General features: G+C 35.6%; 8 protein-coding genes and 1 pseudogene across 29 annotated transcripts; 7 read left to right on the top strand and 2 right to left on the bottom strand.

The window, feature by feature from the left end:
- The first annotated feature begins 23,730 nt into the window (after window positions 1-23,730).
- LOC132606951 (WRKY DNA-binding transcription factor 70-like) lies at window positions 23,731-25,925 on the top strand. The gene is made up of 3 exons (XM_060320673.1): window positions 23,731-24,092; window positions 24,745-24,849; window positions 25,540-25,925. The coding sequence occupies exons 1-3, from the start codon at window positions 23,782-23,784 to the stop codon at window positions 25,814-25,816; spliced, it is 693 nt and encodes a 230-aa protein (XP_060176656.1). The 5' UTR covers window positions 23,731-23,781; the 3' UTR covers window positions 25,817-25,925.
- A 3,528-nt stretch (window positions 25,926-29,453) lies between these two features.
- On the top strand, window positions 29,454-33,481 carry LOC132606950 (protein MAIN-LIKE 2-like). The gene is made up of 6 exons (XM_060320672.1): window positions 29,454-29,586; window positions 30,771-31,385; window positions 31,573-31,719; window positions 32,299-32,430; window positions 32,567-32,809; window positions 32,900-33,481. The coding sequence occupies exons 1-6, from the start codon at window positions 29,545-29,547 to the stop codon at window positions 33,194-33,196; spliced, it is 1,476 nt and encodes a 491-aa protein (XP_060176655.1). The 5' UTR covers window positions 29,454-29,544; the 3' UTR covers window positions 33,197-33,481.
- A 90-nt stretch (window positions 33,482-33,571) lies between these two features.
- LOC132606948 (MACPF domain-containing protein CAD1-like) lies at window positions 33,572-40,697 on the bottom strand. Its single transcript, XM_060320671.1, has 7 exons — window positions 39,983-40,697; window positions 37,625-37,863; window positions 37,307-37,502; window positions 37,095-37,178; window positions 35,635-35,818; window positions 35,363-35,526; window positions 33,572-34,429 (listed from the first exon to the last, which is right to left on the bottom strand). Exons 1-7 carry the CDS (start codon window positions 40,238-40,240, stop codon window positions 33,797-33,799), a joined length of 1,758 nt encoding a protein of 585 aa, XP_060176654.1. The 5' UTR covers window positions 40,241-40,697; the 3' UTR covers window positions 33,572-33,796.
- A 2,172-nt stretch (window positions 40,698-42,869) lies between these two features.
- Window positions 42,870-45,660, top strand: LOC132608231 (putative disease resistance protein RGA3). The gene is made up of 2 exons (XM_060322290.1): window positions 42,870-43,232; window positions 43,282-45,660. The coding sequence occupies exons 1-2, from the start codon at window positions 42,870-42,872 to the stop codon at window positions 45,658-45,660; spliced, it is 2,742 nt and encodes a 913-aa protein (XP_060178273.1).
- Window positions 45,661-55,863: 10,203 nt separating this feature from the next.
- On the top strand, window positions 55,864-94,552 carry LOC132606946 (uncharacterized). Of its 15 annotated transcripts, none has more exons than XM_060320662.1 (10): window positions 81,213-81,426; window positions 82,562-82,643; window positions 83,628-83,711; window positions 88,530-89,396; window positions 91,390-91,656; window positions 92,340-92,469; window positions 92,615-92,730; window positions 92,860-92,973; window positions 93,319-93,421; window positions 94,101-94,552. In XM_060320662.1, exons 2-5 carry the CDS (start codon window positions 82,575-82,577, stop codon window positions 91,525-91,527), a joined length of 1,158 nt encoding a protein of 385 aa, XP_060176645.1. In that variant the 5' UTR covers window positions 81,213-81,426; window positions 82,562-82,574; the 3' UTR covers window positions 91,528-91,656; window positions 92,340-92,469; window positions 92,615-92,730; window positions 92,860-92,973; window positions 93,319-93,421; window positions 94,101-94,552. The 15 variants fall into 15 exon arrangements, with proteins under 15 accessions (XP_060176651.1, XP_060176645.1, XP_060176647.1 ...); XM_060320664.1 differs by having other exon boundaries at window positions 93,970-94,552; XM_060320665.1 differs by having other exon boundaries at window positions 93,319-93,426.
- On the top strand, window positions 58,843-61,065 carry LOC132605360 (probable glycosyltransferase At5g03795). The gene is made up of 3 exons (XM_060318531.1): window positions 58,843-59,284; window positions 59,997-60,342; window positions 60,460-61,065. The coding sequence occupies exons 1-3, from the start codon at window positions 58,932-58,934 to the stop codon at window positions 60,829-60,831; spliced, it is 1,071 nt and encodes a 356-aa protein (XP_060174514.1). The 5' UTR covers window positions 58,843-58,931; the 3' UTR covers window positions 60,832-61,065.
- On the bottom strand, window positions 61,795-63,262 carry LOC132605358 (GDSL esterase/lipase At5g03820-like). Its single transcript, XM_060318530.1, has 2 exons — window positions 63,001-63,262; window positions 61,795-62,177 (listed from the first exon to the last, which is right to left on the bottom strand). Exons 1-2 carry the CDS (start codon window positions 63,173-63,175, stop codon window positions 61,984-61,986), a joined length of 369 nt encoding a protein of 122 aa, XP_060174513.1. The 5' UTR covers window positions 63,176-63,262; the 3' UTR covers window positions 61,795-61,983.
- A 2,896-nt stretch (window positions 94,553-97,448) lies between the features above and the next one.
- On the top strand, window positions 97,449-106,009 carry LOC132606945 (putative disease resistance protein RGA3). Of its 8 annotated transcripts, XM_060320648.1 has the most exons (10): window positions 97,449-101,505; window positions 102,113-102,180; window positions 102,460-102,530; window positions 103,251-103,393; window positions 103,494-103,633; window positions 103,963-104,056; window positions 104,563-104,695; window positions 104,885-104,989; window positions 105,265-105,404; window positions 105,531-106,009. In XM_060320648.1, exons 1-3 carry the CDS (start codon window positions 97,767-97,769, stop codon window positions 102,502-102,504), a joined length of 3,852 nt encoding a protein of 1,283 aa, XP_060176631.1. In that variant the 5' UTR covers window positions 97,449-97,766; the 3' UTR covers window positions 102,505-102,530; window positions 103,251-103,393; window positions 103,494-103,633; window positions 103,963-104,056; window positions 104,563-104,695; window positions 104,885-104,989; window positions 105,265-105,404; window positions 105,531-106,009. The 8 variants fall into 8 exon arrangements, with proteins under 8 accessions (XP_060176631.1, XP_060176635.1, XP_060176632.1 ...); XM_060320652.1 differs by having other exon boundaries at window positions 103,506-103,633; window positions 105,265-106,009; XM_060320649.1 differs by having other exon boundaries at window positions 104,563-104,620; window positions 105,265-106,009.
- Window positions 106,010-125,835: 19,826 nt separating this feature from the next.
- Window positions 125,836-129,632, top strand: part of LOC132606944 (uncharacterized) — a 17,139-nt pseudogene continuing 13,342 nt past the window's right edge.

Raw genomic sequence — 129,632 nt, 5'->3', positions numbered from 1 at the left:
TCTGATCTTCTAGGAATAAGCCGTGTCTGATTCCAATACCAATTCCAGGAGTTAGTTTGTTTTGTCTCAAGTTATAGATTTTTAATATAATGCTTCAGTTAAAGTTGATTCCAGTATTCCGTTGAAATTAATCCATGACCTTTGTGTTTGTTTAAAATGTGCATTTTCTTTAAAGTTTAGATTATCCTCTTGTAAATCCTCATTGTACTAATTCTTTTTCTTTCATTTTTATGCATGACATCTCGCATAGGAGTCCAAGCGACTCGTCATCTCCTTCCGCACTTGGCGTTGGGCTAAAAGCCCAACACAACTTCTCTCGAATCAGTCCCATACAGTAGCAGATATTCTGCAGCAATATATAAAGAAATCTGCTGGGTCGAAGCCCAACAGTCAGCAGACCGCAGCCGTCCAAGAAAGTGGGCTGAGCCCATTTACATTACATCTACTCCTCTATTTTATTTTGTGCGCATTTAATGTGTATTGTATGACTAACATTTTTTTTTGTTAATTTAGATGAACCTTAGTAACATTAAGGGGTTAGTTTAATGATGGGTAGTTAATTCCATAAATTACATTCTCTTCTATTTATATTCTAAACTATTTATAGTATCTATAACATATGTTTGGAGTAATTGATTTTCAAATAGCATGCCTACACATTCTTAGTTTAAAGGAATCATTTTTTATTCTTACCATCTTAGGATTTTCAAAACATCATAAATTTTATACTAATGTTAGCTTATTTTGAGAAATAAAAGGCAAACTAGTTTCGACGGATAACTTTTCCGCTTTATTTCCTTTCCAACACTTGAAATACATATTTGTCTATAACAACCTTTAAAACTTTTAAATAACTCTTTAATTTTAGTCATTTTCTCCAAATACATATAAACATTACAGGTCCCGCTTTTTTCAGTTTATTTTTTTTACTAAACTCTTTTATGCAACTATTATTTTCTACAAGTTTTACTTTAAATAACTTTAGCAATATTTTCTTAAATATTTAAAAATTACATCTACATTTTGGCCTTAATTAATTAACATAAGTCTGGTCGGTTAACCATTGTTAATGGGTCTTAAAGGATGCCTAATACCTTCCCTTTAGACTAATTGAACCCTTACCTAGAATCTTTTGGTTTCGTAGACTTTACAATAATATCAACTTTAGATAACTACTTTAATAAACTTTAGGTGCCCTAATTCACCGTAAATAATTAGGTGGCGACTCCTTAAAACAAACAAAAAATAGGAATCATCAATATGTTGTACTTCTAATTTAACCCGGTTAAAAAGGGGTATGACAATATATATATAGGAGGTATGATGAATATTTCATCTTTTCTTTCCAAAAATTCAAGAAGATTGGAGAAGAAGAAAAAGAAAGAAAAAGAAGACAAGGCATTCGGCCACGGCTAGCCAAATTTGGCCCCATGGAAAACTTATCAAAAAAATATTTTCTTCTAGATTTTCTACCAATTGGAAGGTCCTCTATAATGTGGAGTGGTAGTTGGAGCAAGCAAACCATTCATTCTTGCAAGGCACAACTCTAGCCAAGTTGAAGAGCTAAGAGGAAAAGGTAAGGTTTAACTCTCTTTCATATGCTATGGATGATCTATGCATGTTGTTGAGTGTTGTAGTATGTGGAAATTGGTGAAATTCATGAAGTATGCATGTGTGTGATATGGCCGAATGGGAGTAGTGTTGTGTAGATATGATGAAATGATTTTATTTAGTAGTTTGATTGTTGTTGTTGTGAATTCCCTAATAAAAATGAAAGTTTGATGGCTTGAAATGAAGTTGGAATCATTGTGGGATTGTTGAAGAAGTTAATGTGATATTAGTATGGTTCCTTATAATTACAAGAATAGAGTTGCTAATGTGTAGGTTGTAAATATAATTCATGAATTTGAAGGTGAGACATGTGGTTGGAAGATTGTAAGTTGGGTTTTTGTGTTTGAATTTGAAAGAAGGAAATGTGTTGTTATTGTTCTTATTGAATTTGGAAGGTTTCGGGTGAAGTAATATGTTGATTGGTTTGTTTGGAACATTATGTGAATTATTTGAAGTATTCTTGAATCATGTTAGAATGATCTCGGACTAATACTTGAATATGAGATCATTGGTATTGGCTTGATTATATGTGATTGAATTGAATATAAATGAAATGTCGTTGAATTGTGTGACGAAGGTTGTTAATGTTAGAATATATTTTGAAATAATTGTTGAAGTTGGAGATGTGATTGTTGATATTGTTGTTGATAATTTGGCCGAGTTGAATTCTCAGATTGTTGTTGATAAAATTGGCCGAGTTGGAATCTCAGGGATGGTGCATTTACAGGGGAAATGCTGCCGAAATTTCGGTAGAATATAAATGAATTCATTTGAAAGACTAAGACAAGTATATGTCGATGAATCTAATGATTATGTCAATTCTCTTGAATGTAGACTAGCAAGTTTGGACGAATAAGCGTAGCTAATAGGACGTGGAGCAGGTATGTAAGGCTTACCCTTTTCTTTCTTTTGGCATGATCTTTATGAAACGAGCAAATGACGTATATGTATGGTTTCAAAGAAATTCCTATTCTTAGAGCCACTAGGATGGCTAACGTTCTTGATTCCCATAAGCTGTTTCATATGGTTTTGATACGTATCTATGATGTCCGAAGATCTATTTGATATGTTTTCGAATGGCATTCGAAAGATAATTGATATGACTAAAGTTTGATTTTTCAAATGCTAGCACGTTCGATTATTCCATTGAGCCTTTGACATATTTTGATACGTACATATGGTGCCAAAAGTTCTATTTGATTTGATCCATAACGATATCTGAAAGGTACTTGATATGATTATTGCTTTGATTGTCCAAAAATGGCTTCTGAAACGTTCGTAAAAGGTTCTGTACTTCAAACGTTCATAACTTTCTTATACTAAGTCGGATTGACCCGAAACTTGTTTCTGAGCCTTCAGATGTCAGTAAGTGTACGTATCTATCGAGTCTTGATTTGTGTGCATATGGTTTCGCACTACTCTGTTCGTGCAAGTCTCAGTATGTCCTCCACTGCGTCCCGGGCCAGGTTCTGTTATCGTGCACATTCCTCTGCATTGTTCACCGCGTCCCTCGTTGGAGAGTCTGGATCTGTTATATGTATGTCTGTATATGATAGTGGCCAGGATGGCTATTCACCGCGTCTCTCCCTAGAGGGCCGGGATCTGTTATATGCATATGTGATATGTGATGTCGGCATATATGATGGTTCCATCCACCGCGTCCCTCACTAGAGGGCCGGGATCTGTTATGTGCATATATGATATATGATATCGGCATATATGATGACTCCATTCACCGCGTCCCTCACTAGAGGGTCGGGATCTGTTATATGTATATGTATATGATGACATATGAGGTCAGCACGCATGATCTGTGTTTGGAAAGTAAGTATTCTGATACTCTGGATGATTTACTCATTTTCTGTACTCCTTCTGACATATGACATCGGTATACATGATTTGCGTTCGGAAAATAATCTCCTTGGTATTCTGGATAATGTACTTACTTTTGTACCGTTGTTCCGATTGTGATTCTGTTTTCTGTACTTCATGCCTTACATACTGAGTACATATTCTGTACTGACTCCCTTTCTTCGGGGGCTGCGTTTCATGCCGCGCAGGTACACCCAGATGAGAGGAAGCCATTATAGAAGATGTTCCAGCAGCATTGGCAAGCTCCATTTTCTCCTGGAGTGCTGCCGAGTCAGAGCATATGTGCTACGATTTCTGATTAATGTTAGAGACTTTACAGAAAGAGTCGTGGGTATAGATTGTCAGTATTGTAAGCGGCCCCATCAGCCGATGTGTCATTCTGCAGTATGTGATAAATTCCATATAATTAAAGATTTTGTTTGATTTGAGAACAAAGAAAAAGAATATTTCTGAAAGCCTTACTATGTATTTCATGCTTATTTGATTTAAAGGTCCAATGAGGTTATGTGTGTAATAAGAGTCAGAGGGTTCGCTCGGCTCTAGGTAAGGGTCGGGTGCCCATCACACCCTAGCGAGATTAGGGTGTGACATTCTTAGGCACAATAAAAGCATTGAATGTAATAGTTCTAGTTCATCTAGTATTTCTCATTCTTGCGTTCTTGGTAAACATGTTAAGTTGCCTTTTGCTAGTTCTATTTCCGAGACTTTATTTCCGTTTGACATTATTCATAGTGATTTGTGGACTTCTCCCATTTTGAGTTCTATGGGGCATCGTTATTATGTTTTGTTCTTGGATGATTTTACTAATTTTTTGTGGACTTTCCCTTTGGCTAGAAAATCTGATGTTTACTCAAAATTCATAGATTTTAAGTCCCATATCCTTACTCAATTTGAACGTCCTATCAAAAATGTCCAATGCGATAATGGGAAGGAATATGATAATGGTCAATTCGGAAATTTTTTTGCGTCCAATGGGATGTCTTTCCGTCTTTCGTGTCCTCATACATCCTCTCAAAATGGGAAATCCGAAATAAAAATTCGTTCAATAAATAATGTCATCCGAACTCTTCTTGTTCATGCCTCCATTCCTCCATTTTTTTGGTATCATGCATTGCAAATGGCAACTTATCTCCTTAATATTTTACCAAGCAAGTTGTTGGGTCACAAATCCCCTTTAGAAGTCCTTTATCAACGGAAACCATCTTATTCTCATCTCCGGGTCTTTGGGTGTTTATGTTATCCCCTTTTTCCGTCTACTACTATTCACAAGTTGCAACCTCGGTCAACTCCATGTGTCTTTTTGGGATATCCACCAAGCCATCGTGGCTACAAATGTTTTGATTTATCCTCAAATAAAATCATTATTTGTCGTCACGTGTTATTTGATGAGACTCAATTTCCGTTTTCTAAAATCCACACTTCCACTCCCACCACGTATGACTTCCTTGATGATGGTTTTTCCCCTTACTTGATCCGTCATCTCGCCACCAGCCCCTCTCCACCGCTGCCGTGTCCCCCTCCCCCGCTGCCCAGTGGTTTTCCGCCTGGTCTGGACCAGCTGCCCACGCCACCTTCGGCTGGGCAGCAGCGTCTGCCTTCCTCTACGCTGGACCAGTCCGCACCTATGCCCAGTCAGCTTGCCAACAGCCCACAAAACTCCACCACTCCTCCTCCTGTCCAGTAGCCCCTACCCAAATGCGCATGGTCACTCGTAGTCAGCGCGGGATCTTTAAGCCCAAGCACCCATTTAATCTACATACGACAGTTACCAGGTCCCCCATACCTCATAATCTGTTGGATGCGCTACGTGACCTGAATTGGAAATTAGCCATGAATGATGAATATGATGCTCTTATTAAAAATAAGACGTGGGAGTTGGTACCCCGTCCGCCTAATGTGAATGTTATTCGGTCTATGTGGATTTTTACTTATAAAGAAAAGTCTAATGGTGATTTTGAGAGGCATAAAGCCCGTCTTGTAGGTGATGGCAAAACACAGTAGGTTGGCATTGATTGTGGTGAGACTTTCAGTCCGGTCGTAAAGCCAGCTACGATTCGCACTGTCTTAAGTCTAGCTCTCTCTAAGCATTGGCCCATTCATCAGTTGGATGTCAAAAATCCATTTCTTTATGGCGAGCTCAAGGAGACAGTATATATGCATCAGCCAATGGGTTTTCGAGACCCATCTCATCCCGATTATGTGTGCTTGTTGCGCAAGTCCTTATATGGGCTTAAACAAGCACCGAGAGCTTGGTATAAAAGATTTGCTGACTTTGTTTATTCCATTGGTTTTGTTAATAGCAGGTCCGACAACTCATTGTTCATCTACAGCAAAGGGAACGACTTGGCTTACATTTTACTATATGTGAATGATATTATTCTTACTGCTTCTTCCGATACTCTCCACTGTTCGATTATGGCCCTTCTTGGCTCAGAATTCGCAATGAAGGACCTAGGTCCTTTGAATTATTTTCTTGGCATTGCGGTGACCCGTCACAAGGGTGGTATGTTTTTTTCACAATGAAGTTATGCTACGGAGATTGTTGAGCATGCAGAAATGTCATCGTGTAAGCCTTCTTCCACTCCGGTTGACGCTAAACCGAAGGTCAGTGCCGCTTCTGGCGATCTTTGTGAAGATCCCACTCATTTCCGGAGTCTTGCAGGTGCTCTTCAGTATCTAACCTTCACCAGACCAGATATTTCTTATGTCGTGCAGCAGATTTGTCTTCATATGCATGCTCCACGAGATACACATATGCTTGATCTTAAACGGATTATTCGGTATATTCAGGGTACTCTTGATCATGGTTTGCATCTCTATCCATCTTCAGTTACTGATTTGGTTTCGTATACTGATGCTGATTGGGGGGATGTCCCGACACACGACGTTCAACGTCGGGTTATTGTGTGTTTTTGGGAGACAATTTGATATCTTGGTCATCCAAACGCCAACCTACTCTTTCCCGCTCCAGTGCGGAAGCAGAATATAGGGGGGTTGCTAATGTTGTCTCTGAATCATGCTGGATACGTAACCTACTCTTGGAGCTACATTGTCCGGTCCCTAAGGCTACTTTGGTTTATTGTGATAATGTCAGTGCCATTTACTTGTCAGGGAATCCAGTCCAACATCAGCGCACCAAGCATATTGAGATGGATATCCATTTTGTTCGTGAGAAGGTGGCGCGCGGCCACGTACGTGTCCTTCATGTTCCGTCCCGATATCAGCTCGCCGATATTTTCACTAAAGGACTGCCGCAGGTCTTATTTGAGGATTTTCGGGACAGTCTTAGCGTTCGTAAACCTCCCGTTTCGACTGCGGGGGTGTGATAAATAATGTAAATATGTAGTCATAGAATATTTTGTAAATCTTCTAATTTAGGTTAGTATATTTTGTATCCTAATAGGACATTGTAACTATGGTATATTTACCAATTCCGTCAATGAGAATAATCACGGAATTAATCTCTTTCACATACAACTTATTAGTAATATAAGTAAAAAGATTCAAGCAAATTTTTACTTAAAAAGATGACAAAATAATGAATAAAATAATTGCAATTTGAGAAATTATATAACCAATTAACATTAATAAAAACAAATTTTGAAATAAAAGAAAAATGTATGGGTCAATAATTAATTTAATGTGTAACTATACAACATGAACTTTAGTAGAATTTAAATTAAATTCTAAAGAAAATACATTTATGATGCCAGACTACACGATAATATTTTCACTAAATTGATATAAATGATAAAAGTACTTATTAACAATATATCATTGTAATTATGAAAGATGAACAGAAGCAAATATTGTATCCTGCTAACAACTTTTCTGCTATCTGTCGAAATAAATTACGCATTTGAATTATGCGCTGAACTTTCTAATTTTTATTTGTGAATGGTAAATAAGAAATTATTGATCTTCAGGAGAATAATGTATAATGACTCACGATTGTTGTATAAAATACAATTCAATCTAAGAAGCAAATATATATCTTTGCAAACCTAATAAATTTATAGCATTAAGCGATAGTAAAAAACAGATAAAATGTTAGATTCTTAGTGCTTTATAACTTAAGAAATGGATGTTCTCATAATTAAAAAATAATAAGTTATGTTACTTTATTAAATTATACTACTAAAGTTTTGGTTAGGACCAGTAGAATGTAAAAATTTCAACGGAACAAAAACTTTGAGCTGAAATAAAACCAAATAATTTTCTGTACATACTTCTTCGAACGAAAATATTATTATACTAATATTATATTTGTCGTTAGCTCATATTAGGCCTATTAGGTCCGTGCGAAACACCGGCATCAACATCTAGTATCGTTATAAACTTTACTTGATTTTTATTTTATTGAGAGTTGGAGGAAAGGGGATGGGTAGCAAAAGAAAAAATATCAGGCTTTAAGAGTAGATTCCTGGGAGTTTTGGAAAATGTGTGACGCATTTAATTCTTCTGGAATTAGATAATCCATGCACAAGAATTTGAATACATATTGGACCACAGCTTCATGACTTCTTCTTTTTCTAGTACTATCTTTGCTGATATTTAATTAGTGGCTCAAAAATCATAGGAGCTTTCGTCTCTTTTTGTGGAATGTTTTCCAGACGCCTAAAAGGGGTTATTGACCCTCTCATGCTAAGGTATAGATTCAAAATTTACACTTAATAAATTTTAAGTTTTGAGTTTATTAAAATATGAGTTTAAAACTTTAAATTTCATACTATTTCATTTTGAATATTTTCACACATATATTGATCTAAATAGAAAAAAGTTGGATATACTGAACCTACATTTACTAATGTACATCCGATGTAAAACTAATCTTTAGATGGCATTAGTAATTATAGAATAAATAAAACTATGTTAGCTAATACTCCATCTGTTTCAATTTGTTTGTCCTACTCTCCTAAGAATGTTTCTTTCTTTTTTTACAACTCTTTAATTTCAATTTTCTATATGGCATGTTTAAGACCACAAAATTAAATGACACTTTGATACATTCTACATATTTTTAGCTTAAGATCACACCAAGAATCAAAAATATATTTTACTTTATAAAATTTCGTGTCAAGTCTTAATTCTTTATTAAAATTGAATTCCAACAAATAAAATAGAAAATTCTTGAGTAGTCTACTTCCCTTTGAATGATAAATCCCTTAACTCTTAATAATTAAAGGAATATCTTGGAGCCCATAAGGGATTTACTTGTCTATATATTGTTCCATTCGATCTTTTAGGCCCCGACTTCACCTCGATGGTTAGGCCACCACGCCTTTAAAGTCTATACGCGATAGATAGACTCCTGGAACCATGACATATTTGCTTACTTGAACGTAATATCTTTCCACGAAAAGAAAGGAAATGGTTCATTCCACAAAATAAAAAGCTTTTTTTACGAGGTACAAATAGAAATTCCTCTTTATTTGATATATATATATACACACACACATACAACTTTGTGTCATTTAAATCTTTAAGATTTGATCTAAATATATGAATTAATATAATTTTCATTTTTTCTAAAATTTACTTAATCAAAGATTGATAAAAAGAATAAATATGTTTTGAGTCCAACTGACATAAACTAACAATATAACATAAGTTATGCAAACTGATTTACAAAAAGAATTAATATAATTTTGATTTATTTCTATAATAATTTACTGAATCAAAGATTGATAAAAAGAATAAATATGTTTTGAGTCCAAGTTACATAAATTAACAATATAATATTTCTATCTTTTAACTATACAGAAGAGTGAAGATTGGAACGATCAAGGGTAAAAATATAATTTCACTCAATCAATCAGGCACTTCATTTCAGTGCTTTGTTGCACATGGCACTCAATCTAGGTGATTTTTTTTCCAACACAAACTTCCAGAAGTAACACTTCTTTCATCAAAGAGATGTATTTTACTTTTATCTGAAATCTTGAAAAGCACTATACATGTGCACACCAACTATGAAAGGCAAGATATATTTCATATATTTAAAATAAAAAATTGACATGCTTTTAAAGGAGCTACTCCTAATTGTTATTTTCATTGCTTGATATAACATATTTATTTAATAAATTTAATGCAAGGCTCATTTTCATTGCTTGATATAATATAATTCTTTAATAAATCTAATGCAAAGCTGTAATTAACCGCAATAGTCTAATGACGAACATCCCTATGAAAGCCATAAGATCAAATTTCAAGGATAGTTCCTATGTCTACAAATTAGAAGTGCAATAATTCTTAATTTGCTTTTTTTTTTCCGGTTTCTTGCTAATTTATATACTTCCATACAACATAGAGTTTGATAACAAAATTTAATAAATTCATTACAAGTGACATCATTTAATACTTTTATTTGTATTTCTGTGATACTTTCTATTTAAATAAACAAATATAAATCATTTTGTGAAAATATATTTAATAGATTATTTAAACCAAACAAATCCAAAACCGCATGTGATTGAAAACACTATGGACCAAATAGGAACTTTATGGTGGACATTCCAAAACAGACCTCATGGATCATGCAGAAGATTATGAAAGCATCAAAGTACTATACATCAGCAGGTTTTGAACTGATGGATATCCACACCATGGAGCAGTTCCCATGAAAACAGCTTTCTCATAGGCTCAGAGGCACTCCAGTCGCCTCCGATGATTAATTTGTCGATCACGCTTTCTCAACACATTTAACTTTCACTTTTCATTTCTACTTGAGCAAAACTTTAGAGCTCATTCAAGAGCTTACTGCCCAAAAAAATCCATAAGATGTTCCACTCACAAGTGTACGCAGAGGCGGACCCAGGATTTTGAGTTCGGGGGGTGCTGGATCCAGGAATTTTGAGTTCGGGGGTGCTCTATTAACTATTTATATCTGTTTCCTTTATATTTTCTATACAGTTATACACTCCGTAACTAAATTTAATGGGTGCCGGAGCACCCAAAAATTCTACATAGGTCCGCCCTTGAGTGTACGTGAAAAAAAAAATATAACTCTAAATTTTCTAATGTTTTGCATATAAAATGTCGTTTAGATCACATTTGAAAGTATGACCAAAAAATATAGACTTAAATTTACATAAAAGTAAATTTAGTTGAAATTACAGTTAGACAAAAAATATGAAAATAAGTTTTGTATCTGAGAAAGCAATTCTTTAAGCAAATGTAAGGAGCATTTAACTTTTTCAGAATTTGATAAGAATTGAGGAGGGGCTTGCAACTACAGGTATTCTAAGAAAAAAATAAATGAACAAACTAATTAAGAGTTAGACTTTACATAAGAAAGATTTATATAGATCTTAAATTACAAGCATTGTTAAAAGAAAAATGAACAAACTAATTAAGAGTTAGACTTTAAATAAGAAAGATTTTAATATTTTCATATAGTTCACCTTATTTCTTACAAAAATTATTTTAATTACATAAGGGTAAGGAAAGGGGAATGGAGCAGGGGATCACAAGGTGGGGAATCGAACTCTCACCAACAAAGTGAAAGTTCATGTAGCCAATCAACTGAGCTACTCACCTTAAATTACATGCATCATGTTAAAATTTCCAATCTTGTACAGTGAATAGACTAACGAAGAATACGAGTATACGATGTTTTAATCAGAAGGGAATGACGTTTGACGACCCTAAGTAAGATTTCGAAGGCAATTAGGTTATGAAAATGTGGAAGTTGCAGATTTGCACTTTGGTCTCGTCGATGAAATACGGACCATAATGTGGTATACGGCCCGTAAACTACCCTGTCGTCTTTCAACTTCCAAAACCTCAACTTTCTGCCAAATGCTCGAATGGTTAAATACGACTTGAAATACGGACCGTATTACGGTCCGTAAACTGAGTTCGTAAATCACCATGTACTCAGCCTGCCTTTCTGGTTCTGTTATGCTTTAATACGCCCATGAAATACGGCCCGTATTTTAGAATACGGACCGTAAACTGAGTTTACGACCACTGTTGCTGTTCATTTCAAATCAGATTTTAAGTCATTAAAAAGGAGACCCAAGTTCATTAATTCATTTCATTTCCACACCACTTCTCTCTAGAAACCTCTAGAATATTCTCTACTCTTCATCCACAAGAAAACAAAGGAAATCAAAGATCAATATCAAGAATTCAAGTGAATCAAGTGTATGAAACTCATCAAAGTTCATTCAAGTTAAGAAATTTCAAGAGAAGTGAACTAGGGTTTTGGTGCAAGAAGAGTAATACCACTCAAGGCTTGTTCCTACAACATCTAAGGTAAGTTTTATGGTATTTACATGTTATTTAGGGTATGGAAGAGTTGAAACACTTGGATTATAGAAGGGTGTAAGAAATGGGTCATGAAAGTGTGAATAGTAGCATTGTTGAGTAAAGGTTTGAATTGAGCCATGATCATTGATAATTTGTGATTATAAAAATGTTATGAATGACATTTAGAACATGGAATAAGTATCCTATGTGAGAAAAATGCAACAATGAACCATGGCCACGATTATGGAGAAATTGAAGACAAATTGTGAAATACGGATATTGTAAATGAATGACGAGTGTTGTCTATCATATTGAGAATGTTGTTATGAACGTTTGAGAGTTGATATAGAATATAGGAAGAGTTGTATAAACGAAGGAAATGATGCCCAATTTTCTCTAGCTTTAGTAAGCCTGTTCTTATAATCATTAGCTAATGTCGATACGATTTCTCTTGAAGGTAGAACGTGTGCATTAAAGGAGAACAAACAAGCGATAGATTAGTAAACGACAAAGGTATGTAAGGCTTATCCCTTCCTTCAAAGGCATGAATCTTTCAAGCTTTTCATGATCCTCCTATATGATGGAGTTTATGAGTCCTTAAATATACTAAACTACATACGAGCATGCTAATGATGATGATGAGTTAAAGTATAGAGATTCGATAGTTCATGATATGATGATCCCATAACGCCGATGATGTCATTATTGCTAACACTCACCTTATGCACTATTTCCTTCAAGGTGAGGCAGAATACTCATAAATGTTCATAATATAATCGGGGGTTTACGACCTTACGTCACCCCGACATAGCCATAGTTGCCTTCAAAGCCTAATGTATGCTCCTAATGATAAATGTGAAATAATGCTAGCTTATACTATACCTATGTTATGTATGAAAATTTCAAGCTATGATAAGATTATGATATGTTCATGAGATGTGTAATAATGATGGGTTATGATTGATTATATGATGATATGATTCCACCGCGCCAGAATGGCCGGGCATGTCACCGCTAAGGCGGGCTGCATATGATTCCACCGTGCCTAGATGGCCGGGCATGTCACCGCTAAGGCGGGCTGCTATGTTTACACCGAGCCTAGAGGGCCCGGCATGATCACCACTAGTGGGCGGCATATGATGGTTACCCGGACACGGGTTAACGATGCGGATTATGATGTGATGATATATGTGATGACATACGTACCATGATTATGTAAAATATGATATATGTAAGGAATGTATTTGCCTATGACACTCATGCAGGTTATATCTTTCTCTTATGGCTCGTGATTCTTCTATTATATTTATTTCATTCTTGCCTTACATACTCAGTACAATGTTCGTACTGACGTCCGTTTTCTTTGGACGCTGTGTTCATGCCCACAGGTAGACAGGGAGGTGAGCTCGATCCAGACTCTTAGGAGCTGTCGGCTGATTGAAAGCACTCCTTTGTTCCAGAGGTGTTTATGATGATTCTTTTGTGTATATTCATGTCTATGTATTTTTGGGCATGACGGGGTCTTGTCCCGTCCGTATGTCTAGTACTCTAGTATAGGCTCGTAGATACGCAGTGTGGGTTATGTGGTCTCATGAGGTTGCTATCATGTATATGTATATATATATATATATATATATATATATATATATATATATATATATATATATATATATATATATATATATATATATATATATATATATATATATAATTTTGATAGCCTAAAGGCTTATGTATATAAAAGTATTATGTTTTAAAATGAAAGGTGATTTGTCTTATAACTTGAGTATGAAATTGATAAAGGAACGCAGAATGAGTACAATGAGTAATAGAACGAGCGGTGCTTGGTGGTTAGCCCCGGGTACCCGTCGCGGCCCCTAGCTGGGTCGTGACAATTGGGCACATAGACGAATTCAGGATTAAACTCTGTGTTCGACCTTTAAGGTTTCAGGTATATTGAATTCATTATATTTTAAAAATTATGAGTTAATATATAATTTAATATTATATTACATGTCAAAATTACTCGCTTTGGTGTTAAAAAGAGAGTCCGGAACCAAACTGCCTCCAAAAAAAATATTTTGAACCAAAATACCCCAACAAAAAAAAAAGTTACCAAAGTACCTATAGGGCAGTAAAATACTGCGCTATAGCACTAACGGAGACGGAGCCGTTAAGTGCTATAGCGCAGTATTTTACTGCGTTATACAAGATTGCTGTCTCACCTATAACGCAATAAAATATTGCGTTATAGGAGTTTCTCTCTCTCCTATAGCGCAGTATTTTACTGCGCTATATCACTCCACTAAAACCCGATCGGGTTCCACCACTGGTCCCTCCAGTGGCAAAAAAAATAAATTCAAAACGCCATTGGAAGCGAGCCAAGGTGGTCCCCACATCCAAAAAACGTCGTTTTCTATTAAATTTCATCCAGAAAGTTTAGATTCTCGGTATATTCAAGTCAAGGAGCAAGAGTTTAAGTTCAAATTTTGAGAAAAAGCGGCGTACAACTCGATTAAAATAACTCTACAAAAAAATCTTCGATTAAGGTTTTCTACTATGAACTTTTGTTATTATTTTGTTATATACATTATATTGCATGCATGTTTAACATTTAATCGTCGTTAATTTCCAAAAAAAAAATCAAATTTCATTTTTTTTTGTTTGATCGGGCTGGGCAGTGGATAAGCCACTGTTCCTTTTTTTTTTTTTTTAATTCATTATTTGTTAAATATTTATGAATTGTTAATTTGTCAAATGTTTATGAATTGTTAATTTGTTATATGTTTATGAGTTGTTAATTTGTTAATTATTTATGAATTGTTAATTCGTTATATGTTTATGAGTTGTTAATTTGTTAATTATTTATGAATTGTTAATGAATTATTATTTTGTTAATTGAGTATTTGTTAAATATTCTTTATGAATTGAAAGAAGTTGATTGGTAATGAATTATTATGTTGTTAACACTTTGTTTGGATGATTGTTATGTATTGATTTGACATTTATCGTATTGTGTTGTATTGTATAGGACCAAATCAGTGGTTACATAAAATAGGCCCTTTCGTCGTTACATAACAATAAAATTAAAGTAGCAATCAAAGCAAACATATTATTTAGACTAACAACATAATATAATACAATAGGTAACAACCATCCAAACAAGTTGTAAATGATTATGAAATGTTAATCTATATAATTTTAAAAGCGTGAATATATATGTTAAATAAAAAAAGATTATTTTAAAAAGAATAGTTAAAGTTCTTCTTTTCATAAATACATAATCTAATGAAAAAAATGTAAAGTCTGTAGGAAAATATGTGGTCGATAAATATACTCTTTCAGTTTAATTTTATCGTAGTTGTGTTGGCTATTTGGTCAACTAAAAATATATCACATATTCAAAATAGAGTTCCAAACAAATATTACTGCTGAAATTCGATTCTCAAACTAATTAACTTAATAAGTCTTTGCCATCACATAATTCAAAAGTAATTAACTTAAAAATCTTTGTCATCACATATGTGTCCTTACTATCACATATTAAATTTACTGCATATCCCATGTTAATTATTCATAAGATATAATACTACATAATTCACATATTCCCTACAAATTATTAATTAGTTAATATAATTTATCTTTCATTTCAAGAATAATGACTAATTTAGTTTGTACAGACCGGACACTTTCATGGATCCGAATGTTCTCCCTGGGCCCGATGTTCCCCCGTCGCCCAATGCTCACCCGGGGCCCGATGATCATCCGGGGGGCCCGCTGTTCACCCGGGGCCCGCTGATAGATCAGTATTGTCTTTGCAAGACAATCATATGTCAGAGTTATTATGGGCCGGTACTATAGGGATATCTACTAGGCTCTGTCCCCGTAGGCTGTAGAGAGCGTGGGCTCTTTTACGCGAGCACCCCCCACATCCTCGCGTGTTGGAGATATTGTCTCGGGGCGGCATCTACCGTTGCGTGTCCGTTGGTCGGGTACAGCATGATTGGGCGCTCATTACTACCATGGTTGAGCGGTGGAGGCCAGAGACACATACCTTCTATCTTCGCACTGGTGAGGCCACGGTTACACTTCAGGATGTGGAGGTCCTCTTTGGATTGCGGGTATATGGAGAGCCATTATACACTCTGTACGAGCCTCCCCCTGGTTAGACGTGGGTGACAGAGTTGACTAGGCTCACCTACTTCGTGCCTAATGCCGCGACCCAGATATCGGGACAGAGTCGGGTTCAGCTTAGTGCACTATGCACTTATTTGGAGGGTCTGGATCCGGTTGTGGACGGTACCCCGCAGGACGATGTTGATCGTTATGCCCGTTTATACCTACTTATTATATTCGGGGGCATCTTGTTCCCGAATTCATCAGGTGCCTTTGTCAGTTTACGTTACTTGGTTTTCTTGGAGCATCTAGACCGCTTGGGAGACTATAGCTGGGGCGGTGCTGTTTTAGCGTATCTTTACAGATGTTTGTGCCGAGCGTCTATTGGTGCTATCAGAGATGTGTGTGGGTTTTTTGCTCTTCTCCAGGTAATATTTTAAGTGTGCGTTTCTTTAATATCAACAAACCTCTTGAAAGGACGACTAAAAATTCCTATTTTCTAATATCGCTTACAGTTATGGGCGTGGGAGAGGATGCTGCCTTTTCAGCCCGTACCTAGGCATCACCTCGGGATTGACATGCCTTATGCGAGGAGGTGGACAGCGGGTTTTGATCGGGATGTGGATACGCACCATAGTATTTTTTCATTCCGGGACCAGCTTGATTACATGATGGACGATGCGGTAAAACTATTTAAATTTACATTAATAATTTAATTACACGTCTTTTCTACTTGTTGATCCCTAATTTGTATGTATATGTTATGCAGCTATTTATATGGACGCCGTACACTGCTATATTAGATGGTTTGCCCCCCTTCTGTAGTGCAGGTCAGGGGGTTTGGAGGTCGCGGTGTCCATTGATACACCTGGACATCGTAAAGGATCACATGCCCGAGCGTGTCTTACGACAGTTTGGGCATACACAGAGTATACTCCCTGATGTCCGTCATGAGCTCCGACACTACCAGTGGGACGATCGGGCTGCCATTGATGATGATTTTCTGGCTTTCATGGATGTCCAGCTCCACCGTTGGGAGAACAGGTTAGGCACTTTAGCGGTGGTCGGTCATTTAACTCCCATTGAGCATTACATGCGCTGGTATCATCATATCACACGCCGATTGATCGGCAACCCAGCTTTGCGTCCTCCTAGGGATGTAGGATACTCAGCACTCGCGGGGCAATACGAGGCATTGGTAAGTTTATCGTATTCAGATTTATTTAATTTCATTAATTGTTACGTTTTAAAAATAAACTTTTTTTTCTGTTAAACACAAATGCAGCTGGTGGCCGTACAGCGTTTACGCATCTTGGGGTTAGAGCATATGCCTTACCCTGGGCTTGCGGGGCTTGCCGCGGAGATGGTTAGGATATCCGAGGATGGTATCCGGTAGGCAGGCGAGATTAGGCGCATGGGGGAGCCTGTTCCGGAGGCTGAGTATCAGGCAGCAGCGGGTGCTCCCAGAGGAGGAGGCCGTGCTGCCGGAGGAAGCGGCGCTGCTGCTGGAGGACCTGGTGGTGGAGGACACCATCTGGTAGATGAGGCGGATGAGGCCGATCCCATTCCAGAGGGCGTTCACGATCTAGTCCATCCGCAACCGTTCCAGGCCGGTGGCAGCTCACCTAGGGACTCACCTACGTTTACGCCGGCGCTCTTACTTGCTGAGACACCCGGGTCTTCATCACAACCGAGCAAGAATGCATATATGGAGGAGCGTGATAACGTTGATTGGGCGGCGTTACGCGCTTCATTAGCTGATGAGCGGCCTGTGAGGAATTTAGAGGGAGCCCGGATACTTGACTTCGATGAGTTTTTGATCCCGGTTAGTATTTAAAATACTTATTTGTTCATTTAAATTATTTATTTTAAATATATATATATATATATATATATATATGTTACTCATTATTTAGTACTATTTTATATTTTAGGATTCGGCGCCAGCGGGTCCACCAGAGCCACCCATTCAGGCATTTTCTCATGGGCTTGCCGAGCCAGCGATGTCTTCCCATGTGACTGTCGAGCCACATGTAAGATTTTAATTAAAATTAGTTTTATTCAATATAAGGTAAATATTTAATATACATATTTGATCATTTAAAGTACTTATTATTTCATTTTTTTTTCATATTTTAGGATTCGGCGCCAGTGGGTCCACAGGAGCTGCCCATTCCGGAGCATTCTCATCAGCCTGCCGAGGCAGAGGTGTCTTCTCATGAGATTACCGATGCGCATGTAAGTTTTTTACTTAAAATTAATTTTATTCAATATAAAGTAAATATTTATTTAATTTTAATAACTTTTACTTGGACTTCGAACAGCATCTCATCCAGGAGACTACCTCATATTCACCATCACACCCATCTCAGGAGCCTACAGACCCATCTCAGGAGCCTACTTAGGCGCCCGTTGACACACAGGTTTGATTAAATAAATAACGTTAATGTATTCAATATAAGTAAGAAATGGTACTAATATAAATATACTTTTCAGGTTCATCCTTCGACGCCTGCAGTGGCGACTCTCGACGAGGAAGAGGTTGATTTTCCAGACCCAGCTCAGCCTGAGGTTCTGAGCGTGCCAGCGGGACAAGATCCCAAGAAGAAGCACGTTCTAGTTAAGGGCGCAAGGGCTAGGGGAAGAGGAGATGATCATGACCTGGAGCGCTCGGTTATTAAGAGGAAAAAGGGCGACGGAGACGATGGCGAGGGTGGTGGGGATGGTATGAGCCTTAGGCCTAGGGATAGTCTCCGACATACTACATGAGGGACCCATCCTCGATAGTGTATATACATTAGTGTTGTACAATTTATCGTAAATATTATACATTTTTTGCATATTTATAAATATTATCTTAGTCTTTATTATTGTTTATAGTTTCACATCCTAAATTGATAATAAAAAAAACGTGACACATTCGAAATAAAGTTAAGCATTAATTTAAAAATAAGATGAAACCCTAAAAGATAAATAACTTAAAGCTAATGACTACTAGTCTTCAAACAAAAAAGGACTTCGAGCACTTTTTAACTACTAAAACGACAATCCAAAGTATCACGTATTCTTGATGTGTTGAGCCTATTTTATTAATTGTACAAATATAACTAGAGTTCTATATCAAATATTGAAGTTCTGGAGTCTCAAAGCATGATTAATATACGGCTAAACTACGTAAAAAAGATAAACCACGTAAAGAGGAGTGAAAGTGTGATGTTGAAATAAATGGAAGGACTGCTATAACGCAGTATTTTACTGCGCTATAGGTGAGACAGAAATCTTGTATAGCGCAGTAAAATACTGCGTTATAGCACTTAACGGCTCCGTCTCCGTTAGTGCTATAGCGCAGTATTTTACTGCGCTATAGGTACTTTGGTAGTTTTTTTTTTGTTGGAATATTTTGGTTCAAAATATTTTTTGGGGGGCATTTTGGTTCCGGACTCTTAAAAAGAATGCATCCGCCTCTATTGGACAATAACCAGTCTGACTCAACCCCTTTAGATCCCCTAAATTCAGACTAATTTGCCCTCTATAGCAGTAGCTAGAGTCGCTACCACTCTCTAATATTACATTTTTTAATATTAGGGACCTGGATTTCTCGGAATACCTTAATTATACATACATCGTTATAAACTTTACTCAAATTTTATTTTATTGGGAGTTGGAGGAAGAGCGGACGAGTGGCAAAAGAAAAAAATATCCAAGTGAGGCTTTAAGAGTATGTTCCTGGGAGTTTTGGATTATGTGTGACGCATTTAATTCTTTTGGAATAAAATAATCTATGCACAAGAATTTGAATATATAGAGGACCACAGCTTCATGACTTTTTTTCTTTTTACAAAATCTTTGCTGATATTTAATTAGTGGCTCAAAAATCATTGGAATTTTCTTCTATTTTTGTGGAATGTTTTCCTAACGTCTAAAAGGGGTTATTGACTATACCCTCTCATGCTAGGGTATAGATTCCAAAATTTACTCTTAAGAAATTTTAAGTTTTGAGTTTATTAAAATATGAGTTTAAAACTTTAAATTTTATATTTCATTTTGAGTATTTTCACACATATATTGATCTAAATAGAAAAAAGTTGGATATACTGAACCTACATCTACTAATGTACATCCGATGTAAAACTGATCTTTAGATGTCATTAGTAACTATAGAATAAACAAAGGGAAAAGGGTAAAAAATAGCCCTCTATTTTGAAAAAAGGGTTAAAAATATCCTCCAAATTTATTTTGGGTTAAAAATACCCCTCTCATCCTTAAATTTTCAAATATACCCCTGTCTTGACGGAAATTACCCCCCAAAATATCCCGAAATTATTTTTTAAACCCGTTCTATCATTTAAACTCAATCCAACTAAATAATAACCCGTAAGATCTCCTTATTCCCCCAACATGTAGGTTTGAAGTTTAAGGAAATTGGGGGAATAATGAGATCTTATGGGTTATTATTTAGTTGGATCGGGTTTAAATGATGGAGCAGATTTAAAAAATGATTTCGGATTATTTTGGGAGATAATTTCCGTCAAGACAGGAGTATATTTGAAAACGTTAAGGATGGGAGGGGTATTTTTGATCCAAAATAAGTTTGGAGGATATTTTTAGCCTCTTTTCCAAAGTAGAGGGGGTATTTTTGACCCTTTTCACGTAGATAAAAGTATGTTAGCTAATACTCCATCTGTTTCAATTTATTTGTCCTACTTTCCTAAGAATGTCTTTTTTTTTTTCCAACTCTTTAATTTCAATTTTCTATATGGTATGTTTAAGACCACAAAATTAAATAACATTTTGGTACATTCTATCTATCTTTAGCTTAAGACCACAAAATTCAAAAATATTTTTTACTTTTTAAAATTTCATGTCAAGTCTAAATCGGACAAGCAAATTGAAACGGAGAGAGTGTTAATTTATATTCTAAGCTAATCCAAATCAGTACTAGATCTCTCTCTCTCTCATTTTTAATCACAAATTGCCACCAAAATTCTCATACTTGGTGGAAAAAAATGTATGAAGACCAAAGGTCCTAAAAGGCAAGGAACGTCACTTTTATAATTATATCAGACGTGTCTTCGAATTTTTGGTGGTCCCCAATAGCCAGGGATAAGGAAAGTGCTACACTTCAACTTGCACCTTATGCTTTACTTAACCAGTAATTAAACTATCCTTAAACGTCAGTTAAAATTTGATTAGTACCACCAGTGCCACATGGATTTGATGACTATATTAGGGTGACACCATGTGAATACGTCAGCAGCAACGTGCAATATCTGCTTAACGCTCTCCTTAGCGCGTACGAAGTCTCTACCATTTTCCCTGCAAATCCAAAATAATCCGATGTAAAAAAAAATCCGATAGTAGTTTTTTTTATTTATTTATTTTTATTTTTGTGTTTGTTTGTTTTCCATTACAAAGGGATCACTGAGGGAAAGGGGGGAAGAGGTGGTTATAATCGGACCCAACATCTATTGGCAGGGGCGGAGCTAGCTCTTTGGTCGTGAATTCTGCCGAATTCAGTAGCTTTGGTCCAAATTACATAACTCTAAAGAATTAAATCCTGAGCTCACAAGATTTAAATTCTGGCTTCGCCACTGTATTGCATAGGAGTTGGATAGTAACGTAAGCAGGAAAGAATAGTTAACAAATAAATAAATCAATATAGTAATTACTAGTGTCTTTTCTTACTCATTATTTATATACATATCTAGTAAAAAAAATATCGACTAAGCGGTATCCTATGACACGTGATTATTGGCAAGGCATATGTGCATATGGAGTGTGAGACTTCCATCAATTTCGAATTATATTAAACCTTAGTCCTTGAAGATTGTAACATATCATCACGACTTCAACTAAACATAGCACGGAATATATATATATATATATATATATATATGTGTGTGTGTTACTATTATATAAGAGAGGATGTTCAATTTTTGTAGTTCTCACGGGGCTACTATTGGTATTTCATGTTTTTGTACTGTTTGAGGTCTTGTCATGTTGAATCACTATTGTGTATAAACTATTTTTTTCTTTGACAGTAGGATAAAGAGAACAGACCATTATTAGGACACTTGTACAAATTTCTAAAATTTTCTTTGTGCCCATGGATTAGTCCTTTATTACCTCAAATATCCTAATGGGTTCTATGTAAATTAAGCAGTTTTACCCGGCTATTATTTCCTTCGTTTACTTCTAATGATTCACTATATTAAAAAAAAAAAATCTCATATTTTACTATGACCATTAATTATTTATTTCCCAAATCATTTAGCAAAACTTAAGACTATAGAACACTTAATATGAAAATTATGATAAAATACACACTCCATTTATAATCTCTTAAAGGAGTTCAAAATCTATTATGGACAAATAAAAGTTAATGAAGGGAATAATAAGGACTTCCTATATGCCACAAAAAGTAACGATATCATGGAAAAGGTAATTGAGACACCACAAAATATACCCTCCTTCTGTTTCTATTTATGTAATAGTGTTTGAATAGGCATACAATTTAAGAAAGAAAGAAATATTTTTGAATTTTGGACATTTGTGTGAGTATATATCTTTTCATTAAGGGTTAAAGGATAATTTTTAAGTTTAAGTTGTTTTTAACCATAGAAAGATGACATTCTTTTTAGGACAGACTAAAAAAGAAAGTGTGTCACATAAATTAAGACAAAGTGAGTATTAAATTGAAATTGTAGAGAAAGAAAAAATTATTAAATTCAAACAAATTTAAAAATAAGAAAACAAATTATTTTCAAGAACTTCTTGAAAAAAATTGTGTCGTTTAATTTGGAGGAATGCTAAAAGGTATTTTGCAGTACCATAATTGGTAATTATCTAACTTAAGCTTCTATATTTATTTATTAGTTAACTTCATCGATTTCATTGTATAATAATATTTGTAGCATTAAATATTTGTGACATTATTTGAACATCGTAACATCTTTTTGCAAAAAATATTGTTAGCCAATATGGGGTTAGTTCAAAAAACAATTTTTTTATACATATGATAGAGCTCAATTTGGATCATTAGAGATTATAGTCTCATAAACTTTCCGCAAAATAGAAAATGGAAAGCATTTGTACATGCTTTTGTTCGGAAATGTTTAAAAAGTCCAAAATATAAATTAAGAAAAATGTTCCCCCGTAACTTTCAAATACCTTTTTAATCTTTTAGAAACAAAGAATTAGGAGTAGAAAAAATAAAAAAATAATTACAAATAAATAATTTTTAATGTTGGTTTGGGCCCGGGCTTAGCATATATATATATATATATATATAGACTAAGTAAACTAAAAACAATCCACAAAAACTAGAAGAACTGATAGATACAATATCAAGACTGAAATATAGACTATTAGGATATATAAAATCTAGAAAACCTTCTAAGAAACAAATAACAACTCATTTTAAACCATACTAAATTAAACATATATTTATGAAATAACATCAAGTGACTAAACGAATAGCTATCAATTATTGATATTTAAATAGAGATATAGAAAGAAGAAGAGAATTAAAGAAAATAGAAAAAAAATTATATACGCGCACACACACACAAAAAAAACATTAAAAAATTAAATTTTAAACTCATATCGGTTCAATTATAAAAAGTAATATAAAAGTTAAATTCATTACATTTAAATTTCAAATTCTATCTTTTGAACTCAGTTTCAAAAAGTGACCCAATTGCAGCTAAGGTTCATGAACCAAACCATTATTGTCCATTCACGATACTTAACAACCAAACGATCTAAATCAATGCGCGTGGGTTTTGTTTTTCCACAAGCCAAGGACGAATTTTCCAAGCAACTTTCCTTTAATCTTTGCTCCTTTTGCGTATAAATAAAGCTCCCACTTCTCGTCACTTGTTTCTCAAACGATAATACCTAATAATAGAGTAATAGTCACATAGTAATATGAAGTCGCCTTTATTAAAAAACACATGGTCTGATCTGGAAAAGATAATAGGAGAGTTGAATCGCGGCCGTGAATTCACGTGCCGGCTAAGAGAAATGATAAAGAAGCCAATAGAGGATGAAGATGAGCATAATATGTTGGCTGAGGATTTGGTGGGGAAAATATTGAGTTCATTTTGTGTTACTCTATCGATACTAAGTTCTAACGAATGCAATGAAGTTTCTCAAGTTATGAAGTCAACGGAAGAGTATTCAATTGGTAGTTGCAAGTCTTCTTCATTCAAAGATCGAAGAGGACGCTACAAGAGAAGGTAATAATTGTATTATTACCATTTCATAGGTTCATCTTATATGACAATACTTAATTAAACATGATTTTTTTAAAAATAATTCAATATATTTATCAAAAGTATCTTTAAATTCGTGATGTTAAATATATTAGTAAGATCAGGGGCGTATCTAGCATGATAATAAGTTGGGGTTCAATTGAATCCCAACTTTTGACGCGGAACGTAAATTTATGTTTAAAAATTATTAAAATTGTAATAGATAGTAGTAGATATGAACCCATAACTTAAAAAATATAATAATGAGTTTAATACTTAAAATCTAAATCTTGAACCTCTAGAATTTAAATCCTGAATTTGCATCTGAGTATGATATATATATATTTGTGGTTACAATAGCATTCATATTATTAAAAGTAAAATTGGAAGTCTAAATTTGATGCTCATTTGACAGTTTTACCCTTTAACTCAACTTTGGCAATGCAAAAATGGGAAAGGCAAGATTTTAAGAGCATTAGGTATCGAAAAAATGGTTTTTTTTTTTGTTTTAACGTAGAATTACTGTCGAGTCGAGCAAGGTAATTTGATCCTGGTACTGCTGAAAGGTTAAGACGAGTAAAATTTTAAAGCTTATTCTAAGTTTCTAAAAATTGATTTGGTAAAAATCTGATTGCAGGAGAACTTTAGAGACGAGCATAAAAGAAACCTCAACTTTGGTAGATGATGGCCATGCTTGGAGAAAATATGGTCAAAAACAGATCCTCAATGCCAAATATCCCAGGTTTGACTTGACAATCTTTATTTTCTCCCAAGTACAAGTATTAAATCAAGAAATCAAGCCATTTATTAGATGGGAAGTTACGCATTTGGCCGCTCGGCGAAAAATATTTGTATTTGTTAGTCGATATACATAATCTATACATATATTATGTCTATATTATATATTTGGTGGCTATGTTTTTTTTTTCATGGACGGCTATTTATGTAGACTTCCCTTTATTAAATGCACGAGAATTCAAGTTCTATGCACTAACAATGTAAAAATTATTTTCATGATCATACCACTTGTAAGATACGTAATACTCATTTCTTTTCAATTTATGTGTCTTATTTCTATTTTTAGTCTGTTTAAAAATTGGCACTTCCAATATTTAATAGTATATATGGCATGTTTAAGCCACATGATTTAAAGGATATTTTTTGGTACGTTATCCACATCTTTCGTAATGAATACTTTACAATCACAAGATTAAAAACTCTCCACCACCTTCTTAAATTATATGCTCAATCAAACTAAGACATATGATATGAAACGAGGGACCGAAGTAATTTTTACTTGTTATCTCTACATGCCATTAATTATTAAGCTACTTATAATATAACCTGAATCCGTTACATGACACTTTCTTTATATTTTTTATTTATTTATAATTTTTGCAAATTAGTGATTGACAAATAATAAAATATGCAGGAATTATTTTAGGTGCACTCATAAATTTGATCAAGGATGCAAAGCAAACAAGCAGGTGCAAAGAGTCCAAGAAAATCCACCACTATTTCGGATCACATATTATGGTCATCACACATGCAAAACTTTTCCTAAGGTTTCACAAATGATCTGTGATTCTCCAACTGATAAAGATTCTAACTCAGTCCTACTTAACTTTAGTTCTAGCAATAATCATCGCCATTTTTTGGATATGATGGTGGAAACTGTTGATATTGTGGATTTGTCTTTTGACTTTTGAAAGATACTTACCAGATACCTTGTAGTATGTATTTTGGCTACCTTCAAGATCTGCATTTCACATATTATGTACCTTAATATTATACACTAATGTGGTTCAACTATTCTTACGGTTGTATATTGAGGTATAGAATTCACATAATTGTTTAACCCAAAGGTATACAGTGTAACGTACAAAGAATGTGTGTTGTGTAATCTTGTAAGGGAACTTTATGCAAATGTATAACCAAACAAACAATTTACACCATGTATAGCAGTATAATTACTTACATTTGGACTAGCCAACATAGCCCGTACACACCTATTCCCTGTATACCTTTTTGTTTTCCCCAAATTTTACCCTTTACAATCACCACCCTCCATTTTAGCGTCCCACCGCAGACCCACCACCATTACCATCAGTAAACCTTCTTCAACGGGCCAAGCAAAAATAATGCGAAATTATTATTATTATTATTATTATTGCTGAAAAAAGTATTTGTATTATTTTTGCTGGAAAAAAAAAAATTGGGTCGGGTTGAGTTATTTTAGTGGGTAAAAAATTATTTGAGGATAAAATAATTTTGAAGGGTTGGGATGATGCCACGTGGCAGCAGTTAGCCATAAGAGTATAATTGACCCCATAGTATAACTGCAAGAGTATAATTGACCCTAAAGTATAACGAATGATATGAATAAACTATTTTTCAAAGTTCAGGGATAATTTTGGCACTTTTCCGTATAAAATATTAGTGCAAAAGATTTTAGCATGATTTATTAAAATTTAGGTATTATAATAGCCAGCATTCAACCTCCAGCTAAATGAGATTGACAAAACTTATAGAGCAAATTTTTAATTAATTTATTATTTTCAAAAAAAAAATCAGCAAAACATAGAAATTCTAAAATTCCAATTTTGAAATATTCTTCCTCTTCTGTGATTGTAAATTCGGATATTTATGGCTAAATTACATAGAGCCAGCCATTAATACGCATAAGTATTTAGGAGCCGTTTGGACATGATTTGAAATTATAGGATGAAATCGTGAGATGAAATCATGTTCGGACATGCAATTTGGATTTCTGAAGTTGTATTTTTTCTTATAGACATAAAAACCCCACAAGTTGTGAAAACCATCAAAAGAATTTCAATTCTTATACAATCTTACCAAATGAGCAAGTCATAATTCATAGCAAATTAATACACTACTAGAAAGCCTTTCTAAAAAATACAACATTAATCGATCAAATTTTAGTTTAGTAAAACGGAAATTTGAACATGAGTTGTATACTTAATCTTTAATATAATCCTCCCACATGATTGGTAAAAGTTAATTTGTTATAAATATACTACCAACTTATAGATCTTTTAATATTTGATATAAATGGTTGGTAAACATGATTGGTAAATATATCTACCAACTTATAAATCTATTTGTACGGAATATAAACTTATGGGTCAACTTTTACATTTATATTTTTGAAATCACGATTTCAAATCTCAAATCATGTTTTTTTGGATAATTTGGAATTTCATCTCCTGAGATGAAATCGCATGTCCAAATGCCTACTTATAATTAAAAATGGCCAAAATAACACACACAATAAAAAAAATTAACAATGCAAAGCAGAAGAGATAAAGGTTCTAGCTTATGAAAATAATTATTACTAAAATTTAACAGAAAAGAATAAAAATGTTAGGCCCCATGCTAGCGTCTAGTATAACTATAATATTACATTAGAAACCATCGTTCTACCCCATTACACTTTCATTTCAACACCATAATCACGAAAAGGAGGAGAAGATGCTAGAAACCACCAGTTTGCTGCAAGAACCTTTATAAGTTTCTTTTGTTTTGAACTTATAAAGGTTTGAACTTCATAAACAGTTCATAGATTTGAAGATCTAGTAAAAATTTTGAACCCCATGAATCGCTTTTTGATTTTGAATTTATAAAGGCTTGAACCCTATGAATTATTGCATGAGGGTTAAAACTCCAACAAGTTTTTGAACCCTAGATCGTTCGTTGGGTTTCACTTGTCACTTCTTCGAATTTCGGCACCGTTGCTGGAGTTGTTCACTGTTTTAGTTGGTGGTATTTTGGTCCAATTTTTTTTTATGTCAAAAGGGTGGATAAACATTTGTAGCTTTTAAAATAGTGGCTAATATTTGATAGCATGTGTTAAAAATGGCTATTTATGGATTTTATTTGGGCACTCCAATTGGGCATTCGGTATTTTTAAAGTTTGATCTCTGTAATTTGTTAATTGAGAGTAGATACCAAATTACTGAACTTTCAAAAGTCGGTTGCATATGGTTAATCAAACTTCTTTACCGTAAATCCTAGTACAATAATTCGGTAATCATGTATTAAAAGAAAAGATATATTGAAAAGATTTGTTCATAATTTGTCCAACATTTGACATGAAAGCTTTTAGAGAAATCAGCGAAGGATAAAAATTAAAGACCACCCCAAATAAGGGTAATTGTGCAAATCGCCCATTCGATTTTAGGTGATTTATGCACTAGGTCATTTGCACGATTGCCCTTCAAAGGCACTAGTCTTTAATTTTTCCCCTCAAATTGTTGGTCTTTAATTTTTTATCCTTCGCCTAATACCTCGAGATTCTGGATTCAAAACTCGACTCAGTCAAAAAGACAGAAAAAAATTCACATGACAAAGGTTTGTAGCAAAATTAGGCTTATTCAGGCAGAGATTTGCTTTAAGGTCAACTTTTACCGAAAAATAGGCTTTAAGGCCTAACTTTTCGAGCAAAGTTTAGACCTATTCGGGCAAAGAAGACAAACATCTACATGAATAGGCCTAACTTTGCTACAAACTTGTGGTCTGCAATTGTTTTTTAATATTTGACTGAGCGGGTGTTCGAACTCAGAACCCATAAATTTTAGGCCAAGAGCAAAAGTTAAAAATTTTAAATTTGAGGGGCAAATATTAAAGACCAGTGCCTTTGAGTGACATTCCACACAAAAAAATGTTAAGCACCCCCTAGCTCTCAGTTAGGTTTTGGGCCACAGAGCTCATTAATGGGCCGAAAAGGTTCAATTGATTTAAAAATAGCCCACTTCCTCCTCCCTTACTTTTTATTTTTATTATTTTTTTTTCGGAAAAGGGCTAAAATTACCCCTGAATTTTAAAAAATAGTTTATTTATACCTTTCGTTATACTTTAGGGCCAATTATACCCTTACAATTATACTATGGAGTTAATTATACCCTTATGGCTAACTGCTGTCACGTGGCATCATCCCAACCCTTCAAAATTATTTTACCCTCAAATAATTTTTTATCCACTAAAATAACTCAACAATTTTTTTTCCAGCAAAAATAATACAAAATTATTTTTATTTTTTTTCTGGAAAAAATATCCGTATTATTTTTGCTCGAAAAAACAATCAGGTCGGGTTGAGTTATTTTAGTGGGTAAAAAATTATTTGAGGATAAAATAATTTTGAAGGGTTGGGATGATGCCACGTGGCAGCCGTTAGTCATAAGGGTATAATTGACGCTATAATATAACTGTAAGGTTATAATTGGTCCTAAAGTATAACGAAGGGTATGAATGAACTATTTTTTAAAGTTCGGGGGTAATTTTGACCCTTTTTCGTTTTTTTTTTATAAATACTGTATAATTTTATTTTGGCGCCCTTCTCCGGCTTCTCCAGCAAGCTTCATAGTTCAGTTCAGCTCCATTCGTTCTTCATTCAACCTGAAATGATCCCAACTTAATTATGAGAAAAAATTCCATGCTTCAAAAATCAGGGGTAAAATCGGTATGTTTCCTTCCCCACCTTTAATCTTTTTAATTTGCGCTTTAAGAATTCAAGACAAAAAAAAAATAGTTGTTGTTTAGTTCTTCTTAACGGTGCTTAATTCTCAAGAACTTAGTAAACTACATGATGTATTTATTGTTTTTCTTAATGGGCGTGAAACGAGCTAAAGCTGACTGCAGGAGTGTGAAAATGACTTAAATTTGGTGAGCTAAAGTCAGAATTCAGCTGAGTTTTAGTGGGTATTTGGTATGTATGAAAATGCTTTACTTTTAGGAAATCATTTTCTAGAGTTTGCTTAATTTGATGAATAATTATATATGACTTGAAATTAGATATGCAAAATGACTTAAATTTGGTCACTTTAAGGCAGAGTTTAGCTGGCTTTTTTGTATGAAAATGCTTTTCTTTTGGGAAATCATTTTCTAGAGTTTACTTAGGTATAGAAGTTGGTGACATAAGGCATGAAGATAGATCTTTGACACATTTTTTGCATACTAATTGTTGACATTGTTGCCTAAATATTGTTTGAAAGTAAGGGAAATAGAGTAAAATTTGGATATATGTAAAAGAAAATGATTTCTATCCATAAACTGAAGGGAGTCATTTTTTTTCCAATTTTTCATGAGATAAGATAGCCAAACATAGAGTATTTTGCTCGATGTGAAAGAAAAAAAGAAGCATCCTTGTTTCCTCCATACCAAAGAGATTGAATTGGAGATGCACTCAAGGATGTGGCCTAGTGATCAATGAAGTGTTGAGGACCATAAAGTTTCAGGTTCAAATCCCGGCGGATGGAAAAAACACTAGGTGATATTTTCCCATTTGTCCAAGCTTTGATGGATGAATTACTGGTATCCTGTGAAATTAGTTGAGGTGCGCGTAAGCTGGCCCGGACACCATACAGTTTGGAAAAAAAAGAGCGATTGAATTGGAGCTTCTTTAACTTATTGTTTGTTCATTTCTTGAGAATGTCCATGAATGTTAAGCCTATTCCCCTGGCTATGCGCTTTAACAATAATAGACCTAGGTATCTGAATATTCGTAATGCAACTCTAACTATGTCCAACTTTTCTTATGCTTCATATAAGTGGCTTTCAACTGTTCAGTTAGTTTGTGTACATCAATGTGAAGGACAATTGAGCACATTTTCTACATGATTCTCAAGAATGTTGTACCCTTTTCAGGTTGGGAACTTCAGTACTAGATTTTCCTTGCCATCCTTTGTAAAGCGTGTTATGAAGTTGACTGATAGTCAAAAGGATGCCATAAGTAGGACTGGATTTGGAAATTTGCTCCTCATCCCAACTCAAATGCTTTCCAAAAACCTACTAGATGAATTGCTGCAAAGGTGGAATTACGAGAAGCGTGCTTTTGTATTTCCTCCAGGTGAAATAACCATATCTCTCCTGGATGTCGCCTTGATTTTGGGATTGCGAGGGACAGGCAATCCTGTGATTTTACGAGAAGATACACCTTTCTTGGATTTAGAAAGAGAATATGGTGTTGGCCTGTGGAATAGAAAAATCACAGTTGCATCACTAGAAAAAAGACTTAATTCCCTTGGTGACTCCAACAATGAGGATTTTGTGAGGTCTTTCTTGTTATACATGTTTGGAACTTTTCTTTTTCCAAATACGAATGGCAAAATTGATTCTCGCTACGTATATCTTCTCCGAGACATTGATCAAGTGAACAATTTTGCTTGGGGAGCAGCTGTTCTTGCAGATGTATTTCACTGGTTGTACAAGAGAAAGAAGGAAAAAGTACAATATATTGGAGGTTGTCTTATTTTTCTTCAAGTAAGTTTAACAATCTCTAATTTTTATTTTACTAACCTCAACTAATTTTTGTGTTACCTATGTAACAGCTCTGTTGTTTTTCTTTTTCCGATGAATATTTGACGACAAGTATTTATGACAAATGATACATTGTATCCATTCTATTAACTCCAAACAGAAACTCAAGTCTTCACTGTTATTTGAATAGATATGGTGCTTTGAACACATCGACATTGCTGGTCCACGTTTAATGAATTGTCGCTTTAAGTTCCCCCGTGTCTGCAATTGGCAAAGTACGAAATCTCATCATAGAGGATGGTTCACTACCAAATTCAAAGAACTAGAGACTAATCAGGTAATGAGGTTAACAACATTTGTGTTCCACTTTGTCTGATCCGGATTTATTTTCTGTCTTTTTGGTCGTGTGAATTGTGCCTTTGTTATTTTCTAAGGTCTTGAATCTTGATGAACCATACAACTTTTCTTGGTTATTTTGGAATAGATTTACAAGCAAAAAGAATCATTTTTTGGGGGTATGCCTGCTTGCCTATAATTCTGAATGCAAGAAAGAGAGAGCAAAAATGAAGAGATCCTCTGGTGTACTTTTCATGCTGCTTGAGTTGAGAATGGGAAGTAAAAGAAAAATTAGAGTTGGCCATTACCTATTTCACAGACAGCAGTGATTGAAAGGAAAGTTAGGAATGTGAAGGAGAGGCTTTCTGATATTTCTTCTTCAATATATTGTTTTTCTCTCTTTCTTCTGTTGTCCTTATATTCCATTCATCACTTCTCAAACACACCGGGTTTGTTGTCTCGTTAATGCTAAACAGTGATTTTAGAAGCGTGAAGAACTTTTATACAACAACAACATACCCAGTGTAATCCCACAAGATTATACTGGAAAATTAACTTCTACCACTCTCACTCTCGCCAGATTATTTGGAGCCTTGAACTGACTTCTGAGGAGTCCAATACTGACATAATCAAAGAGTTGATAGAGACAGAAAAGAGATTAACATGGTCTGACATGAACCCTCGATCTTCAGTTGATACGTCGTCTCATATTGTAAGTCTTCCTTCCTCTTTCGCCTTAGTATATTTTTGTTCTTCAAGCTCTTTTAACCAAATAAGTTATGATAGTGATCCGTGTTTTGCTAGTTCACTTGAAAACTTTTTGTAGACTAACTTCTTTCATTTAATAGGACCATACTGTGAAATATGGATTTCAATCAATGGTTCATTTGACGGTTGACCTGGAAACTGAATCAGAGAGTGAAAGTAACAGAGTGGCATATGGAATGCAAAATCTTTCTTCTGATGAATTTAGTTTGCGTGAAACTGTATCAAGATCGTCTGTGTGCCGCCACTATTTGGGGACAGAAAAAGAACTTAGAGGGCGTCCAGAGACTTCAAGAGCAGATGTCGCTATAGTCATCAGCAGTGATGTGAGCTGATAATCTTTTTGTTTCTTGTTTATATTTTTATTTTGCTTGAATATCACTAAATGCATGGGATGTTAATGTCTGTTTATGCAGGACGATTGGGAGGATGATCTGAAGAAGAAAAGCCTGACTCTGGAAGAGCAGATAGTTCAACTCAACAACAAAATTGGTGAACTGACGAGAGAGAATAAAATTCTTAAAACCCAACTCTCTTCAAGTCTAAAGTTTGAAGAGCAGAACAAGAAACTAAATGACGAAGTTGAAAATCTGCGACAAAAAAATCAAGAATTAAACCTATCAACCAACTGTCTCGTGAGTCGTTTGGGAAAAATTGTCTTTGATGGGACCACAAACACATTAGAGGATGAGAGCATAGAGAACAACCTTTGATACAAACCTAAAGAGTCAATTCTGATGAATTCGACATCTTTATTATCAGATATGTACTAATCAAAATGTAAATACAAGTACAATTCATATGTATTTCCAGCTTGCATACAACATAGAGATGAGGACTGTCACACACAACTAGTCATGCTTTAGTGTTGGATAAATAAGATTTAAGTGTAGCTACTGAGAGAAGTTTCATATGTTGATATTACAAGCTGTTCAAATTATCCATCATCTGCTGTAACAAGGGAAAAGAATAGGGAAAGAACCAAAATCTTGTTTGTATTGGCCCATCAAGTGTTTTTGGATGCCTTTGCAGTTGCAACTCTGCAGGTGATTTTACTTAACTGCAGTTATTCTTGAATTGTTCTTGTATTAGCTGGAAGTGGCACTTCCTACATATTCTCTTATAGAATGAAAACAGATAATTGTTTCAAAATTTGAAGAAATTTACACATCATAACTACCTAGTATACATCCTTCTCCGAAAAGAACTCTTACCATCAAACAGAGATGGTAAACATCCAAAAAAAAAAAAAAAAACACCATATACACCAAAGGACCATCACTTGTTATGCAGCATGTTTTAACCAGTATCAACTAATAATTTAACAAGGAATACTTCAATCTCAAAACAATTCTCCCTTTTTCAACACCAAGTTTTCCACCTGTCACTAACCAGTGACCAGGAGGATCTTGAGGCCCCTCACTCATCTCGGTCATGTCAACAAACTTTGCCAACTTATTGCCTATAGTATTCTCCCCTGTAACAGTACTTGCATCACCATTGTTATTCCCAGAATTGACCTGCTTGTTCGGCTTATCATTCGGGGTGTGGTCCCACAGTGATCTCCGTATAGTGCATCCTGGTAGTCTAGAATACAGAAGCTTCATATACAACACATTTCTTGACCCAAAGTCCCACACCCCAAGCTGTGCACCCGTGACTATGTACACGCCAGAGTGATCATCACCTATAAAAGTTTCAGGACACTCAATTGGTGCAGTACTCACATGAGAAAAGTTCTTCCATTTCACTGGCTCAAACCACCTACTATCTTGCTCTTCAGGGCCCTGCCACTTTGGAGCGCCAATGGCTACATGAGTGTCCCAACATGGAAGAAGGATCTTAGGAAGGGAAGTCAGATGTTGAAGATAGATGCATAATCGATTTGACTTGGAGCCTTCAAGAGTTAGCCGCATGCCAGTCACAGGCTTACGCCCCACTGACACCTGTAGTGAAACAACAACTCAGAATATTGATGCTTTAGAAAATGGGAAGAGTGTGTGGGATGGATTGAAACAAGACCGTCAGATGAAGATACAAGTAGGTTTGAACTAACAAAATCAGTCCAAAGCTCCATTTGTCCTGATCCTTGACTTCGAAATTATTCTAAGCTTATATTATAAATTACAATTCTTTTAGAGTGTGTTTTGTATGAAGTTACATGCTATCCCAAAAAATATTTTCTTGGAAAACAAGTGGGTTTCTTACTTATTTTCTAGTGTTTGGCACATAAACAAATTTATATTATCCGAAGAGCATTTTGTATATAATCTAGCAAAACACTATGAGGGTGAGATTAGGTGGGGAGGTGGGGGTTCGGGGGTTGGGATGGTCAAGGAGTGAGGGTTGGGGGCGTTGGGTGGGTGGGAATGAATTTAGAATGTCACTTGTGAAACTTGTGTTCCTTACTTCAATTAGAAAAGTTCTTTTCCTCATTTTCAAGGAACTTGTTTTCCTAGAGAAAATGTTTTCCAAGACATTTTGGCCAACCAAACATGGCAAAATAGGAACAAGAAAATCGGTAATAGGAATCACACTGAATTAAGAGCCCGTTTGGATGGGCTTATGGCTGCCATCAGTTAGAAATTCCAGCTTATGGCTTATTTTTGTCATTTTGGCTTAAAAACACCTAAAATAAGCCAATCCAAACAGGCTCTAAATCTACTAACAATGGCGCATAAGAGGAGGGGAAGCCACCAAACCTAGTGGACCCTTAGGTTGTAAAACTAGGACTAACATTGATTTATGATTGATAGCTTTGTTGGAGGTAAGTTTGAGTATGACAAACTTTCAGGACTAAAGTTATCATTTTCTCCATCCGTATAAAACAAATCAGCATTGAAAAAAAACTCTATTTCCAAATTCAGAAATCAGCATACTTGTTCTTGGCTAACATAGAGCTTTTGGCCCATCATGCTGAACTGCAGATGCGGGCAAACAGGTTCCTTTCTTTGTTGGCCTGGAAATCTGGTCTGTACAGGGGCCCATACCCTTGGGACCTGAAACTCTAGGAAATATCTCAGCTCTTCAATTTGAGGCTTGTCTGCAAGCATTCATATAACTAGAGTCATTTGTTGTCATTTGGAATCATAGAAATGTCAGAGAACTCTGATAAAGAATATAACTTTTTCCAGTAAACAAGATAACTTACATTCAAGATAAAGACTTATAGCACGTTCCAAATGCTCTTTCCCTTTGATTCCTTCAAGCAGGAGAGTTATAGGGAAGAATGACATCTCAATGACATCTGGAGATGATCTGACAGTTTTTGCCCATTGTGTGTGGCTTTGTTCCAGATCATCCCCTCCCCTTCTTCTAAAAATGACCGTGACATCCTACATCAGATACATCGGAAAGAAAGATCTAGATTCAAACTACTGTCTACTGTCATTATTGGCAAGATCAGAAAAATCAAGTTTTCCAGATGATTTAAGAGCAATCAAGAAACTGGTCGAAGAAAATTTCGTCTTGAAAAATAAAATTTGATAAGTGTTTTAACAAAAAAACACATTATTAAAATTAGCAATAAACCTAATGTGAAGAAATTTAACACCAATAAGACCCAGTATTGACACTCAAATGACTTCATCCTCCAAATTTGGATAAATCTCTCTCCCCCCTACCCTCCCCGGCATATCCTGAAAGCTTTAAATTACTTGTTGATGTAATAATGGAAGAAAGATGCACCCCACTAGGAGTTGGGACTAATTTACAGGAGAAAATTATAGTTTAGGAAATCCGTGCAACAAAAATGGAAGACCAAACCATTATATATTGAAGCAATGCAACTTGTCACATAAAAGGTCTCAATCCAACAAATCTGCTACTTCCAATATGGCAACAGGTGAAATATGTAAATAAGATTTTCCCATCATCACAGTCCTGAAAATTGCTGGCCGAAATGATGTTTTATGAGTTTTAGGTGTGAATGACAGCAGGATGATGACTGAAAGATGTTAAAGAAGTGTAGTGGGTTGGAACTTGAAAGCAAAATGTGGCACAGCTATTACTTCTCCATAGTGAGAGAGCGAGAGAGAGGGAGGGGGGATATCGTGATAGATTAGATAATTGGCTGGTCAAAGCAGCATACCAGCATACATGTGGTAGCTTTTGAACAAAAACAATATTCAGGAATAAACCGCAAATGATGATTTTGCATCACGGTCAACAGACTAAAGTACACATTAAGAAATAATTTGACTTATTAATTTGGTCACAGAAAGATGAAAAAACTAAAATTGTTTCTAACAAGTAGGTTTTGACTGAAAAAACACTTTTAAATGAGTTTGAACTATTAAAACTTTGGAAGTTGTATAGAACATTATTATTTCAGAACTTGTTACCAACTCTGAGAACATGACACCCATCACATAAATGTAGTTGGTGGCAATAACTAATAGTCTTAGTGGTAATATAAGAAGACAAAAAAATTACATGAAAAAGCAATTATTAAGAGGAACACGGGTCCTTCCTTCTTGACATTCAAATGAGCATTAGTTCTATGACATTTTTCTTGAGAATGACCCTCAGTAGTAGAAAAGATCACACATAACTTTGCACCTATTCGTTAAGCAATAAAACCCAGAAGAAAAGAAAAGGAATGTCACAAACCTCTTTCCCATTTCCAGCAATATATGGAGCATTAGTGGGCTGGGGATATATCCCTTGGCTATTGAATATCGACGGATCACTGGACTGCACAATTTAATTTACAAGCAATTTATTTGAAAGGAAACAGTCTAAAACAATGATTTTAGTAGAAATAACAAACAATAAAGAATAGTTTTTAAAGTTTGAAAAACAAGGAAAATAACGGAACTAGCCTTATCCTTGTATTTCAATAAACCTGAACTTGTAAGGCTGTCTGTGCTGGAGAACCTCTGATTTCCAATATCATGAACATAATTTTTTATTTCCATTGTCGACAGAGGTGATGAAAGGTGCTGTTTAACATAAATTACATCTTTACCACCGATAGTTACAGATGTAATTATGTGAGTCCCAAAATTTTCAATGAAGCTGTAAGAGACAGAGGTAACCCCTTGTTAGCGAATGATAAGAGGTTCTACCAAAAGTTATTAACATGTCAATTATATAAACAAATTTAACTTGTCGAAAGAAAAGTAATGAGAAATTCTAACCTTGCTAATGCAGGTGGGTCCCATGATGCTGGGACAGCTCTTCTAACACTTTCCTGTAATACTAGTTGTGAGTTCATGAGTTGAAGCCTAGCAAGTGGTATGAAATATCCATCCATACAAAGTGTCTTTGTAGTAGTAGCATCTAAATGCTTTGCACCAGTGAAACTGAATGCTACATTAAAGCTACCAAGAGGGGCTTGGCCTGAAATATTAGCCTTTCTATTAAAATATTCCACCATCTGCAGTCAAAAGCAGCACTAGAATAAGTAATAGGAGAAAATTATTTATTAAATTAAATTAGGAAAGCAAAAGTAGAGAGACTTGAACAAGCATTAGAAAACACAGATTAACGAAGAACCTTTTCAAAACACAGATGAACAAAGACATGGAAGATATCACTAGGAATTGAATACTAATAACATAATTGAAAACTTAACTACAACACAAATGTACAAAAAGGCATCCCAACACTACATTTTTCATACAAAAGTTTGCAACATTTGCTGCATAAAAATTCAATAGTTGTCTCAAAAGACAAAAGAACAGATGGTGGTGTAGAGGAGCAGAATAAAGATGGGAGAACCATTTCTAAAGACAGGAGCTACATTTTTCATACTACAACACAAATGTACAAAAAGGCATCCCAACACTACATTTTTCATACAAAAGTTTGCAACATTTGCTGCATAAAAATTCAATAGTTGTCTCAAAAGACAAAAGAACAGATGGTGGTGTAGAGGAGCAGAATAAAGATGGGAGAACCATTTCTAAAGACAGGAGCTACATTTGAAAACCTGAAGATGGAGAAGACTTGGCAAATACATGCATACATTGAAAATAGAAGAAAAAGAAAACTTATTGTTCTTGTCAACACCATACAAGATGGGAATTTAATAAAATAATATTTTATTTTGCTGTGCAAAAAACCTAGTATACCCCAACAGTACATCCTTTATTTCGATTGAAACCGACCATATCCTCCCCCCCCCCCCCCCCCCCCACAATTTCTTCCCATTACAAAACCTGAAAAGAGGACCTGCATAATGGGAGAACAGCAAATGCGCCCTGCAATGGTAGTACCTTGTGAAACAACCGTACTACTTGAGTTTCTTTTCTTCTCTTTTGCACGAAAACATAACAGAAAGAAAAACATGCACTTAACTATTAAAATTTGGTCTCCCCCCTTCAAAGACTCCTAATCCTCTCCCTTGAAAGTTCCCACAACAGAGCCAAAGGAGCTACATCTTACAATTGGCTCCTTCTCTCTCTATTGAATTCCTGCTAAACATCACATCTTTATCTGTTGTCAATATTGACTGTTACAACAGATCCAGTACCGCCCACCACAACTAGCTTGTAACGGCAATGCACTAACTAATGATCCATGTTTGTACATGAAGCAAGAGCTATGCGTTCTTTTTCTTAGAATTCAGCTGTTAAGGTGTCCCCTCTTGCTACCAACCACATCCCTTCTTCATACTAGAAGAGTTTAGACTTTAAGAGGGAACGGTCTGGTCTAGCTTAGACTAAAGTCTGACATATATCAGAGGCTATCAAACCCAAAAAAGAAACTGAAGAAACAGCCACAATTGGCACGTCATTCGTCAAATGCCCCAGCCGTCTCACAGCCAGAACCCCTTCCCTTGCTCATATAACCTGTTGTAGGTATTCCATTACTTTGATAATTCTGCTTTGGTACCCACTCCTCCCAAATCCCAGCACTAGTGTACTAACAATACATTGAGGATTGCTTCACGCACTCCACACAATTCAACATTTTCCTGCAATTGAGTCACCACCTGAATCTTTATTTGGTATTTTCTCCTAGATGCAAATAGAGATCAACTTTCACTAAAAGCTCATCCTATGCACCAACAAGCACAAATGAACTTAGCCCAAAGTATCTAGGACAATTGATTCAAAACAGAAGGGTTTTTGTTTTGAAGCAAGAGTCATTGTAACTCTACCATCTTGAACCTTCTTTTCTTCCTCTTCTTCCGATCTTTTAATTTCCTGAGCGCTTATATATACCTACTTAATTACTACAAATGTCAAAAACTTGAGCCAACATCCGGATACTTGCAGGGCTTTTGTTCAATGGTAAGAGCCAGCAGCGCATAATGTGTGAGTTACACGTCACAAAGTTAGAACTAAGGACAATCTGGTATTTAAGTAGAGAAGTATAGAGGGGCGGGTCTATTATCCACCGAGCTTCAAACCATGCACCAACTGGCCCTCGGGGATTCCATAGTTACACATAACATCCAGGTACTTGCAGAAAACAACTCTAAATTGACACAAAACAGTATAACCAAACAATTCAGTAATTTAATAAATCAAACACAGAGCAACACATACCTCATTATAATTGCAAACACTAGAGCCATCACGACCACCGGACTCCTGAAAATTCTTAATATCCCTCGAAACATTAGGCAAGACAACATCATCATATAAACAAACATCCCTTGTATGCTCTTCATCAATCTCTACAACCTTAGACCCACCCACCCCCTTACAATATAACAGTCTTGTATCATAATTCACATCAAAACCCCTTCCTAATGCTTGCACAGCATTTATAGCTGTATGCAAAGCTGCTGCCTTTTCTTCCATTACATAATCTAAGCTCAAATTCAATTTAAATCAAAAAGGGTACTTCAAAAAGGTCCAAAAGTTGCCAAGATTCAATTTTTTTCAGATCAGATAGCTAAAATACCAAACCCCAAGCTGTAATTTTTATGAAATATTATGTAAGAAAAATCTCTTGGGGTTATGAGTCAACACAAGTATATGACATTCTTGGAGGTTTGACTGAGAGAAAGTATGAAGAAAGATTTACCCAAAAAGTGCAGTTTGAGCGTATGTACTCTTAGATCTTGAATCTACCAAAGGAGATTTTTCAGATTTTTGTGATTTGCTCAATCTAATGCCTCTCTTTTTTCCTATGTACCTAAACATGTGTAACGACTCTAGGTAAACTTTTTTCACTTTATTTACATTGTTACATTCTATGTATCATTTTGTATCTAACCATTGCTGTCCAACTTGCTTTGACTCTTCATATTTTTTATTACTGCATTTCTGTTTGGTTATTATTAGGATAAAATACACACGGGGTCTGCCCCTTTTTTTTTTTCTTTTTTTTAAGTTCAACCATTTAATACTGCTTATAGAGTTTAAAAAATGAAGCATTGCAACTTGGAGATTTTCCTTAGAGTGTTTGACTAATAGCTTGTTTGGAGCTTCTAAATCAGCTTATTTTGAAAAAACATTTTAAACTAAGTTAGTATGAAATAATTTATGTTTGGCGAATTAATTTGGAAAACATTTTTAAGCAATAATTAGTGTTTAGTTAAGCTTTTAAAAAGTGCTTTTATTTGGCCAAATTTATTTTTAAAAAGTGAGGTGTTTGACCAAGTTTTTGAGAGAATGAGTGCTTCTGACGAGTAGCAAAAATAGTTTTTCAGAAACTAAAAAAATAATTTTTTCCCAAAAATACTTTTTTGAAAAACACTTTTGAAAAAAAATACAGTTAGAAGCACTTTTTAAAAGTTTGGCGAAACACTAATTGTTGTTTAAATGTGTTTTTAAAATTAATTAGGCAAACACAAACTGTTTTTTGCCAAAAATACTTTTTTGAAAATTACTTTTGAGAAAAATATTTTTCATAATACGTTGATTTTAAAAGCTTGGACAAATAGACTAGCTATTTTTCCAAAAGTGTTTTTCAAAAAATATTTTTGGAGAAAACATAATTTTTTCTAGCTTCTGAAAAATAGTTTTCGATACTTTCAAAAATCACTTATTTTCTCCTACAAATTTGACCAAACACTTCATTTTTTTTTATAAAAAAAAATAAGCACTTTTGTCTCCTTGAAGCTTGATTAAGCAAACTATAAGCTTATAAGCTGGTTAATAAATTGATTTATAAGCAAATATCAGAAAAAATTCGTAACTTATAGCATGTTTGGCCAAACTTATTTTTTCCTCAAAAGTTCTTATTATTTTTCAATAAGTGCTTATTTAAAAAAAGTGAGTGAGGTGTTTGACTAAGCTTTGGGAGAAAATAAGTGCTTATGTTTTTCAGAAGCTAAAAAAATAGTTTATGCACAAAAAATATTTTTGATAAAAATACACTTAGAAATACTTTTTGAAAGCTTGACCAAACACAAATTGCTTTTCGCCAAAAATACTTTTTAAAGTAAACTGATTTTAAAAGTTTGGCTAAACAGACTAAGTCTCTTTTTAAGTTATGACTTTTCAACTTATAAACATTTTTATTTTATAATTTTTTTCACTATTTTATCCTTAATGTTTGTAATATTTTTTAAAAATATTTCCCAAAACTAAACCCACAATTTTTTATTAGTTTTATATTCGTCAGTTTCTCATTTCTTTTAAAAATATACTTTTAAGTTCGTAAGTTTTGCAAAAAAAAATTGAAGGTATTTTAATCATTTAACTAATATTAGTTTATCATAACTTTTTTACGGTCAATTACGCATCATTAATTTCAGCACTCCCATCCAAACGTATTACTGTTTAGCTATAAAAATTAATTTTAATATTTAATTTTTTTTAAAATATTTAAAACTTATCCGTTATTGACAATCAACTAATACAATAGTACTCTTAGTTTGAAAGAAAGTTCTGTAAAGTTATTTGGTAAAAGAAAAAGTTACAATATTTTTTCTTTGAAAACTTGAGATACAATATTTTCTAGGAATACCAAACAAAAATAAGAATTGTTTACTCATTGTTTAAACGGAGTAACTGTTGTGTCAGAGATATTTGTTTCATTGGGGTCATGACAACCACTCATTTTTCTTTTACTTTTTGGATTATTGTCTTCGTTTTATTGGTCCTCAAACAACTAGTAGAGCAACAGAAGACTTCTGCAAGAACTTTGAGAAGACTTTGTGAAGGAGCAAACTGCAAAGCAACAATGGCTGATCCTGTAATTGGTGCTACTGTTCAAGTTGTGCTTCAAAAGCTGCGCTATCTCTCTATTGAGGAGGCCAAAAGTTTGTGGAACTGCAAGAAAAATCTCAGAATGCTGACAAAAAATGTAACCATGATTCAAGCTTTGATTCATGATGCTGAAAGACGACAAGTTGAGGATCAGGCGGTGCAAGAATGGCTCAAGATGCTTGAGAGAGTTGCTGAAGATGCTGAATACATGTTTGACGAATTCAAATATGAATCTCTCAAAGCAGAAGTTATGAAGATCTGAAACAACCCAATGGAAAAGGTCTGTAACTTCTTCTCTCATACTGCTTATAAGTGCAAGATGTCTCGAAAAATCAACAACATCAATGAAGAGTTGAGGGATATCAATCGTTCAGCGAATGAGCTCGGTCTCCAATCACAGATAGTTCCTTCTCGACAAATACTACCAATTCGAGAAACAGATTCCGTAGTTGTTGCTTCAGATGTTGTTGGTAGAGACCACGATGTTGCTGAAATAAAGAGGAAGATGTTGAACATCAGAGAGGGTGTTGCTCTGTGCACCATTCCCATAGTGGCTATGGGGGGCTTAGGGAAAACTACAGTGGCTAAGATAATTTTCAATGATGAGGAAATCGAGAAACATTTTGATAAGAGAGTTTGGTTGTGTTTACCTGAAATGTGCAAACAAGAGCTTTCTCGAACAGATCTTCGAATCATTGACACGGGGGAATCTTAAGGTCCAAAACAGGGATACAATTGTCAAGGAGCTCCGAAAAGAACTCGGAGGGAACAAGTATTTGCTTGTCCTGGATGATTTGTGGCACGTTGACGAGACACTGTGGCATGAGTTTGTGGACACCTTGAGAGGAATAAATACCTCCAGAGGAAACTGCATTCTCGTGACTACTCGTATTAAACGGGTGGCATCCACAGTATCAGGAGATATTCATATGTTGGGAAGATTATCAGATGATCATTGTTGGTCCATTTTCAAACAAAGAGCATTTGCTGATGGGGAGGTTCCAGAAGAAATGGTGAGCATGGAAAACAGGATTGTTGAAATGTGTCAAGGTCTTCCGCTGGCTGCAAGTGTGTTGGGAGGCCTCTTACGCAATAAGGATAAACATGAATGGCAGGAAATTCTTTCTGGCAACCGCGTTGCAGGTGGAGATGATAAAGGGGAAAATAGGATAAAGAAAATCCTAAAACTCAGCTATGATTATCTACCATCTGCACATCTTAAAAAATGTTTTGCCTACTTCGCAATGTTTCCAAAAGATTTTGAGTTTGAAAAGGACCAACTAATCCAACTCTGGATGGCAGAAGGCTTTCTTCGTCCATGTGAAGAGACTCCTGTGATGGAAGACGTTGGAAACGAGTTTTTTCAACTCTTGTTGCGAAATTCCTTGCTGCAAGATGTTGAGCTTGATGAGCACAAGAATATAACACGCTGTAAGATGCATGATCTTGTGCATGATTTGGCTGGAGATGTCTTAAAATCTAAACTATTTGATCCGAAGAGCATCGGAGGAGAAAATCTTTCTCAAGTTCGATACTTTGGATGGGACTCACCAAGTGATCAAATAGATAAGGTAAATGAGTCAAGGCGTTTGTGCACATTGTTCTGGAGAAGCGATATATTTAAAGACATGGTATTGAGCTTTCAGTTCTTGAGAGTTTTAAATTTGTCCATGTCCAGCATCGAGGAGTTGTCCGCCTCAGTCGGCAAGCTAATATACTTGAGATATATCGATCTATCCAACACTATGATCAAAACCTTGCCCAACTCCATTTGCAAGCTCTACAATTTGCAAACGTTTAGAGTGAGTAACTGCTTTTCACTGGAGGAACTTCCAGCTGATATGGGAAGTATGCTAAGTTTGAGACACATATATTGCAAAACTGGTGATCTTGCTATGGCGTGGGAACGACGGTTTACTCGGTATATGCACTTTCAGATGCCACTTAACATGGGACAATTGACTTGTCTTCAAACCCTACAGTTTTTCAAGGTGGGATCAGAGGAAGGTCGTCAAATAAAAGAATTAGGTCCTTTGACGAACCTTAGAGGTGAATTGACGATCAATAATCTGCAATTGGTCCGTAGTAGAGAAGAAGCTGGAAGAGCATATCTACAGAAGAAACCAAATATCTACAAGCTAGCATATTCATGGTCCCATGATGAATCAGAAGACTGTGACATCAATGATGAGTATGTTTTGGATGGTCTTCAACCGCATCCTAACTTGAAAACCTTAGCGGTGAAGGACTATTTGGGAATTAGATTTCCTTCATGGTTCAGTGAAGAATTGTTACCAAATTCGGTCAAATTGAAATTAAGTGGTTTCAAAAAGTGCAAGGAAATTCCTTCACTTGGTCAATTGGAATCCCTACAGCATCTTGAGCTGATAGGGTTCCATGAGGTGGAATGTGTTGGACCTAAATTTTATGGTGTTGAGGTTAACAATATTGGATCAAGTAGCAATAACGCCAACATCCAAGTGTTCCGATTACTCAAAGAACTAGTATTGAAAGATATGCCTAGTCTTACTGAGTGGAAGGGAGTGGGATTGTTACCAACAAGAACTGGTGGTAGAGACGGACTTGGAGTGAGAATATTTCCTGTGCTTGAGAAGTTGAGCATTAGTGGCTGTCCACTGTTAAAAAGTACAACGAATCAATTTGAAGTCCTACGTGAATTAAGCATTAAAGAACTTGACAGTGAAATGCCATTGTTGAACTTGTGCAGCAAATTGACATCTCTCGTAGAGCTTACTGTCTGTGATGTGAAAGAGCTCACTTGTATTCCAGATGAGATGCTACGCAACAACTTTTCTCTTAAACATCTTTCGTTCTCAGATTGTGGAGAGTTTCGTGAATTGCCACAAAGCTTGTACAATCTCCGTTCTCTTAAGAGCTTAGAGATTGACAGCTGCACCAATTTCAATTCCATTCCTGTTCCCAGGGGAGAGAATCATTTGACTTCCCTTCAAAGTCTTAAGTTGTCCAATTGTGATGGATTGAACAGTTTACCAAGTGGAATGCTAGAGCATTGTCGATCTCTTGAATCTTTGGATTGTTAGGATTTAAATCCCAAATCCGACCTTTGTAAGCAGGTTCCCAGGAAAGATTGGAGGGTCACAGCTGGACCACTTAAATACCAACCTCCTTAGACAGAACCTACTTACGCCGTGATGTAAGCGAAGAATAAATAGCACACACAGATTTATAGTGGTTCACCCTCAATGTGAGAGCTACGTCCACGTTGCTGCTGCAGATCTTATTAAAGAAGAAATATTACAAGTGTTTACAACACTCAACCTCACAACCCCAATCCCAATTACACTCAAGAATTTTACCACAGAAAATTCTCTCAAAGACCTTCTCTTACTTAGGCCTTACACTAAGAGTATTTCTCTTAGATTTTTCTCTCTCTTTGGGATGTGTTGTCTTCTTCAATTTGGTGTGTTTACAAATGAACCATAAGCTACCTATTTATAGGAATGAATTTCCTATGATGAGGTAAGCGCTTACATCACGACTATCATGAGGTAAGCGCTTACATCACGACTATGTGAACAAAAGAATTGACTTGTTTGGCCAATTCCACACCTAACAAATCTCCCACTTGAAGACTAATTTTAATTTGTCTTCACACTTTGATCGATGCAGCAGCTCTTTCCTACTTTCATACTTCGTGCAGGCCAACTGAAGTTGAGCATAGCTTCAGTTTGTCTATCGTCACTGCCTTTGTCAGCATGTCTGCTGGATTCTGACTCCCTGCGATCTTCTCAAGCACCAGCGCTCCATCTTCCAAAGCTGATCTAATGAAATGGTACCGGAGTTGTATGTGCTTCGTTCGAGCATGGTAAACCGGGTTCTTTGCCAAATGAATGGCGCTTTGGCTATCACAATATAGCACACTTCCCTCGTGGTCCTGATCCAATTCCCGCAGAAAAGATTGTAGCCACATCATTTCCTTTGTGGCCTCCGTCACAGCAACGTACTCAGCCTCACAACTAGAGAGAGCTACTATCTTTTGCAACTTGGAAACCCAAGAGATTGCAGTACCTCCGAAGGTGTAAACATACCCGGATGTGCTCTTTCTGCTATCAATATCACCACCGTTGTCAGCATCAACATACCCTTGCAATCCTGTTTTTGATTTTCGGAAATACAGAGCTGAACTCGAGCTGCCTTTCAGATATCTGAATATCCACTTCACAGCCTCCCAGTGTTGCTTTCCCGGATTGCTCATAAATCGGCTGACAACTCCCACTGCATGTGCAATGTCTGGCCTTGTACATATCATTGCATACATAAGACTACCGATTGCAGATGCATAAGGTATCTTGTCCATCTGCTTCTTCTCATCCTCGGTTGTCGGCGACTGATCCTTTGACAACCGAAAGTGTCCAGCCAAGGGAGTGCTGACTGGCTTGGCATCATGCATGTTAAACCTTTTGATAACTTTCCTCACATATTCTTCTTGTGAGAGTTTGATGCCCTCCTTGCTTCGGTCGATTCTCATCCCAAGGATTTGCTTTGCAGCTCCCAAATCCTTCATTGCAAACTCTTCCGATAACCCTTTTTTCAACCGATCAATCTCCTGTAGGTTTGCTCCTACGATTAGCATGTCGTCGACATAGAGTAGCAGTATCATGTACGAGTCTTCAAATTTTTTGAAGTAACAGCAGTGATCTGCCTCGCACCTTGAAAAATCAGCTTTCTTCATAAAGCTGTCAAACTTTAAATACCACTGTCTTGGAGCCTGTTTTAGTCCGTACAGACTCTTTTGAAGTTTGCACACCAGATTCTCCTTTCCTTTGATTTTGAATCCCTCCGGCTGTCGCATGTAGATTTCCTCGTCTAGATCACCGTGAAGAAATGCAGTTTTCACGTCCATCTGTTGCAGATGTAGATTTTCCTTTGCTACCAGCCCAAGAACAGTTCTGATAGTCACCATCTTGACTACGGGAGAGAAGATCTCCGTATAGTCAATGCCTTCTTTTTGTTGAAATCCCTTTGCAACCAGCCTTGCTTTATAACGCTTGCTTCCATTGGGTTCTTCCTTTATCCGATAAACCCATTTGTTTTGCAATGCCTTTTTATCCTTTGGCAACTCGGATAATTCCCATGTATGATTTGCCGATAGTGAATCCATTTCATCCTTCATTGCCAGCTCCCACTTAGTCGATTCATCGACTTGCATTGCTTCTTCATAACATTCTGGCTCCCCTCTATCAGTGAGTAGAATGTAGTTGAGGGATGGAGAGTACCTGTGAAGCGGCTTCCTGATCCTGGATGATCTACGCAGCTCTGTGATTGGCGTCTGTTCATTTGTTTCAGAATCAACACTTTCATCAGCACCTTCTCGGATTGTTTGTTCCTCTGCCTCGGTTGTACCTGGCTGCGGCTCAGGTGCCGGAAAGTCCTTCAAATCGACTATTTCCGATTCCTTGTCCTGACATTCTGAATTCTTTTGCAGCTTGTATTTGTACAGTACCTCTTCGTTAAAGACAACATTCCTGCTTCGGATGATCTTCCGATTTTGTTCATCCCAAAATCGGTACCCAAGCTCGGTGTCACCATAGCCAATAAAGTAACACTTCTTTGATTTTGGATCAAGCTTGCTTCTAGCCGTATCATCATTATGAACATATGATAAGCAACCGAACACTTTCAGAAATGAAAGATTTACCTTCTTGTCACTCCAGACTTCTTCTGGAATTCTGAAATCCAAGGGAACTGACGGTCCTCGGTTAATTAAGAAGGCCGCGGTATTGACTGCATCTGCCCAGAATGTCTTGGGCAGTCCAGAGTGTATTCTCATACTCCGAACACGCTCGTTCAACGTTCGGTTCATTCTTTCGGCTACTCCATTCTGTTGCGGCGTTCCAGGAATAGTCTTCATCATCTTGATCCCATTATCGGCACAGTACCGTTTGAAATCACCATCAGTGTATTCTCCGCCGTTGTCGGACCTCAAACACTTCAACTTGAGGTTTGTTTCATTCTCGACCATGGCTTTCCATCTTTTGAATACACTAAACACATCGGATTTATTTTTCATAAAATAAACCCATACCTTCCTGGTTGAATCATCAATGAAGGTCACGTAGTAGTGTGATCCTCCAAGGGAGGGGACAATGGTAGGTCCCCACACATCTGTGTGCACCAATTCCAGCTTCTCGACCTTCAACTCCCTGCTTGCATTTGAGAAGCTTACTTGCTTTTGTTTTTCGAGAATGCAGCTCTCACACGTATGAAGGTCCACCGTCTTCAGCTCCGGAATTAAGCCATTTGTCACCAACAGCTTCATCCCCTTCTGGCTGATATGTCCCAGCCGACAATGCCACAAATCTGTCTTCTTTGTGTTGTCAACCACAACAACAGTATCACGACAGATAGTCGTCATGTAGAGAGTGCCAATCTTCTTTCCTCGGCCAACTACCATAGCACCTTTCGCCACCTTCCAAGACCCATTACCAAAGTTGAGATCATATCCCTCATCATCAAGCTGACCTACTGAAATCAGGTTTCGCATCAGCTTTGGAACATGTCTAACTTTTGTAATCTTCCACGAGGATCCATTTGACATCTTCAAATTAATGTCTCCCGTGCCAACAACGTCTAGCGGCTCTCCATCGGCTAAATAAACTTTGCCGAGATTCCCAGCCACGTAGTTTGTCATTATATCATGATGTGGGGTGGTATGAAAGGACGCTCCTGAGTCAAGCACCCAAGAGTCTATCGGGCTGTCAACCGATAGCAACAACGCATCGCCAATGTCTTCCGTAGCAGCGTTGATTCCAGCCCCCTTGTTGTCCTCCTTCTTTGGCGCCCTGCAGTTCTTCTTGAAGTGACCTGGTTTTCCACAGTTCCAACACTCATGTGTTCGTCCTGGTCTGGATTGACCCCTGCCATTCCTTGACTTCGATCTGCCCCTATTTCGGTTGTAGTTTCTGTCATAATTTCTGCTTCTGTTTTCAACATTAAAAGCAGAACTCGTCGATGCCTCTCCAGAATCTGTCCTGCGCACTTCCTCAGCAAGGATACGATCCCTAACATCGTTGAACTTTAGTTTGTCACTGCCGACAGAATTACTAACCGCTGCTCTCATTGGCTCCCAGCTATTTGGTAGGGATGCCAACAAAATTAGAGCTTGCACTTCATCATCGAAATCAATTTTTACCGATGACAATTGATTTACAATGGTATTGAATTCATTTACGTGTGCAGCAACATGAGCATTTTCCATCATCTTTAGATGAAATAGTTTCTTCATGAGAAATACCTTATTATTTGCCGAAGGTTTCTCATACATGTCAGATAATACCTTCATCATATCTGCGGTGGTCTTCTCCTTTGCCACGTTGTGAGCAACGTTCTTCGACAGCGTCAGCCGAATGACTCCCAGAACTTGTCTGTCGAGGAGATTCCAATCTGCTTGCTTCATCTCCTCTGGTTTCAGACTCAGAGGTTCATGAAGCTTTCTGCCATATAAATAATCTTCAATTTGCATTCTCCAGAACGCAAAGTCTGTACCATCGAATTTACCGATGCCGTGCGTCGTACCATCTTCGCCTCCCATCGTTTCTAAATCACAACACAACCTGTTGCTTTGATACCAGTTGTTAGGATTTAAATCCCAAATCCGACCTTTGTAAGCAGGTACCAGTTGTTAGGATTTGAATCCCAAATTCGACCTTTGTAAGCAGGTTCCCAGGAAAGATTGGAGGGTCACAGCTGGACCACTTAAATACCAACCTCCTTAGACAGAACCTACTTACGCCGTGATGTAAGCGAAGAATAAATAGCACACACACAGATTTATAGTGGTTCACCCTCAATGTGAGAGCTACGTCCACGTTGCTGCTGCAGATCTTATTAAAGAAGAAATATTACAAGTGTTTACAACACTCAACCTCGCAACCCCAATCCCAATTACACTCAAGAATTTTACCACAGAAAATTCTCTCAAAGACCTTCTCTTACTTAGGCCTTTCACTAAGAGTATTTCTCTTAGATTTTTCTCTCTCTTTGGGATGTGTTGTCTTCTTCAATTTGGTGTGTTTACAAATGAACCATAAGCTACCTATTTATAGGAATGAATTTCCTATGATGAGGTAAGCGCTTACATCACGACTATCATGAGATAAGCGCTTACATCACGACTATGTGAACAAAAGAATTGACTTGTTTGGCCAATTCCACACCTAACATGGATGTCTACAGGTGTAACAACTTAGTTTCCTTCCCTTTACATTTTGGGGAAATGCCTTCACTATCATCTATAGATATATCAGAATGCCCCAAACTGAATAGTGTACCCACAGGGGGGATTCACCGTCTCACTGGGTTACGGGAATTGGATATTGGTCCTTTCTCAGAGTCGGTGGATTTTGAGGCATTCTAATTGATATTTAATGGCATTCAGCAGCTCTCGTCCCTTCATACATTGTGGGTGTACGGACGTGAGAATTTTGATTCTCTGCCCCATCAGCTTATGCAACTCTCTGCCCTAAGAGAGGTCAGAATATATGATTTCGGAATCCAGGCTCTTCCTCATGGTCTTGGCAATCTTACTTCTCTTGAAACATTAATACTACTGAGGTGCAAACGGCTACAACATGTGGACTTCATAGATGCTATGCCCAAATTACGGCGTCTCTGGATCGAATTTTGTCCATTGTTAGAAGCTCTGTCGGATGGGCTCGGCAACCTTGTTTCTTTGGAATCGTTACTTTTATATTCCTGCGAAAAACTAAAGTATCTGCCATCCAGAGATGCCATGCGACGCCTCACCAAATTAAGGGAGCTGACTATTAGAGGCTGCCCAGAGTTAGAAGAAAGTTGCAGCAATCGGAGTGGCCCAAACTCCCAGTGGTCAAAGATTTCCCATATTTCATATATTGATATTAATTTAATCGGAGGCCAATTCAGTTAAGTAAGTCTCTGTTTCTCTTTCAGTTTTTGTGTCTATTTTTTAATTATATGATTTTCCACGAGTTTCAAAAGAAGTTTTATATTAATTTAATCCTTTTCATGCGATTATTTCGAATTGCATCTATGCTTTCAGCATTTTGCTGTCCCACTTGAAACGATTTGTTATTCTTTTAATTCTTCATCAAGTAAGTGATATCTATATTCCTTTTAAGATATGGCTGCCCAGAGTTAGAAGAAAGTTGCAGCAATCGGAGTGGCTCAAACTCCCAGTGGTCAAACATTTCCCATATTCCAGAAAGGCTTAATACCCAGATGGACCTTTAAACTTGGTATGTTTTGTAAGATAGGCATATAAAATTATAAGGTGACCAGATAGACACTTAAACTTACTCAAAGTGTATTTTTCAAGTTTTTCAGTTGTTTTGAAAACAAAAATTATATTTTTCAAACACTCACAATTTTCATGGCCAAACAAGCCCTAAATATATCACAAAATATTTTTTTTAAAATGCAAAAATAAGGCAAACGCATATACATGAGACTATAAATGTGCACTTAAACCAATAAATACTCGCTAATCGCAATTTTGCAGCTTTCAATTAACTCGGTTTTTTTTTTTACACTTGAATAATTAAAAAACAATAACTTTAACCAATAAAAATCCTTAAAAAAGGAAATTTCAAATTAAGAAATTTCTTTTTTTTAAGGATTTTCTTCTCGGCTTTACAGTTTTCTTAATTTGAAATTTCTTTTACACTTGAAATACTGAACTTAGAAATTTCTTAATTTGAAATTTCTTTTTTAAGGATTTTTATTGGTTAAAGTTATTGTTTTTTAATTATTCAAGTGTAAAAAAAAATCCGAGTTAATTGAAAGCTGCAAAATTGCGATTAGCGAGTATTTATTGGTTTAAGTGCACATTTATAATCTCATGTATATGCGTTTGCCTTATTTTTGCATTTTAAAAAAAATATTTTGTGATATATTTAGGGCTTGTTTGGCCATGAAAATTGTGAGTGTTTGAAAAATATAGTTTTTGTTTCAAAACAACTGAAAAACTTGAAAAATACACTTTGAGTAAGTTTAAGTGTCTATCTGGTCACCTTATAAGTTTATATGCTTATCTTACAAAACATGTCAAGTTTAAGGGTCCATCTAGGTATTAAGCCTTCCAGAAATTGAAGTCGGTGATAGGACAATTCAGGACTTATGTAAGTTTCTGTTTCTCTTTCAGTTTTTGAGTTTATTTTTTAATTATTATTTTCCACGAGTTTCAGAAAAGAAGTTTTATATTAATTTAATCATTTTTCTTGCAATTATTCTGACATAAAAAAATGCAAAATTATCAGTGAATTGCATGTATGCTTTCAGCATTTTGCTGTCCCACTTGAAACGATTTGTTATTCTTCTAATTCTTCATCAAGTAAGTAATATCTATATTCCTTTTGAGATATTGGTTAATCATGAGATTTATGTTTTTTTTTTGGGTGAATTGATTAAATGACCCCTGCGAAGTATAATAGATCGCCTATATGTTATTTCAGAATCACTCATGTATATTGAGAGAATTGGGTATTTGACACATTACAATTTCTTTTTAGTTTTATGATCTTTTTGAAAGAAATTTTCATTTTTTACACATAAAATCTGAAAAAAACATATAAGAGATCTAAAAATGACATTTTATTCTATTCAAATTGTAAGAGGTCAAGAGATCTTATTTTCTACCTATATTCATTTTGTAATGATCCTTTTTAACTAATTTTGTCATTTTTTTCTCATGGGTTACTAGATCGAAGGCCACGCTAGAACGTTGCTGCGGTATATCAAGTCAAAATTCGTTGGCGGCAATTACGCCAGGTAAATTTTCATTTAGACTTGTTAGAGGAATGCTATAACAAGTTTGTCAAGTTCTTTTTTAGGGAGAAATGGCAGCTTTAGCCCATTTTAATTTTTTTAAATTTTTATGACCTTTTTACGAGAGATTTTTTTTTTTATACATAAGAGATAAGTAAAAAACACATAAGGGAATCTAAAAAGGTCATTTTCTTCTATTCAAATTGTTTGAAGGCAAGATATCTCATTTCCTCTTTTTTGCACCCTTTTTCTCATGACACAATTTTACTCTTTAACAGGGTTGCTTATGTTCTACAGAAGAACCACCACGTTTATTTTGTTGATGAACAGACTCTTTCATGAGCATTTGGTAAAGACTACATAATCTCTCAACATTTTACTCTTCATAACGGGGATACCAACAACTATTAAGTAATAACAATTACTGAATACACAAAGTTGCTCATTTGCCCAAGTGAAACTATTTTTCTATATTCCTTTATGTGGTTTCTTTTGACAAAATATACCTTTTTCTACGATTTAATGTAAACAAAAATCAGTTAACTCATTTTAAATTATTTTTGTTAAATAATGAAGGTGTAATTCAACCAACATGTACCTTGTCCTTCTTTTATGATACTTCAACTGCATATGTAAATTTATGTAGTGTGCTAGACTTTTCATTTGGATATTTCACTTGAAGCCTATTTTTTCTTCTTGGGTTTCTTCTTTCCTTTTGAGTAACTTATTTGATAATCCTTTTAATGGGAAATAACTTTGTTTGTAAAGCCATTTTATGCACAAGCTGTGACCATATAGGAACTAACTAATTGGACACGTAAGATCTATGAGAATTGATTTGTTAGGTCTCATTCTTTTCAACTGGTGCACTACAATGACTTGAATGCATTGCTCTAAAGTTTCGCATTGTCTTTTGCATATCAAGTTTTACTGGAACTGCAAAATAATAATAATAATAATAATAATAATAATAATAATAATTGTCCGCATTTAGGCTTTGTCCATTGGGTACTGAACAACCTTTCGTTGAACACAGTAGCAAAGTCTGCATACAAGAAACATCAAAATACTCAAAGTATATAACTTATAATTGAGTTTCGGCATATGTATACAAGGATTGTTTTGTTTTTTCAGTTATCATGTTAGTGATTTCCTATAATATGATCATCCCTGTTTCCTAAGGATCTTATGGTTTCCCTTATTCGGATCTTCTTATTACATCACTCAACTATTGCGCTGTTGAAATTTCAGTTTTGAGAGGGAACCAGTTTAATTAATTGCAGAATTAGAATGAAAGCTGTTAGGAAGAGCCTACATTAGTTTCGGACATGCACTTCTTCCTTTTTTTCTTTTGCCAGAGCATCACTCCAAGTAATTCACTGTTTAACATTGATGATACGAGTGTTTGCTGCAGTCTCACAATTACATTTAAACTCCGCCTACTTTCCCCATTTCTTTTGTTGTATTAATGTCTGAGACCTCTCGAGGCAGATTCAAGATTTAGATTTGATGAGTTCAACTTTTATCTATTCAGGTACTTTGGTGAAGATACTAAAGGATATGCATGTGCTGTGCCGTTGAATTCTGTTCATGGGATACAACAACAACAGCCCAGTGAAATCCCACATCTTGGGGTCTGGGGAGGGTACAATGTACGCAGACCTTACTCCTACCAAGGTAGGATGACTGTTTCCGAGAGACCCTCGGAATTCTGTTCATGGGATGAAGCTCAGATATTCTCAATGATGGTGGTAAACTAAAATTGAGATGCAGCTATGCGGTAACTGTGGCACAAAGACAACATGTATGTGCAGTATCAGCTGCAGCTTGCTATCTTGCCAGCTTAGTCTTAAACTCGCGTGGAAGTATGCCTAAAAACAATTTCGTCGATTTAAACTTTTCAGCTCCTTTAACAAGAAAGCTATTTAGCAGTCTCCCTTGGGAAGACCTGGGACTTGAATGGAATTGTTGACCAGTTTGAGGGGGCACTCATCCATTTGGTTGAAGGATTTTCTATTCTGCTAATTGGACCAAGATTTCCGTGTAAGCTTCTTCCACAATGTTAGTATCCTAAATCCCATGGTTTGCTTTGTTTTTATTGCTTACATTACCTCTGCTAAGTTAGTCCCTAAACGACCCAATGATTCAAAACTTTTGTGTTGCTGTGACATATCAAGTCAAAGCATATGGGCAGTAATCACGTTGGGAAAATTTTCATTTATACTTGGTAGAGGAATGCTACAACAAGACTCCTTTTCTCATGGCACTATTTCACTGTTTAGCAAGGTTGGTTATGTTCCATGGAGGAACCGCCATGTTTGTTTAATACACAAGCATTACTTTGGCAGCCTCTCCCGAGAAAACTTGGAATCTTTGGCAGGTTGACTAATTTGAAGTGCACTGTGCTCTGAATTTTGTTGAAGGACAAAATCTTCGGCTATAGACTCATTACTGGACTCTTTCATGATTATTTGGTAAAGACTAAAGAATCTCCCAAGATTTTGCTCACTTGCCCAAGTGAAACTATTTTTCTATATACACTCTTTTGATAAAATATATGATTTAATGAAAATAGAAAAACAACTACGTCATATTTAAGTATTTTTTCTAAATAAATAATGAATCATGAATAGCTCAACGAACGAGTGCCATGTCCTTCTCTTATGATACTTCAACTGCTTGTTGCAAATTTATGTAGTGGTCTGGACTTTCTATTTGGATTTTCCACTTGAAACCTATTTCTTCTTCTATTTGGATTTTCCACTTGAAATCTGATGATTATCAACTGTTTGGCTTGCTTGGGATACTCTCATGTCCGTATGTTATTTCCCACACCTTTTTTATTTCATATATATATTATTGTTTTATTCTGAGCTAAGAGTTTATCGGAAATAATCTCTCTAACTGGGGTAAGGTGTGTTGCCCTTCCCAGACCCCATTTGGTGTGTTACCCTTCCCAGACCCCATTTGGTGGTATTATACTGAGTATGTTGTTGTTGTTGTTATTTAAGTGCTGCCGAAATGTTAGAATTTTTGGTTTATGGGTTTTGGACTGTAATTCTCTTTTTGTTTAATGGGTTCTGGATAGATTATTTGTACGTATTAAATGATTTTTTAAAATATAAATATAGGGTTTAATATAAAATTACTGGGTTTTGTAAAACCTGTAGCTACCATTGTGGTTTCGTCTTTTAGGGATTGTGGATTTGTGGGTGATCAATGATATGAAGGCTCAATTGGGATTTTAAGTCAGTAAATGTGGAGTATCACTACATCCATGTGGGCATAGTATGAATGAGAATTTTGATAATATTTTTTGCTACATTTTTGGAACTGAGGCATAGTAGTAGTAGTAGTAGTAGTTGCTATACATAGTTTAGATGGAAGATTCTGATTCATTTTCTGGAGGATTGTGAGATTTAGTGTTAGTGTGTACTAGATGAATAAATCCGTGAATCTTTGATTACTTTTGATTTCCTAGCAGGTATTAATTTCAATTGAGCTTCTACTTCTAGCTCTTCAATCTATTACTCCCTAAACTGGGCACGGAGTTTAAGAAAATAAAGAAAGATGCAAAGGACATGGCTGATTTCCTCATCCCAATACTTGATTTTGACCCGGAGAAACGGCCAAATGCAGCTCAATGCCTTCTTCATCCGTGGATCAATGCAGCTCCCAACAGTTTGGAACCTCGCGTGCCTCATGCACAGTCTAAAGCCGCTGATACTGTAAACTCTGAGCAAATGAAGAGAGACAAGGAAAAGAAAGAGGTTATGGAGGTTGGAATGGGGAATATGGCTATTAACTAGGACTATAAAATTGTCAAAGTTCTTAGTCAAATTGTGATATTTCCAAAGGAGCTTTAACCAATTCATCTCACTAAGAAATCTGTCTATATAGTAGTATAGCCTGGTATACTCTTATGCTGTGTCATAAGTCATTAAGCCATGTACAGTTGAGGCATTATGGCACCATATATTACCTGAAACTCTTGGCAAGTTCGTGTAAATTCCATTACTTCTTTAATATATGATTATTGTGCTTTTAAAATTTCAGTCCACTTCAGTTGCATTTACTTGCTTCCAATAAGCACTTTTAATATGAGTAAAATGTTGTTTGACCTAGTACTGTTGTATGGGTTTTTTAAATATGAGCGGGTCTTAAATTGAGAAATAAGTTTATTTTAAAAAAAAATTGAATTGAAAATAGTCAGAGCAATGAGCATGCGGATTTCTTCCATTTGGTAAATTGGTGCAAAGGTTTTGTCGTCAATTCCTTCTTCTTAATTATAACCTTGCCTTGTTTCCTTTTTAGCCCTTTCCAAACCGTTTTTAGTTTTATGACATTTTTATAAAATATCTTCATTTTGTCACATAAGAGATTTGAAAACAGCAAATAAGAGATCTGAAAATGTCATTTTTTAAAAAAAATTGTAAGAGGGCAAGAAATTTCATTTCTTCTAGTAAATAATTTTAGAAAGAAAAAACCTAATGCGCTAATAAGCTTTAAATGCTAAAACAATAAGCAGTTACATGTTTGAATAAAAATATTAAAATTGTTAATAAGCACTTGGTTTGTGTGGTGAAAAAAAGGGATAAATTTTTCTTTTGTTAAAATGACTAATATACCCTTTAGTGTTTTACAAAACAAACATAATTTTAAAAATATACTTATAAAGAAAAGGAGGAATGATTGATACAAAGTGATGACGAAGCTAGAAATTTTATGTTTGGAAAGGTATATCGAAAAACTCCCTTCGTCACAATTTATATGAAAATGTTTGACTGAGCACGAAAGTTGAGTATGAAAGAAAGATTTTTCAAATTGGAGGCCTAAAACAAGCTATTTGTGTAGTTATAAATCTTTTCAGTGAAGTAAAATAAAGAAGTTAAGAGTTAAATGGTTACTAAATGTGGAAAGGCATCGTTATTTTTTAAACTGACTAAAAAGAAAAGATTAATGTCACATAAATTAAGATAACAAAAAGTTTTAAAAAATTTGATCAAATAAAAAGTGCTCCTAAGCTGAACGCCTATAAGTTAGGAATGACCAATTTTTTACTTTTGAGTAATTTTAAACTGATGAACACTCTAGTGTTTACCAAACTAAGTTATAAAGAATAGTTACATTTGCATAAAAAATTTGCAATGCGGTGACATATTAGGAATAACATGAAACAAAGACGCATGGCAGCAGACGTGCGTCATGGTTCGTTTGAGTCCCCCATAACATGGCCGTTTTCTTGGCTTTCACTTTACCCACAAAAGTCAAAATCCCACCGTTTCAAAATAATTATCTTAATTTGAGTTTGACATGAAGTTCAAGAAATAAATGAAATTGTGTGGTTTAAAATAAGTCTTATATTTGCATGACTATAAATGAATTGTTTGTAAATATAAAAATGTGTCAAATTTTTTGGGACCAATTAGGAAGCGACGGAGTGAGTAATACAGTGATCTCTTCACAAACGACACACACAAATGCTGCGTCATTTCTGCAAAAGGGATAAGTTATGAGTCCAATTAACAAATGAGACTCAAAAAAGAAAATGGACAATACTTCAGATTCTTCTTCTTCTAGTAGTAGTAGAGTTGTGTGGTTAATTGCAGTTCCCTTGATTTTAGTGCCTCTGTATTTTGGTCTACAAAGTTCAACAAGCTCTACTTTGGTCCTTTCTTTTGGAAAATTTTCTTCGGCAACAAATTATGATTCTTCCAAGAATATTAATCCACCAATTGGTGAATTAGAAAAGAAGTTGATGAGCAGTTTAGAGAGAGTTGAAGCTGGTCTTGTAAGAGTGAGAGCTGATATAAAAGAAGCACAGAGAAAAAATCAAACATTCGATGATCCTGAGTATGTCTCTACTGGTCAAATTTACGGGAACCCCACTACCTTTCACAGGTGTAAGTAGTACTACTAGCTTTTAAAGTATTTTCCTAAAATATATTCCTTATTATTTAGCAGCTTCAACTTTTGGAGATTTGAACTTTTGCCTATAGAATCGAACTTGAGAAAAGATTCTTGAACTTTTGCCTACAGAATTGAATTGGTGCAAAGGTTCTTGAACTTATGACAATGGAATAAAGATTCTTGAACTTTTGATTATGGAATTGAACTGGAGCAAAAATAGTCCCTTATCTTTAGGATAGGTTCAAAGTAGTCCTTTAAATATAATCCTGAATAGTTTGGTCCTTTAAGTTTACCAAAATCATATAATTAACAATCTTGGCCCTTAGATTTAGAGGAACTGGGACAGAATAAGATTTAACAAGACATAAAGGATATCCCGTGTAATCTCTAAAACTGCACGAAAAAATTGCACCAAACACTAGAAATAGACAAAAGATATCAGACGTTACACCTCAGAAATATGCACCAAACATCAGAAATAGAGAAACTACTAAACTACATCTCCGAATGTGAAGTTCCCTTAAAAAAAAAATCATTGCTCCTGTTAAACTAACCGCCAGAGTTCGTTAAATATTTGATCTGGACTAAAAATGCTCACTTTTAGCAACTTAAAGAACCAAAACTGGGCAAAAATATATCAAAGGGACTACTTTAAACAACTTTTTACTATGGAGTTTAAGGATTCTTTATTTGGGTACTGCAGGAGTTACTTGGAAATGGAAAAACATTTTAAGATATACGTATACGAGGAAGGTGATCCCCCTGTATTTCACTATAGTGCTAGTCAAGGAATCCTGAGAATTGAAGGAATTCTGATTCATCAGATTGAGATTAGCAAGTTCCATACTAATGATCCTGAAAAAGCCAATGTTTACTTCCTCCCGTTCAGTGTCTTATCGATAGTGAGCTATGTTTATGTTGTCGATTCTCGGGAATGGGGTCCTATGCGGAATACAGCAGCAGATAACATTGACAGTATCTCAAGAAAATATCCTTATTGGAATAGAAGCCTTGGATCTGATCACTTCATGCTTGCTTGCCATGATTGGGTAAGAAACACAAATTTTTCCATTAACTATTTTTATCTGACTAGAGGCAAAGTCAGAATTTAAACTTGATGTCTTTATGGGAGAGTTCTTCTTATGTAATTGCCATATATTTTGCAGGCTCCTAAAATTTCCTTTGCTGTTCCTTACTTATATAAAAACTCGATACGAGTTCTATGCAATGCAAATACCTCTGAAAGATTCGACCCTATCAAGGATGTATCCTTGCCAGAAATCTATCTCCCTCATGGTACAACGAATGGCTTAATTGGAGGGTCGTCTCCATCCCATCGTTCTGTTTTAGTTTTCTACGCGGGAGGAACCCATGGCTACATAAGGCAAGTGCTAATGGAGCAGTGGGGAAAAAACAACGATCCGGACGTGCAAATCCACAAGTACCTTCCAAAGAACGTGTCGTACTATGGCATGATTAGAAAGAGCAAGTACCGTATTTGCCCGAGTGGCTATGAAGTGGTCAGCAATAGAAAATAGGGACTCATTAACTGTTGAACGTTGAGTTTACAACAACAACAACTGAACGTTGAGTTTGAAATTATAATTTTCTGGCTACTCTTATTGGCTCAAGGTAAATTTCTGTATCCGATGCTCCTTGATTTAATTCAGTCAATCCACCATAGCTCTCAACAATGTTAAAACCAAAAGCCATAACCTAGTGGTTTGTAAACTAATGGATTTAATTTACGTACCTTTGCACGCGTTAAAAATGGTTATACCGTACTATTTTATTCATTTAAAAGTCAACTAGATATATTTAAGTTATTACATTGTCAAAATTTTCACTGAGGTCCGGTGATTCAAAATATAAAGAAGAAAACAAATAAAGAAAACCAACATCTACTAAATAAAAAGTTAAACTTTGTATATGAAGTGTAGCTTTTGACAAATCCCCTTGCGGCCATCCCCTAGCTCTGCCCCTGATTGTGGCAGGTTACTCATCAATATTTTCATATCACCATTAAATACTTATTAAAGTAAGATTCAACACATCAATTGCGTATTATCGGCTTCAGTACGCGTAATTAGTTATTTATAAAGTTACTTTCAGCACTTAATGCTTATCCACTAACTCCAACGAGCTCTTGGCCACATGTCTTGATAGCCCATCAATTGGGATCAATTCACACCAATTCTACTTTGGAAGAACAAGAACAAGCAATTGACATAGGAACTAGACCCAATACTTGACTAACAAAGGCGACATAATGTATAAATCTAAGCAAGAACCTTAGTATCTCACAAAAGAAAAGAAAAAGATAATACTCAGAAATCATAAACTTCAAATTCTGGATCCACCTTGTATAGACACAGGGATAGGGAGAAATTCCAATAGATGAATGTACTTTTCTTTGATTAGTTTGCTTCAATGATATGGAGAGACAGAATGTAATGTGGAAACACTACTATTAATAATCTTTTTGCCGATTATTATGTAACAGTAGGTAAAATCTTGGAAAACGTATATGAACTTAGGAAGGCTATCAGCAGCCCCTTAAATAGTTATAACTACTACTTCACAAGACATAATATATAGCTTAAACTTGATGCAACTCCAACAGCAACTATAGAACAGTATCACTAAATGACTGAACTAGAAAAGTAGACGATTTCCGCAGCTTTCAGGCATTAAGAGATGAGATCAAAGCCCTGCTGCAGCAGACTTTGAGCTAATTTCTCATTAGCTGCTTCAGAGGGATGGAATCCGTCCCAAAAGACGTACTGTGTGGCATTGGAGCATGTCCCTATTGACCTGACATTGCAAAGGAATGATGTCTCTATCGTACCAGTCCCACAACAAGCTCTCCTTGATTCAAAGAATCCTATAGAGGTAAAAAAGTAGATTGTCAAAGGAAAATGTGTTACAATACAAGGATTAATCACATTCTTGGACCGCTCAAAAGAATAATAGCCAGCAAATGTATAGGTTTTGTATATTAAGTATAAATATACAGATGATACAGACTAGCTAACAGCCTGCCAGGCGCTACATCATAGGCACATTGAGATACACGAAATATACATATTGTATACAAAGAATATACGTGAAGTATACATATGATATACACAATGAGTGTATAGGTTTTGTACATTTTGGCTTGCGCCAGTAATTAATTTGGCCGATGGGACAAAATTGAAAAAGTCCTACATTAATTTTCCTCTTTGAATTTGAACGACAATAAATCCTCCCTCCACACCGAAGGAAAAAGAAATATTTAACAGCCTTTAAATGCGGATGGATTTTTTATTTAGGAACTTTGAGTATCTCCTGATCGGTAGCATATGCAGAATTTTTTGTAAGCGGTGTCAATATTAAAAAAAGTGAACAAATGAATAAATCGCTACAACAATCATAGGTTTAGCTACTTCACCAAGTGCACCTGTTCCTGCTAGTCCGTCAATTTATCAACCCCTTAATTATGTAAATGATGGATAAATTTATGGTTTCTCCTTTCTTTTTCGTTAAATTAATCTACTTTATAATATTGCCTGATTGATGTTCAATGATCAGTATAGTCAAGATGAAACAGAAAATGTGTTTCAGCATATTACCGCTATCTGCAAGTTTAGTGATCATATCGAAAAGAGGCTCATAGATGTCGAAGACAACAAGTTTGAGGCCTGGAAGCCTGCTCCTCAAATTACCTGATGTCCTGTTGAGCTTGCTATTGAAGAAAACAGCATCTTGGTTCAATCTAGCAACACATTGATTGCTTCCTCTACCAAACAAAGTAATGGCTGCTGGCAAACAACCCGTTGGTGGCAGAGTTGTGACTCCGATTTTCTTTGCTCCCATACTATAGAGGTTCTGTTCATACATTGCTGCTGATGTTAAAATACAGATTATATTTTCAACCAACAACTAAAATAAAGATTTTCATATTTAGCTACAGTGTGATCTAATTTTGTTTATGAGCAATTCATCCATTCCATTGCAATCCAAGGTTTCAGTAAGTTGCTACTCTCTCGGATCCGTTTTACTTTATATGATGATGTTTGACTCGGTACGAAGCTTAAGGAAGAAAGAAAGAATTCATAGAGGTGAATGTGCCATAATATTAGAGGTGAATGATTATTTCATGAATATCCTATATGTCTACAAGTTTTCATGCAACTATATTATATAATTATTTTCATGCTATGATACAAGATACATACATGCTAAATACAAGTTATTTCATGAAACCATGCTACAAGTTATCTCATGAAACCATGATACAAGCTATGTTACAAGTTACTTCGTGAAATCATGATTACAAGTTATTTACAAGTTATTTCACGAAAATCATGGGCTTCTTAGTCAATTATATCATATTCATGTTTTTTGGAGTTGCACGAATTACCAAGAAGGCTCAGATTGCCTGAAACTACGTAGCCATCGTAGGACAAGGATCGCTCCGCCCAGTTAGAACGATTCCTTAATTTTACACTGAATGGATCCATCAGGCACGTTACAACCTTATACCCTGGCAAGGTATAGGGGCTCTGCTGGTCCGGCGAGGTACCAGACTCCACGTATCCACGTGGTGATATCATGTTGTCAGTTTATGAAATGTTCTCCCTACTTATCATGTTTTACTTATGTTATATATATGTACTCATGCTCATGCTCATGTTCATGTGTAGGTTTTCAGTTTCAATTCTTATCATGTTATTATATGTTCCATGTTATTTCTTTCAGTTGCTTTACATACCAGTACATTCAATGTGCTGACGTCCCCTTTTATTGCTCGGGAGCCTGCATTTCACGATGCAGGTACAGATTTACAGGACGACACATCTGCTCAGTAGGACAGTATTCGTATCAGCTTATTGGTGAGCCCCATCTCATTCGGGGTTTAGTCAACTCTTTATTTTATGATTAGCTATGCATCTAAGGTATGCAGGGAACCTTGTCCCAGTAAGTATGTTTTCTAGTCAGACTCATGATAGAGGTTTCATAGACTAGACAAGTCAGTTATGTCATGTCACACTTTCGAAGTCGTATAGCCATTTTGGTTCATTCATGTTATTTCCGCACTCATGTTTAAACAAGTATTTTGATTAAGTATTATGACTTATTGCATTTTATAAAGGCTCATCATGCATTCACGTTATATTCCGCTCATGTTATGCCTCATGATGATTCAGCAAGCCATGTGATTCGCTCGGTCACATGCAGTAAGGCACCAAGTGTCGTGTTACGCCCGGGTCATGGTTCGGCGCGTGACAAAATTAATCCTCGAATGGTGGAAACCAACTACGGGCTGCTGGCCAGCAGAAATAAGGCATGTGGTCGCAGGACATGTTCAAGCGAATTGGAAACCAGTGTGGGGGTTATATTGAGAGGGAAGACGAGACCTCTCTCAAGAATCATCTTCACTGGGCTCGGATCAAGGTGAAGGGGGATGGGAAAAAGGTGCCAAGAGAGATTGAGGTGAACAGTGATGGTTTCGTGTACAATATTCCGGTGTGGTGCGAGATTCCGGTCACCGTCAGAGCTGAAGAAGGGAGGAAAGAGAAGCAAAGTCTCAACCCAGTGGACAATAGAGTAACAAAGTCCTTTTTAGTGAAAGAACCAGCGTATAGTAAGGGTGGGCAAGTGAGTGCCTCGAAAGATGGGGAAAATTCAAATTTTAGGTCACGTGACCAGGGTTTAAAGGGGAAGGTTCCACTTGAAGCTACATTGGGCCAATTCAGAAGGGAGGGGCAAATGGGCCGTAGGTCTTCAGGCCCAATAGCAACAGAACACACTTATTCTTTAAATTTTGAAGCCCAAGTGGATGACATAGTTAATATCGAGATTCAAGTTAACAAAGCCCACTCCAGTCCTAAGAATAGAATCGTACCATGGAGAAATATAGAAGGGGAAAAAGCAGAACAGGAGCACACAAGGAGAACAGAGGACTGGGTCTTCAACAACAAAGGAAGTAATTTCTTATGAAGTAGCAGGAAATTCTGAACTAACACAATCAAAGCAAGAAGAAGAAAACTCAAGTTTAATTGCAGAAGAAGTAGTTCCTTTGGGTATTCAATTTCCGGCAGAAGTTAGCATCCAAAGTTTAAGCACTCTGGACTTTGTTCAACAACATATCATGAGATTAAGCACAGAATTTGGTGTCAATTTCAAAGGGTGTGAAGAAAAGGCAAAAGAACTGTTCATGAAAATAGCCAACAACAAACAGGAGAATAAGAAGAAAAATCTGGATCCACCTTGTATAGACACAGGGATAGGGAGAATGTCCAATAGATGAATGTACTTTTCTTTGATTAGTTTGCTTCAATGATATGGAGAGACAGCATGTAATGTGGAAACACTACTATTAATAATCTTTTTGCCGATTATTATGTAACAGTAGGTAAAATCTTGGAAAACGTATATGAACTTAGGAAGGCTATCAGCAGCCCCTTAAATAGTTATAACTACTACTTCACAAGACATAATATATAGCTTAAACTTGATGCAACTCCAACAGCAACTATAGAACAGTATCACTAAATGACTGAACTAGAAAAGTAGACGATTTCCGCAGCTTTCAGGCATTAAGAGATGAGATCAAAGCCCTGCTGCAGCAGACTTTGAGCTAATTTCTCATTAGCTGCTTCAGAGGGATGGAATCCGTCCCAAAAGACGTACTGTGTGGCATTGGAGCATGTCCCTATTGACCTGACATTGCAAAGGAATGATGTCTCTATCGTACCAGTCCCACAACAAGCTCTCCTTGATTCAAAGAATCCTATAGAGGTAAAAAAGTAGATTGTCAAAGGAAAATGTGTTACAATACAAGGATTAATCACATTCTTGGACCGCTCAAAAGAATAATAGCCAGCAAATGTATAGGTTTTGTATATTAAGTATAAATATACAGATGATACAGACTAGCTAACAGCCTGCCAGGCGCTACATCATAGGCACATTGAGATACACGAAATATACATATTGTATACAAAGAATATACGTGAAGTATACATATGATATACACAATGAGTGTATAGGTTTTGTACATTTTGGCTTGCGCCAGTAATTAATTTGGCCGATGGGACAAAATTGAAAAAGTCCTACATTAATTTTCCTCTTTGAATTTGAACGACAATAAATCCTCCCTCCACACCGAAGGAAAAAGAAAAATTTAATCTACTTTATAATATTGCCTGATTGATGTTCAATGATCACTATAGTCAAGATGAAACAGAAAATGTGTCTCAGCATATTATCGCTATCTGCAGGTTTAGTGATCATATCGAAAAGAGGCTGATAGATGTTGAAGACAACAAGTTTGAGGCCTGGAAGCCTGCTCCTCAAATTACCTGATGTCCTGTTGAGCTTGCTATTGAAGAAAACAACATCTTGGTTCAATCTAGCAACACATTGATTGCTTCCTCTACCAAACAAAGTAATGGCTGCTGGCAAACAACCCGTTGGTGGCAGAGTTGTGACTCCGATTTTCCTTACTCCCATTGTCACGACCCAACCCCGTAGGCCGTGACTAGTGCCCGATCTGGGCACCCGAACCCATCTATCAAATATTATCTCAAATTTTATCAACTCATTCTAGTATATGGCGGAAGCCGACAAGGCTTTATTTCAAATTTAGGTAATTTCCAGAAAAATTTCGGCAGAGTTTCCTTTGTTTTACGGACTATCCAATATACCCTGCACGCAGAAAATACCAACAAAAGCCACACAGGGCTAACCAAGCAATATATAAACATATGCGGACCGGCCGCCTCGGCGTATGGGATCGCCCAAACGACATGTACATACATCCATACAGAAAGACCCTAACCCACAAACATGTCCACAGACCTCTAAACAGACCGACAGAATCATATGACGGGACAGGGCCCCGCCGTACCCATGAACGAATATATACAAATGCACTAATAAATATATATACCAAAAGTATAAGCTCCGGAAAGAGAGGAGCACTCCGAATAGCAGTAAGGGTGTCCTAAACAGGTGGATCACCAGGCTGTGCGTCCGTACCTGCGGGCATGAAACGCAGCCCCCGGAGAAGGGGTCAGTACGAAATATGTACTGAGTATGCAAAGCAGAAGGTACAGAAATAAATCTGAACAATAATCGAATCAGATATATAGAAAATAATACATATCAAAAAAAAATATCAAAATGTTTATTTCCAAAGTATAAATTATGCATAGGGCACAGGAAAATGTGGTCGCCCGCCTGTCGATGGCGCCACAACACAGCATAACACCAGAAAGTTTCAAATCTCCGAATCCCCGTCACACATCACAACACAGCATAACGCCAAACACAGCATAACGCCAAACACAAGTGGAACCCGGCCCTCGAGCGAGGAGCACGGTGAACCATAATCACAGCATAACACCGGAATGTATCACAAAGCGCACGACAACAGAACCGGCCCGGGAACCGGTGAACGATATCACAGTAGGCACGAGCGGAGTAGTGAGGAATCATATGCATAAAATCATTATTATAAATCTGAAGGATAAGTAAAATAGTCATATTCGAAATCGGAATAATAATTATCACTTTTTGTTTCAAAGTTATCGAATTTCAAAACGGGCGTCGCGGGACCCACGGACGAGTATAGACCCGAACTGAGCCCGCCTATGAAAAACATACTCATTTTATATCATACAAACTCCTACGAAAATTTCAAAGCAATCCGAGCTTTTCTGAGGAAATTATGGGCGTTTGAAGTTTTGGAATCGCTAAAGAATGAACTTTAAAACAAAAATCAGCTTTCATGTAATCTTTACAAATTATGGATTCCAAGAACATAAGGATCAATGTTTTGCCATGACAAGGCAAGGATGCCAAAGAACAAATGCGATTCATAAACATGCTCGGATTGTGAGAATAGAGTTTCCTCGAGGCTTATATCATAGCCTATTTTAACTAAGGCATGCCGAAGAAGGAAGATTACTTTACATACCTCAAACGCTCTCCAATACGATCCAAACTCAAGCTAAATCCAACCTATGATTCGGGCTGCCCACGATCTATAAACAAGCCATAAAATGCCAAACATTAGCTAAAGACTTTTTGGGCATTAAATTCCAATTTCGCCCTTAATTCTACAGAAATTTGAGCAGCATTTCCCCTGTAAATAGGCTACCCCTAGAATTTAACTCGGCCGTATCAATCAACAACAACAACAACAACAACCAACCTAACAACATTAATAATCAATCCGAAAGGTAATACAACAATAATAGCTCTCTTTTCCATCATTCATCAACTTTCATAAATTCAATTCAACGACTTACCTTCAAGCCAAAATCGACGCTTATACGCTCACATACTAACCCGAACCCATACCAAAAACATTTCAAGACATTCTAAGCAATTTATACAATTTTTCCAACAATCCATAAATTTTCCCAAGCTACCCGAAACAGCCTCTAACCGAGACAGCCCCCCTAACTTTTTCTTCATTTCCAAATCATGGTTCGTATCTACAATTTACATTCTAACAATGCTATTTTCATCAATACACAATTTACATTAAATGTACAACAACTTCCAAATCAGTCTGCAATATTTACAACATCAATTTGAGTCAATAAACTTTCATTTCCAACGTAGAATTCATGGCGACGACGGCTAAACAATAAGCGATACTAATTCAATTCTTGGCACATAAGGTGACCCATTTTCGGCTAACACTACACATATACATATATGGATGATTCTCAATTGTTCTTCACCTTACAATGATCATAATCAACTAACTAGGCATTAATTCATAATTTCAATCACAACACAACAACACCCATTTACACGGCTCAAGCTCCACATACACAACTCACCTCCAACATTTCATATTTCATGATTTTCCTCCATTATAACATACTACAAGATACAAACAACCTTTATAACACAAAAGCAAGATCAACTCTTACCTATCCTCTTCAATTCCACAAAATGCTAGGGTTTCCAATGGATGAAAAATAATGGGTTGATAGCTCCAACGACACTCCCACGCTACTTAGGGACCTCAAAATAGTGGGTTTGTACCAAGGAAATAATTTTGGAAGAGCAAGAAATGGGGGTGGATTTTTCCTTGGGCTGGCCGAGAGCCCCCTTATTGTGGTGCTCTTCAATTCCTTTTTTTTTTTTAAGAGTTGGAGTGAAGTGAAATGAAGTGGTCACTTTTTAACAATGCAAGACTTAGTCAAGGGTGCCTTGGCCCACATAATGAGTTGTTCCACTTAGAAGATGACACAAAGTTGTGTGGGCACCACATGGAATTTGTGGATGACTTTCCATTTCAAATTTTATCACCTTTGGTCCCAAATTGTCCTAATTGTTCCATACCAATAAATTCATGCACAACTTATATCTCAAAATAAATTCGAAGGTCAAGAATCCCGACTTTGTATCCCAAAATAATTTTGTCCTTAGCTTATCATAAATAAATCCGAATTATTCCACTGTACAAAAATACGGGTTCTAACACCCATACTATAGAGGTTCTGTTCATACATTGCTGCTGATGTTAAAATACAGATTATATTTTCAACCAACAACTAAAATAAAGATTGTCATATTTAGCTACAGTCTGATCTAATTTTGTTTATGAGCAATTCATCCATTCCATTGCAATCCAAGGTTTCAGTAAGTTGCTACTCCCTCGGATCCGTTTTACTTTATATGATGATGTTTGACTCGGTACGAAGCTTAAGGAAGAAAGAAAGAATTCATAGAGGTGAATGTGCCATAATATTAGAGGTGAATGCTTATTTCATGAATATCCTATATGTCTACAAGTTTTCATGCAACTATATTATATAATAATTTTCATGCTATGATACAAGATACATACATGCTAAATACAAGTTATTTCATGAAACCATACTACAAGTTATCTCATGAAACCATGATACAAACTATGTTACAAGTTACTTCGTGAAATTATGATTACAAGTTATTTACAAGTTATTTCACGAAATCATGGGCTTCTTAGTCAATTATATCATGTTCATGTTTTTTGGAGTTGCACGAATTACCGAGAAGGCTCAGATTGCCTGAAACTACGTAGCCATCGTAGGACAAGGATCGCTCCACCTAGTTAGAACGATTCCTTAATTTTACACTGAATGGATCCATCAGGCACGTTACCACCTTATACCCTGGCAAGGTATAGGGGCTCTGCTGGTCCGACGAGGTACCAGACTCCACGTATCCACGTGGTGATATCATGTTGTCGGTTTATGAAATGCTCTTCCCACTTATCATGTTATTATATGTTCCATGTTATTTCTTTCAGTTGCTTTACATATTGCCCGGGGGCCTGCATTTCACGATGCAGGTACTGATTTACAGGACGACACATCTGCTCAGTAGGACAGTATTCGTATCAGCTTATTGGTGAGCCCCATCTCATTCGGGATTTAGTCAACTCTTTATTTTATGATTAGCTATGCATCTAAGGTATGCTGGGGACCTTGTCCCAGTAAGTATGTTTTCTAGTCAGACTCATGATAGAGATTTCATAAACTAGACAAGTCAGTTATGTCATGTCACACTTTCGAAGTCGTATAGCCATTTTGGCTCATTCATGTTATTTCCGCACTGATGTTTAAACAAGTATTTTGATTAAGTATTATGACTTATTGCATTTTATAAAGGCTCATCATGCATTCACGTTATATTCCGCTCATGTTATGCCTCATCGGTCACATGCAGTAAGGCACCGAGTGCCGTGTTACGCCCAGGCCATGGTTCGGCGCGTGACAAAATTAATCCTCGAATGGTGGAAACCAACTACGGGCTGCTGGCCAGCAGAAATAAGGCATGTGGTCGCAGGACATGTTCAAGCGAATTGGAAACCAGTGTGGGGGTTATATTGAGAGGGAAGACGAGACCTCTCTCAAGAATCATCTTCACTGGGCTCGGATCAAGGTGAAGGGGGATGGGAAAAAGGTGCCAAGAGAGATTGAGGTGAACAGTGATGGTTTCGTGTACAATATTCCGGTGTGGTGCGAGATTCCGGTCACCGTCAGAGCTGAAGAAGGGAGGAAAGAGAAGCAAAGTCTCAACCCAGTGGACAATAGAGTAACAAAGTCCTTTTTAGTGAAAGAACCAGCGTATAGTAAGGGTGGGCAAGTGAGTGCCTCGAAAGATGGGGAAAATTCAAATTTTAGGTCACGTGACCAGGGTTTAAAGGGGAAGGTTCCACTTGAAGCTACATTGGGCCAATTCAGAAGGGAGGGGCAAATGGGCCGTAGGTCTTCAGGCCCAATAGCAACAGGACACACTTATTCTTTAAATTTTGAAGCCCAAGTGGATGACATAGTTAATATCGAGATTCAAGTTAACAAAGCCCACTCCAGTCCTAAGAATAGAATCGTACCATGGAGAAATATAGAAGGGGAAAAAGCAGAACAGGAGCACACAAGGAGAACAGAGGACTGGGTCTTCAACAACAAAGGAAGTAATTTCTTATGAAGTAGCAGGAAATTCTGAACTAACACAATCAAAGCAAGAAGAAGAAAACTCAAGTTTAATTGCAGAAGATGTAGTTCCTTTGGGTATTCAATTTCCGGCAGAAGTTAGCATCCAAAGTTTAAGCACTCCGGACTTTGTTCAACAACATATCATGAGATTAAGCACAAAATTTGGTGTCAATTTCAAAGGGTGTGAAGAAAAGGCAAAAGAACTGTTCATGAAAATAGACAACAACAAACAGGAGAATAAGAGGGAGTAGGGGGAACAGACAATTGTAAAGAAGAAGGGGATGAATGAGTTGAAAAGTTTAGAGCTGGATACCAAATTTATGAGCAATGGCACAAGAAGAAGGGGGAGATTTTTGGCTATAAAAGATCAATGAAAGTAAACGTAGTTTCTTGGAATGTTAGGGGGCTGAATGATGCCAGTAAAAGGAGTATGATTAGGCACATACTGCACACTGGGAAAGCTGATGGTGTGGGTTTTTCAGGAGACAAAGGTGGAGGGGGAGTAGATGGGTGGATCATGTGCAACTAGAAACAAGTGGGACTAGGAGAGACATAGTTATAGTGTGGGGCAAAAGGCTGTGGGCAGGGGAGCTGAGCAGTGTAGGAGCCTATTCAGTTTCATGTAGCTTAGCAGGAAGAGATCAAGATTTTAAATGGCACATCACAGGGGTGTATGCCCCAAATGACAGAGTAGAGAAGGAAGAGACTTGGTGGGAAATTGGTGCGGCAAGAGGGCTTGTTAAAGGACCTTGGGTTTTTTGTGGGATTTCGACACTGTTAGACATCCTTCAGAAAAGAATAACTGCAACAGAATCAGTAAGGCAATGACAGATTTCTCTCAGTTTATTGAGGATATGGAGCTGGTGGACCTGGATCTATCGGGGGGCAATTTCACTTGGAAAAAAGGAGATAGACACACAATCGCTGCAAGACTTGACATGTTTCTATTCTCTGAAGAATGGGACACCAACTTCAGGAATATTACAGAGTCTATTCTGCATAGAGTGACATCTGATCACTCACCTTTGATCCTTCAATGTGGAGACTGGGAAGCTTCAAACTCATATTACAAGTTTGAGAACTGGTGGTTGAATACAGAAGGTTTCAATGAAAGAGTTAAAAGCTGGTGGGATTCTTTCAACTTCAGTGGGAAACCTGACTTTATACTGGTAGCCAAGTTGAAAGCATTGAAAGGGAAGCTAAAGACATGGAGTAAGACTGCTCAAGGAAACTTGGGTTTACAAAAACAAAATATGTTAAGTCAATTAGCTGAGTTAAAGGAGATACAAGAACAAAGGGCTTTGGAGGAAGGTGAGATAGCTTCCAGGCTAGCTCTCACTCTGGAATTTGAAGAAATAGCAAATCATGAAGAAACAACATGGAGACAGAGGTCCAGAACATTATGGCTCAAACAAGGGGATAGGAACACAAGTTTCTTCCACAGAACAACAAATGCTCATAGAAGATACAATGCAATTGATAAACTGAAAGTTAGGGGTGAGGTTCTCACTGATCCAGTAGAGGTGAAGAAGGAAATTGTAGACTACTATGAAAAGCTATACACAGAGACAGAAGACTGGAGACCACAGTTGGAGATGAGGAATTGTCCAAGATTGGGGAAGATGATAATACACTCCTGATGGCCCCATTTGAGGAACAGGAGATCCTGGAAAGCATTAAAGCATGTGCAGGTGACAAAGCACCAGGACCAGATGGTTTTTCTATGGCTTTTTTTAGTCAATGTTGGGGAATCATCAGTGCAGATCTGATTGCAGCAGTTCAGAATTTTTATGAGGAAGGTGTCTTTGAAAGGAGCATAAATGCTACTTTTGTGGCTTTGATTCCTAAGTGGGAGCTGTGGAGCTAAATGATTTTAGATCCATCAGTCTGATAGGGGGGGGGGGGGGGGGTTTACAAGATCATTGCAAAGATGTTAGCAGAAAGATTGAAGAAAGTCATGCACATGCTGGTAGATAGACAACAAATGGCTTTTACCAAAGGAAGGCAAATTATGGATGCGGTTTTGATAGCAAATGAATGTGTAGATTCCAGTCAGAGAAGTAAAAAACCAGGCATTCTTTGTAAGTTAGATATACAGAAAGCATATGACCATTTAAACTGGAGCTTCTTAGTGCATATGCTTCAGAAGATAGGCTTTGGAACTAGATGGATCAGATGGATCAAGCAGTGCATCAGTACAGTTAAATTTACTGTTTTGATAAACAGATGTCCTAATGGGTTCTTCTCTTCCCAGAGGGGTTTGAGGCAGGGGGATGCACTTTCCCCTTTTCTCTTTATTCTGGAAATGGATGGGATGAGCAACTTGATTCACACAGCTAAAGAAAGGGGCTGGGTCAGGGGATTCCAAATGGGAAAGAGGGCAGAAAACCACATGGAGATTACTCATCTACAGTATGCAGATGACACTTTAGTTTTTTGTGAAGCAGTGGAAGAGCACATCCTAATACTACGGGTCATTTTCATCATCTTTGAAGCACTGTCAAGTTTGCATATCAACTGGGGAAAAAGCTTTGTATACCCAATTAATGAAGTCACAAATGTAGAGGATCTGGCTCGAAAATTAGGTGGCAAAGTGGGGGAATTACCAACAACATATCTGGGAATGCCTCTGGGTGCAAAAACAAAGTCCAAGGGGATCTGGAATGGAGTGATAGAGAAGTGTGAGAAGAAGTTGACAAATTGGAAGAGTCAGTATCTCTCTTTCGGGGGGGGGGGGAGATTAACCTTGGTGAACAGTGTTCTAGATGCGCTTCCATCATATATGATGTCAGTGTTCCCCACACCTGTAAATGTGATAAAAAGGATTGATGCACTGAGAAGGGATTTCTTCTGGCAAGGAAATGAAGATAAGAAGAAGTTTCACCTAGTCAAGTGGGAAGAGATGACCATCGACAAAAAAGAAGGGGGAGCAGGCATAAGAGATATGATCAGCCAGAACAAAAGCTTGTTGATGAAATAGTTGTGGAAGTTCGCAACAACTGATAACTTACTCTGGGAGGAGGTTATCATTGCAAAATATGGGCTGGAGGATAAATGGATGATAGAAGTGGTTACTACTCCTTATGGTTGTAGTGTGTGGAGATCCATTAGAAACTTATGGCCACTGATTTTAGCTAGGTCAAATTTCAAAGTGGGTAATGGTCTAAAGGTATCTTTTTGGAATGAAATATGGTGTGGCCAGGCATCTTTGAGGCAAATGTATCCAGATATATACACTTTGTGTCAAACCCAACAAGCCACAGTGGCTTACATGTGGACAGGGCAAGGTTGGAATCTAAATCTTAGAAGAAATCTGAATGATTGGGAAATGAAAAGAATTGCAAAATTTTATGACACAGTTGCACAGTTCAACAATTTATCAGGGGAAAGTGAAACTTTGGAATGGAAATTTGAGAGTACAGGAAGCTTCACTGTTAATTCTGCATACAGGAATCTGAACTCAACATGAATACATGAGGAAGGGTGGCCATCGAGGATGATTTGGAAAACAAAAATTCCTTACAAGGTGAACTGTTTTTCTTGGCTATTGGCTAAGGAGGCAGTGTTGATACATGAAAACTTGAAGAAAAAAGGATTTCAACTTTGTTCAAGATGTTACTTTATGTGGAGAGCAAGCAGAGACAGTAAACCACCTCTTTTTGCACTGCAAGTGGACAGACCAGCTCTGGCAAATTTTTATCAGTATGAGGAAGATCAAATGGGTGAAACCAGGAAGCATAAAAGAAATGATGAGGAGCTGGAACAAGGATGGCAATGCAGCAAAGAAAGAGGAAAGATGGAAGATTGTCCCTGCAAGTATCCGGTGGACAGTGTGGAAGGAGAGAAATCAGAGATGTTTTGAAGACAAGCAGAGCAGCATTCAGAAACTTAAGATGAATTGTATAACTCTTTATTACTTTTGGTGTAAACAGGAGGTGTTAAGCCAAACAGAATATAGTTTTACAGCTTTAGGTTGGTTGTAATCTAGTGGAATATAGGAGGACAATATGTAAGATGTAATACTTTTGAAGGGGGACTAAATATTTTGATGTAGTATACCTGTGGATATATAGACTAACTGTTACCTTTTTCAAAAAAAAAAAAAAAAAAGGAAAGTGGTGGGAGCAAGATGCTAAGGAGGGCAAGGAAAAGATTTGCTTTTTAGGGAGAAACCAGGCCAATGGTTTTTTACCTCCAACAAAGAGGCGGAATATGTGATGATATAGGTTTAACGGGGTAAGGGAAGTGTAACTGAAGTTTGTTAAAACAAACTGAAAGAGAGATATGTCTTTTGGATTTTTTATTTTATTTTTAGAGCAGTTAAAAAGAGGAAAAAGCCAAAATTCTGAGAAAATAGATAAATACTAATGCTGACTTTTTAGATGCGCCACATCAGCGGACCTATGTCCTGCGATTATATATATATACACTAGTAAATTTACCCGCGCTTCGCGCAGTTGTGAAAGAACTCGTCAAACTTATGATGTAATCTCTTTCTAACACCTAAATATTAAAAATAGTACTCACTCCATTCTAATTTATATGAGGGTTGACCTATTTGGGGAGTCAAACAACTCTTTCTTGACTATGATTTTCTCCAACTATTTTCATATATTGTAAATCATTAATTATGCAGACTTATAGTACGTTTTATGTAGTTTTTAGATATGTATATTTTATGATATAGAGTACTCGAAGAATCTATCTTTGAAATTGAGTCAAAGAGATAACTATTTGACTCCCCAAATACGTCAACCATCATATAAACTGGGATGGATGGAGTAGTATGTTTTTGTGGAAACTAAAGATAACTTGTAGAATTGTAGCATAGAGTACTTGGTATCTTGTCAAATATTTTGTTATACAATGATAAGATGCAGGAAAGCTTCCCCTCAGCGATAATTTCCAATGTCTCTGTGGTGGCCTTTCCCACAGTCCAAAATTTACTTTCCTTTCCCACAGTCCAAAATTTACTTTACTCAATCATAAACCAACCTATTTTGTACATTCGTTTTTGAAGCACCAGACACTTGCAAGTCTAAGAGCCTATAAGTAAAAACAATCATGCAAACAGACAGTATGCTCTATCAGAAGCTAGTTCCACAAAACTTAAAAGTAGAAAAAGGTGGGATGACTCTTCATCTATGTAAAAGAGTTCGTTCCTTTTGGACGGTCGTGGCCAGAATCAGTCCATCACTTGCATAGCACGAGTTTGACACTTCATACGACACCAAATGGTACAGAAATACAACAGAATCAAACCAAGTTGACATGCCTATAATCAGTGAATAAATTTAAGAAATAATTAACATACACAATTTTGAAAATACAAGGAGTCTTGAAGGTTTAAAGAGCCAACCACATAGATACCATCTATGCCAATAAGGTTCTGCCTACCAAAACAACCAATATGAGAGGGGGAGTTGAAATAATCCACCAAAAAAGTGACAGTATAGATGTTTACCTCAAAAATAGGCGGTCTTCAATATGTGAATGGACTTGCATAAAAAAGAGTTAAAACAAAAATCAGATCTGAAGCATCTCCTTCACGTATATTTTATTAGCGAGGTGGACATCACCTTATTTTAAAAAAAGAGTTCGTCAACCATAAAAGGATGCTAACTTGTCAGAGTCGTTGGTTTGATAAGCTTCTCCATTTCCCGGCCTAATTCCATCAAACTTCAGGACTAATCTCAATTGAATAAGGTCAATTAAAATCTTGTTAAAGTTTGACGTTGCTGCAATATTTGTCATAACCTCTTCCGGCTGAGTAATATAGGAAGCTATGGTGCTAAGTGTATTTGCATTAAGTTTAAATGGTATGTAAACCACAGTCCGAAGAACTTGTGTTGAACCGCAGTCTGAAGAACTTGTGTTGCTTGACGAGCTGCAACTACCTTTCACAACTAAGGTACATTGGCAATAGGCTCCACAGGAAATCTCTTGTGAGCCAGTCCATCGTGAAGAAACATGTAGGGAATCCCAAAAAGTGTGATTCACAGCCCCTGCATTTATAAGAGCACATGTTTATCCATCAATTCACTACTTTTGACTACTTTATACCTAATTAGGCTCACCTAATCAAGATTTAAAAAATAAAAAAAGGCAATTGAATGAGAGTGTATAGCACCGAGTCAGAGGACAGGGATGAAACCTTCATGGAAGAAACAATAGGAAAGAAGAGCTAGCAAAGAGAACTACCTCAAATAGAAGAGAAGGTAGAGTGTATTGCATTATCATTGATCACAAAAAAAATTTATATATATGCTAATTTAATTTTCATATTATGCAGAGTAATACTGACACAACTAAACCGATAAAGGATCATCAGTACCGCTAACATATGAACGAAACGGGGGTGATGGTACCTGTACATAAAAGAGCAAACTCCTCAGGTGCTTCTTTGAAGGAAAGTTGAAGGAAATTCTACAAAACAGAGTAAAATGAGAAATTCGACATAATAGTACGATTGACAGAGCAAATATTGTGATGATTACCAAATTACTTACCTAAAGAGCAAAATACATTGTAGCGTTTACCAAATTAATTAACCAAAAAAAAAAAGGAAACCTAATGAATTGAATAGTAGAATGAATCCACAAATAACAATGCTAACACACGCCCTTTAAGAGTTGAAGTGTCATCAGAGAAATAAACTAAAGTTTGCAAAGCCCAATGCACCTTCGTTAATGGCTCCATAAAACACTCGTGCTATGGAGATCTCCCAATCTATATATCTATAAAAGCAAGAAAAAGGCCCGCTGATGTGGCATCACAGAAATGCAGGGTTTTATTTATCTTTTTTTACATATTTTTTAGGAAATAACCCAATTAAACACGCTTAACAACTAAACAACGCAAAGACACACTGCTTCGCTCTTTGCACCCCACCAACTGCGGCCAGGAATAAAAACCCTTCAACATCTCATTCCTCACGCTGCCCGAAGAAAACCAACCCCTTCCAAGGTATGCTTCTCCTCCATTGTCAACTACTATTTACCACTTCCGTGTACTTTTTAACTTACACGACAATCGATTTTTCCGTCCATCGATTCTCTTTAAGAAATTGAATTCGGAGCATTTAGGAGTAAGGGTGGAAAAGAGGTTCTTTTATCTGTTGCCTATAAAACTATGGTTGTATTCATATTTATAATATCCACTATGATGCACTTTCAACTTTAGATACATTGCGAAGATTTACAACTGTTATTTCAATTTATATAGTTCCACTATTCTTCTTCTTTAATTACTTCTTTACTTTTCTTGTTTCTTAATTAGCCTCCCACTCTTCTTCCACCTTAGTTCTCTTGATTACCTTTCATAAATCAACAGAGAGTGGATCATTAAATCCAAGTTTTCAAGTATACCTTTTGAAAACAAAATTTTAAAATGGAGTCTTGAAACGTATGTACTGTTCTGGAATTCTTTTGCTCTGTACTTTTACTCTGTATAGTATTTCTGACTCCGGGAAAAGGAATTAAAAACGGAACTTACAAAGCAAAAGACTCAGCGGAGGCATAGAAGGTTGCCAAAAAAACAAAGGCAAAGGGGAAAGGCATATTCGGCGGCCGTTTATGTAAGGAACGAAGTGCCAATAGGTTTTTTTCGGAGGATGTAGGATATACGCAGACCTTACCTACCTTTGTGGGACAGAGAGGCGGATTCCGATATACACTCGGCTCAGAAGAAACGAAGTCAATGGTTCTTATTAATGTATCTAGTGCCTATGTAGTTTAGGCTCAATCCAAAACAACAGTACGTACTACTCGTGGTTTACACATACCTTAATATTCGACAAACAAATAATAGTTGTGCACTTGGTTTTGACATATTATTAAGAAATATGCACTACATGACATATTGGTGTACTTCCTTGAGGGAAAAATATATAAATTCTTATTTCCTTCAGGAAAATTAAAAGCATACGGTAGAAAACATTCAACAATATCTGCCATCTTTTGCCTTAAAATAAAATTGACCAAGATGTTTTTACGTACGACAAATACGTGTAACAATGACTTTATACCACAAAATAACATGTATATTCTTTGTTATTTTATCTCTTCGGGAGGTGTTGTGGTATTTTTTCATTCACTTCGGGGAATGAACTGGTCACTTAGATGCGCTTTATACAGATTTTTCACTAGTTCTTTTTCCCAATCACAAAAAGATATTGCTTCAAATTATTTCTCATATATCTTACAACTTCTTTCTGCTTCAGGAGAAAATTTCAAGGTTTTACTTCTTAAGGAGTAATGCAAAGTTTAACCACTCGAGAGTAAAGTTAGAAGTTCTACCAACTTCGGGGGTAAATTTAAGAGTTCACTACTTCAGGAGTAAATTTCAAAGTCTTACCACTTCGGGAGTAAACTTCAGATGTACTACGAGTAAGAAAATTTAGAATACTTCTTCTCAATTATTCTACCTCTTCTGGAGGTGAGTTGTGATATCTTCACAACCAATCGCACGTCCGTATTTATAATCTTTACTAAATATCATCACATTCACTTCAGAGAATGAATCTTGTATTTGTAACATTTATCAAAAGTTCTCATTCTTCATGAATGGAAATTATCTGAACATCGCTTAAAATCTCTTTTCAAATATTGCTACTTCAGGAGCAAATCGAGGCATCAATATAATGTAGATAGATTTCTCTAACATATATTTCAATCATAATTATAGCAAGCCTTAAAAATATTACCACTTATGGTGATTATTGACATAAATAAAAATCATCATGTAAAAACGTAATTTAAAATTCTAGATAATTTAGATATTACATATATGAGTCATTGAAAACTAGCTTTTTGGTATGTCCAGTAATTAAATTTCCATTAAAAAGAACGGACATTAGCATTGTCGTTATTGACATATAGTAACATCAGCAACAGTATTTACTAGGCCAATATGAGGTAATAGCAATATGGGACAGAATAATACCTACCTTTGAGGATGAGCAAATCCTCTCAGCCAACGTTTTCAAGGATAGAAAATATCGAGCAACAACATACCCCATATGAAAAATACTAGTCATGATCAATTTTGAATTGATTTATCACGTGTAGAGTCTCGTACTGATAACGTACTATAAAATAATAAAATAAAAATAAAAATATTATAGAGAAAGAGAGAAGAGGATTCTTATTTCTTGTAAAGGATGAAATACAATGAAGATAACCTCTATTTAGAAGAGAAAATTGACTTGGTATCAAAGTTATAAATTTTAAAATTTCTCCAAAAGATAGACATCACAATATTATAATAATATTTATAACATTTTAACTAAATAAAATTTATAAGTAAAAAAATAAGTTGAGCTATCTAACTTTTTTTTTTTTGAATTTATTCTAATTACTTTTTTAATTTATAAACCACTTTGTCAAACGCCTAAAAAGATTAAAAGACTTTGACCACTTTGTCAAAGTACTAGCACACAAACAGAGACAATTAAGTTGGGAAGATAAACGAACATAGAGAAGAAAAAAAAAAGTTATTCACAGTAACTTCACAATCCACTTTATTTATTAACCAAGATAATCAATTGAGTGGTTGATTAAAAATAAATGGAGAATCAAAGATTGAAAAAGCAAGAGATGATTGAAGAGAGCAGTGATGATTGTACTTCAAAAGATGAAGGTACAAATTGGGTTGGGATACTTTCATGTCCGTATGTTATTTCCCACGCCTTTTTTTTATATGTCTTTTTAACCCATGTGTTAGTGCTTTATTCTGAGCTGAGGGTTTATCGGGAGTAGTCTCATACCTGGTGGGATTACACTGGGGACGTTGTTGTTGTTGTGTAGGTGCTGCTGATGTGTCAGGACTTTTGGTTTTGCGCGTTTTGGACTGTAATTCTCTTTTTGTTTACTGGGTTTTGGATAGATTATTTGTACGTATTAAATGATTTTTTAAATATAAATATAGGGTTTAAGATAAAATTACTGGGTTTTGTGGAACCTGTAACTACCATTGTGGTTTCGTCTTTTAGGGATTGTGGATTTGTGGGTGATCAATGATATGAAGGCCCAATTGGGATTTTAAGTCAGTGAGTGTGGAGTATCACTACATCCATGTGGGCATGGTATAAATGAGAATTTTGAAAATATTTTTAGCTACATTTTTGGAACTGAGGCATAGTAGTAGTTGTTGTTGTTGTTGTACATAGTTTAGATGGAAGATTCTGATTCATTTTGTGGAGGATTATAAGATTTAGTGTTAATTGGTACTAGAGGAAGAATAAACCCTTGAATCTTTGATTACTTGTGATTTCCTAGCAGGTATTAATATCAATTGAGCTTCTACTTCTAGCTCTTCAATCTATTACTCTCTCAATTTCAACTGGACACGGAGTTTAAGAAAATAAAAAAAGACTTTTGAATCTTATGGTCTTAAACTAAATATATGTATACTGTACCAAAATGCCCTTTAATCTTGTGGCCTTGAACATACCATGTGGAATATTGAGAATAAAAGAGTTGTCAGAATTAGGTAGCAGAATGATCATGAGAAGCTGCCTCAAACCAGTCTAACTCAGAAATATAATCAACTTATTTTGTTGACTTAGCTTCTTCTTATTGCTAGTATTTTACTTTATATTGCAACTGAAGGCCTAGATGGACCTTGTAAATTCCTATAGTTAAAGGAGAATATCAGATCATTTTCTACAATTGCTCACAGAATTCGTTGTTTTTAAGGATAATAGTTAGTATTTGTTAAATTTATTGCCTACGGAACTGTTGGCAAACATTTTCATAGATGCACTTATCTGCAGGGAAGGTTGAGGAATGCAAGAAGTTCTTCCAAAAACATTGTCTAAATTTGTTTACCTCTTAGGAACATATCTCAAGCCAAATGTGAGTATCAGCCAAATGTGAATATCATTCTTTCTTTTTCTTTTTCTGCATATTGCATTGTCATTGAGGTTGGATATTGAGATTTCTCATCAAAATGTTGTATGTCCCTTCTCTTATTAGGAGATCTCGACAGATGTTCCTTTGCGTCACCGCTTGTATCAATTCTTTGGATTTAAGTTTCTGTTTTAACTGTCAGTTCATGAATATTTATCTGCACAATTTAATAGTCTAACTCGACATATAATCGATAAATTGAAACTCAGCATATATTTAGTAGGTAGAAATATGTTAAAATCTACTAAGTGAAACTTATACACATTGTTACCAAAAGTACTTGGAAGACATCAAAACTGTAAGGGAGGTTTCACTTCAAAAAGCCCACCTAATGTTGATGCTTATATCGTCATAGGTTAAAACATACTAAAAATCCATATACAAACTTGCTACTGCATACTGAAAAGCTACCCCATCGTGGTGAATTCATTTTCCACTACCAGTGCACTCAATAACTTAATTTCTAAGTCATGCTGCTGACCTGTTTTCTCAGCTCTGCTACCTTGAGTAAAATGGTCATAACTTTTTCTAGCAAAGTCTAAGTGACTAAATATTTGAAACATTCAGAAGGAAACTAGACTTGCTGGACTAGAATTTCTTCAGAAACGATGACGAAGGTCCTTCTACATTAAAACTTATGCAGCTGAGAAGTAGTCAAGTCATGCATCCTTTAAAATCTTTTGATTTTCTCTTAGCTTCTTGTTTTCAGTGCACTTCTCCAACTATCCTCTCCTTAAAGCAACATTATAACACTACCACATGACCATTAAAAGCTTATAAGATGCTTTGAGTAATAGCGCTGACATGTGTGACTTCAGAGTGACATAGTACGCGATTGTATCATCTTAAAATTTGACTTACTGAATTAACTTTCTACAAACTTTAGCAGACATGTTTAAGTCAACAAGTGTTATCGATCTTTATGTGCAGGTGGCTATTTTGGATGGTGTCACAATGGGAAGTGGGGCAGGTATTTCGCTTCCAGGAATGTTTCGCATTGTAACTGATAGAACTGTACGTTCCTGCTTCCATGCTGCCGACTATAGCACCAGATTTCCTTATCTGATTAATTTGAAAGACACCTTATAAATGTCAATATTTTTGGAGGCACAACGAAAGAAAGTTCTTTTGCATGATTATTCTTTTCAGAGTTGTATTGTTTTGGGTATAGAGTGCCTTAATGGACAGACCATCAACTATTAACTATTACACTGGGAGAAGTGCAGTTGAATAGGCCCCATAAACTATCAGATATGAGGAAAATTGTAACCGTGCATGAATAAGTTATGTTTGATGCGTGGGTGGTGATACCCAATTCTTTAATTTTGTTACAATGCCCCAGCAATAATTTAAGGTCAAATGCACTATTTTTTTAACTAAGGATTTTATCCATTAATATTTGAATTCTGTAAGATGTCAGCATTTCTGTTGGCCAAGAAAGCTTTTCTATATGCCTTTCTTTTTGTACTTGTATCCTTTTCTTGAGTTGTGAGCACTTAGACCACAAATGCTTTTACGGTGCTTCCTTTTGTGGTTGTGTGTGTATGTTCAAGATTATTGAGTCTTGATTTTTGGTGGTCTTTGCTTGTGTTTTTATAGGAGGGGTTGATGGGCTGTTAAAATGGTGAGACGCTTTCACAGAAAGCAGATTTGTTGGAGTTTTGTAGAGGAATTTGCGAAATAAATAGATTTTTGGGAGATTGTAGAAAATTAGGAGAGGATGAAGGAGGATTTGTCTGGTCTTTTTAAGGGAGTGGTGTTTCTGTATTTTTGCTGAAGGTGATGTTTGGAAGAAGATAAGAATCCCTAGTTTCGAGGATAAAGTAATGGGTAAAGAAAGAAAAAATCAGGGAACAAAATGAATAGGGAAATAGGAAATTGAAAAGAAAAGAAGGAAGAAGAATGTATCAGAATTGTAATTCAAACCCATGCTAATGGTGTGCCTAAACTCACCTTTGTGTATTCATCTTTTTTGAGGGTGTTATTTTTCATTTCACATTTCTTTATTCTAAATAGAATGAAATAAATACTTATGTAAAAAAGATGCAAACTAACTACTCCTTTTGTCCCAACTTATACACGCTTTTCTTTTTAGTCTGTCCGCAAAGAAAATGACATCTTTCCATATTTAGTAACAATTTAACTTTATATTTCCAATTTTTACCCTTAATGAAATGATTGATAGATACATAAATTTCTATGGCTTATTTTAGACCACAAGTTTCGAAAGTTCCCCTTTTTCTCTTAATCTCTATGCCAGTCAAACACCTTAACATAAATTGGGATGGAGGGAGTTGATACAATAACGGATATGTGGAAACAAAATATTTAAGAAGAAAAGTAAAAGATAGATAGATTGACACAAAAATAGGCACAATTAGGCAACCAAAGTTCTTAATTAACTAAGACCTCCTAATTACACACTATTAAGCACCTAATCTCTTAAGATGACCTCAAGGTAACTAATGTCGCAAGCAACCAATCCTCTCAACAACGTGACAAGCACAATCAATGGCTTCAACAAGCCCTCGAACACTCAAACTCTCAAAAGAGTATCAAAATATCATTCATCAAAATAGTCTTAAGTCTAATGAAATGTTTAATCTACAAGTTATACTAAGGATAGAAGGAAGACAAGCTATGCTATTACAATTTTACCCTTACTGAAGTAAGGTCCTTGTTTGGTTAGTCTTCCATTGAGATGAAAAGATGAAATGATGGCTTACATTTAAGTAGTATTCCCTTTTGCACGCATAGCTGATGCTCCCTTTTCTCCACTTCATCCTTCCATGCAATCATCCACACTTGGAATCCTTGGGAAGGTTCTCGAAATGCCCTTGAGGCAACTCGGATTGCATCAGGAGTACATCTATATATTGTATGCATATCAATCTAGGAAATCATGTACTAAAATATATTTACATCTGTAGACATATCTAAAAGATAAAGAAAGCAACTTTCGTAATATAACTTCACCTATATATTAGACTAAAATCAAATATTCCTAAAACTTGGACAACGAAAAAAATAACTACTGTAAATTTTCTAAAAGTAGAAAACATATTCTTTTTCCAAAACAAAGTAATATCTTATACAGAAATTAAAAATTGACCTATTTAAATTTGAAAAACTTGTCCTAGGTAATATTTAAAAAATGATGGAGCAAGGAAGGGAAGGGTAAAAAATTATGTGTCTACACTGAGCTTCAAATAAACTCTTTGCGACTAGACATGGAAATGATGGGTGAAAAGTATACTTTGAGTGGTGGTATTCTTATGACCTCATCTTTACAGACTTCTTTATTCATTTGTTCACTTCTGTATCCTTTTGATATACGAGGTTCATATTTCCTACGCGCAACTTTTTTTTTTTTTTTTGAGACTTGTAACGTTAATCTATGTGTCCACAGGTTTACTACATCAAAATATGTAGTCCCCCTCCAAAAGGTTACATTTACAGCATTGATCTCTACAGTTGTCTATTCTTACAAGAGATCTAACACATCAAAAATATCTTCTGTCTGATCTAGAATTTCCTGTTTACACCAAAAATAAAAAAGAGCTAGGCAGTTCATCTTTAACTTCTGTAAATTATTCTGCTCGTTCTCAAAACATCTCTGGTTCCACTCTTTCCAAACAGTCCACCAGATACATGATGGGACAATCTTCCATCTCTTCTCTTTTCTTGTTACATTCCCATCCTTGTTCCAGCATTTTAACACTCCTTCTATGCTCCCAGGCTTCACCCATCTGATCTTTAGGTTGATAAACATCCTCCATAGCTGGTCTGTCCATTTGCAGTGCAAGAAAAGTGCAAGAAAAGCTGACTGATTGTCTCATTATGATCCCCACACAAAAAACATCTCGAACATAAGTGAAAACCTCTTTTGTTTAAGTTTTCATGAGTCAACACTGCCTCTTTTGCCAACAGCCAGTTAAAACAGTTCACTTTATAAGGTACTTTTGTCTTCCATATCATCTTCCATGGCCATCCTTCTTCTTGAAAACTTGATACATTCAGGTCTTTGTATGCTGAGTTAACAGTAAAAATTCCTTTGCTATCCTTCTTCCATTCCAGAGTATCCCTTTCCCCTGCTAAGTTGATGAATGCTGCCATTGTATTGTGGAATTCTGCGCGCAACTTCTATCCTCTTTAATGGATGGCTGCACCTTTTTGTTGTGCTAGTCATGCAATTCTCAATTAAATTTAGCAGACATGATATTATGTTACATGTGACAAATTGCAATACTCACCTCAGGACATTGTCCAAAACTTTGAACCATGACATGATTTCTACCTCAAGGAAAGCATGCTGTATGATATGTTGGCTTTTACTTTTTTGATGTGATGTTCTTTCCCTTAAAATTGATCCCTAAACTTACAAATGGAAATGGCAAAACCATTGCAGGTTTATTCCAATCCCGAGGCTCAAATTGGTTTCCATCCCGATGCAGGGTCTCGCCTTCCTGGATACTTAGGCAAGTTTAGAATAAATTATTACTGATAAATATATTCCCATATGGGGCTACGCTGGTTAGTACGTAGACTAGAATACTTTACTTGAAGTAACATCTCTGTTAGGCGAAATGATTTGGTGTGCCACGTTGTTCTATTATCATCTTATTGTTTTCTTACTTTCATATGTCTATTCCTGCAACATGTTTGTGCCAGGTGAAACTGGCGATGTGTCTCTTTGATGATGAGGTGCATTGACCATTTAAGTCACCCATATATCCGGATGACCTGGGGGTGGGGGGCTTTAATCTTCATATTCTTGACTGGCCCCTTTATTCTGAGCTGAGAGTTTATCGAAAATAGTCTCTCTACCTGGGGTAAAGTCTGTTACCCTCCCCAGACCCCACCTGGGATTATACTGGGAACGTTGTTGTTGTTGTTGTTATGTAGGTGCTGCTGATGTGTCAGGACTTTTGGTTTTGCGGGTTTTGGACGGTAATTCTCTTTTTGTTTACTGGGTTTGGATAGATTATTTGTACGTATTAAATGATTTTTTAAATATAAATATAGGGTTTAAGATAAAATTGCTAGGTTTTGTCGAACCTGTAACTACCATTGTGGTTTCGTCTTTTAGGGATTGTGGATTTGTGGGTGATCAATGATATGACGGCCCAATTGGGATTTTAAGTCAGTGAGTGTGGAGTACCACTACATCCACGTGGGCATAGTATAAATGAGAATTTTGATAATATTTTTAGCTACATTTTTGGAACTGTAGTAGTAGTTGTTGTTATACATATTTTAGATCGAAGATTCTGATTCATTTTCTGGAGGATTATGAGATTTAGTGTTAATGGGTACTAGAGGAAGAATAAACCCTTGAATCTTTGATTACTTGTGATTTCCTAGCAGGTATTAATATCAAATGAGCTTCTGCTTCTGGCTCTTCAATCTATTGCCCCCTAAACTGGGCACAGAGTTTAAGGCAATAAAGAAATATTTTTGAATCTTGTGGTCTTAAACTAAAGATATGTATAATGTAACAAAATGCCCATCTTGTGGCCTTGAACATATCACGTGGAATATTGAAATAAAAGAGTTGTCGAATTAGGTATGAGACAATTCTTTTTGAAAAAGACTAAAAAGGAATTTAAGACATACAAATTGAAACAAAGGGAGTAATAGTTGTCTATCAAATGGTTTGTTATGTTTGAATTGGCCTAGCTCACTTAATTATGCATAAGCATGAATATTTGCTTATACCTCTGCAAAGTTCTCATTAAAAGGACTAAGGTTTTCAACTTTGATGTTCAATATTTTATTTCTGTTGTGGCAAGTACTAACATTTTTTGTGTATACGTCTTTGCAATAATGCAGCAATTTGTAGCATTAAAAGTACAAAAGAGCGCTCAGCACTACACGGAGGCAGCATTGGACGAAATTACAATTTTAAAGCAGATTGCGGAAGGCGACCCGGACGGAGAAAAAAGTGTAGTGGGGTTACTGGATCATTTTAAGCACTCAGGTCCAAACGGTCAACATGTGTGTATGGTTTTCGAGTATTTAGGTGACAATCTCTTGTCACTTATTAAGTATACTGATTATCGAGGACTGCCTATTCACATGGTTAAAGAACTTTGTTTCCATGTTCTAGTGGGTTTGGATTATTTGCATAGACAGCTTTCCATCATACACACTGATGTGAAAGCTGAAAACATGCTACTCTGTTCCACGATCGATCCGTCTAAAGATCCCAGAAAATCAGGAGCACCTCTTATTCTTCCTAGTGATACAGACAAGGCTTCACTTGAGTTCGGGACTGTGAAGAGCCGTGTAAAGTTCTACGGGAATTTAACTAATAACCAAAAGAAGAAGATCAGAAAAAAGCCCAAAGAAGAAGCTCAAGTTTTTGCGAATGTTAATAGATTGTCTAGCACTGATACTGCAACAGCCAGTGGGAAAGAACACGTGGCTCCTACGAGAGGGAGCGGTTCTAGAAGGAGGAAGGCGCTGGAGTCTGTTGACCTAAGCTGCAAATTGTTTGATTTTCGGAATGCGTGTTGGACATACAAACAGTTCACGGATAATATTCAGACGAGGCAGTATCGGTGCCCTGAAGTCATCATTGGGTCTAAATATTCAACCTCAGCAGATCTTTGGTCCTTTGCTTGCATTTGCTTTGAGCTTGCGACTGGTGATGTGTTGTTCAATCCTCACAGTGGTGACAACTTTGACAGAGATGAGGTATGATATTGTAAATGCAACTCCTCCACAGTTATATTATGTGTTTTTCCTTTTTATGCCTGTTTATATGTTTCAAAAGGACTATGTATTGTCCTGATACTTGGTCATTTTATGTTTAAATTACAGCAAGCACATTGATATGAAGTTAAATTGCATAGGAGGGCTGGAGCTCAATTTCGTTTAACCCTTTTTGAAGTTTCTTATGGAGAAAAAAACTTTTTTTGTTAAGGAAGGATGTACTAGCAGTCTAGTCTAGAGATACTTGTTTGCATGTAGTTCATCTGATTATTTTAAAAGATATGGCAGATTAACTATCTTATGGCTAAAAATGGGTTAAAAGCTGTCCAGCTACTTTAGCTTACAGGCACTGCCCATACAGATTTGCTTAATCCTTGTTGAAGATAATTTGCTATGGACTTACATATTCACTTTTTATGTGTCCTTTTGAGTTGGGTAAGGTATATAGCAGTTCTGTGAGCTTTACTGAGTTTCTCACTTATATTAATTTTTTCACGTGATTCTTTCACAAATGCAGCGTAACTCAATATGATCTATGGCAGTTTGAGCTTTACGCATTTGACTAACATTGCATTAGGTGTTTGCACAAGCCAGTAACTATTTGTATGAACAAGGTGGTCTAATATGCACTTGATGCCTCATCTAGTTTTTGTTATGTTTGTGATGTCCTGTTGACTTTTGCTCTTCTATTACCAAACATATGATCACTTTTATGCATCTAGTCAGGTCCACTCAGCAGTTCAAGTAATAAAAGATGATGTGAAAAATTAATATGCTTTAAGAAACGTATTATTATTGGAACGAGATAAATCTTTGTTCTGATAGCTGCATTTGTGGAGGTAAGGGTGAGGGAAGATATGTTGGGTTTAACAGTTAGCTTAAAGTCTTCTGTTTGTCTGTGCAATACTTCTTGGAGCCTTGTCAAAAGTGATTTAAATATCTAGAGTTCTAGTGATCATCTGGTGATCTTATTGCATCCCTTATCGTTTTTCTGGAATTCAGTCTATAGAACAACCAGTTCCTTTTTTCTCTTCACAAATCCACATCAAGCTGAAATTACTTAGACAATTTAATCTTTTGGATATTTAATTTTTGGGTAACAAATTGATAAAATAAGAGCAAAATATAGAGAAATTATGTCTTTGCTATTTGTTTGAATGATTAAATATAATATCTCATTTACGTGAAGGTACGTACTATCATGAGCAATATGTCAAAGTTCTGCTTTTACTTTTTTCTGCACTGCTTTGAGTAGCTCTTGTCTATTGCCTTGTCTTATCTATTTTTATTAAAAATGTGGATAATCATCATTTTTGTTCCATTTCTCTCTTTCGTTGTCTTTAAGTGGACGTTTATTTGAAATGTAGCAAATGAATACAGAGAAGCTTGATAATATTGGATTCATATTTTCATCAATGTTTAGAAAATTCAATAAATATTGAGGGCTATAGGTGTCTTCTTCACTCATATGAGAAACGGGATAGAAGAGAGAAGTTAAGTGCACGTGTTTTGTTTTCATAATTGGTGATATTAAAAAATACTTAAAGTTGTCAAAGAGGAAACACAAGTTCAACAAATAGACTGTGTTATCTCTTAACTTGCTGCCTGAATTTATCATTTTAAAGGGGTAACCATGTTATCTCTTAACTCGCTCAACAAATAGAGTATGTTATCTCCAAAAAAAAAAGAAAAAAAAAGAAAGAAAAAGAAGAAGAAGAGCATGTTATCTCTTAATAGACTGTTTCTTCAACTTGTAATTCTTGGGATCAGAATAAGAACTTGACCAGCTGCTGAGATGATCTTTATTTGGTCCGACTCGTAACTTATTTCCTTTTTATGATGAATTTCTAGTTTCTTAATCCTGGATATAAGCTCGCTATGGTTCTTTTCAGTTGCTGTCGTTTGCCAAGAATTGTTATTGTGGTTTACTACTTAAATTAACATATACTTACTGAAAACTTTCTTGGGTTGGCAGGATCACTTAGCACTAATGATGAAGCTTCTAGGGACAATGCCTCGGAAAGTACGAGGTAGTACCTTTAACCACTTCAAACTTCTTACACTTGTATGCATCAGTCATCCAGTGATGCCATGCGATGCCTCACCAAATTAAAGCGCCTGGTAATTGGGGGCTGCCCAGAGTTAGAAAGTTGCAGCAATCGGAGTGGCCCAAACTCCCAGTGGTCCAACATTTCCCATATTCCAAAAATTGAAGTAGGTGGGAGGAGAATTCAGAACTTAGGTACTTAAGTCTCTGTTTCCCTTTCACTTTGTGAGTCTGATCTTGTAATCGTTATTTTCCACGGGTTACTCTCCATTCTCCATCTCCGGTTTATTGTTTTCTAAACTTTTCATTTCCCATACAAGTACATATTACTACTCCCTCCGGTCCAAAATAATTGAGGTTTTAGACTTGGTCACATGGATTAAGTAATTCACTTACTCCTAAAAAGTAAGAGGTGTATTGACTAAAATACCCTTATTTAATTGTAGGAGCTTTGAAAATATAACAAGCACTGAATTTGCTCATTGAATTAAGAATTTGTCAAGGGTAAATTTGGAAAAAGAATAAAATACCTTCTTGATAGACTAAAACCTCAATTATTTTGGCTATAATCGCAGGAGGCATGATGTATACAATTACAATAACTCAAAAGTGCCTCGAATTTAAGAATTGAAGTTATTATCTTCTCTTTTAACCAATTGCTTGTGGCATCTCTACCGTAACGACTGATGTCGAAATTGTATCTTTGTAATTTTTTTTGCTATAACGTTCTTTGTTTTTAAAGAACCACTCAGTTGTTAACTTAGTTTAAGAGTTGTTAACTTAGTTTAACACGGGCTTTTTATCACTTGGTTCTTTCCTTTACTGTTACATGGCATTCTAACAATTATTGATGAAGCAGTTGCAAATTTTTATTACAGGATTTGTCGGTATGTTGGTCAACTTGGTTGAAAATGCAGTACTGATAAATGATAACCACCTCCGTTGTTGTTATAACAGTTATTTTGCTAGATGCCTCTGGATTTTACCTAATATGGCAACCAATATGAGGTAAGCTTCTGCTATACCGCCTACTGTACCTTTTATAAAGTGTTCAAGTGCTCTTGTTTGTGTAGCAGCGAGACCATTCATTTTGGAAAGTTTTCAGTCCGACCATGTCATGTGATCACATTTTATTTTTACACCTTCTGTGTAGGAAAGACAAGGCAATTTCTTGCCAACCTCTTTGGCAAGTGAAACGAATCTGAAATATTCCTGTCAATCTAAACATTTTGGTGCTCTTGCGGTTTATAGCATCACTGCATAATCAAGGTGCCCAATATCTCTGTTTCACTATATCATAGTTGCCTCACGTTGGTGGAGTACTCTTTATTGACCTTCTAAAAGCTCAATTTACTCCTAAATTACTTTCTTACACTTGCTTCTTCTAACTGCATCCAGGAAATTGACATGCCTGTGTCACAGTACTTAAGTGCGTGTCTTTCATCCTGCACTTGAAACGCCACATGGTCCACCACTTTGCTATTTTTCTTTTCGTCCAACTTTTTCTAGCAGGTTTTTGTTTCTCTTTCCTTTTAGATCTAATATTTTGACATCGTGCTCAATTTCTTGGATTTTCCGCAACTTTTACAAGGTAATTGTTTTCGTTCCTTTTTTTTTTTCCCTCCTATTTATCAGTTTACGGGTTTCACTATTCTGATTCTTTTATAGATATGGCTTGCCTTCAGTTTATTTATAGTTGTTGTATATGGTATGCATTGTGCCTTGTACTTCGATTTTTGTATGATTTTGTGGTAGTTACATCATTATTCCTTTTTTTTTAAGACTGATTTGTCATGCTTTATTTAGTATTTTGCCGTGGCTTCTTTTCCTGGACTGCTTTGGTTTGCTTTCTTTCAGCTGAGGGCATACCGGAAAGTCTCTCTACCTCCCATGCAGCGGTAAGGTCTGCGTACACTCTACCCTCCCATACCGGAAAGTCTCTCTACCTCCCATGGCAGCGGTAAGGTTTGCGTACACTCTACCCTCCCTAGAACCCACTTTGTGGGATTACACTTGGTATGTTGTAGTTTTCGTATATGATTTTTGTTTGATTCCCTCCATAGCTGATAATGTCAGGAGAAGGAAAATTAATTCTTATCTTGCATTTAGTTTGATTTGCATTAAGAAAATTTCATGACTATATTAAAAAATTAGATCTTAAAGTTTTCTACTGAAGCACCACAAAATACAAAATGATGGTGAAGATATCTGTATCTCAGTCACATCTTATATTTCGTGGATTTTCGGTGGTTTCTTGGGGGGTAAAGTCCCAAGTATACAAATTATTGCAAAAAGAATTCACAAGTCTAAGATGAGTCATGATTTCTGCCTGAAGAAAAAGAAACGGGAAAGAACAATCTAGCAACTATAATGAAATTGTGCAATTTATTTCATCCTGATAAAAAGCTTTCCAGTTTACGGTTCAAAGAACATTCTTCATGTGGAAAACAAAAGGTATTCTGTGAGGGTTCAATCCGTTTACGAGGTTTGCCTGTTGTAACTTGCTAGGTGCCAATCTCCACTAGATATCATTCTTTCCTCAGCGCTCCCATTTTAAGCTGATCTGAATAGCTTCTGCCATCGCTATCTTAGGGTCTGAATGATCCTCTCACATTAATTGAGCATTTGTGATTGAACAGACTTGGAGGTCTTAGTGCGGGCTGTGGAACAATTGATTAAAGATACACCATTGGGCAAGATGACTTGATGTAATCATGCTGACAACAACTGGAGTGAAGCTTGTCTCAGCAATAACAATTGCTCGCTGCTTCACAGCCGTGCAGTTACCTTTTGCCAAATGCTGCTAAGAAAAAGGCAAAGAAGGCAAACTGCGGGACAAAAAATGCACCACCATTTCAATCAAATATGCAAATAGTATATAGTCTGTAAATAGTTTTCTCATATGTGATGTAAATAATAACCATACAATATCCAAGAATGGTACTTTTTATCCCAGATGTGTGTAAATAGTATGTCTACCAATAAGGTAACAAATATGCCCTCACGGGCCAACCTTGCCTAGTATTATGAACAAAGAGAACCAAAAGTGATTTGTGTACATGAAAACTAAACTAATTTTTTGTGAATCAAATGGTGATAGGTTACAACTTGTACAAAATTATGCCTTCTCAAGAAACACAGTCCAAATGAAGTGCTTGCATTTTTGGGTAGATGTTTAATATTCCAACAACTTATACTCGTTGTTCTATTACGTGTGTAAATTAGCGAGAAAAACCTTTTTGTGTCAATGTTAGATTCTGAATTTTGTTTGTCAACTGCACCCAACATTGAACCTAACGTGAAAACGATTGCAATTAGCATACAAAACTTTTCATGTAACTCTAAAGTTTTGCATACATGTGAGAGAGGTCAGTTATCTTTACGGTGAGTCCTGATGTAGAGATGGCTAATTACTAGAGTAGAATAATTATTTTTCGAAATATGAAATATCAACAATATATACATGTGACTTAGCTACTTTAAAAATAGGAATCAGTGTGTGTTTGACATTAATACCATAAGTATGTTCAATCACAAACAAAATATTTTGCAGTCATGCATAGTATGTACCTGACCCGTGTAGTACCGGTTAGATTAGAAGAAACAAAGATGTTAGAAGGCAAAAATAAATCTCAATATAAAACTTTAAGGTAATTAGCGACCTAATAGCATCAGTTACATTGGATGCTGCAACTCAATCCCCTCCGCCGAATTTGAGCTTCAACATTCTAATCAATATTGACTATTTTCAAGAACATTTAGGTAAGATGGGAAAGATTTAATTAATTTATTTTGATTTTGTAAATGAACAAGTAATTTGGGACATATATTTTTAATAATATGGTCAAATAATATGGAACGGAGGGAGTAATCATTATAATCATCAGCCGGAACACACAAAAAATGAGCAGCTAAGAAGACGATCCAAACCTTAAAAAAAAAAAAGTAAAAAAAAAAAAAAGCAAGAAAGAAAGAAAGAAGCGAGCATCTGAGTGATAATGAAGCACAAACATGGAGGCTCACTGCTGCTTTCTTCCTTAGGTGATATCATTCTTTTTTCTTTCTGCATTAAATCTCCATACCCATGAACACCATTAGCAGCCACCAAAAAACACCATTTTTGCAACCCATTCTCACCCTATCACCAATCATAAAGGGTCTTGCGATTGAGGTTCTATTCGAGGTCGTTATTCGAAAATCGGTCGTTGGTGGTCAATGTCAAGGCTTGTAGAGGAATTTTGAAGTCTTTGTTCTCATTGTACGCGGCAGGGTTTTATAATTTCATCAAAATCAGTATGTAACGTTTTCATCTTCATGCTTCGTACTATGGAGAAACCTTCTAGGACCGCAACAAATTAAAAGTTAACCACCAATTGACATCTGATTAACGAAGAAAAGTTGTTACAACAAATTATTTGCCAGAGAAAGTTCTCAATATACCATACCCAAAAAAAGAAGGGGAAAAATAGGGAACCGATTCTATAACAAAAAGGTACTAAATTTCATACAACAAAATATCAAGGTAACAGAGGAACTATGATCGATGGTATATTGTGAACAAAATATCTGCACAGAGTTTCATTTTAATAATCTATACTTTTCGTCAAGCGAAATTTGGAATTAAATCTTTAGTTGATTACTTGGTTATGAACAGACACCAGAGAAGAGTTTCATATCTAACACAATAAACAATCGAAAGGAGGAGAAACCCTCAGTTGAAGTACTAATATTCAGAGAAATCACTAGAATATTAATATTCAGCAAATATACAGAATTTATACTGCGATTCTCCAACTTAACCCTACTCCTAGAAATTTGGGCACAATCAAGAGATTTATTAATTGAAAGTTCTGATCAACCGTAAATCTATTTCTACGAGGAATCTCTTCTAAATATGATTAATCACTTTGCTCTTTGCTTATTAAAAGATTTATAGAGTATTCAAAGAAATTTCAGTACCATACCGTATATCTCTGCAAGATGATCCTATGGGTTTTTTCACTTTTAAATTAATGAAGTTTAAATTCATTTCTATAATATTTTCTTCCCTTCCTGATTAGTGGATGAATCATCGTCATTGTTTGTAACTTTCTGCACACGTGACTTTTCTCTATGGAAAGGAATAATACTATTCGAGCTTTCAAGTCCAAAAAAGAAAAAGTTTACTAAACATGACTAGCTGTAATGCACTAAAGCACTTCTTTTAATGTTTGAATTATTGTCTTTATTCTGGTCGTTTGGTTTAAGGACTCATTTAATTTTGGAATTATAATTTTTGAACTAATTTATTTTATTTATTAAAATTATTTTATATTAATTAAAAAATGGTATAAAATAACCCAATATAAGTAGGTTAAGAAAGTATAAGCTGGGTTATCTCAGCATTAATTTTTATATCATATTTGATACAAAATATAAATTTATTTCAATATTAATTTATACCTTATATCAAATATAATATAAAAATTAATGTTGGATAACCCAGCTTATATCTTAAACCAAACCACCCCTTACTGTTTGAATGATTGGCTTTTCTTTCGGTGGTCCGCAAACAACTATTACCGTTAAAGGTTTTTTAATCATTTAACAAGATATTACTCATTCCGTTTTAATTTGTTTTAATTTATACGAATTCATTTGACTAGGCATGATATTTAAGAAAAAAGAAAGACTTTTAAAATTTATGATTCAAAATAAGTTTTAAAAATTTATGTGACTGTAAATTATTTATAAAGTGAATTTATTTCTAAATTAGAAAAAAGATCATTCATTTTAACATGAACTAAAAAAAATATGTTCAAATAAATTGAAACAAGGAATCCGTTATTATCACTTTTTTACAGTCAATTGCGTATTATCATTTCAGCACTTTTTCCACACATGCTACTATTTATCTATAAAAATCAATTTTAACACTTAATTTTTTTTCAATACTTAAAACTTATCAATTATTGACAATCAACTAATCCAAATGTACTATTAGTTTGAAAGAAAGTTCTATAAATTTATTTGGTAAAAGAAAAAGTTACAATATTGTTTCTTAGAAAACTTAAAGAAACAATATTTTCTAGGAATACCAAACAAAAATAAGAAGTGTTGACTCCATTGTTACGGAGTAAATTGTATCAGAGGTATTTGTTTCTTTGGAGTCATGACGACCATTCATTTTCCGTTTATTGTTTGAATTATTGTCTTCCTTTTATTGGTCTACAAACAACTAGCACAGCAAGAATACTTCTGCAAAAACTTTGAGAAAACTTTAGTGTAGAGGAAGAAAATTGTGTGAAGGAGAGCAAACTGCAACAATGGCTGACCCTGTAATTGGTGCTACTGTCCAAGTTTTGCTTGAGAAGCTGCTTTCTCTCACTATCAAGGAATTCAGTAGCTCAAGGGACTTCAACAAAGATCTGGAAATGCTTACACAAAATGTATCCATGATCCAAGCTTTCATTCATGATGGTGAAAGACCACATAATCAGGAACAGGCTGTGGAACAATGGCTTAAGAGGCTTGAGAGAGTTGCTGAAGATGCTGAATATGTATTTGATGAAATCAGATATGAATCTCTCAAAGCACAAGCGAAGCGAAACAAACCGATGAAAAAGGTCCGTAACTTCTTTTCTGATATAGCTTTTAGGGTCAAAATGTCTGGAAAAATCAACAAAATCACTGAAGAGCTGAGGGCTATCAATCAGTCGGCCAAAGACCTCGGTCTCCAATCACTGATAGTTCCTTCTCGGCAAATACTACCAATTCGAGAAACAGATTCCTTAATAGTTGCTTCCGATGTTGTGGGTAGAGACAACGATGTTGCTGAAATAAAGGAGATGATGTTGAACATCAGAGAGGAAGATGATTTCCGCACCATTCCCATAGTGGGTATGGGGGGTTTGGGGAAAACAACTGTGGCTAAGAAAATTTTCAATGATGAAGAAATCAAGCAAAAATTTGAAAAGAGAGCTTGGTTGTGTCTACCTGAAATGCGTGAAAGGTCAGAAATGAAAAGCTTTCTTGAGCAGTTCCTCGAATCATTGACAGACAGGAAACTTGAGGTCCAAAGAAGGGATACAATTGTCAAGAAGCTACAAGATAAATTGGGAGGAAAAAGGTATTTGCTTGTCCTAGATGATTTGTGGAAGGTTGACTCGACACTGTGGCATGAGTTTGTGGACACCTTGAGAGGAATAAATGCCTCCAGAGGAAACTGCATTCTCGTGACGACTCGTAGGGAGCTGGTGGCATCCACAGTAGCAGGAGCAGTAGATCTTCATATGCTGAAAAACTTAGCAGCAGATCATTGTTGGTCCATTTTCAAACGAAGAACATTTCCCGATGGGAAGGTTCCAGAAGAAATGGTGAGCATGGAAAAAAGGATTGTTGAGATGTGTAAAGGTCTACCCTTGGCTGCAAGTGTGTTGGGAGGCCTCTTATGCAACAAGGAAAAACATGAATGGCAGGCAATTCTTGATGGCAACCACCTTGTTGCAGGTGAAGATGATAATAGGGAAAATAGCATAGAGAAAATCCTAAAACTCAGCTATGATTATCTGCCATCTCCACATCTGAAAAAGTGTTTTGCTTACTTTGCAATGTTTCCAAAAGATTTCAAGTTTGAAAAGAACCAACTAATCCAGCTCTGGATGGCAGAAGGCTTTCTCCATCCATGTCAAGAGACCACTGCGATGGAAGACGTCGGGAACAAGTTTTTTCAACTGTTGTTGCAAAACTCCTTGTTGCAAGATGTTGAGCTAGATGAGCACAACAACATAACACAATGTAAGATGCATGATCTTGTGCATGATTTGGCTGGAAAAATCTTAAAATTTAAACTATTTGATCCGAAGAGCGTTGGAGGAGAAAATCTTTCTCAAGTTCGATATTTTGGATGGGAGTCACCAAGTGATCAAATAGATAAGGTAAATGAGCCAAGGCGTTTGTGCACATTGTTCTGGAGAAGTGATATATCTAAAGATATGCTATTGAGCTTTCAGTTTTTGAGAGTTTTAAATTTGTCCAAGTCCCGCATCGAGGAGTTGTCCGCCTCAGTCGGCAAGCTAATATACTTGAGATATATCGATCTCTCCAACACTGAGATCAAAACCTTGCCCAACTCCATTTGCAAGCTCTACAATTTGCAAACGTTTAGAGTCAATAACTGCTACTGTCTCAAGGAGCTTCCAGAGGAGATGGGAAATATGATAAGTTTGAGACACATATATTACAACTCTACGTTTTTTAATAATCACTTTCAGATGCCACTTAAGATGGGACAATTGACTTGTCTTCAAACCCTACAGTTTTTCAAGGCCGGTTTAGAGGAAGGTCGTCGAATAGAAGAATTAGGTCCTTTGAAAAACCTTAGAGGTAAATTGACCATCAGCAGACTGCAATTGGTACGTAATAGAGAAGAAGCTGGAAGAGCATATCTACAGGAGAAACCAAATATCTACAAGCTGGCATATTTATGGTCCCATGATGAACCAGAAGGCTGTGAAACCAACGATGAGCACGTGTTAGATGGTCTTCAACCGCATCATAACTTGAGAGTCTTAGAGGTGGTGGACTATTTGGGAACTAGATTTCCTTCATGGTTCAGTGAAGAATTGTTACCAAATTTGGTCAAGTTGAAATTAAGTGGTTTCGAAAAGTGCAAGGAAATTCCTTCACTTGGTCAACTGGAACCCCTACGGCATCTTGAGCTGATAGGGTTCCATGAGGTGGAATGTGTTGGACCTAAATTTTATGGTGTTGAGGTTAACAATATTGGATCAAGCAGCAATAACGCCAACGTCCAAGTGTTCCCATTACTCAAAGAACTAGCATTGAAGGATATGCCTAGGCTTACTGAGTGGAAGGGAGTGGAATTGTTACCAACAAGAACTGGCGGTAGAGACGGACTTGGAGTGAGAATATTTCCTGTGCTTGAGAAGTTGATCATTAGTAAGTGTCCACTGTTAAAAAGTACTCCGAATCAATTTGAAGTCCTACGTGAATTAAATATTGAAGGAGTTGACAGTGCAATGCCATTGTTGAACTTGTGCAGCAACTTGACATCTCTCGTAGAGCTTAGTGTTGCTGGTGTGAAAGAGCTCACTTGTCTTCCAGATGAGATGTTGCGCAACAATTTTTCTCTTGAACTTCTTTTGTTCTCAAATTGCCGACAGTTTCGTGAACTGCCACAAAGCCTGTACAATCTGCGTTCTCTTAAGAGATTAGCGATTGACAGCTGCACCAATTTCAGTTCCATTCCTGTTCCCAGTGGAGAGAATCATTTGATTTCCCTTCAAAGTCTTGTGTTGTCCAATTGTGATGGATTGACCAATTTACCAAGTGGAATGCTAGAGCATTGTCGGTCTCTGAAATATTTGAAGGTCAAGGGCTGTGGCAACTTCGTTTCCTTCCCTTTACATTTTGGGGAAATGCCTTCACTTTCATTTATGAATATATCAGAATGCCCCAAACTGAATAGTGTACCCACATGGGGGATTCACCGTCTCACTGGGTTACGGGCATTGCATATTGGTCCTTTCTCAGAGATGGTGGATTTTGAGGCATTTAATGGCATTCAGCAGCTATCGTCCCTTCATACATTGGGGGTGCACGGACGTGAGAACTTGGGTTCTTCTCTACCCCATCAGCTTATGCAACTCTCTTCCCTAAAAGATCTTACAATAGTTGATTTCGAAATCGAGGCTCTTCCTCATGGTCTTGGCAATCTTACTTCTCTTGAAAAATTAACCCTACGGTGGTGCAAACGGCTACAACATGTGGACTTCATCATAGATGCTATGCCCAAATTACGGAGTCTGTGGATCCTTAATTGTCCATTGTTAGAAGTTCTGTCGGATGGGCTCGGCAACCTTGTTTCTTTGGAATCGTTACTTTTATTTTCCTGCGAAAAACTAAAGTATCTGCCATCCGGAGATGCCATGCGACGCCTCACCAAATTAAGGAAGCTTTCTATTAGTGGCTGCCCAGAGTTAGATTTCCCAAACTCCCAGTGGTCAGAGATTTCCCATATTCCCGGTGCATTTCATTTCTTAAGTAAGTCTCTGTTTCTCTTTCAGTTTTTGAGTTTATTTTTAATTATTATTTTCCACGAGTTCCAGAAAAGAAGTTATATATTAATTTAATCATTTTTCTTGCAATTATTTTGACATAAAAAAAAAATGCAAAATCATCAGTAAATTGCATCTATGCTTTCAGCATTTTGCTGTCCCACTTGAAACGATTTGTTATTCTTCTAATTCTTCATCAAGTAAGCAATATCTATATTCCTTTTAAGATATTGGTTAATCATGAGATTTGTGTTTTTTTTTGGGTGAATTGATTAAATGACCCCTGCGAAGTATAATAGATCGCTTATATGTTATTTCAGAATCACTCATGTATATGGAGAGAATTGGGTATTTGACACTTTACAATTTTGTTTTTAGTTTTATGACCTTTTTGCAAGAAATTTTCATTTTTTACCCATAACATCCGGAAAAAAACACATAAGAGATCTGAAAAAGACATTTTATTTTATTCAAATTGTAAGAGGTCAAGAGATCTTATTTTCTCCATTGATATATAGGGTCATATACCTATATTCATTTTGTAATGACCCTTTTTAACTAATTTCGTCATTTTTTTTCTCATGGGTTACTAGATCGAAGGCCGCGCTGGAACGTTGCTGCGGTATATCTAGTCAAAATTCGTTGGTGGCAATTACGTCAGGTAAATTTTCATTTAGACTTGTTAGAGGAATGCTATAACAAGTTTGTCAAGTTCTTTTTTAGGGAGAAATGGTTTTTTTAGCTCATTTTAAATTTTTATGACCTTTTTACGAGAGTTTTTTTTTTATTTTATATATATATATATATAAGAGATCTGTAAAAAACACATAAGAGGATCTAAAAAGGTTATTTTCTTCTATTCAAATTGTTTGAAGTCTAGAGATCTCATTTCCTCTTTTTTGCACCCTTTTTCTCATGACACAATTTTAATCTTTAACAGGGTTGCTTATGTTCCATAGAAGAACCACCACGTTTATTTTGTTGATGAACAGACTCTTTCATGAGCATTTTGTAAAGACTACATAATCTCTCAACATTTTACTCTTCATAACGGGGATACCAACAACTATTAAGTAATAACAATTACCGAATACACAAAGTTGCTCATTTGCCCAAGTGAAACTATTTTTCTATATTCCTTTATGTGGTTTCTTTTGACAAAATATACCTTTTTCTACGATTTAATGTAAACAAAAATCAGTTAACTCATTTTAAAGTATTTTTGTTAAATAATGAATGTGTAATTCAACCAACATGTACCTTGTCCTTCTTTTATATAACTTATAATTGAGTTTCGGCATATGGACACAAGGATTGTTTTGTTTTTTCAGTTATCATGTCAGTGATTTCCTATAATATGATCATTCCTGTTTCCTAAGGATCTTATGGTTTCCCTTATTCAGATCTTATTACATCACTCAAATATTGCGCTGTTGAAATTTCAGTTTTGAGATGGAACCAGTTTAATTAATTGCAAGGTGATTTAGAATGTAAGCTGTTAGGAAGAGCCTACATTAGTTTCTGACATGCACTTCTTCCTTTTTTTCTTGCCAGAGCATCACTCCATATAATTCACTGTTTAATATTGATGATACGAGTGTTTGCTGCAGTCTCACAATTACATTTAAACTCCACCTACTTTCCCCATTTATTTTGTTGTATTAGTGTCTGGGACCTCCCGAGGCAGATTCAAGATTTAGATTTGATGAGATTCAACTTTTATCTATTCAGGTACTTTGGTGAAGATACTAAAGAATATGCATGTGCTGTGCCGTTGAATTCTGTTCATGGGATGAAGCTCAGATATTCTCAATGATGGTGGTAAACTAAAATTGAGATGCAGCTATGCGGTAACTGTGGCACAAAGACAACATGTATGTGCAGTATCAGCTGCAGCTTGCTATCTTGCCAGCTTAGTCTTAAACTCGCGTGGAAGTATGCCTAAAAACAATTTCGTCGATTTAAACTTTTCAGCTCCTTTAACAGGAAAGCTATTTAGCAGTCTCCCTTGGTGAAGACCTGGGACTTGAATGGAATGGTTGACCAGTTTGAGGGGGCACTCATCCATTTGGTTGAAGGATTTTCTATTCTGCTAATTGGACCAAGATTTCCGTGTAAGCTTCTTCCACATTGTTAGTATCTTAATCCCATGGTTTGCTTTGTTTTTATTGCTTACATTACCTCTGTTAAGTTAGTCCCTAAACGACCCAATGATTCAAAACTTTTGTTGCTGTGACATATGAAGTCAAAGCATATGGGCAGTAATCACGTTGGGAAAATTTTCATTTATACTTGGTAGAGGAATGCTATAACAAGACTTCTTTTCTCATGGCATATTTCACTGTTTAGCAGGGTTGGTTATGTTCCATGGAGGAACCGCCATGTTTGTTTAATATACATTATTTTGACAGCCTCTCCTGAGAAAACTTGGAATCTTTGGCAGGTTGACTAATTTGAAGTGCACTGTGCTCTGAATTTTGTTGAAGGACAAAATCTTCGGCTATAGACTCATTACTGGACTCTTTCATGATTATTTGGTAAAGACTACAGAATCTCCCAAGATTTTGCTCACTTGCCCAAGTGAAACTATTTTTCTATATACACTCTTTTGATAAAATATATGATTTAATGAAAATAGAAAAACAACTATGTCATATTTAAGTATTTTTTCTAAATAAATAATGAATCATGAATAACTCAATGAACAAGTGCCATGTCCTTCTCTTATGATACTTCAACTGCTTGTTGCAAATTTATGTAGTGTTCTAGACTTTCTATTTGGATTTTCCACTTGAAACCTATTTCTTCTTCTTGCTTTTCTTCTTTCTGCTTAGGTAACTTAGTTTGCATTGTCCTCTTAATTGGAAATAGCTTGTCCTTAAAGCTATTTCTTGCACAAGCTGTGACCATATAGGAAATAAGATTTATGAGAATGGAATTGTTCAGAATCAGCTCTAAGGTCTCCCTCTCTTCAAGTGGTGCACTACAATGACTTGAATGCATTTCCAAAGGTTGCTCTAAAGTTTGGCATTTTCTGTTGCAGATCAAATTTTACTGGAACTACAAAACATAAATATCCACATTCACGCCTCGGCCATTGGGTACTGAACAACCTTTCTTGGAAACAAATAGGAAGTCTACATACAAGAAACATCAAAATACTAAAAGCACATAGGGTATTTTACTTATTTTAATGCTGAGATAAACTTTAGTAGCATTTTAAAATTTATAATTAAATTTCAGCATTTGGACCTAAGAAACTATCTGTTTTTCTAGTTATCATGTGTCTTCTACTGATAGTTCAGCCATCTCAATTTTCTGTTGACGGTCTTTAACAATATTTATTTTACCTATTTAATTTTCAGGGGACAGATTGGAACATTTTGCACAGTGGTGCTTTTGGAGACTCTGATTGCTCAAAGCTGGAAAATTCAAGAAGTTAGTTTTTGTCCATAGAAAGATTGCAAATGGTGGGTTTCGATTTTTTCCTGCAATGATTTTTATTTCCCGCTAAATGCTGCTTTTAATTCATCCTATTACCTTTGTCTCTTTTACTTTTTTCAGTAAATTGAAAACTCTCATGGAACAATTCCAAGTCTCATTCGTTGTAGAAATCCATAGAAGTTTCTTAATACACTCATAAAAGTTAATTTTTATGTCTCTGCAATGCTGGTTTTCTTTTCATGCTTTAGATAGTAGAACTTTATGAATATATGACACACTTCTCCTTGCTTCTGCTTCACAGGATAATTTATCTGTTCATTAAAACTTTTGCAATTGAAGGACTTCAACAAAGAAAGTTACAAAGGACCGTTCTGTCTTGAGTCTTGGCTGTTGTGTCCTAGCTCTCAAAATATCCTTAGCAGTACATGTTCATCTTTATAGGTCTTGGTTTCTCCTAGAAATCTCGTTTTCTTTTTCCCTATCGGGTGCTTGTAATGACCTGCTTTTTCCTTTCTCGAAGAAGGAAATGTCTGCCAAAACTGACTTTTTACCGTTCATGTGTTTTAGACTCATGGTTGAAACACCAGAATGGACCTTGTTGAAATGCTAGGTTGGGGAAGACTTCCGTTAGATGTGTTTCAGTGTCATGATTGGCAAGGGAAATTGCATTTCATAAACTCGTTTGCATTTGGCTGAAACTGGATTGGAGATATTATTTCCTTTTATGTGGATAATTCACTTTGGTGGATTTCTCTTCCATGGCTGTATGCTATAGAGTTTCTTGGGTTTACAATCTTATGCAGAAGAATTAGAAAGCCACTCACCAGGAGTACGTGATGGACTACCCTCGACTAGTGCAATCGTGCATTAGTCGCTGAAACCTAAGCTTGATCGTTCCAACGTGGTGCTGAGCTTGAACAGGATCTCATGTTTTTCTTAATTGTTTGATGTTCCATGCTAGTAATATTAATCTTTTCACAATACTATGAAATTCTCTTATTGCAGTAGTCAACTATTTATGAAATTGTGTTGAATGTTAAATATCAGTTTTGAAAGGGGAATCTGTTGGTTTGCTAGGAGATTTAGGATGCAAGCTCTTAGGAAGAGCCCATATTAGTTTCTGTCAGTTTGGTGCTTCACTAAATATGATTATTATTCATTTTCTTTAGCTGGAGCTTTAGTCCATATAATTATATTAATAGGAATATTTACTGCATTCTCACAATATTTATACTCCGCCTAGTTTCCCATGTATTAATGTCTAACCCTCCCCTCTCCCAATGTATTTCAAGGAAGAATAACTACACATATAAATAGAAGTCTTCCCTTGTGTTGGTATATGAAAAACATTGTAGCGTGCACAAAAAAATGAGGCGTATTTGTGACAAAAAGGAAATTTATTTTGTTGAAGGAAGATGTTCTTAGTAGTGGAAGATATTTTTCACACTGATTTTGGCTACAATCGCCCAAATGCGCAGCACAACAAATTCACATGGGTATCTAGGTTATTTATACGATGTCATTGCTACTCTTCCCTTTCAAAGTTTATCTTAATTCAAAATGGGTCATTTGCACGATTGTTTCACTGGTCTTTAATTTTTGCCCTTTGCTTAGTATCCTGAGGTTTGGGTTCAAACCTTGGCACAATAGAAAATAAAAAAATCGCAAGGCAGAGTTTCGTAGTAAAATTAGGCTTATTTCGGTAAAAGTTAAGCCTTAAGACAGAGTTTGTAAAATTTCAATTGAATAAAAAAATAAATTATCTTAAGGTTGAGTTTTGCCTTAGGGTATAAGGACAAGACAAAACTCTCCCTTAAGGAAGGTATAAAAACTTTGTCTGATTAGGAAGAGTTTGAGGTAAAATTCTGCCTTGTGAATTTAAACTCTATTTTGCGATTTTTTAAATTTTTTTTTTTTGACCAAACAGGAGTTTGAACCCGGAACAAAGAGTTTTTAGCGAAGGGTAAAAATTAAATGCCAGTGCCTTTGAAGGGCATTCCGCACAAACAAATGATTCGAAATTTGCATGAAATTTCTCTAATTAAGTCAATGTTTGTTTTTTTCCTAATGTTCCCTCCGTTCACTTTTACTTGTCCAGTATTCTAAAAATATATTTTCATTTTTACTTATCACTTTTCGCATAGCAAGACCAAACAATTTTTTTTTTGTATTTTACCCATAGTATTAATTACTCACATCAAATCAATTTCTAAATACAATAAAAAATATGCAGCAATTAATATGGGTAGATTGGTAAATTATGCACTTTATTTATTATTTCTTAAGGAATGTGCAAAGTCAAAAGTAAACAAGTAAAAGTGAACGGAGGAAATATATGAAAAATAGTCTTTTCATAGGTGTGGACATATTTGGGCCAAATTAGTGTGGCCATTTAGTAGCTTTCTTTTTATTTGGATTTTCTTTATCTTTATGTACTTTTGATAAAGAATGAAATGTGGATACTCTCTTTTGTGAAGTGTATTATGTTTAAAGAAAATTCAAAAGTTTATAAAATTTAAAGTGTTTTATTCATAACACACTCTCTATATATTACTCCAAGTTCATTCTCCTACACTCGGTTTGAATAGTAATGAAATCACTTTTAATAAAGACGGCTTTATTCATAAAGTCGATCTTTTTTTATATGAAATTGAATTAATCATAACTTCAAAGCGGATATCGAATGTTGGTGGAAATTAGAAAAATAAAAATGCAAAGGCGAATTGCTCGTCATTGAAATTTTTAAATATGTGCTTCACAAAATTGACATTGGTTGTGTGTGACTCCTTTTTGCGAGACAAAAATCAAACTTAAAATTTGTGCACTCAAAAGCATACAATGTAAGTCAACTTTTTCATTAGAACCTCACCCGATTAATGTCAGTTGTGTGAGACACGTGAGAAAGTGGGGAAGATGGCCAAGCCATAGATGAGAATGAATGCAACATAAGTAATGAAAAAAGATTATTTGATTTGATAGCCAATAATTCATGATTACGTGCCATCATTAATTTGCTTTCAAGAATAAGGTTAATTCAAAAGAACCCCACTCCAATTTTCGAGGTCCCAAGTGCATTTTAAGTCATGAACCATCATACAAATAATTTTTTTTTTTTGGTAGGAACCGTGCAAATAGTTACTCCTTATTAAAATCTTTTTCCCCTCATTTATGTGATGGAGTATATATTTTAGTTTGTTTATTTTTTACATTTATAATAATTTAACTTTTAACATTTCATTTCTACCCTTAATAAGATTACTAGAGCGCGGTCTAAAACTTTTAGCTATATAAAGTTAGTTCAGACACTTACATAAATGAAGTTTTTGTTAATCCGGAAAAGTTTCTAAATAAATAGAAAATGATCAAAGAAAACAAACATATAAGGCAAGGCATACATATTATATAAGAGAAACATACATACGAATACACTTAAACCGTCAAAAGAATCCAAATATAGACTACTGTATTTTTTTTTTGTAATTTTTGTTAACGATATAAAATTAATTGTAGACATGCCAATAATTACTTGGCTGCCCAGCAAAATTACGTGAGCAACAAACTCTCTATATACATATATTAAAGGGTGCAAACTTAAAAGTCTTAGACTGAATTCATTCGAAGATATTTGTTCATCAATATCATTTCTTTGATTTTCCTGTTCAGAATTAACCGGTAACATCAAAAGTTCCAAAAACATTAATTCTTCCACATGTCAACCAGCTCTAGACCATTATCCCACTCCAACATAAATCAACGCAAATTAGATGACTTCGTAATCAGCTACAAATCTCCTGTGCATCCAAAAACTCTATACATAAAAGAAAATTAGAGTTGATTAATTTTAATGATTCATGTGAGGATAATTTCAACTAAGATCGGTATCAAATAGCCTAATAAACCAAAAGCTACTCATAACGTCTAAAGAGGAGCAAAGACTAATTAAGAAGAACCGATACCTGCAATGCCATAAAAATGTCCAAGAAGACGGTACCAATTTTTTGGGGCTATATGCACAAGAAATTATAGGACGACCAAAGACAAACAGTGGAATTGCTAGTAGAGTTATAGTCAATCTCAAGATGTAATGAAGTTGCAAACAATTTTATCAAGTGACAGATAATGTTAATGACAAATTCACAATTTGAGGCATCCACACACATAGTGTAGAAGGAGTTGAATAGGCTGCAGAAACTCACAGAACTTATACATGATAAAAATTCCACAAAAACAATTCCCCTACAGTATATATATCTCTGTGCTTGTAGTTTTAGCAATAAGTATGTTCTCATAGAAACAATTTCAGCAACATCTAATCCTCAAAGCTTCGTATCATGCAACCAATCCATGTGCAGTTCAATGAGAAAACAGCCTAATGAGCGGAAAAAGCTACGGTTTTTTCTACCCGTTTTTCTCCCGGGAATTGATTGGGCAGAATAATTTGTATGAAAAGTTCAATAGAAAACCAAGTTGTTGTATCATATCTCAGGTAGATTCAGATTTAATATTCTAAGTAAGTGTGTGGAGGGAATAACTTTCACATTCCTTATCTCCCTAACAGGCATTTTAAACAAATATCAAAACTAAAAATTGCAAATTAACCTCGAAAATTGTGGAAACCACCATGACAGAGAGAAATTGACGAAGTGGGCAAAATAAGAGGAAGAGGAGGAAAAGTTCCCTGCTTTTATAGATGGAAGAGATGAAACCTACAAGGAAGAAGAATGCACACAACCGGAGTTAAAAGGAATGAAACAGTTAGCCGCAATGAAGAGGATTCAAAATGGTGGCTTATGAATTTTTTGAACCTAGAAACGTTATGCTTCTCAACAAACATGGAGGTCTTAACCAAAAACGTATTGCAAGCAAATTTAAAGAAATGAACCTAAAACTATAAAAGGCAAAATGTGAAGAAAGGGAAAAACATCAAATAAAAGGATAAAAAAGATAATTGTGATTGTTGGCCAAAGAGATATGCCAAGTCACTCCCTTCTTTTCCTTGCTTTATATGTATAGGAAGAAATAATCGAATAACACCAACGAAAACAAATAACAGAAGTGTAATCTTGCTTGGGGAGAAACTAATTTTTTTTTTTAGTTGTTTCAATACCTGGAAGAGAAGGGACTGTCTCAAAGGTCTTACGTTTATCTCTAGCATATGGCAACTCCAGCAAAATCAAATCTTTGCAAAATAAAAAGTAAAAAAACAGTAGCAACAATCAAACATAGCATGACGAATAATAGTAAAGTTCCAGATACCAATTAGTAGTAATACAAACTTATTTCTTGTGTGAAATATTTTAGAAGTGGAATAACAAAAAGGCGAAGTCCCAAATATTAAAAATTGGGAATAGTAAATAATTAGAGATACCTTCGTCTTGCAGGCATAACACAGAGATTAGAATTGGACCAAGTAAACATGGAAGTGAATAACTATATTCTAAAATCATAAAGAAAATATTTACCTGGAGAATTGAGGTGAACAGTATTAGAGATAGATTCTCTTTAGCAAGTGATAAGTATTTGGAAAAAGAAGATTTAGGAAGAGAAAAAGCGAAAGACGCTAAAGCAGATTTACTCCGAAAGGAGAAAGACAAGTACGCTTGTAGGCGAGTGACTGTTACGGCAGAAATTTTCTGAAAAGAAGAGACTGTTGAGTTAGGACCGTTACTGAAGGGATTTTAAAGTTGGACGGTTTCTTTTTAAACAGAGCACGACTTTTTCATAATTTAAAAAGGCAAAATTATAAGAAAATCGATAAATACAATCCTGCTATTTGAGAGGTGCCATGTCAGCCTTTTGTTTCCCTGCTTTATATTTCGGAAAAGAAGTGACTGTTGAGTTAGGACCGTTACTGAAGGGATTTTAAAGTTGGACGGTTTCTTTTTAAATAGAGCACGACTTTTTCTTAATTTTAAAAGGCAAAATTATAAGAAAATAGATAAATACAAATCCTGCTATTTGAGAGGTGCCGCGTCAGCCTTTTGTTTCCCTGCTTTATATATTTATATAGATTACTAGTAAAGTGGCCCGCGCTTCGCGCATACATAAAATTCATTGAATTTACAACATGATAGTTTTAGGAAAATATTTTTAGAAAGGAAAAAATAAATATTTTATCTTAATCTCTGAGATGTAAACTTAAAAGTTTTCTGAGAAGGAAGAAACCCTCTTTACAACTAAACTACCCTGACAACATTTGAAATGTAAATTATTCTTAAAAACATAAAACAATCAAGGAACTTTTGATAATTAAAGTGATTTTATGAAATAAATTGCAGAATGTTATCATGTTTCAAAATCAGGTCTCCGCAAATATTTATGAAATCAAAAATAAATTCATACTTAGGATGAGCAAGAAACTATGTATACAGATCTCATAAAGATCTATTTACAAATATGAAATCGATTAGCAGGTGTAAATATTTTAATACAAACAAAGAATACATGCAATTATAAATACATGTTATCCCTTAAAACTTACCACTCTCATGCCCTTCGATCAAAAGTTGAAATTGAGGAAAAATCATTAATTTTACGGAAAAGGCTCATAAATACCCTTAACCTATTGAAAAAGGCTCATAAATACCCTCCTTCCACCTTTTGGTCTAAAAATACCCTTAAGGTTTGTTTTTGGCTCAAATATACCCCTCAAACTAACAAAGTTAAAGTTAACTCTTTTAAAAAGCCAAATGGCATTTTGTGATTGGACACATATATTATTTAATTTAAAAATTAAAAAATATGAACAAAACTGATTTTTTTTTTTTGCATTTCGTGAATTAATCAACGAAATATGTTTTTTTTTTTCATTTCGTGAATAAAAAAACGAAATAGGAAATTATAATTTTTTTTTGCATTTCGTGTATTAAAAAATGAAATAGGATAAAAAAAAAATTTTGATCATATAAAAACAAAATTGGAAAATATATTTTGTCCAATTTTCCAATTTTGTTTTTATATGAACGAAAATAATTTTTTTTTATCCTATTTCGTTTTTTAATACACGAAATGCAAAAAAAAATTATAATTTCCTATTTCGTTTTTTTATTCACGAAATGCAAAAAAAAAAAAAAAACATATTTCGTTGATTAATTCACGAAATGCAAAAAAAAAAATCAGTTTCGTTCATATTTTTAAATTTTTTAGTTTTTAATTTTTAAGTTTCCACATAAATTTTTTTAAAAAAATATGTAAATTACGGAATTTTATTATTAGCAATTTTTTTTTTTAATCTGGAATTTTAAATTACTGGCAATTTATTATTGGCAATTTTTTTTAAAATTTAGATTTTTTTTTAAATTGCGAAATTTTATTATTGGCCAATTACAAATTGCCATTTGGCTTTTTAAAAGAGTTAATTTTAACTTGTTAGTTTGAGGGGTATATTTGAGCCAAAAACAAACCTTAAGGGTATTTTTAGATCTAAAAGGTGGATGGAAGGGTATTTTTAGACCAAAAGGTGAAAGGAGGGTATTTATGAGCCTTTTTCAATAAGTCGGGGTATTTATGAGCCTTTAAATCCCCATCAATAAAATAGTAGTAACATCAACCTGGAAAAGCAAAATTTTGAAACACGGGAATGACAATAAAAGAGTCAAAAGTAAAGCAAGTAGACTTAGATTAGATAACAAAGGAAAACATTAATAATGTAATAGAAACAATGCACAATTAAAACGAATGAATACAGAATGAAATGAACATGTAATGGCTGCTTCAGTTATTTTGTATAATGTTACAAAAGGTTGGATGAGCCTTTGATGTTCCAAAAGATTAATAACGGCTGGAACTTACCATGACACACCTGTTAATGGCACTATTCCTTTCATTAATTAATGTGCGAATATTTTATCAATAAAATCAGATGAGAAGCCCAAAAAAAAGGGCAAAAAAGCATAAATACATTCTAGCCTAAGAGATGTGCCACCTCACTTCTCTATTGCCTTCAATTATATAGAGAAACAACAAAGCAAGAATATGAAAATCTAATTACGTGAATAAGCATAGATTCTTCTATTAAAGAAATATTGAAACATCACGACATCTTCAGGAGCAGTAATGAAATAATTTAGAATAGACAGAAAGCGAGGCCCGTACTCCATGGGAATTAACTGCAGAAGCCTAGCCGTCTAATTCTTGCCCTTCATCCTCTTCAGAAAATCCAACCCTTCAAATTTGTCAAGGAAAAAGTCCAAAGAAAAAATAGAAAATAAATTCTAAGCTAAGATGGTAGCTTAAACCAAATACCATGAGATATACATAAATATTGATGTTAGGCTCTTTCAGCAATTAACATGCAGTGGACTTCCATTTATATGGGCGACCATATGATCATTTCCTTGGCAATCGAATTTCCTTTGGCAAAAGGACACATGGTATAAGGGAAATGAATCATGTGGTTGCTTGTGATCCTCTTGAGTGACTCAATTAATGCTTCAATTATAATATTGTAACGTTACCAATTGTAACTGAAATGCGTAAATAGCCATGTCCTTTAGGTTTTTTGTAGTCTGAACCAAAAGTTTACAGAGGTAGCTGTTTGGGGTTTTTTCGAAAATAATGTAGCATAAATCAGAATAAAGGGATCCTTGGCCAAATAGAGGCCAACTCATCTCCTATTTTCCCTACTTTATATAAATATAATCTTATACATGCTGAATCAAAATAAGTAATGTACAACAATGGAGATAATTTTCTACAAAATCATGATGATGATCAGTAGCGGATGTAGCCTTCGTGTAATACTTATATATAATCTTATACGTGCTGAATCAATAAATATTAAATGTATAACAATGGAGATAATTTTCTACAAAACCATGATGATAATCAATGGCAGATGTAACCTTTCGGCTACGGGTTCAATACATAACTTGCGATACAGAGTATAAACATATGAAAAGAACTACTAAAATATAAATAAATATTGAATTTAAACCCATACTTTTAATAGTAGAGTGAGTAGAACACTGAAATCTAAAAAATTGAACCCATTAAATATAAATTCTAGATCCGCCTCTTTTTAAAAAAAAAAAAAAATAGATCTGCCTCTGATGATGATAGTTCACAGCAACAATAAAGGATGAAATTCTCCTACTATTTTCCCATAATGTTCACAATATTGTAAAAACATAACATTCCCATTAAGTAGTTTCCCAAGCCAATTCTAGTACTTCAGAGTACTACTATTAGTTTTGCCCTTTCTTTTGCTCCTTTTAAAGAGAACCAGTCATCTCAGGTATCACATTAGAGAGGCTTCAAGAAATGACCAAAATTCCCATCTAACATGTTTAATATACTGCATTTTATCAAACTGGTGTTGATTTTCGCTAGAATAATGTTGAAGCTGAAGGATTCCCCTCAGTAGAATTTAAAAAGCTATTTGTATGCCACCAATTAGATTATCTAAAAGCATCCTAAGCGTTAGAGTAAAGTTAGAAACTATAACATTTTCCTCATAGTTCGTGAATGCAAAGCAAACTCGCACAACAAAGATTTAGAAGTCAAAGAAGAATAATAAGTAGTACTAAATATTAAACTCTAACCTGAAAAGAATCTGTTTTTCCAACGCTTCAAGAAGAATGGCCTAAATCCAACGATCTCGGTCAGCAGTTGTAATATCAAAAGCAAATTGACAAATATATGTACATACTAATACATGCCGTCCCCTATGCCAAAGAAAGTGCACAGGCCAAGCATGAACAGTTGAGTTACAGGGCAATGAAAGCAAACTTGCAGATTGAGAACAAAAGAAAAAGACAGTACATTTACGCTGAAAGTGGTAGAGGCAAGATGCTATTTTAGGGAGAAGCCAGGCCAACGGTTTTTTACCTCAATATGTGATGATATAGGTTTAACATGGGAAAGGAAGTGTAATTGAAATTTGTTAAAACAAACTGAAAGAGAGACATGTTTTTGGATTTTTTTATTTTATTTTTACAGCACTTTAAAAGAGGAAAAAGCCAAAATTCTGAGAAAATAGAAAAATACTAATGCTGGCTTTTTAGATGTACCACATCAGCAGGCCTATGTCCTGCAATTATATATACTAGAAAACTTGCCCCGCGCTTCGCAAGGTGTTTGATCAAAATTACAGTGCAAAAGGAATATCTAAATCTAAGAGAAGGAAGGTGGAAAGGATAAATTACAGAAAATGGGAAAATTGTTCCAAGTTCCTTCATCTTATGATACTTAATCCTCTTCGCGCATGTTCTTCAACCATTTTGATTTTCACATGGTAACTTCATTCCTCCTTTTTCAACAAATTCAATATATTTATAGCACTTCTTTCGTAATTGACCTCATCACTGCAATTGTTACCTTTGCTAGCTCCTCATTAATCTCAATCACCAATCAAGAACTGTATAAGTGGTGACTAAGATACTAATTAGAAACGCAAGTAGTTGAAATTTGAATCATCAAAATGAAAAAAATCGAAAGGAAATGAAATAAAATGGCAAAACAAAGTGGTCATAAAGAAGAAAAATATGAGTAAAACAGGCTTCAATCGAAAAAGAAAGTAAAAGAAAGCTTAATGCTACTGCAGAGGAGACAATAAGTCATTACGCCACTACTAAGCGGCTGTTTCAAGTTGATTTTTGCACTTCCTATCTTTTGTTATTCTCAGTAGATTTAGAGGAACTAAATTTTCCTCTAAACCAGCTTCATAACGTCAAAATCCGAAGTCTGCAGCTTCTTCTGTTAGTATGATGAAACAATCTAATGGATTGAATCATCTATTTTGTCAAAATATTCATTAAGAATTATATTCAAGAAGCCAAAAACTCATTAGTGAGCGACTTGTATCCCTGGAGAGAAGACATTTCAGGTTGAAGTTCATTCCTGAATTCAGATTAGCTAACTTCATTGAACTGCATGAAAGTATACATATACAGAATTCAGCTATTTTGCTAATGTTTACCTCCCAATCAGTTGGGACATCCATTGGAACTTAAGATTAAAAGCTGAAACTTTCTACGCGGATTCAGTAGGGATGACTAGTCAATCTCTTGTCAAAACTGATCACGATGGTTCTATGGCAGATAATGATGATGAAGATGATGAAGCGGAATACATGCAATCCCTCTCTCTTCTCACTCTCCCTTCTTTACACCCTGAATCTCACTTGCCCAATCCTCAGGGTTCTGATTTTCCCCCTTCCTCTGGAAGTGATACTTTACAATTAACATGGAATGGGTATAATCACGATATACATCAGGATATTCATACTCCAACAGTAATTGAGATGTCGCACTGGACTAAAATAACCATGACTAAAGCATGCAAGGCTTTTGGGGTGAATTCTTTAGGTTTCGAGCCTGAAATCTTCGATATGATCCTGTGCATGGAGCAGAAAAGGCAATCTCAATTGCAGCAGCAAAAGGGGAGAAGTATCGAGACTAAGAAACCAAAAAAGAAGGAAGAATTAGAGGCAAAGAAATTGGTTTGCACTATTACATATGAAAAAGGTGAAGGATCCAACAGGGGCAGGCAACTCAAACGCAACTCAAAGCCTTCTCTGAATGAAAGCCAAGATCATTGCTGGAACGTAAGGGAGCTCAATGATACGAGGAAGAGGAGCACCATCAATTCTCTTATTCAGAAATGGAAGCCCGACATTCTATGTTTGCAGGAAACTAAGATCCAAGGCTGTTTTTTCGAGATATCTAGACAGATATGGGGTTCAAGATGGGTTGAATGGGTGGAACTGAAAGCCAGTGGCAATAGAGGGGGTATAATTATATTATGGGATAAAAGACAATGGAGTTGTATTGATACACGCCAGGGACAACACACAATGTCAACTAAGATGGAAGGTGTTCAAACTAATTTCAGATTCTGCTTTACTGGTGTCTATGGGCCACATACTAACTGGGAAAGGGATGACTTCTGGAATGAATTCGCCGGTGTAAGGGGACTTTGGAATGAAAGTTGGGTCATCGGAGGAGATTTTAATGTGTGTCGTTTTGAAAGTGAAAGATTCAACTGTATAAGAAGATCTAGAGCCATGAAATGCTTCTCTGAATTTATTCAAGACATGGACTGAGTTGATTTACCATTGCAAGGGGCATTCTATACTTGGACCGGGGGGAAAATTCACTACAAGCTTCTAGAATTGATAGATTCTTGATTTCTTCAGAATGGAATGACGCTTTTGGCTCTGTGAAACAATTGGCTCTACCCAAGGCTACCTCGGATCATAAACTCATCTCCTTAGAGAGCGGTGACTGGTCTAATGAACCTTCTTATTTTAAATTTGAAAATATGTGGCTCCAGCAGAAAGGTTTTACTGACTTGGTAAAGCAGTGGTGGCAAGGCTGCGTGGTTAATGGTTCTCCGTACTTCATCCTCTCTCAAAAGTTGAAATCTTTGAAAAAGGATTTGGTTACATGGAACAGGGAGGTTTTTGGCAAAAGTTTCTACCAAAACTAACAAAGCTTTGGAAGAAATTTTATTTCTTGAACAGGCAACTGAAGGGAGGTTACAAACTCAAGCTGAAAAGAACAAATTATTGCATTTGAAAAATGGAGATCCAACAGTTAGCTAAGGCTGAAGAAACATCTTGGAGACAGAAATCAAGATGTCTGTGGTTGAAAGAAGGGGACAGAAATACTAAATACTTCCAAAGAGCTGCCAACTCTCATAGAAGTTACAACTGTATTGATAGGTTGAAGGCGGGGGACAACATCACTAATGACAAAGTGCAAGTAAAAGATGCTATTCTTGACTTCTATCAGCAGTTGTATGCTGAGGATGAAGCTTGGAGGCCTTCAGCAACCTTTGAAGGCTTGGGTTGTCTGAACCAAGACAATAGGGATGCTCTTGAACAACCTTTCGAAGAAGAGGAAGTGTTGAGTGCTTTAAACTCTTGTGCCCCTGACAAGAGCCCAGGACCAGATGGCTTCACAATGGCCTTCTATCAGAACTGCTGGGACACTATTAAACAAGAACTTATGGGAACTTTTCATCATTTTCACAGCAATTGCCACATGGTAAAATCCTTCAATGCTTCTTTTATTGCCCTTATCCCTAAAAAGAAAGGTGCTATAGAACTTAAAGACTTTAGGCCTATCAGTCTTATTGGTAGTGTCTACAAGTTGGTGGCAAAGGTGCTGACTGAAAGATTGAAAAAAGTGATTGGGAGATTGGTATCAGGTTATCAAAATGCTTTTATAAGAGGCAGACAGATCACTGATGCAGCTCTTATAACAAATGAAATCCTGGATTGGAGACAAAAAAGTGATGCCCCTAGTCTCTTATTCAAGTTGGATATAGAGAAGGCTTTTGACAAACTCAACTGGCAGTATCTCACTTCTATTCTAAGGCAAATGGGGTTTGGTGAGAAATGGATCAAATGGATTAAATACAGCTTTTCTACAGTTAAATTTTCTGTTCTGGTCAACAGAAGTCCTGTAGGGTTCTTCTCCCCTAAGAGAGGGATAAGGCAAGGTGACCCCCTATCTCCCTGTCTCTTCATTTTGGCCATGGAGGGTCTCAGTAACATGCTGGAAAAGGCAAAGCAATTGCAGTGGATTGGTGGTTTTGAAGTGGGTAACAGGCCTGGTCTTACCGTTCCTGTTTCTCATCTTCTCTTTGCTGATGACACCCTTATTTTTTGTGGTGCTGAGGAGTCTCAAGTGAAGTATCTCAACCTCACCCTTATGATCTTTGAAGCCTTATCAGGGCTCCACATTAACATGATTAAAAGCATTATCTACCCTGTTAATATGATTCCAGATTTAGAGTTTCTGGCCAGCATCATGTATTGTAGCACTGGCACTTTCCCCACCACATATCTAGGACTCCCCTTGGGAGCTAGTCACAGATCAATGGAGATTTGGAATGTGGTCATTGAAAAGTTTGAGAAAAGATTGGCCTCTTGGCAACAACAGTACCTTTCTCGTGGTGCAGAGTAACACTCATCAATTTGGATAGTATTCCTACTTACTTTATGTCTCTGTTCCCAATACCATCAGAGGTTCAATATCAACTTGACAAACTAAGGAGGACTTTTTTATGGGAAGGTAATAGCGAAAATGACAAGTATCATCTAGTCGAGTGGGACAAAGTAACTCTTCCAAAATATCTAGGTGGTCTTGGTATAAAGGATTTAGCATTACACAACAAATGTATGTTAATGAAGTGGCACTGGAGGTTTAACCAAGATGATGCTGGTCTTTGGAAGGAGATTATCCAAGCTAAATATGGTAGCACTAGCCATTGGTGCTCCAACCCTATCTCAACTCCTTATGGAACTTGTTTATGGAAAGATATTAGGAGATTGTGGAATGAGTTCTTTCTCAACACTTCCTTCCACGTGGGAAATGGGGCTCATCTTCTATTCTGGAAAGACAAATGGCTTGGCTCTATTACTCTTAAGGATGCTTTTCCCAGGCTGTTCCCTATAACTAACCCAGATTCAACAATTGCTCAGAACTGGGAGGACAACTCATGGAATTTGCACCTAAGGAGACACCTAAATGACTGGGAAATAGAGGACATGATAGCATTGATTGGGTGTCTACAGAACAGTCCAGTTCTCACTCAGAGAAATGACAGACTTAAGTGGGGCAGTAACAAGGACGGTTTTTATTCTGTCAAAGAAGGCTACCTGCTTCTAACCTCCAACAAGGACCTGATTGATCAATGGCCTTGGAAGCTCATTTGGAAAATCAATTTACTGCCTAAAGTCTCCTGTTTCTGTTGGGTGGCTCTAAAAAGGGCTTGTTTAACTCTGGACAACCTCATGAAAAGGAAATTTCATCTCGCTAATAGATGTTACATGTGCCATTGCACCTCTGAAACCATTAACCACCTATTCTTACACTGTCCAATTGCTACAGATGTGTGGAATATGTTCCTCACTTTGTTTGGTTTGCAATGGGTTATACCTCGCACTGTCAGGGAAGTTTTTGTCTGTTGGAGTTCTTGGAAAGTTGGGAAGGCCATCAGAAGAATCTGGTCTATGGTCCCTGCTTGCATTTTGTGGTGCTTATGGTTGGAAAGGAACCAAAGATGTTTTCATGGTATTGTAACTGCCAGCTCAAATCTCAAGGCCAGTTGCCTGACTACTCTTTTTAGCTGGATTAATTTTACCCCTGCATATAACGCAGACTCTTTTTTGGATTTTATTAGCTCCTTAGTCTTATGATAGATTCTTGGATTTGTCAGCTCTCTAGACTTATGATAGGTTTTTTGTTATCTTTGTATGAGCTGATATTTCCTCCTCTTTTGTAACTATGCATCCCCTTGATGCCTTTGTGATTATTAAACACACTTACATCATCAAAAAAAGAAATTGGGAATATTTTAAATATTACTCACTATGTTTCAATTTGTTCGTCTTACTTTCTCTTTTAAGTCCGTTTCAAAAAGAAAGTCTTTTTCCTTTTTTTGGCAACTCTCTAATTCTAACTTTCCACGTGGCATGTTTAAGACCGCAAGATTAAAGGGCATTTTAGTACATTCTTAATATCTTTAATTTAGGACCACAAGATTCAAAAGTCTTCTTTACTTTCTCAAACATTGCGCTAAGTTAAAACCAGACAAAAAGATTGAAACATGAGTAGTGTCTTTTTTTTTTTTTTTTTTTTGTGGGCAAAGCACATCACACAAATATTTCCCTGGAAACTGACACTAATTTGCAAAGCCAATTTTTGCATATCATAAAACAAAGCATCCTAAGTATTTACCTCAACTAGGTGGTGGAGGGATTGCACATAGTTAATAGCCCTGTCAATCTTCATAGCTTTTCCAGTCACCTAGTAAAAATTAAAAAATGTACTTAAATCCGAATTCTGTCTGTTTTCTCTTAAATCTTTGAATCACTGCAACCAAAGTTCACTTGCAACTTCTCACTGTCAAAGGACTTCGGCACATGGTTTTACCAGGTCTCTTTTCTTCCTTGTATGTATGGTGAGAAGAAAGTTACAGACGCACAAAAATCATAGAGATATCAACATAAACCCCCCACAAACGGGAGAAACCAAGTTAGAAATTTCAGATAGTTGAAGTGACTATAAAAGACATATCATTTGAGAGTGGGTTGAAATAACACAAACATGTTATTTCCAAGAGTAACTGAGTCCAGAAATAACATTTACAACAACAACAACAACAACAACCCAGTGAAATCCCACATCGTGGGGTCTGGGGAGGGTACAGTGTACGCAGACCTGACTCCTACCAAGGTAGGACGGCTGTTTCCGAAAGACCCCCGGCTCAATAACATTTATGTATTATAAAAGACAGGTTGACAACTTTGATGGAAACATCTTGATTCCAGTTTCAGTTTACCTGGTATGAAAAGCTGCTATTACTTATTACAGCGTTAACAACATTGCTTGTGAACTTTCTTCCCGGGAGCTAGCTTCTTCTTCTGTTCTACAACCTTAAGTGCTCTGCACAGTACAAAAACATGCATCAGAAAGTAGCTCTCTCTGAATCAGTCTAGGGCCTCTTTTCTTAGATTCAATGGCTGGAAAGAGAATTAATGTGCATCAGCAAAAGTCTAACAGTTACATCGTATGTTTACACATTTTTCTCTAGGTGAAATCAATGTTCACAAAGCTCTATGCGCTATGTCTGTATATAATTAAGGAGATGAATATTTTATCCATTTAGCATGCCACTCAGAGTCATCAACACCAGTTGAAAAAATCAGGTTGCAAGTCAGATCAGTACAGTGAGCTAATAATAGTTGACATCAATTAAATAACGATAGATAGAGAGAGATAAGTCATTTAAAATTCTAAACTTGAAGAAGGTAATTGAACAACAATTCTTTCAGCATCTTGCCTAGCTATCAGCTTTGGCTATGCCATGTTCAAGTACAAAATCTTAAATTAACTTCATCTTCCTTCCCTGAAATCCATATTCAACCTCTTATTTATTTAATTTTTCATGGGTTGGATGTTGCATTTTAATTTGAGTTTCCACTACAGGCAAGAACATCAGAGAAGTGGATAAATTCAATCAGAAGTTTCCATTCAGCCTCATCGTCTAGGCTGACTATAAGCTTTTGTTTATGATTTTGAGACTTGAAATGAGAAGCTGTCTCCATACGTGATCATCCAGCTACAGAAAATTCAGTTATTATTCCTATCGAAGAAACTGTGACTTTCTATGTCCAAAAAGTGCTGCCTCATCAAAGCAGCTTCCGACTCTTTGTGTTATTAGATTTCTTTGAATGCCTGACTGGGATGTGCTATAATCTCTGCCTATGGAGCTTATGGCATTGTATTTCTGCATCTTAATAATCATATCATACTAAAACAAACCGTTTTTTCATAGTAACATGCAAGGAAACATACATATACAACAACCATATAGTTGCATGCCTGTTCTAAAACATTTGAGAATGAACTGATGTAATATTTTCTACGGCCATTTTTTCTCTGGGAAAAAAAAAATCTTAACTAAACCACGTGACACAACTACCATATCGAGAATTTTGAGAATGAACTGCTTTATTCTTTTCCATGGCCATGTTGCCTAAAAATTAATCTTTGATTAACCAACCCTATGTAACACAAGTACCCATTTGGAGAATCTGGGGAACAAACTGTTCTAATTTTTTTATATCATATTTTCCCTAAAGACCAAAACTTTGGTTAACCAAATATCTGCCATCAAACCAGAAGAAAATTTACAAAACTAAGCCATCTACTGAGTAAAAGAAATATCCCAGCAAAGCACAAGAAAATTCAGGAAATTAAGTTTCTAGTGAGTAAAAGGACAAACCCTAGGTATCGTATTCGTTCCGAGACGGCGAATGTATCCGGTCATCGGTGTAAATCCAGTAAACACTCGCCATGTGAATATGATGTAGATTCAATTTCAATAAAGTCGAGAATTTAAATAGGAGTTAAGAATAGTAATACTCCTTTGGGATCGGAGGGCAGTAGTGCCCCGATCTTATACAAATTCTATAATACTCTGTTAAGTACATCTTGTTGTTCTTCCTTTGGCAATGGTAGCAAGAGCACGAGTTAACGCCAGCATAAAGAAGGGGAGTAAACGGGGAGAGAACTTTACGAAAAGTTAAAAAGGTGCCTTTTGGTTTTTAGGGTGTAAATTAAGGAGCCGTTTGGCTATAAAAATTATTCACTTTTTTTACTTTTAGGCGTTTGACCATAAATATTCAACAATATAACTCCGAAGTTGTATTCTAGAATATTAAAAATAAAAAAACTTGTTTTTTTTTTATTTTTTTATATTACATTTCACCAAAAATTATAATTTCAAAAATTATGGTCAAACACAACTCCAACTCCAAATTCAAAAATTTCAAAAAAAATGAATTTGTTTTTGGTATGTATGGTCAAACGGCACCTAAGTGTGTCTGGTCCTTTTTTTTTTTTTTTTTTTTTTTCGCGAGTGCAAATTTCGAAAAAACGAGAGAAAGGTCCAAAAACCCTACACAAAAGATAAATATGAATTCTCAATTGTGAGGCTACCACGTCATCGGGCTTAAGTTTTATATATAAGATTTATAATTTTATAAATATTTATGAATTAAAGCATAAATTTAAATTTTGTTCTTCCACAATTAAGTAAATAACATAAGTGAAGACCACAGGTGATTAATAAGAAGTTTGTTAATTGCCAAAAAAACATAAGTGAAGACAAAAGGAGTATTAATGGTAACAAACTTAGTGACCTCTACAAATTAATATTGCTGAGATTGTATCCATTTTGACTAATTATACATCTTATTAGTATTAATTTAAGAGTCAAACAATATTAGCTTTCTCAAATATTTTCAAGTTGAAAAATTAATGACTTATATTTAATTTATGTAACTTAAACATATAAATATTTATTTATTTTTCCAAAGATGGAGGCAGACGATGTTCATTTAGATAAGAACAGACAAAAAAGATCGGATCCTCGAAATCCGTCATTCAATTTGGAACAAACAGATCATTCAGTTGCCAAATCAATGTCTCTTACAAGTTGTAAATGCTCATAAATAAATAAAAATGCGATAGCTCAAATCAGATTCTATGATATTTAATTATTATTTAACTAAAATGTGTATTTTTATTTATAGAATTATATTATAGATGGTCTAATTTTAAAATTATATTACCGTTGAATATAGAGTAATAATACAAGGCTAACATAACCATGAGTAATTAAATGCTGATACAATTGATAACACTTTCAAGTTTATCTTTTGTTTTTGCACCAATTTTTTTTTTTTTATCTTTTACTCATTTAGGGGTCATTTGATTTGATGTATATTATGCAGGGATCGAATACAAGAATTGTTATACCATGAATAAATAATACGAGATTCTTTTTTTAGGAATTACCTATTAAAGAGCATTTTCGTCTTTAAATATTCTTATTCACATATTGTTAGTACATGTATTACTTAACCCACCTTTTATTTCATATAAAATAAGATACTATAATTTTTTTTATATAATTTATAATCATATTAGTTATATAATATTTAATTTCAGATTGTAAAACTACCATACGAACTTTAATATTAAAAATCAAACATATATAATACTCCCTATCCAATTTATGTAGCACAATTCGAATTTCGAGAGTTAATATTTTAATTTTGATCGTGAATTCGTGCATAAAATCTTCAAGTTTTTTTAAACAAAATTTATATATATGGAAACTTTCTAAAAGGTATCTGTTTGACTCTCGAAATTCGAAAAGTGCCACATAAATTAGGACGGAGTAAGTATTAACCAATACTAATTTAATATCAAAATTAACTTGGCTTATACCTCAAACCAACCGACCCCTTACTATTATTTGAAATTAAATTAGTTAGCTTGTTAAAAAACCAATCACTAAATAAATTATTTAGTGATATATATGTGGAAGAAGTCCACTTCTCTACGAGCAAATGCTTGGAGAGAGAGTTGAGAAACAAGAATTACCTTAGCTACTTTTGCTTCATCATCTCATCTCATCTTCATTTCAACCCTTTGTTTCAGAGCTTCACACTCTAATAGTACAATAAGCGTTTTCATATGTGATTGCACCTTCCCCCCCATTACTTCGAAAGTTCCAGTGACCCTACAATAGAATACTCCATTTCACAATTATTATATAGTTTGACTAAATACGACATAAAGAAAAAAAGATTTTTGAAACTTTGATTTAAAACAAGTCATTGATATTTATGTAGCCGTAAATATTTTTTTAAGGGTAAAGGGGAAGTTCATGTTAACTTATCTCTCGTTGTTTTTGAAACATGCTAAAAAAGAAATTAAAAAAAAGGACAGCCCGGTGCACTAAGCTCCTGCTATGCGCGGAGTCCGGAGAAGGACCGGACCACAAGGGTCTATTATACGCAGCCTTACCTTGTATTTCTGTAAGAGGCTGTTTCCACGGCATGCTAAAAAAGAAATTGTATCACATAAATTGAGATAGAGGGATTAATAAATCATGCAATTTCAAGAACACTTCCAACAAAGTGCTAGCACATAAATAGAGGAGCTTTTTTTTTTCTTCACCAACTTCACAAATTACAAGAATCCCCTTTCTCCCTCCGTTTCAAATTATTTATCATGATTACTAAAAATAATTATTTCATATTATTTGTCGTTTTAGAACTCTATGGTAAAATTAATTAATATTTTTTATTTTACTCTTAGTAGAATTTTGTTATTAATAAAAATGACACATATAAATAGAGTAAATATTTAATGAAGAGAGATTATAACTTTAGATATAAATAAGAGTAAATTAGTCTAAACTTACTCTTAATTTGTCCTCCGTTCCATAATAAGATAATTTTTTAGGCTCACGAGTGTTTTTACTACTTACTCCTAATCATATTTCAATACTTTCCGGAACAAGAAAAGATGTTTAAAGAGTTTTCTCACCACTTTTTTAAAAAATATTAAAAAGTCTAAAAAAACCACGGAGTGAGTATTTAGTGGTTGACTAGTAATAAATGGAGGATCAAAGGTTGAAGATTATTAAGCAATTTCAAGAACGCTTCCAAACAAAGTACTAACACACAAACGAAGTCAATTAGTTGGGAAGATAAACAAACACAGAAGGTAAAAAAAGTTGTTCAGAGTAACTTCACAAACCAATTTATTTATTGACCCAGATAATCAATTGAGTGTTTAATTGGAAATAAACGGATGATTAAAGATTGAAGAAGGAAGAGATGATTGAAGTAAGCAGTGATGCTTGTGCTTCAGAAGATGAAGGTACAAATGATTATCGACGTGGAGGTTATCAGGCCGTTCGACAAATGATTATCGACGTGGAGGTTATCAGGCCGTTCGATTAGGCGATACATTCAAAGGTGCAAGATATATTGTACAGAGCAAATTTGGTTGGGGTCATTTTTCAACTGTGTGGCTTGCTTCGGATACTCTCATGTCCGTATCTTATTTCCCACACCCTTCTATTTTTTTATGTCTTTTTTTTACTTATGTGTTATTGCTTTATTCTGAGCGGACGGTTTATCGGAAACAATCTCTCTTTAGGGTAAGATCTGTGTACACTCTACCCTCGGTGGGACCCCATCTGGTGGGATTGTCCTGAGTATGTTGAAATGCTAGAATTTTTGGTTTACGGGTTCTGGACTGTAATTCTTTTTTTTGTTTGCTGGGTTCTGGATAGATTATTTGTACGTATTAAATGAATTTTTTAATATAAATATAGGGTTTAAGATAAAAATTACTGGGTTTTGTGGAACCTGTAACTACCATTGTGGTTTCGTCTTTTAGGGATTGTGGATTTGTGGGTGATCAATGATATGAAGGCGCAATTGGGATTTTAAGTCAGTGAGTGTGGAGTATCGCTACATCGATGTGGGCATTGTATAAACGAGAATTTTGAAAATATTTTTAGCTACATTTTTGGAACTGAGGCATAGTAGTAGTAGTAGTTGTTGTTGTTGTTGTTATACATGGTTTAGATGGAAGATTCTGATTCATTTTCTGGAGGATTATGAGATTTAGTGTGAATGGGTACTAGAGGAAGAATAAACACTTGAATCTTTGATTACTTACGATTTCCTAGCAGGTATTAATATCAATTGAGCTTTTACTTCTAGCTCTTCAATCTATTACTCCCTAGTTTCAACTGGACACGGAGTTTAAGAAAATAAAGAAAGACTTTTGAATCTTGTGTTCTTAAACTAAAGATATGTATAATGTACCAAAATGCCCTTTAATCTTGTGGCCTTGAACATATCATGTGGAATATTGAGAATAAAAGAGTTGTCAGAATTAGGTAGCAGAATGATCATGAGAAGCTGCCATGTTTTTGGAGCTCTCCTTGTCTACATCTACTAAGTGAAACTTATACACATTGTTACCAAAAGTACTTGGAAGACATCAAAACTGTAAGGGAGGTTTCACTTCAAAAAGCCCACCTAATGTTGATGCTTATATCGTCATAGGTTAAAACATAATAAAAATCCATATACAAATTTGCTACTGCATACACTTCCAAACAAAGTACTAGCACAGAAACAAAGGAACTTCTTTTTTCTTTTTCCTTCACCAACTTCACAAATTACAAGTACCTTTACCTCTTCCGTTTCAAATTATTTGTCGTGATTAATCAAAATAATTTTCTCAAATTATTTGTCATTTTAAAACTTTAAAGCAAAATTAATTAATATATTTTGTTTTACCCTTAGTAAAATATTATTATTAATAGAGATGCCACACGTAAATAGAGTAAACAAGCGAGATTATAATTTTGAACGTAAATAAGAGTAAAATAGTCTAAACTTCCTCCTAATTAATATTTCTAAAGAAGCGCATAAAACAAAATAATTTGAGACGGAGGGGTAGTAAATCCACTTTGTATATTAACCCAGATAATCAAATAAGTAGTTGATTAGAAATAAATGGAGGATCAAAGATTGAAGATTGTTAAGCAATTGAAAGAACGCTTCCAACAAAGTGCTAGCACGCAAACAGAGGCAATTAGGTGGGAAGATAAACAAAACAGTTCTTCACTAACTTCACAATCCAGTTTATTTATTGGCTTAGATAATCAATTTGAGTGGTTGATTGAAAAAGGAAGAGATGATTGAAGAGAGCAGTGATGATTGTACTTCAGAAGATGAAGGTACAAATGATTATCGACGTGGAGGTTATCATGCCGTGCGATTAGGCGATACTTTCAAATGTGGAAGATATATTGTACATAGCAAATTGGGTTGGGGTCATTTTTCAACTGTTTGGCTTGCTTGGGATACTCTCATGTCGGTATGTTATTTCCCACACCCTTCTATTTTTTTATATGTCTTTTTTTTGTTTTGTTTTACCTATGTGTTATTGCTTTATTCTGAGTTGAGAGTTTATCGGAAATAATCTCTCTAACTGGGGTAAAGTGTGTTACCCTTCCCAGACCCCATCTGGTGGTATTATACTGAGTATGTTGTTGTTGTTGTTGTTGTTTAAGTGCTGCCGAAATGTTAGAATTTTTGGTTTACGGGTTCTGGACTGTAGTTCTCTTTTTGTTTAATGGGTTCTGGATAGATTATTTGTACGTATTAAATGATTTTTTAAAATATAAATATAGGGTTTAAGATAAAATTACTGGGTTTTGTAAAACCTGTAACTACCATTGTGGTTTCGTCTTTTAGGGATTGTGGATTTGTGGGTGATCAATGATATGAAGGCCCAATTGGGATTTTAAGTCAGTGAGTGTGGAGTATCACTACATCCATGTGGGCATAGTATACGATAATTTTGAAAATATTTTTAGCTACATTTTTGGAAGTGGGGCATAGTAGTAGTAGTAGTTTTTGTTGTTATACATAGTTTGGATGGAAGATTCTGGAGGATTCTCAGCTACATTTCCTAGCAGTTATTAATATCAATTGAGCTTCTACTTCTACCTCTTCAATCTATTACTCCCTAAACTGGGCACGGAGTTTAAGAAAATAAAAAAAGATTTTGAAAAAGACTAAAAAGGAATTTAAGACAAACAAATTGAAACAAAGGGAGTAATAGTTGTGTATCAAATGGTTTGTTATGTTTGAATTGGCCTAGCTCACTTAATAATGCATAAGCATGAATACTATCTTATACATCTGCAAAGTTCTCATTAAAAGGACTAAGGTTTTCAACTTTGATGTTCAATATTTATTTCTGTTGTAGCAAGTACTAACATTATTGTGCATACGTCTTTGCAATAATGCTACAATTTGTAGCATTAAAAGTACAAAAGAGTGCTCAGCACTACATGGAGGCAGCATTGGACGAAATTACAATTTTAAAGCAGATTTCCATCATACACACTGATCTGAAACCCGAAAATATGCTACTCTGTTCCACGATCGATCCATCTAAAGATCCTTTATTCTTCCTAGTGATACAGACATGGCTTCGCTTGAGTTCGGGACTGTGAAGAGCCGTGTAAAATTCTATGCGAATTTAACTAATAACCAAAAGAAGAAGATCAGAAAAAAGCCCAAAGAAGAAGCTCAAGTTTTTACTAATGTTAATTGGTTGTCTAACTCTGATGCTGCAACAGCCTGTGGGAAAGAACGTGTGGGTCCTACGAGAGGGAGCGGTTCTAGACGGAGGAAGACGTTGGAGTCTGTTGACCTAAAGTGCAAATTGGTTGATTTTGGGAATGCGTGTTGGACATACAAACAGTTCATGGATAATATTCAGACGAGGCATTATCGGTGCCCTGAAGTCATCGCTGGGT

This window comes from Lycium barbarum, chromosome 8, assembly GCF_019175385.1.
Source record: "Lycium barbarum isolate Lr01 chromosome 8, ASM1917538v2, whole genome shotgun sequence".
NCBI lineage: Eukaryota > Viridiplantae > Streptophyta > Magnoliopsida > Solanales > Solanaceae > Lycium > Lycium barbarum.
This window is presented reverse-complemented; position numbering and strand designations above follow the sequence as displayed.

Excerpts from the sequence above, each read along its gene's own strand:
- LOC132606951 (XM_060320673.1), top strand. The coding sequence starts at position 23,782 with ATGAAGTCGCCTTTATTAAAAAACACATGGTCTGATCTGGAAAAGATA. Across the intron at positions 24,093-24,744 it reads AGAGGACGCTACAAGAGAAG|GAGAACTTTAGAGACGAGCA; the intron begins GTAATAATTGTA and ends ATCTGATTGCAG. Across the intron at positions 24,850-25,539 it reads CTCAATGCCAAATATCCCAG|GAATTATTTTAGGTGCACTC; the intron begins GTTTGACTTGAC and ends TAAAATATGCAG.
- LOC132606950 (XM_060320672.1), top strand. The coding sequence starts at position 29,545 with ATGAGAAAAAATTCCATGCTTCAAAAATCAGGGGTAAAATCG. Across the intron at positions 31,720-32,298 it reads AAGAACTAGAGACTAATCAG|ATTATTTGGAGCCTTGAACT; the intron begins GTAATGAGGTTA and ends CACTCTCGCCAG. Across the intron at positions 32,810-32,899 it reads CTATAGTCATCAGCAGTGAT|GACGATTGGGAGGATGATCT; the intron begins GTGAGCTGATAA and ends CTGTTTATGCAG.
- LOC132606948 (XM_060320671.1), bottom strand. The coding sequence starts at position 40,240 with ATGGAAGAAAAGGCAGCAGCTTTGCATACAGCTATAAATGCTGTGCAA. Across the intron at positions 37,179-37,306 it reads TATTGAAATACAAGGATAAG|TCCAGTGATCCGTCGATATT; the intron begins GCTAGTTCCGTT and ends TAAATTGTGCAG. Across the intron at positions 34,430-35,362 it reads TCTATGTTAGCCAAGAACAA|GTGTCAGTGGGGCGTAAGCC; the intron begins GTATGCTGATTT and ends GTTTCACTACAG.
- LOC132608231 (XM_060322290.1), top strand. The coding sequence starts at position 42,870 with ATGGAAAAGGTCTGTAACTTCTTCTCTCATACTGCTTATAAGTGCAAG. Across the intron at positions 43,233-43,281 it reads AGAAACATTTTGATAAGAGA|ATCTTCGAATCATTGACACG; the intron begins GTTTGGTTGTGT and ends TTTCTCGAACAG.
- LOC132605360 (XM_060318531.1), top strand. The coding sequence starts at position 58,932 with ATGGACAATACTTCAGATTCTTCTTCTTCTAGTAGTAGTAGAGTTGTG. Across the intron at positions 59,285-59,996 it reads AACCCCACTACCTTTCACAG|GAGTTACTTGGAAATGGAAA; the intron begins GTGTAAGTAGTA and ends TGGGTACTGCAG. Across the intron at positions 60,343-60,459 it reads TGCTTGCTTGCCATGATTGG|GCTCCTAAAATTTCCTTTGC; the intron begins GTAAGAAACACA and ends TATATTTTGCAG.
- LOC132605358 (XM_060318530.1), bottom strand. The coding sequence starts at position 63,175 with ATGTATGAACAGAACCTCTATAGTATGGGAGCAAAGAAAATCGGAGTC. Across the intron at positions 62,178-63,000 it reads CAAGCTCAACAGGACATCAG|GATTCTTTGAATCAAGGAGA; the intron begins GTAATTTGAGGA and ends TTACCTCTATAG.
- LOC132606946 (XM_060320663.1), top strand. The coding sequence starts at position 82,575 with ATGCAAGAAGTTCTTCCAAAAACATTGTCTAAATTTGTTTACCTCTTA. Across the intron at positions 82,644-83,627 it reads GAACATATCTCAAGCCAAAT|GTGGCTATTTTGGATGGTGT; the intron begins GTGAGTATCAGC and ends CTTTATGTGCAG. Across the intron at positions 83,712-88,529 it reads GCATTGTAACTGATAGAACT|CAATTTGTAGCATTAAAAGT; the intron begins GTACGTTCCTGC and ends GCAATAATGCAG.
- LOC132606945 (XM_060320652.1), top strand. The coding sequence starts at position 97,767 with ATGGCTGACCCTGTAATTGGTGCTACTGTCCAAGTTTTGCTTGAGAAG. Across the intron at positions 101,506-102,112 it reads CGGTGCATTTCATTTCTTAA|ATCGAAGGCCGCGCTGGAAC; the intron begins GTAAGTCTCTGT and ends ATGGGTTACTAG. Across the intron at positions 102,181-102,459 it reads GTTGGTGGCAATTACGTCAG|GGTTGCTTATGTTCCATAGA; the intron begins GTAAATTTTCAT and ends AATCTTTAACAG.